The sequence below is a fragment of the Lytechinus pictus genome, chromosome 16, assembly GCF_037042905.1.
Source record: "Lytechinus pictus isolate F3 Inbred chromosome 16, Lp3.0, whole genome shotgun sequence".
In the NCBI taxonomy this organism is placed as follows: Eukaryota; Metazoa; Echinodermata; class Echinoidea; order Temnopleuroida; family Toxopneustidae; genus Lytechinus; species Lytechinus pictus.
This window is the reverse complement of record NC_087260.1, coordinates 1539620-1683798: the sequence shown is the minus strand read 5'-3', so window position 1 is coordinate 1683798 and position 144179 is coordinate 1539620. Positions and strand designations below refer to the sequence as shown.

The following is a 144179-nucleotide window of genomic DNA, read 5'->3' as shown; positions in this document are numbered from 1 at the left end:
TATGTAATATAGCATAATATAAATATAATATAATATAATATTCAAATATTTCTTCTCCCCCCACTACGTTTCTCTTTCTTTCTCCCACCCCCTTTTTTATCCAGCCGATGGGGGGTGGGGCACGTGCCCCCCCCCCCCTGTAGTAACGCCACAGTGATAAAAAAAGATAATTGTCTTCACCTATATAGAATTAGGAATAAGCACGGTAACCATAAAGGACACCGCACACCTTACGACTGGACTTCGACCCTTTTTTTTTAATAAAACGTAGTAGGCTTTGATGTTAATATTGATACTTCGATATCTTACTCTAATGATCTAAATCATCGTACGAATACCCATGTTCAAATCTGTGATTATGATGTCATCCTTATTGAAAGTGAATTTAGGATCTAGTCGTAATGACGTCATAGCAATCGTACGATTGGCTACGATTTGAAATTAATTTGGCCTAAACTCCAAAGTAAAGACTTGCAATCATCCAAAATCGTTATATTAGTATTTTTCAGTGAATTTGAACCTCAAATAAAAAATACTTTTCATTCACATTATTTTCAGAAATTGAGCAAAGAGCAAAGTGCAATTTGCTCCAAAATCGGATCGTGAACCAGTCGTATGGTCTGCGGTTGCCTTTATAGAACGTGCAATGTAACGTCTTTGTCTTCCCTTAAGTTTAATACAAAGTTAGACCATGGATTTTCTTGAATTGGACTTTAGAATACAATAAATTTTGCCCGTATACAAAACTTTTTAGAATTAAATTCGGCTGCTGCATTGAACACGACACAACACCTCGACTCGGCGCCTGGATGATTTAACTATTTTTTCTGCAAATCAGTCCCTAAACAGTGGCGGATCTATGGGGGGTTACATCCCCCCCCCTCCCTTGAGCTGTCGAGTAAACAAAAGTAAAAACCTACCTTTTGGAGCCAAACCCTTTTTTGTGCTTTTCAACTTTCGCGGTACCAAAATGACCTGTGCTTTTGGAAGTGAAGACTTTTTTTTTTTTTTTTTTGCTTGTCAAATTTCTGGTCAAACCTTCTTCCGCGCCTGCTATATCCCGTACTAATTGTGCTGCTTTGTAATACCTCAGTCACATTTCCCCTACGCGTACGGCGAGACTAAAATAAACAAATTCATTACCACTTCTACAGTATATGCAGGTATCATATCAAAGCTTCAGCTTTAGTTACACTAGGCTATCCTGACTGATGCAAGATTTAATTCAGAATACATGGAATATGACATATTTCGATTGCAATACTTTCCACATTTTTAACCACACTGCTTTCTTAATTTTCTATTGTACATTGTAATGAAGACATACTCATCTGTGAAATGATAAAATGTAATTATATGGTCTTTTCAATTCACTTAATTATCAGTTATGGCCATGAATGACCATGCTAGCTAGCTGTATCTAGTTTTACTACTTTATATACATGATACCTAACTCAGAATATGGCATATTTCGGTCGCAATATTTTTCACATTAAAAAAAAAAAACATACTGCATCCTCAATTGTATGTTGTGAAATAAAAAAAAAAGGAAAATATGGCATCACATGCAATGCTACATTGTAAAAAGCATGTTGTATATTGTTGCTTTTTTTTCTATTACATCACACATCATGAGAGCTCTTTATAAACCACATACCGATGATTGCATGCCAGTTTCTAGACAGACCTTCTGTTGTTCATCTTAAATTTTCAAACATACATTTTCCTGTCAGTTCATCACAATTGCAGACTCGTGTCACTGGAGTGCTATTGTCATTCATTTGATACAAACCTTTTATTCTTGAATACTCAATCTATTCCGTCTTACATTATATAAAAAAAGGGTTGAACTGTTTTCCCCAGCATCGTTGTAACTTACTTGGTAACACTCTCATTATAACTATTATCTGAATGCATTTTTCTTATCATAGACTAAACCTTAGCTACCACCTTGAATGGCATTGTACCAAATGAATGTATACTTACTTCATGTGACATCAGGGAGCTTATTACACTGCATTTACTCAGGCTTGAAATCGCACGCTAATTATATTGTGGTTTGGGTAGAGTGGATTTTCCTCCCAAGACAGTTGTTTTATACAAGACTCTAATTCGGATTACTTGTAGGTTTTTTATTATTTTTTTTTTTAAAGTTTAATATATTCTTATAGTATTTTTGTAACTTTGTACTCTCTTGCAACAGCCTTTCCACCTTTTTTTTATAACTTTTTTCTCCCTCTCATGAGGGGCGATAATTTCCTCTGCCACAATTGTTTTAAAGTCCAGTCTCTTGAAGACAACGCATATTGTGTTCCATGCAACTCGCAAATATTTCCTTTCAACCATTACGTAGATGATGACTCATTTTTATTATGTATTCTCACCTTCTTTTATCTAGATAGATGTATCGATGAGGATAGATACCACTCCTTGTCTGTTAACCCTTTCAATCTAAATATCAAATATACTGATTTCAACAATTCTCCGGTAATTATGGATTCACTCTCCAGCGATGACAATGTAACTAGTGAATCGTGCAATTATATATTTTCTGATGATTTCGCACAAATATACAAGGCTACTCCAGATAATTTTTGCATATTACATATAAATTCAAGAAGTCTCATTTGGAATTACGATGATATGCAACTACTCCTTAGTTCATTGAATTACAAATTCACTGTTATTGGAATTTCCGAAACATGGTTTCGAAATAACATTTCAGTTCATTTGTTTAATATTGATGGATATTCACTTATTCACGTTGACAGACTTAACAGAAAAGGCGATGGAGTAGCCTTATATATAATAGATGATGTCGATTACCATCTATGCTCTAATTTATCCCTCAGTAGTGATCATTGTGATATTATTTTAATTGAAATACGGTTAAAAGATAGATGTAAATTAGTATTGGTTGGTTGTATCTATAGGGTACCAAATACAGATATTAACGCATTTAATGCAACACTTACGAATCTGTTATTAGACATAAATCCCTCTAATACTGATTTATACATAGTTGGAGATTTTAATATAAATTTACTCAATCATGATATTGATCGCAAAACAAATGATTTTTTAGATATAATGTTTCAATCAACCATTGCTGAGGTATTCAATAGTTATTTTATCAATATTGGAAAGGTAACTCAAGAAAAAATTCAAACTTCTTCATCGCATTTTGTGATTATTTATGTAACCATGTACCCAAATCACTATTTTTTTATCCAACGTCGAATAAAATCGTCAGTTGCTCCGGGCTCTGATTCAATAGCAGCTCGTGTTGTCAAGGAATGCATTCACACTATTATCAATCCTCTCTGTCATATCTTCAATGAATCACTTTCTCATGGTATTGTTCCCGACAAACTAAAAACAGCTGAGGTAATTCCAATTTACAAAAAGGGCGACAAACATGACATTACTAACTACAGACCAATTGCATTATTGCCCTTTTTCTCCAAATTGTTAGAAAAAATAGTTCACAGTAGACTTTACAAATTTCTTTCCATCAATAACATTTTAATACCCCAGCAGTTTGGATTCCGGAAGAACTTCTCAACCGATCTCGGTGTACTGAATTTATTTAATGTGATATCTGATAAAATAGACATTGAAAATTGCTGCCTAAGTGTTTTTATGGACCTATCTAAGGCCTTTGACACCATTGATCACAATATTTTGTTAAAAAAACTAGAATTATGGAATCAGAGGGGTCCCACTCCAATGGTTGTATAGTTACTTATCACACAGAAATCAATATGTGGTGATCGATGGTGTCAGATCCCATTTTAGTAATGTGTCATGTGGAATTCCACAAGGATCTGTATTAGGCCCACTTCTTTTTCTTGTTTACATAAATGACTTCATTTATTGTTGTCCAAGTCTTAACTTTTCTCTGTTTGCTGACGACACCACTGTTTCAGTATCACACAAACATATACATCATCTTGTATCGTTAGCAAATATGGAATTGGATAAATTAAACAAATGGTTTGCTTGCAACAAATTATTCCTTAATCTTGAGAAGACCAAATATATGATTATTCGAACAAAAGGAAGGAATGTCCCATCTAATCTTCCTGTTGTTCACATCGGTGGTAATCTCATCACACGGGTTGACAATATACAATTCCTTGGTGTGACTTTAAACGAACATCTCTCTTGGAAATCTCATATCATTTCTATTAGTACAAAGATATCAAGATCCATTGGTGTTCTGTCCAAGTTACGACATTATATTCCTAAATCAATTGTGTTTACTTTATATAATAGCATCATACTACCCCATTTGAATTATTGCAATGTTGTCTTGGGCTACACCTTCAAATCACACTTAGATAAACTACATATTTTACAAAAAAGAGTAGTTCGTATTATTTCAAACGCTCCCTACCGCACTCATACAAAGCCTCTATTTTCTCAACTGAACATAATGCCATTACAGGACTTGATATCATTTAATTCCCTCGTATTTATGTATAAATTTTATGCTAAAATCTTGCCTCCTCTTTTCAATGACATTTTTGTCCCAAATTCTACAATACACTCTCATTTTACTCGCCAAAGCAATCAAATTCATCTACCCTTAGCTCGATCAACAATATCTTTACATTCCTTTAAAACTTGTTTTCCTAAGTTATGGAATAACCTCCCCTCTGACATAAAATCTAGTTCAACTCTTTCTAGGTTCAAGAGACTTATCAGAAAATTATTAACATGTGCTTGAAAACTTTCAGTCAATTATTTGTTTTTATCTCATTGAAAGTCCCCCCTCCCCCCCTTTTTTTTTTTTTTTTTTTTTTTGCGGCTGTTGCATCGGTGTACTTAGTGTAATTATTATTATTTGTTGTATATATTTTCAGTGTACATTTTAACTCGGTGGCCCCTTTTTATAAGCTCTGCTTTCTCCGGGGTCACCAAACCATCATTTTATTGTTATATTTAGTATTTGTATAATTATTTATATTGGTATGTATTTATGTAATTGTTTGTACCTGATGATGGTTGAATAAATAAATTGAATTGAATTGAAAATAGCTGTCTTCATTTTGTTACCAGCTACATAATGGGTGGTTTGAATAAAATTAGATAAAACGGCTGTTTTCGACTCGCCTTACGACGGCCGTAGAGGAAATGTGACTGAGGCATTAAGCATTGTCATGTCATGTCCTATTCTACTTGTTTCTCATGGCGGCAAATGGACAATGTGAATTCTCGGTCGAATGTGAGTATTCGAAAAAGGTCGCGCGACTCGCTATAAAAAAATCTTTGATTATGCATGATTCTTGCAAAGGTTCTTCCATTACGGCTTTTATATAGGCCTTTTCTCTAACGGGGCGTTGCAAGAAAGTATTGAATACTATAAACAACACCTTTGGTTAGACACATGAACACGATGAAAGTCCGGGGTTCGATCCCCGCCACGGCACAACAGTGATCTTTTATCCTACAATTCAAATATTATGTGCACTTATCTATTATTTTTTAATCCTTATTATCATCCTATTGCTTTGGACGTGCCGTGGCCGAGTGGTCCAAACCTCCTAACTGTATAGACGATGAAGCATAATGAGAGTCCGGGGTCAGTTGAATAAATGGAAAAGCAATATGCATTCCTAGTGCTTGTGTGATTTTTTTCTTTAATCCTGTATATAAGCACTACGCATATTCACATCGGTATATGTTCTCGTATCCATATAGGTCGTATGTATATATATATATATATGTACATATATATATAGTTATATATATATATGTACATATATATATATAGTTATATATATATTTCCAAGACACAGCCGATGCCACAACATTCCGAGTCAAATTCTTAACTTTAAATCGGAAACAAGATGCCGGCCCATCCTTATTTTGATACAATTTTCTACATTTAAAAATGTATTTTACAAAAAAAACTTGATTTAAACAAAATGGCAAATGTTGCAGTAGAACATCGTCTATATTGCAAGTAAAAGACACTTCCGTCTGAACAAGAGCTCTTTTATATCCTACCTGAAAAAAAACCTACCAACTGACGGAAACTTTCCTATGTTACGACAAACAAACATATTGTTAAATGCCTTAACGTTCATATCTAAGTTAGATATACGCATCAAAAGCTGTGGTGTTAACCATGTACATAGAAGACCGCATCCGCCATATAAGGTGTTAAAAATGGGGTGTTATTACTTCAACAACAATGGGGTTATTACAGCACCTTTAGTTGTTACTATAACACTCTTTTTGGTGTAATGTTCAAACTCTTGTTGTAACATTGACCTTAGGGTGTGGTCTTAAAGGGATACCAATGTGTCGGTTCTAACACCGGATGCAACACCTATGACATCGAAACCGTTTTTCATTGGTTTATAATAAATTAACACTTAATTCCCTTTATCTCGATAGGATGTGGGTATATTCATGTTATGTGATTATTGAATGTTAATGTACAAGTTAATGCATCATTTTGAATGAATCATGTTAGTTCCATGTTTGTGAAGATATGGCAAGTCCATCCCAGCAAAAAGTTGATTTGAATGAGAAGAGAAAATAAATGTAACTGGCATAACGCTGAAAATGTTATAAAAATTGTATGCAAAATAAGATAGTCATGACCTATTAAAATTTCGTTTATTATTCACAAAATTGTTATGCACATGAGAGAACAGATGACTTCACCCACTAAAAATTTGGGCGGGGCCTGATTTGGCGCATGGAACATAGTCTTTAAAATGCTGCGAGCGAGCGAAGCAAGCAAATTTGACCCTTTTGAAAAAAAAAAATCACATCATATTTCCCCACTTTTATTTTGTTTTCTTGGCCCCAAGCGCCCCTCCCCTCCCATACGTTAGTGTACAAAATGTTATCAGTTAAAACATCGTAACAGACCTCAAATGTACTATAGGGATGCCTGGAAGTTGAGTACAAAAACCTAATCATTGCATCTTGTTACTGAATAAAGAACTTTATTTCGAAGTTTAATTAAGAGGCAGTCACATAGCAAGAGTAGACCTATACGACGTACGTAGGCTATGCCAAGCCGTCTTCTTAAACCCATTTCTTAATTATAAAAATTGCCTTTTTGTTCACAAAAAAAGGATTCTTGATATTTTATGTTGTTGTTGCTGTTGTCTAGTGGTAACGACTCTCGTCTTTCAATCTGAAGGACATGGGTTCGATTCCCAGCCATGGCGTGTTTTACTTCAGCAAGAAATTCATCCACATTGTGCTGCACTCCACCCAGGTGGGGTGAATGGGTATAGGAATAAATTCCTCAAACACTGTCTTGGGTGCCTATTGTGGCGGGTCGGCAACAGCCTTAATACGTATGATAAGTGTCAAGCGCCGTCGAGTATCTATAGTAACTGCGCTATATGAATGGTCAATATTTTATTAATAAAATGCAATAATTCTTGGTATCGAGGTTTGAGAATGGGAATGCTTGATGTCAAGAAATGGATTTAGGGGAGAAAACGGCTGGTCACACGTATAGTGCATTGGCAGATGGCCGCGGCTAAAACGCGCTGCAAACCTACTGTATATAACAGCCCATTTTCGTGGAGTATGTGGTATCCATAAGAAACTCATGTAGCAAGACCATATGCTCGGATCTCATCAGCTAAAACATTAACTCTTTGTAACACACTGCACCGCCATATATACGATCATTATATATCAGCGAACACAATAATCCCTTGGGTCATTAAATACTTCAATGCAGCTTGCATGCGTTTCTCACGAATTCATTAGCATGCAGGGAGTTTTTGAAAAGCGACGCACAAAACGGATTCAAGAATACAATAAATGCCCGTCATGATTATGACAATGTACAGCTGTGAGGTTTTGTCGAACATTGGTAAACCGGAACAGAAGATTTGGTCCAAGTGGGTGTTTCATAAAGTTGTTCTTAAAGGACAAGAGAAAGTTGATTTGAATAAAAAGGGAAAAATTCAACAAGCATAACATTGAAAATTTTATCAAAATCGGATGTAAAATAAGAAAGTTATGAAATTTTAAAGTTTTGCTTAATTTCACAAAACAGTTATATGCACATCCTGGTCGGTATGCAAATGATGAGATTGATTATGTCACCCACTCACTTTTTCTTTTGTATATTATTATATGAAAAATGAAATATTCAAAATTTCTCCTTATTGTCAAGTCAAACAATGATCAATTACTCCCTGAACATGTGGAATTAGCATTGTTTAATACTATATGGTTCAGTCAAGTTGGTCCTCATTGTCAAATCTGTAAAAAAAGAAATAGTGAGTGATGGACATCATCGCCTGACTCATTTTGCATGGGCTTATTATATTCACTCGCGTTCGTAATCACTCGCGTCGGGTTGGTAATCACACGCGTTTTTTATTTTTGGCGATTTTTTTTTTTTTCGGTGCGATTTTTTTTCTAACGGTGTCTTCAATGGGACAAACGTACTGGAAAAATAAAATGAAATTGAAATTCGAGTTTCGTTTTATTTTAAGCTGGTAAGTGCCTTAAATAAAACGTTCTCGACCACTGTTTTAAGATAACAAGCAAATTTTGACTACTGTTTTAACATAATCACATTCCACATCTTAAATCTTAGTGCCATAGGCGGCGGAAGCGGGGGGGGGGGCTCCCCCTAAAAAAAGAGAGAGGGGGGAGAAAGGAAGGGAAAGAGGGAGAAAAGAGAGAGAGAAAAAAAAAGACAGACAGAAAGAAAGAAGCAAGGAAAAAAGGAGAAAGAAAGGAGAAAATGAATAAAGAAGAAAAAGGAGGAAAGGCTACTCTCGATTTAGCTTTGCCTTTGGAGGATTTTCCTGAAGTCTGTGCACTGGTATTCTTTATAAAGCATAGCGAGGTGCTACAATTTCATAATATCACTATTTATTTGCTTCTCCCTTTCTTTGTGAATTATTCTACACTAACGTAAAAATCAGGGAGGAAACAAGTGCTGAAGAAGAAAAGCAAGAAGGAAGGAGGAGGAGAAGTAAAAGAAGAAAAAAGAAGATGGAGGACATAAGGGGGTAAAAATGAAACTAAAAAGAGAAAATTGAGGGGAGGATGTAGAAGAAGAGAAAGAGAAGATAAAATAAGGGGAAGACTGAGAAGAGAAAAGGAAGAAGTGAGAAGGGAGATGAACAATAAGGAGAAAGGGAAGAAATTGAGAAGTAGAAGAACAGGGAGAAGAATAAGATGACATAATAATGGGAATAAAAAGAAGACTGAGAAGAAAGAGAAGTAGGAGGGGGAGTAAAGTGCACTCTGGTTATAAAGAAGTCCGAGGGACCAACAAAATTGTTCCTTTATACAAATAATTGTGTGTGTGTGTGATATAAGTTTTTTTATATAATGATGGTGCACTGAACAAAATTTAAAAATGGTAAAATGGATTTTCATTAATCTTGCAGGACGTTGCAGGGTGAAAAATATGAAAAAATTTGGGGGTTATCAAGGACAAGAAATCTACACTGTATTGTAATTTGTATATTGTAATGTATTTACAAGTGTATATTTGTTGTTGATCACAATGTTTTATTTATGTTTATGTATCCAGCCTACTGTGACTCCCTGAAGCCATGTCTTCTGTTTTCCAATCCATTATTTCTGACTCAATCTGAGTTACCTCGTGCTTGGAGTTGTTTAAGGGGCCTGGATAAATGACGTAGCCGACAACTTCTGTTTTCAGGAAGGCACCGGGACGGTACGGTACCTTGGCGTTGATCGTCGCGCGAATTTTTACCGTGAGAGCGCGCACAGCCACAGGGGCGGATCTTGACCAAAAGCTTCGGTCTTTGTGTCTATTAATTATTATGTTGGTTGTTCCGCTGAACTCCGTTGGCTCCACTCACCAAATACAGATAAATAAAAAAAAAAAAAAAAAATGTTTGAAAAAAACTCCTCGAAACAGACTGCTGCCAGCTGTCTGGGGCGGATCAAGCTTGTTTTCTATTCTTTAATTGCCGGCTTAAAACGAAACTCAAATTTCCCTGCATGTCTGTCCCATTGAAGACACCGTTAAAAAAAAATCGCACCGAAATAAAAAAAATCGCCAAAAATTCAAAACGCGAGTGATTACGAACCAGAACGCGACGCGAGTGATTATAAACTGCCTTTTGCATGTCACTGATTTGTGCATATCACTGTTGAAAAAATAAGCGAAACTTTAAAATGCCATAACTTTCTTATTTTACATCCAATTTTGATAAAATTTTCAGCGTCATGCTAGTTTGATTTTTCTCTATTTATTAAAATCTTCATTTTTCTTGGGTGGACTTGACTTTTAAGTTAAGAGCGATTTTAAGAATAAAACTTTCTTATAATCACGAATGAACATTTAATGGTGAATATCATATACCACAAGAAAGGATCACCAGTCGTTCTTATAAAGTCACTGTCAACCATTTGAACAGCTTTATAAAACGGCCTCGAGACTCTGAACAAACGAAATATTTGCAATTTTTTTCACCTTCGAAAATGTTAAGAAAACTGCTGTTCCGGTTCACTAAAGACGTCCCACAATGTCATGAAATGCGTTTGACAATACATTGTCTATATTCCTGACTCTGTTCTGCGTCGTAGAGCGAAATGTAAATACTATGTGTAAATTTTACTTCAGATTCAACTTGATTTTGATGAACAAAGAAAAAAACAAGAGAAAAAAAACATAACCTAAACTTTCTTCCAAAATCTGATATAAATTATAAGACTAAAGTAGTTTTGTTTTACAAAATAGAATTGACATGCCCGGCGCGTGTTATGCCAATGAGAGAGTTGAACAACAAGGAGATTTGGAAGAAGAGTTGTCACACATTCGTTTGTATTTTCGCATACATAATGATAATCTTAAATAAATTTATTTCTAAATGTATTGTTTTCTTATTAAAAAACATGCATGACCAAAGATATACAGCACCACAAACAATGATTTAGATGAGAAATGCGACACAACTAAAGAATGCTTTTTATTAAGTTAAAAATTAATGACAATGTTATGTGGTGACGGTTACTCATTACGAATCAATTAAATACTGTTGAAACCTGAATCCATTTATTAATTCCATTACTTCCTGAACATGTACAATATAAAAAAAAAACAGGAAGTACCAGCAAATATTAGCAATTAATATTTTAGGAAGATGAAATATAAATGCCTAGTGATGAGATTGTATATAAAAAAAAAAAAAAAAAAAACAAGATTACTGTATATCACACAACATAAATACGACCGGTAATATTAATTTTGTGCTGACTTACCTAAACATATAGCAGGGTTGTGCATCCTCTCATTGTATATACCTTATAGACGAGTGATGACCTCTGTTGTTTACATGCATGCACGCATTGATGAAGAGAGTTGTCGCTCGGAGAATTAATAATAGCTCTCACTTTTATGCCCTCAATCCCCTCTCATGATTATGATATGAGCGGGAAGATACGTGTTGATTTTCTGTCTGCAGACGACCCACGAATAGAGAACGGAAAGTTGCGTGTTAATATGCTGACTGAAGTGGACCCGCGAAACGACCGGAAAAATGACAAATCATGCAAAACGCCATCATTGCTAATTTATACCCTTCAGAGCCTGCATCGTTTGCTCACACATTCCACTATAACCAGAGTACACAATGCTGTCAAAAATCATGTCGACTACAGTAATGCCAGTAATGTGTGATCTATACATAAAAACATCATGGTTAATGTTGTAAACTGTGCCTGCTTGGGAGAGCAAATGTTTTAAGAATGAGGGAAGAAAAAAAAAGTTTATTTAGATATAGTTATTTTGATCCCGCAGTATACCTCTTTAATGCCAAACCAGTTAGAAAAAAGGGGAAAAGATCCATTCAAAATATATAATAATAATAATAATATAGGATATTTATATTGCGCACATATCCACCTTGTTAGGTGCTCAAGGCGCTCCTATATTACCCGGCTAAGCTAGGCGTTCATAGCGCACACAGCTTTTTAAGGAATTACTTCCTACCGGTACCCATTTACCTCACCTGGGTTGAGTGCAGCACACTGTGGATAAGTTTCTTGCTGAAGGAAATTACGCCATGTCTGGGATTCGAACCCACGACCCTCTGTTTCAAAGTCCTAAGACTAATCCACTGGGCCACAACGCTCCACGTTGACCGGCGGTATATGAATATAGGATAAAACAAGGTAGGCATGAATAAAAAAAGGAACAGGAATATAGGAAGAAAAGCAAAAAAAGAGGAAGAAAATAGAAGAGAGAAGATGAAAACGGAAAAGAAGCAGGGAAAGAAATGCCAGAACATGAAGGGGATACATGGATATCAAATTAGCATTAAGCATAGATTAGATATTTATTATATTTTCAGTTTATTGATTTTCGCAACTTTTTTACATATACAAATTAAAAAAAAAGGGGGGGGGGCATTTAAAAAAAGAAAAAGAAGGGAAAAGAGAAGAGAAAATAAGAGGATGAAGAAGAGTAAATAAAATAAGGTGAGGGGATGACTTGCAAAATAAGATAAAAAACCTTTCATGTCACTATATTAAGTTTTCTCTTGCGCTTCGCGTTCGCATTGCATGTTTGATGAGATAGGGCTACATGAGATTCTTCCTCAATAGGCTGATATGGAGCTTAAAATATCAAGTTTTTAGGTCAAGCCTTTTCCGTAGACCTCTGCCAAAGCAGTGAAGATGTTGATGCCCAAGACGAGCCGTGTTGCCATGTACGAGAACCTCTTCAAAGAGGGTGTGGTCGTAGCTAAGAAAGACTTCTACGCCCCCAAACATCATGAGCTTGAGAACGTCCCAAACCTTCATGTCATCAAGGCTTGTCAGTCTCTGAAATCCCGTGGCTACGTCAAGGAGCAGTTTGCCTGGCGTCACTACTATTGGTACCTGACCAACGAAGGCATCCAATACGTCAGGGACTACCTCCATCTCCCACCAGAGATTGTCCCAGCTACCCTGAAACGTCAGCCCCGTACTGAGACCGCCAGACCCAAGCCTAGGGCCATGGAGGGACGTCCTGAGAGGGGTGGACCCCCATCAGATGGGCAGAGGCAGGAGTACAGACGTGGACCAGGAGGACCAGACAAGAAGGGTGATGCTGGCGCCGGAGCCACCCAAGACTTCCAATTCAAAGGAGACTTTGGACGAGGGAGGTCACAGCAGCCACAGTAAGCTAGCTGCATGAGGATAGATGATCATTGTTCAATAAAGTGATATGTAAATTAATGTGACCACAAAAAAAAAGTTTTGAGGTCAATATACAAAAAAAAAATTCAGCACCGACATCGAGCTTTCATTGTTTTTTTTTTAATTATAAATTGATTTTCAAAAAGTGTTCTTCAGTATCAAAATCAAAATCGGCTGGCATTACATTACATTACATTATAGTATTATATTATATTATATTATATTATATTATATTATATTATATTGTATTGTATTGTATTGTAATGTAATGTATTGTATTGTATTGTATTGTATTGTATTATATTATAATTATATTATACTATATTTTTTCGTAGCTTTATGAAACATAATTTGCTTAGGACCTATGCGTTCATCATTCCTGGTTCTCGCATTGTCTGTTTAATGAGATATTATAATACTGTTGCACTAAGTACAACATCCCATTTTCAAGTCAATATACACCAAATATATTTCCTCCCACTTCGAATTATCGTTATTTTTGGTAGTAAAATATACTTCTTTTACATAAATATTTAAAGTGATTGTCCACTTTTAAGGTCTGAATATAAAACATATCCAGTCTGGGCTTACGTTCGCATTAGTGAATTGGTGAGATATGTCTGCTCTTCATGAATTCCTAAAAACAATCCCTAAAATGTCCACTTTTCTGGTCTGAATATCCAAAATTTTCAGCTTGCGCTCGCATAATTTGGTTAGTGAAATACGTATGATCTCAGTGAATTCCTATAAAAACAAGCCTTAGAATGCCCCTCTTCAGGTGTGAATTTAAAAAAATTCAGCTCGCGCTACGCGCTCGCAATATTTGATGAGTGGGATACGGTCATGTTCATGATTACAATGACTACAAAAAAGTGCTTCATGTGAATTTTAACAAAACCAGCAAGTGCTTGGCGCTCGCATTAGATGACTATCAATGGTGAGATATGTATGCTCTTCATGAATTCCTAAAAAATGGTCTTTAAAATGTCCTGTTTGGAGTCAATATATACAAAAATTTCAGCTCGCGCTTCGCGCTTGCATCGCTTGTTTAGCAGCTTAGTGAGACAGGTACGCATCATGATTACAAAAATTTGCTTATAATATTTTATTACGTCTGAAAAAGAATCTAAGCTCGCATTATCAATTTAATTGAATTGAATTTATTTTCATACTTCACAAGATAGCAAAGTAATTACATAATACAAGAAATACATTTGATTACATACACAATACAAAATATAATGGCAGTAAATAAAGTGAAATATGAAGGAACCTGCATAAAAAGCAGAGCTTGTTATGTCTGCAGGTTCCTTAAAGTAATTATGAAATTCGTAATCAAGGAGATCGGACACTAAAAAAAAATCAGACTACAAAGGAAAAGGCAAAGATTAGCGGAAAATCGCGGGATAAAGAATTAAAGGGAAAGTGGACAAATGTGAAATAGAGGGGGGATGAGCGAAGAATGAACAAAATCAAAACTATACCACCGTATACCTTTAAAAAGGTACAAATCAAATACATTATATATATATATTCAGCCAGTGCGTCTTAACGGGGTCCATAATTGGACAAAAGAAATGATTTCGGTTTACATTCAAACATATTAAGGATAAACAGTTAGTTATTTCGTTTGGAAGATGATTCCAAAACCTTGGTCCTTCAAATACAATTGTTCGTTAAGCAAATAACATACGAGTACGTAGAAGGTGAAATGAGTCCCTTTGGCGGGTAGGATAAGAATGGATGAAGTTGTTTCTTTGAAACAAAGAAGAGAAAATTTCCGGAAGATCATCTTTTGAGAGTTGAAACATGAATGTACCCAAATGAAATTCGTAAAGATCATGAATTTTCAGGATTTTATTTTTTATAAATAATGGATTTGTGTGTGCATAAAATTCAGATTGGTTAATCAACCTAATAGCCCGCTTCTGTAATTTAAATAACATTTCTAATACCGTCTTGTTTGTATTACCCCAAGCCAATATACCATAATTTAGTCGTGATGAAATGAGAGTCATATATAAGTTTAATAGTATATAATCAGGATTTTTTTCTTTTTAGCTTGCTTAAAATACCAATAATTCTAGAAGTCAATTTACACAAGTAATTAATGTGACACTTCCAAGACAAATCATGATCGATATAGAGCCCAAGAAATTTGGTGGATTCAACCTGTAATAGATTTACATTATCCATGATTACTTGACCAGGTAAACTTTTAAGAGAATTCAAAAGATGATGACTTTGCATTCGATTTTCCACAACAAAGACAACTTGAGTGTTCTTTCCTCTGCTTTAGACCGGTTTCTGAAAAGCAGGTGGCAGATATAATCAAGAATTCTTCAAAATCAACATGTAGTCTTGATGCAATTCCAACTTGCTTACTGAAGAAATGCTGTGATGAGATTGTACCTATGCCATGCCTATAATTACGTACATCATTAATGAATCTTTTCGAACTGATTGTTTTCCTAATGGCTTAAAGATGTCTTACATAATTATGTCCTCTCATCAAAGATCATAAGCTGGACAGTGATGATTTAAATAACTATCGACCAATTGCAAATCTTAAGTTTCTGGCAAAGACAGTAAAAAGAGTAGCAGCTATTCAACTGCGGAGTTACCTCTCTGAACACCGTCTCCTTGCAAGAACTCAATCAGCTTACAGGCATTTCCATAGCTGTGAGACAGCACTCTTACGTGTTTCAAATGATATACTGATGTCCTTGGACAGAGGTCATGAAGTATTTCTAGTCCTTTTGGAATATTCGTCGGCATTCGACACAATTGGCCATGACATCACGTTGCATAGAATGTCACATTGGTTTGGAATCCAAGGCCTTGCATTGGACTGGTTTTGCACATATCTAACATCTTGTGCTCAGTCTGTATTTATTAATGGTGAACAATCATCAACTCATACACCGACACAAGGTGTGCCCCAAGGGTCTGTTATCGGACCCTTAGTATTCACCATGTATAGGCCTACATCACCTTTAGAAAATATTATTGATTCTTATGGATTTTCTAAAATGTTTTATGCAGACGATACTCAGATGTATGTGACAAAAATCATCGGAAATAGAAGTAGGACTAGTAGGAAAAGAGAGGTTATGCAATCTCGATTTCGACCCCATGTACCTTTGCGCCCTTTTGAAATTGAGGGTGTAGAGGTTGTTCCTGTTAAGACAGCAAGAAATCTTGGTGTCCTATTTGACGATCACTTCACTATGCAAAATAATAATAATATCTAAATGTCGATCTGCTTCATATGCATTGCATAAGATTGGGAAAATTCGACCGTATGTTGATATAGATACATCTGAAAGGCTGGTGCATGCTTTTGTCATACGCCACTTTAGACTATTGCAATAGTCTATTGTATGGAGTACATGTACCAGACACTCAACTCAAGAAACTTCAGGTCATTCAAAACTCGGCTGCTCGGATTGTTACCAGAACAAAAGATATGAATCGGTATCATCTGTATTAAGATCCTTGCATCGGCCTGTCAGGTCACGTATTAAGTTCAAGATCTTACTACTATCTTTTCAGTGTTTTCGACAAATGGCTCCATCTTATCTGTCAGAGTTACTTGTAAAATATGAACCTGTTCGAAATCTAAGTTAGATCACTTCATAAATGATTTATATATCGCACCCGTTGTTGTTTTATGGTGAACGGGGGTTTGCGCATGCAGCGCCGGAACTCTGGAATAGTATCCCACACAATTTAAGGCAAGTTGATATATACAATAAATTGGGCAATTTAAATCTGCATTGAAAACATATTTATTTAACTAAAAAGAATATTATCAAAGCATTACCAGCAGCTTTCCCTCATCTTTTCTTCTTTTCCTAACGCGCATTGAGACCTTTGTAAGGTGTAATGCGCTATACAAAAGCTGTTCTATTATTATTATTATTATTATTACTAAAAATCATAAAATTGGTTTTCTTAACATTAAGTGACAACTTGTTAGCTCTAATCCAGGACTGGATTAGATAATAATGGCAGTCCTTAAAATATCTCTATTAGGTTATACCTGGCAATTTCGCGCGCTTCGTGGGCCCACTAAGTGACTCAAAAATTTTGCTGGTGTCCCCCATGCCGTGACCCACGGTACGCCACTGTAGTTAATTTTTGTATACCTCAATGATTTCCTCTGTAATAATAAGCAATTCTATATCAAACTACTTAAAATCTCCTTTTTATGACACTGCAATTTGCGCTCTCATTAATTTATTAATGAGAGCGCATTTTTTTTCAGAATGCAATATCTCGCGCTTAGGAAGAGGAATAGAAAAAAGGCACCATTTTCACATGATGACAAAATGTCCTTAGAATATCCAGGTCCGGCTAGGTAAAAATATAAATAATAAAAATATGGACTTGCGCTTCGCGCTCACATCATTTATTAAGAGCGATCAATAATATCCACTTCACAATTTTCCTGCACAATGCCTGAATTAGTGCTTATTGACCCCTTTTCAGATAGGAATATCAAATATTTTCAGCTCGCGCTTCGCGATCACATTATTGATTTTCATGATTAAAAATATATTTAGAATGCCCAGATACTATAAATCTTAAACACACGTGTGTGCGTTTATTGAGATACATAGCTTGTTCTTTATTTAAAACATGCTTAAATTATCGATTTTCAGACTAAAATTTTCTGCTCGAGCTTCGCACTCACATTATTTATTTTGGATACCCAATTACCTATTCTTTTTATGATTTACAAAATATGAACAGAGTGAACCGTTTTTTGGTCTATATCTCATTTTTTTGCGCTCACGCTTCGCGCTCGCATTGTTTAGTTATATGCCTATACTGGCCATAATTACAAAATATGCTTAGAATTTCCATTATTTAGGTTGGAATGTCAAAAATTTTCAGCTCGCGCATCGCGCTCGCTTTATTTGATTATTGAATTATGTATCGCGTTATATGGCTATCTGCAAGCAGTATTCAACAAGTCCTCCTTCGATCAGTTATACGCATTAGACATGTAGACATGATGAGATCCAAGATCTTGTTATCTGATCATCTCTCCCATGGGATGTAGACATGACGAGATCCAAGATCTTGTCATCTGATCATCTCTCTCACAGGATGTAGACATGACGAGATCCAAGATCTTGTCATCTGATCATCTCTCTCACAGGATGTAGACATGACGAGATCCAAGATCTTGTCATCTGATCATCTCTTCTAAAAGATGTAGACATGACGAGATCCAAGATCTTGTCATCTGATCATCTCTCTCACAGGATGTAGACATGACGATATCCAAGATCTTGTCATCTGATCATCTCTCTCACGGGATGTAGACATGACGAGATCCAAGATCTTGTCATCTGATCTTCTCTTCTAAAAGATGTAGACATGACGAGATCCAATATCTTGTCATCTGATCATCTCTCTCACAGGATGTAGACATGACGAGATCCAAGATCTTGTCATCTGATCATCTCTCTCACAGGATGTAGACATGACGAGATCCAAGATCTTGTCATCTGATCTTCTCTTCTAAAAGATGTAGACATGACGAGATCCAAGATCTTGTCATCTGATCATCTCTTCCACAGGATGTAGACATGACGAGATCCAAGATCTTGTCATCTGATCTTCTCTTCTAAAAGATGTAGACATGACGAGATCCAAGATCTTGCCATCTGATCATCTCTCACACAGGATGTAAATATGGTGAGATCCAAGATCTTCTCGTCTTCACGTCTTTAATTGTGACACCGTCGTGATTATTTTCCTAACCATAATACGTGGTAATTTTGTATACCACGGATGGCACGGTCAATTTGACAACCAACGTGGTAAGGTGCAGTTGACCACGTAAGATTAAGCTGCGCAATGCAGGATATTTTACCTGGGGAGGGCCGAGCGAAAGTCGACATCATTTACAGTGGAGTTATTAAGATCGTTTCACTACTTGTAAAATGACATATATGAGTCAGCTACCCCCCCCCCTCACCCTCTTAACCCCCTTTTTGAATATCAAGTATTCCATTATTGCTATATCAAGAATTGCATTTTTTTTACAGCACATAATAATGAATTAAATTCCGTTTATATTATCATGAAGGATCACAATAATGGTGTAAATTAAAGGCAATTCTTAAGAAATCAGTTAAAGAAAAATATTTGTTTTAGCCTATACGTATACTTGGACATCCGTTGGTTAAAATGTTCAGGCATAACATCCGCTTAAACTTACATACCCGATTCATTTATAATAAGTTGGATTTTTTGACAAAATAATGTTGCGAAACAAAATAATCTGAAAATATGACATAATCAAAGGTTAACGGGTTTCTTGTGTTTCCTATAGACGCCATTATAACACTAATTATCTAACGGAAGTTTCATTGCGGAGAAAGCCCTATAGATTATGTGCGGAGTGGTTAGCATTGCATATTAAATTCAAGGTGTCAAGAAATGACCGTGATAGCATTAAGCAGTTGCTATGGCGACTGCATCATCCGCTCGTTTCATCTTTCGCTGTTGTCCATTTTAGTCTCGAGTCGCAGATTCTAAATCACTGTATAGGCCTACCGTAAAAAAACCATTTTTTTTAATACAACGCTGTTTAGTGTAAACCTTACAACAGTTTTTTTTAACAGTTTAAACAATCCTGTGCTTATTTTGAAAAATGAAACTTCGTTGTTTAAGTTTTTTAATACTTGTTTACACCTTTTAAACAGCTGCTATACAGTTCATATTCTAAATACCATTGTGTAAAAATTTTGCACTGTGCAGCTATTTTAGTGCTTACACATGCAGTAAAAACGCTGTTTAAAAATTTATACAGCGCTGTTATGAACATTTTGTTTGCAGTATTTGTGAGTTTAAACATTCATGCCTAATTTAGTGGTAATTAATTTCTTTTTATATAAACCTCTCAAAAAAGTTTGGAAATCTGACTTTGGCCATTTATTTCTCCCAACTCCTAATTTTACACAATGCATATTTGATACTATTCAAACGATCATTAATTCTCTTTAAAATGATGCTTGTTATGGTCATGCTATTTCAAAAAGAGCAGGATTCAAAAGTGTTGGATGAGGTCTGAATTGAAAAGGTGTAAAACGAGCAGAAATAGTCATGAAGGGTCAATATAGAACATGATTCTTTTGATACTATGTGTTAATAAAGATGAAAGTCCATTCAAATCAAGCGCCTGCTTTTTCATTTTCGATGTTTTTGTTGTGGAATATGTAGTGATAATTATGTGAGATAACATTGTTTGAGTCGTTTGAAATACCCATGCATGTTTCTTTGTTTGTTATGCGTTTGCTTGTGCAGAGGTGTGTTTAATTCCATGTTAATGTTGATGTTAAGGTGCATAAAAACAAAAGAAACCGCTGGGAAACTCACTTATCACCACGGAAAAAAAAGAACAGTGACTTTCAATATTGTGTCATTTTGCAACTTTTCAATTTTTACCTTGCCCCACATTTCAAGGCACTGCACCTCCATGTGAACCACAATCATAATCATGTAGGGTATCATTTTAAAGAAAATTAAATGATCTATTCATTGGTATCAAAAAATAAAACCGAGGAGGGATTATCGATCAAAGTCAGATTTCCAAGCTTTTTTGAGGAATTTAGATTTTAAACACCTGTCCGACTGTTTAAACAACTATACTTTAAGGTTTATGATATACAGCGTTGTATAAAAGATCACATCGTTTTACTGTTAGTGGGTGAATGGGCGTGACTTGCAGCTCTTCACGGCCTCTATGAGGGATGATCCGTGCACGATACCCCCACACACTCATTTTGAAGCACAGACTTTAAAGGTCAAGTCCACCCCAGGAAAATGTTGATTTGAATAAATAAAGAAAAATCAAACTAGCATAACGCTGAAAATTTCATCAAAATCGGATGTAAAATAAGAAAGTTATGAATTTTTTAAGTTCCACTTATTTTTTCACAAAACAGTGATATGCACAACTCACTTGCATGCAAATGAGACAGTCGATGATGTCACTCAATATTTTTTTTTTTTTTATTGTTTGGATTATACAATATTTCATATTTTACAGATTCGACAATAAGGACCAACTTGAATGTGCCATATAGTATTAAACAATGTTGATTCCACATTTTCAGGGCGGAATTAATCGTTGTTTCACTTGACAATGAGGAGAAAATTAAAATATTTCATATAATAAAATACAAAGAAATAAAGAGTGGATGACGTCATCAGTCTCCTCATTTGCATACCGACCAAGATGTGCATAGAACTGTTTTGTGAAATTAAGCGAAACTTTAAAATATCATAACTTTCTTATTTTATATCCGATTTTGATGAAATTTTCAATGTTATGTTTGATGGATTTTTCTCTTTTTATTCAAATCAACTTTTTGTTGGAGTGGACTAGTCCTTTAAAAGTGCCCTGTTTACCCAGCCAAATACCCCCTTACAAACGCGTTTCATGTGTTTACGAGTGCCCCTTTGCCTTCTTGTCCATCTCGATTAGATAATTTGCCCAACTTAAAACAACTCGTTTCATTGTGTAGCGCCCATTTCTATAACATTCTGTTCCCCAAGTTCTGCAAGTGCATCTTTTAATTCAATCATATTTATTGCGCTCTTTAGCTCCTTTTCCATTGTGAAATTCCTCTTCTGTATGAAACGTACCACCTTTTACACCACTGATCAAGTATCAATTTTGAATTATATTTACTGTCAATCAAAAAAAGAAAGAAAGAAACGAAACGAAACGGGCAGCTACTTCAGGAAATGAAACGTAATCTGAAGGTGAAATAATACTCTGTTTTGCATGAAGCCAGGGAGATGAATCTTGTCGAGCAATCTTATCTCTCATACGCCCTCTAGCGGTCACCGCTAGGTCGCAAAGCATGACAGTATTCGAGTAGAGGGGTCTATTTGGGGTGAGTTTATTAAAACAGATTTTAAACAGATTAAGAAAAATCAGACAAACAAAACACTGAAAATTCGATTAAATTAGACTATGGGATTAACAAAGTTATTGTTTGTTTTACTTTTATTTCTGCGTTCACAATACATTGTCAAAAATATTTACATTGTTTGCAATATACAAAATAATCCATAACGTATGTACAATATGCATAATTGGAAAAAAAAAATGGTGTTAGCATAATTTTAATAATAAAAGATTTGTAATATTCCGGTGAAACAGTTCTAGGCATGTCTGCATGAATATTCACTCCCCCTTGGTTGATGATGTCATATCCCCACTTGTCATATGAAATTAGGTTTATTCAGATTTGTTCTACCAAAAACTGGGGGGAAAATGATTGACAACTGATTTAGTGCATGAGATATTCATGGCTGCAACTTTTTTTATTATAAAGGGGATATATTATTCACACATGTAAGGAAAAAATGAAACAATTATGATTTTATGTAATAACATATAAGAAAAAGGAAAGTGGAGATGCGACATCATCAGCCCATGCACCTCATGAATATTCAAGACAGGGGCCGCGAAAGAGGGGGGGGGGGGGCGGGGGCTTCAGCCCCCACTTTTTTCCAAAATTGTGTACAAAAACGTAAAAATTACCATGATGATCGTGATTTTTTGCATGGTCTGCCCCCCACTTTGAAAACCGTTCCGCGGCCCCTGCATGATGACGTGCATATAACTATTTACACAAAATATTGCTAAACTTTAAAATTCAATAACTTTGCTATCCGATTTTGATGAAATTTTCAGCAATTTGCTCTGTGCATTCTACATTATTTATCTAGATATAAATATTTTCAGCCCGGGGCATCCTTTCGAAATTCACTCAGCATCTAAAGGGATGCTCCGGGTTGAAAATATTTATATTTAAATAAATAAAGTAAGATTCACAGAGCAAATGCTGAAAATCCATCAAAGTCTGGTGATAAAAATCGAAGATATTGAATTTTAAACATAATTATTGTGAGAATATTATTAATTAATGCACGTCGTCATGAATATTCATTAGATGGGATGATGATGTCACATCCCCACTTTCCTTTTGCTTATGTTATTACATGGAATTATGATTGATTCATTTTTCACATACAAGTCATGACTTTTTGTGTGATTCATAATGTCTCCTTTATAATGAAATAAGTTGCAGCAATGAATATCTAATGCGCTTATCAGTTGTTATTCCAATATGTTTGTATTGAATAAACCTAATGTCATATAATAAAATACAAACAAGTGGGGATATGACGCCATCAGTTTGCTCATTCAATATTCATAAAGACATGCCTTTAACTGTTGACCGGAATAATGTAATCTTTAACTGAATTGCCATGATTACTTTGTTATTTCTTGTCCGATTAAAAAAAAAGGTATTTTGTTCGTCTGAATTTTCTTAATCTGTTCCAATCATATTATTTTCAGACTGGAGCGTTCCTTTAAATGCCCTCGATCCCTCCTATATACGTCATGTCCTATGAGTGAAAGATTATTCACTGTATAAGTGTAGGCATTATGTTTTGATTTTTTTCTCGATCTTTCGTATTATGTGAAACATAATATTTTCCAGAATCAAAGTATTTACCATTAACCATTAATTTAAAAAAAGAAATGAATAAGACCAGCTTCCATTCATAGGCAAAAGGGAAGAATAATCGTATGCATAAAATAGGTGGGTAGGTCTTAACATATTTCGAAAAAGTAATTGTACTAAAATTCTTCAAATAGAATAAGATTTAATTGGAATGGACATTAAAGAATTACAAAAATAGGATTGTGATTACATGTTTTTTTGTGTGAGTGTGGGTTGTGCGTGTGTATGAATTTGGTCGAATTGTCTAGTTCATGGTGAGTTGAAACTATCCTGCTTGATTATTCATGAAAGTTTGTTTGCTTTTAGCTGCAGCCCTTGAATATTTAGGCATATCCATATAAGGTGATGCATGATGGGACCATGGACCTACTAGGTATAGTCTATGGTGGGACTGACCGCCAAACGAAGCACAACTGTTACAGTCATGACACATTACAGTAAATCCTCTCTGACTGTACCTGCCAGCCATCGTGCTGACCCGCTGATGACGTATGCCGTGCCCCCGCCGTGCCCCCGCCGTGCCCCCGACACACCCCCAAACACTCCTCCCACGCAACTCTCGACGTACGAGCCTGGGCCCGTATTCCATAAACGAGATAAGCATGCTTAAGTCAAAAATCTAAGCATTTTGTCTTATTTTCTGTCTAAGATAAAATTCTTAGCCAAAACGCGTATTCCATGAAGAATTGGCTAAGAATTTTGTCTTAGAATTTGGCTAAGAGGTTTTGCGCAACTAAGACAGATATAGGATGAATGGCTAAGTAACTTTTCTTAAAACTGCAGATTCTGTATTTCATAAATACAACATGGCTAAGAATTTAGCCCTAACTTTAAGACAGTTGTGAGCTGTCTTAATTGTTGTAGTTTCAAGGCAATTTCAGCCAACAAAATTTTATAATTTATACCTATATTGCATTTCGAGCTCCTACCTCATTTTTTAAACCGATTTTCATGAAATTTGGAACACACATTAGTCTTAAGGTAAGGAGGTGGAAGATTTTTTTTCTTTTTCAGAAATTGTGTTGCCATGGTAACAATATATTATGGCCCAAATTTTGCCGTTTAAAATACTTCATTAGTTTTATACCAATTCTCATGAAAGTTGGCTCACACATTGGATTTGAGGAAAAGATGTGCAAGACACATTTTTGCATGTGTCGGAAAATGTGTTGCCATGGTAACGGTATATTATGGCAAAAATTATGTATAAATCTAGCTGTTCTAACTATTTCTCTAGTTTTTAACCAATTTTCATGAAATGTGGCACAAACATTAGTCTTGATGTGAAAATGTGCAAAACATATTTTATGCCTATATAAAAAAATTGTGTTGCCATGGTAACAAATAAAATACCAAAAATAAATGAAAATCTTGTGATTGAATTACTTTATCAGTTTTCAACTGGTCTATTCTCCTAAAAATTTGGCATACACATTAGTCTTGAGTTGAAGATGTCTAAGACATATTTTTGCCTGTATCAAAAATCGTGTTGCCATGGTAACAACATATTATTTAACGAAAATAAGGTGAAAATCTTGTAGTTTGAATTCCTTCATCTCTTTTCAACCAATGCTCATGAAATTTGGCACACACATCAGTCTTGAGTTGAAAATGTGCGAGAATGTTTTTGTTTGCATCAGGGCCCGTATTCCATAAACGAGATAAGCATGCTTAAGTCAAAAATCTAAGCATTTTGTCTTATTTTCTGTCTAAGATAAAATTCTTAGCCAAAACGCGTATTCCATGAAGAATTGGCTAAGAATTTTGTCTTAGAATTTGGCTAAGAGGTTTTGCGCAACTAAGACAGATATAGGATGAATGGCTAAGTAACTTTTCTTAAAACTGCAGATTCTGTATTTCATAAATACAACATGGCTAAGAATTTAGCCCTAACTTTAAGACAGTTGTGAGCTGTCTTAATTGTTGTAGTTTCAAGGCAATTTCAGCCAACAAAATTTTATAATTTATACCTATATTGCATTTCGAGCTCCTACCTCATTTTTTAAACCGATTTTCATGAAATTTGGAACACACATTAGTCTTAAGGTAAGGAGGTGGAAGATTTTTTTTCTTTTTCAGAAATTGTGTTGCCATGGTAACAATATATTATGGCCCAAATTTTGCCGTTTAAAATACTTCATTAGTTTTATACCAATTCTCATGAAAGTTGGCTCACACATTGGATTTGAGGAAAAGATGTGCAAGACACATTTTTGCATGTGTCGGAAAATGTGTTGCCATGGTAACGGTATATTATGGCAAAAATTATGTATAAATCTAGCTGTTCTAACTATTTCTCTAGTTTTTAACCAATTTTCATGAAATGTGGCACAAACATTAGTCTTGATGTGAAAATGTGCAAAACATATTTTATGCCTATATAAAAAAATTGTGTTGCCATGGTAACAAATAAAATACCAAAAATAAATGAAAATCTTGTGATTGAATTACTTTATCAGTTTTCAACTGGTCTATTCTCCTAAAAATTTGGCATACACATTAGTCTTGAGTTGAAGATGTCTAAGACATATTTTTGCCTGTATCAAAAATCGTGTTGCCATGGTAACAACATATTATTTAACGAAAATAAGGTGAAAATCTTGTAGTTTGAATTCCTTCATCTCTTTTCAACCAATGCTCATGAAATTTGGCACACACATCAGTCTTGAGTTGAAAATGTGCGAGAATGTTTTTGTTTGTATCAGGGCCCGTATTCCATAAACGAGATAAGCATGCTTAAGTCAAAAATCTAAGCATTTTGTCTTATTTTCTGTCTAAGATAAAATTCTTAGCCAAAACGCGTATTCCATGAAGAATTGGCTAAGAATTTTGTCTTAGAATTTGGCTAAGAGGTTTTGCGCAACTAAGACAGATATAGGATGAATGGCTAAGTAACTTTTCTTAAAACTGCAGATTCTGTATTTCATAAATACAACATGGCTAAGAATTTAGCCCTAACTTTAAGACAGTTGTGAGCTGTCTTAATTGTTGTAGTTTCAAGGCAATTTCAGCCAACAAAATTTTATAATTTATACCTATATTGCATTTCGAGCTCCTACCTCATTTTTTAAACCGATTTTCATGAAATTTGGAACACACATTAGTCTTAAGGTAAGGAGGTGGAAGATTTTTTTTCTTTTTCAGAAATTGTGTTGCCATGGTAACAATATATTATGGCCCAAATTTTGCCGTTTAAAATACTTCATTAGTTTTATACCAATTCTCATGAAAGTTGGCTCACACATTGGATTTGAGGAAAAGATGTGCAAGACACATTTTTGCATGTGTCGGAAAATGTGTTGCCATGGTAACGGTATATTATGGCAAAAATTATGTATAAATCTAGCTGTTCTAACTATTTCTCTAGTTTTTAACCAATTTTCATGAAATGTGGCACAAACATTAGTCTTGATGTGAAAATGTGCAAAACATATTTTATGCCTATATAAAAAAATTGTGTTGCCATGGTAACAAATAAAATACCAAAAATAAATGAAAATCTTGTGATTGAATTACTTTATCAGTTTTCAACTGGTCTATTCTCCTAAAAATTTGGCATACACATTAGTCTTGAGTTGAAGATGTCTAAGACATATTTTTGCCTGTATCAAAAATCGTGTTGCCATGGTAACAACATATTATTTAACGAAAATTAAGGTGAAAATCTTGTAGTTTGAATTCCTTCATCTCTTTTCAACCAATGCTCATGAAATTTGGCACACACATCAGTCTTGAGTTGAAAATGTGCGAGAATGTTTTTGTTTGTATCAGAAATCGTGTTGCCAAGGTAACAACATATCATACGCCAAAATAAGATTAAGACAGTGGTCAATGCTAACTTTTGTTTGGCTACATGTAGCTGTGGGCTTAGTTATCGTTTTTAATTTTAGGGTGGGGGGGGGGGGCCTAGACCTCTAGATCTCAAACTACAGCCCCTAGCTTTAGATGTAAGCCAAAGATCAAGATCCTTCAGTCCTAGAAATAATCAAATGCTATATCCCTAGCTTACTTCCTTTTTCATGCCTAAAGTTAGATGAATAGATCTAGACTAGCCTACATTTACTATTTTTTAGAACTAGAATCTATATTTTGATAGAGTCTACAAGTCTCTACTCTAGATCTCGACCTATTACTTAGATTGATATAGTTCTACTTTTAGATCTAGATAGGGTCTAACTTTTAGTCTTAGTCATTTAGTCTAGATCTAGGCCAGAGATTCTAGATCAAACAGTAGACTAGTCTGACTAGATCAGCCAACGTTAGGGCTACCGGCTAGGCTAGAAATAGAATCTGGAATGAATAGAAGAAAGCATAGCCATACTAAAAAAGTTAGGCTAGGCCACCTAGATCTTAACTAAATTTTTATATAAATCTAGGCCCCAGTCTAGACTGAGCTGTTGGTCTAGGTTTTACTTTAGGCCTGTTTTGTAGAAACCTAGATCTAAACAAACTCCCCAAAATGTATAAAATAAAACTCCTCCAAACAAACAGATGGACCTAAAAAAGAAGTAGATCTAACTTAGTTAGATCTAACTTTTTACATAGATGTCTAGGTCAGGGTTAAATCTAAGTTTAGGCGTAGTTGGCAAGCAATGCATAGCGATAGGTCTAGCACTGTAGACAGGAATAACCAACGTTTCTGGGGATTTATTTAAAAGTTTCTGACATTTACTGTCATGTCACATTGGTGAGATTAGGGTCTAGGCCAACGTAATGTTAGACTGTCGAGTGTCTTACTCGTAGTTTAGCAGAAAACTCAAAATACAGTCGGAGACTGAAGCTTTTGGTCTAACTCTAACTAAGTCAGATAGTCCTACATGTAAATCTATCCCTGTCCTAAGTAAGGCTAAGCCAGGCTTAGTCCCGAATGTTGTTCTAGGCCTAGACCAATATATATGTAGCTTCAGTCTCAGTTGCTCCACTATGGCATCCCACTTGTAACAAAGTTACGTTTTGCAGCCTTCATGAAAGTAAAAAAGTCAAAACAATGTTCAATTCTCCTCAAAACAGACGGATATTTTATAGTTCTTGGACCTAGTCTAGATCTAGGCCTAATGTTAGACCCAAGACTAGTCTCAAAAGTTACAAAAGTTTTCCCTTCGGGGCCTAGGTCTACTTAAGGACGTTCCACAGTTAAAGTGAAATCCATGTCATTTTCACCAAACTTTGCACATAGATACTTTAGAACCTTAATATTCGAAATATGCAAAAATTTACATAGGTCCATGAGCTTGATTTTTTGCTATAGAGCTTCAAAGTTCACCCAAATTGATGTTCTTAAGAATTTCGCATTCAAAAGAATTTGACATTTTTAGACCGCCCAAGATTACTACGAGTTTAAACCTCTATTACTCAGTCAAAATACATGAAAAAGTCATCAAATTTCGCAAGAGAGTTAATAATTGTATCGTTAGAACGACGAATCTATTTATAGTGCTATTTGTTTGCAATTTTAAGTTTAACAGCACTGTCAGTTCTTAAAAACGGCGTAAAAGATAACAAAATCCCAATCTAAAAAATGTGAAATTTCAGTAACAAACTACGAAAGTACAATAAATGCTGCACTTTATTCAAAATCCATGTCATTTTCACCAAAATTTGCAGAGTTGTAGAGGAAGGTATACCTAAGAAGTACAAACATTAAAAAATAGGGGTTCATGTGCTTGTTTTTAAACTATCATCATTTTTATTAGAGCAAATGTGCTTTTTAAAACACCAAAAATGCGCCGAATGCTTTGTATCTATGTGAAGAAAAAATCAAAACCACTCTACCATTTATTCAAATTCGGGTTAATATTCATGATTCTTGGCAGCACTGCAGAGCAAAGTATTTTAAAATTGTAAAGAATTTTTTTTTTGAATGGTCCATGGAATAATTCAATTTTTTAGCTTCATGAAATAACGCATCGGATCTGCAGTTAAAGTGCAGAAGATGAGAAAAATCAGCTCATACCTGCAGCTAATTAATCACCTGTTCATCCATTGTGACGTCAGCGCGCAGAGTGTAAACTATGGGCAGATCATAATGCGCACAAACATAACTGTGGAACGTCCTTAAACTGACGTTAAAGTAAACTGTCGAGAGGAATATATAGTTTATATTTTGACAAACAAATAACAATACATGAAAAGTAATAAATGGGACTGATACACAAAAAAACTGTGCAAGTCACTCGGTTTGGGATTGAAATGTTTTGGTAATTAGACAAATATAGATAATTTTAATAAAAAGTTCTTACCATATATGGGTAATAAATGCTCTTCTCTTAGTACAATAGTTGTAATTAGTTTCAATAAAATCCAAAGTTTTAAGAAAAAACAACTTCAGTGACATTTTTGCAAGTTTGTTGCAGTCACCCCTGCAGCAATTTAGTATTGAGAAGGTCGCTGAAGGTCATAGAATTTGAGACTTGGCTTAGCCATATCGCCTGACTTGAGACAAATGTCTTAAAGTTTATAGAATATCGTTAGGGGAGATTTCTTAGACAAGCAAAATGCTAAGACAAATTGCTAAGACTTAAGCAAAAAGCTTATCTTGTTTATGGAATACGGGCCCTGGATCTAGTCTCATTAACAAATTATTTTTTAAGCCACTTGTTCAACGAGCTCGAGGAAATAATGCACCCGGAATGTGCGATTGTGTATCAGTTTCCCATTAAGTATTTTTGCGATATATGTAATTTTTTTAACTAAATAAAATCATGAATTTGGATGGGGGGGATTTTGAAGTTCTTGTCACATCTACATACATGTATGTAGAGGTATAAGAATTGAGACTAAGTATCTACTCTGTCGCTGTAATACTGGCAGCACATGCCAGACTGAATGGTAGACCTACTCTGGACTGGTCCGGGGTAAGGTTTGATGCGAGCTAGGATTGGGCTTATTTGCTGCCTTTGAATAAAAATCCAGTCATCTCAAGGATAAAGGGATAATGGTCCTACATTCATTAAATGGAAATCCTGATATTTTATGGGTATGAGGTATCCCAAACTGAAAAGCTCATGCCGGGAGTTCATGATTCAGTATTCCACGGACTTCAGTTATAGACCATCCGATCATTATTTATCACATGGGTTAAATTGCTTATAATGAAAATGAAATGAGAGTTCGAATTGCATTGAGAAACCGCAAACCGCATTCTTACTTCACTGCATGCCCAACTCTTCTAAAATGGAACAAATGTCTTCACACGGCTTTGACTAATCATTTTAAGAAACTACAAGGTCAATGTTAATCTTACAGGATCAGTGAAGAATCGGGCCTCCTCCATCAATCCATCCGGATTGACGTGACGTGAAGAAGAAGAGAGAAAAAAATTCCCGCCTAGCCTCGACCATGAACCCAGTCATCAGCAATACGGGAACCGGTTCCCGCTGGATCGAACACCAGTCAAACCAGTTTTCTCACGCTGTGTCTGTCTATGCGCTGTATGTGTAAAGCAGTAAAGCAAAAGCGTGCGTCCGCCAGCCTCGTAGTATGGTAGGGGGTCCTAAAGCTGCGCGGGTCCTAAAGCTACGCACCACTCATCGCGCATGTAGTTTTTTATGGCAAATGCGCACTCTGTGTGTGGAACTGTGACTGCAGAGTGACGAACGATTCCTATTCAATTTTTTCTACAGAGGCTGCAGTAAATCTCTAAATGCAGAGAAAACCAATAACTGTTTCGGAATTTTGGAGTTATATTCGCTTAAATTTCATTTTATCCTATGATAATATGAATATATTTTAGAAATTGAGGCACAGGAAATACTATTTTTTTGCATGATAAATCGAGTGCGTAGCTTTAGGACCCCTTCTACATCGGGTGGCGAAATCAAGAGGTGTTCGGAAAACACGGCGGGATTTTCGTATTAGTGAGTTTTGCGATATTTTCTTCTTGGTTAATGATCTTTAGAATGTTTGCCACAAATTAGTGAAAGATATTTGTTGAAATATTAAAATTGAGATAGTTTTTATTGTTTGAAAACAAAGTGCGTAGCTTTAGGTCCCCCCATCATATAAGTAGCTGAGAATGGCTGAAATCAAAACAACTCTTTTGTTTACAAACAAACGTAACAAGCACACACGCGCCGTATCCGAATGTAGTGCATTCAGCGCAGCCGGCAGACGTATACATACCGGTTCTTCTCTTTAATTTCCTCGTTCCTGAGCTCTAAGACTTTGCAATTCATGCCCTCATAAAGCTAACGTTAAGTACCGGTAGATCTAACGAATGCCAAGATCGAGACGAAAGAGGAAAATGCTGTATTTCTCATGATCAGGTGAGAATTGAAGATCGACTGACAATGACTTACCTCAAGTCAAGTGATGTTCGTGCACGTGCAGGCTCCACTCCACTTCACTACGGTACCGGTAAGGCGGTAGGCGGTACCCGAGGCCGAATGGAGCCTGCACGAACATTGACTTGAATTGAGCCTGAGGTACTAAACTACTATGTAGGATGGGGGTCGGGTGTCCGGACACTTTATATTTTTGAAGCCTTCTTTTTTGTCTTTGGATTACACTAAAAATACGAAATCAATAGTTGTAGGGTGTCTGGAGAAAAAAATTATTTTTCTTATTTCAAGAAAATATCACATTTTCTTTGTGAATTTGAAGAGAAATGACCTTCAGACTGACAGAAATGTAACATTTTTGAAAAAAAATCAAATTATTGGCTGCAAAAAAGAAGAATGAAATTAGGTAAATTTTCAGCATTTCTCTGCCATAGACTGTGTAGTTAAGAAATGGACACACACAAATCCAAATTTTTAGCTTCCGAGAGCTGTTAAAAATTATTATTAATGCCAAAAACTTGTCCATAAAGATTAAAGAGTCCAATAGGATTTTTAATGCTCTTTCTGATGGTATGATTTTTATAAAGATTTGGAAACCAGATCACAATGAAAAATTGCGACAAAGTGAAAAAAATTGTGCAAAACAGAAATTTCATTTTCCCATTGAAAACGCATGGAGAAATGGCAATCTCAACACACACAAAAATAAGGGTTTGCAATTTATCTCTAAATCCTTATTCAAAATGATCACATAAACTTGTCCTTACTGTCAAAAGAAGCCCCTGAATTTTCTCTTTCCATACATGCCAAACACAAGTTAATAATCAATTCAGATCATATTTTTCTAGTAGCCTGAACTTCCCCGAAAAAATGTGCCACATTTCCCCCTAAATTAGCCTGTTTTATGCTGACACTTTTCAGTGTGGCTTCAGACACCCTAATAGTTGTAATCATCTTCTATTTGGTTCTTTATAATATTTCCTGACATTTTGTACTAAAATTAGTAAAAATTGATAAAAACTTCCCTTGTAAATTGTTCCAAATGGCTTTCTAAAATTGATCGTCCGGACACACAACAACTGGGTATATTGTTTGTAGACATGACTGAGCTGAAAGATTGAACATGTTGAATGTTTTTGGTAATGATTGCACATTGTTTTTGTGGTGGACTCTGTGTGGATGTGATGATCTTAATTTTAATTTGTCATGCGGACGAATTAGGTAGTCTGTCTTACTACTCGTACCGTTGTAGCTAGATAAATACTAACTAACTGACTAAATAAAGTAGGGTGACTGCACACAGAGCAAAAAGTTTCGCTCTTTTCACCGCATTCACACAGCCAAAAATGGTCATGGTTTTGAGGGAAAAATCAAAGTTCAGCGCATTTCTGACATGTATGATCCCGTTATCCAAAATTAATGATTTTTGGTATCAAATTAAAGAGAATAATATGCTCCAAATAGCCTACTTAGACTTACTCACTTAGTTTACATTTGGTTACTACCGGTACCCACTCACACTATTGTGAGGTTAGTATATATGCTATACGAACCTTGCACAACCAACGTGTTTTTGTAGTGGATTTTAGAGTTGTCGTTAACATCGCTTCATAACGTGAATGATGTTAGCCGAAACCCATTCCGCTACTCACCAGGGCTTTTTCTGGTAGAAAGCGTTCCATTATCAATTTTTAACATATTTTTTTAATTTAAAAAGGACACAAAAAAGAGCAAAATCGCTTGCCTCCGCCTGGAAAGTGGCTTCGCACGTCTCTTCCACGGAAATAAAAGGAAGGTCGTTGGTGGTGCTAATACAGTTCGCAACCTTAATTCAGCTTGGTGGTATTTTTAAAACTAGATTCATGATTCATTGTATGCGCAATTCCAATAATTGTTTGATAAAATAGAGACCCCGTCCCCAATAAATGCAATAACTTAAAAAACATACTTTTTTATTATTTTTGCTGATGATAATACTTTTTGGAAAATATTCAAAACGACAAATTAAACAAAAAATATAGAAAATTCTATGTACCTTGAACAAAGCCCCGCAAGTGCTACCGTTCGTTTGTCAATTAACGTTCCACCAAAGTCTTTACAGTAGACAGATTGAACACTTTGCCGACTTTGCGTAACGCTTTGCATCGATTTACGTGTAAGATAATTTCTGTGTCTAGTCTTTCAATTGTAGTGTCTTTGATATGAAGATAAATCGCGCGCCCTCTTTCGCTCATTAGACGAAAAATTTGAGAGCTAGAAAGGTAGCTTTCGTATTTTGTCAACGAGAAGAAAAATCAACGCTTAAATGACGCATTTTGAGGGATATTCATCAAATTATGAGGAATTGACTTCACATCGTTTCGTAAGTTTTGTAGGAGGACTTCATTCTGTAAGTCCTCGTATTAATTTTTCGTAAATTAACGTTATTTGTTGAATGCGCCGTGCCTTCAATTATTCTGTAGTCGGCAGATGAGATGTAGCCGTGGGTGGTTACTACCATAATTTTGATGTGGCATTAAAAAAGGAAGTTCAAAGTCTCGTATCTTGTGAATAAAAGTACCATATTTTTGTAAACTAGCGAGTTTTTGTAGTATTGATAATGGCAAATCCATTGGAAATACTCATTTTTCACCTTTCCTTTAGTTTAGGATCAAGCGTCAGAATTGCTTTCAAAATACCCTTCCCCCACTACTCCAGAAAGCCCAATGCAAAACTTCACACAAAACATCTGCACTCTGTGTGTGGTCGTGTGTTTCAGCTGTGTGTGTGTTGTGACAAATTATACTACAGAGCCTATTGGGAGCTTTTGGTGGAATTTCATTCAAAATTCATTTGATTTATAATACTCAAAAACTGTTTCACGGATCACTATGAAATTTGGTAGATTTCTATTTTGCACTATTTTTATCAAGATCTGAAAAAATCAGACAGTTTAATGAAGTGGTTGATGAGATAGAAAAATCTTGCGGTCTCCCTATAAATAGATAAACAGACAATTATTTAAACAAATGAGTCGGTGGATATAGGCCTATAGTACCGGTATAAGATTTTTTTTTGTTTTGAAAGATGAATAGAGAGATAGATAGACATACATGTACATATTTGAACAGATAGTTATACATACAAGAAAGATAGACAGATGGATGATAGGTGGATAGATTAGAAGATAGATATGTATTAATATGTAGGCCTAGATATTAATAGACATGATATTGATAGATAATAGAAGAAGGGATAGAAACAAGTAAAATAAGGAATAGGGAACATATTTGGTAATAAAGAAATTACAAAAGAGGGATAAGGGAAATTTTGTTCATAGGGGAAATATGACTTATTTTTTTATATTTTCTTTTATTTTCAGCATCGGTATTTTATTTTTGCACATTATTTTGACAACAATGAGATTGCCAAATTACAGTAGGTGCAGCAATGATCAGGGATGAATCAAACTTTGTTTCTGACATCAGAAAAAATAAGAAGAGACCCCTCTAGTATGAATGTTATATCATAGAATAAAATACAAAAAAGAAAAATAGTTAATGAGTGATATCATTTTTTTTGGTAAAAAAGGCAACACGTCATGTAAAAAAGAAATAAATTAAGCATACTCTACAGTGACTAAACTTGACATGGGACATAGACTCACTCCTTGCCCTTGTAAACATCTCAAAATCTGTGGTTTGAAGCAGAATCATAGTACCCCACACATATTCACTGCCGAATCTAAAACGCATGACTCCGTGCGCAATTCGCGTTCGCCATTTTGGATTCGGCAGTGAATTAAAAACTGACTGAATACTGGGCTTGTTACTCTATAAAGGGAGACCTCGTAATTTTCTTATTTTAAGTATTTCACTTTTTTCACATATTTATTAATAAATTTGACAAGAATATTAAATGAAGAATGATATCAGATAATCAAAAGTAAATTGATAAAATTGATGAAATTAAGAATTTAAATTTTTGTTTGACCCAGGAGATCAGGAACTAACTTTAGATTTACAGCTGGTTGCTGCATGGATGTTATTGTAATAATTGCACCATTTGGAACAGATGATAATTAACAGAGAAGAGAGAATTTAGGTACAAGAAATGTGGATTTCATGCAGTAAACGACCAAGTTATGAAAGAAAATGAATGGATTTCTTGTTCATATTGCAATATTGGGATAGGGAATTTTAAAAATTGCTGCCATTTACAAAAAATATTTCTTGTCATAGACCTGAACATCTTCGAGAAAGGCTGCAGAGCCCTTTGAAGATTCTTAGAAGAAGATATTGCAGAAGAATTAGGAGAAGAAGGAAGAGGAGGAGAAGTTCTCGAGATAACTGGAAGAGAACAGAGATGATGCTTATTTTTTTATTTCATCTAAAGTTTTAATTTTTTATCCTGCAACTTCTTTCTTTAAATTATAGAGAACTTACCTGTAGTATGATTTCACCAACATACTATGCAAGTGTGGTACTCATTTCTCCCTTTCTTTTATTGCAGGAGTTATTTGACACCACCTCTCTAAGCATCCAATCAACATTTCTACCTCAGTACCACTCTTCTGCCATTTTGAATTTGTTTTACAATTATCAAAAGTTGCCCATCGACACTCATCGACCATTTGGTAAAGATCTTGAATTTATTCTGCCAAGAAATACTCTGAGCCTTTGTTGATATTCTCATCACTTGACAATCTATCGTCATGGGTCATATTCAGGAGCCAAACAGCGATTACCCTCTCTTGCCTTATGAAGCTCCCGAATGGACGTCCCGACTGGCAGTCATCCCAAAGTATCGAGTTCAGGTTAGTAAATGGTAAATTGCTAATTCGTCTATTGCCAACTGGTCCACTCATAGTCTAGTGCCATTCAGCCCATCAATATTTCGTATAACAACCATTTGGTCTAATAATCATTTGGTCCAATAACCATTTTGTCTAATAATCACTTTGTATGATCACCAATACGTCTATGACCATTACAACCAGTTGGTCTAATACCCATTTGCTTTTCATTCATTTCGCCCGATTAACACTTAATCCGATTAGACCAAATGGTATATGGCCTAAATGAATTTAAGACCATCTGGTCATCAGACGAAATGGTGAGTGGATGAAACATGGCAATTAGACCATGTGAATAGTGGACAAACTGATACACAAAATGATAGTAAAGTTGGTAATTGGACGAATGGGCATTAAACCAATTGAAAATAAACTGTCAACGGTGCCATATTTTGATGAGTAGTAATAAGTTCACCAAGGAGTACAAAGTTTGTTTTTAAATGAAGTCCTTTTTAATGAAAACAAAAACAAGGAGAAAGTTTACCATCACTGAAAGGGGAAATTTACCCTGTCGTTACGTTGGTTCTCTTAAGCATACAAACTAAAGAAACATATTGGTGACAATTTGGTGAAATCGATCAAGATTAACACAGTTATGGATCTCATAAATTTTTATTTTTATTTTGTGATATGGGACAAATGCGCCCATTGGTTGTGATGAATTTCATGTGCCGATTTGCATTGAAAATGGAGAATGTTTTGACTTGAGTATAGCTTAGCTAAGCACTATTTCCACCAGTTCCAGTCTGTTATCAACAGTGCTGTCTTTCCCTGATCAATCTCCTTGGATAGTATCCATGTAGGTTATTTGTTTAATTACTATATTTCTTCATTTTTATATTGTCTGGCAGGTCATCATAGATACAAATCTTTGTTGTGATATTATACAGAAAGGTCCATTTCTTGTTTCCTTATTTTATAGTTGGGATGTCTTGGAACACCTATTCAGCGATGGCGTCTTCCGGGAATCCCTGAGGATTTTCAGGTCCACATCAAACGCGATGATATGACAGGCAGTGTGCTCTCAGGAAATAAGGTAAATATAATCAAGGATCTTTTATTAAAGGTCCCACCTTAGCACCATCAGCGAGTGGATTTGAATCTATAGAAAAAGCAATCAATAGAGCATCTTTCTTTCACCTCATTAATAGAAAATCTGATACCATCGCACCCATGCCTATTTGCTGTTTGCATGCTTATGTATAGGACAATGGACGAAATGTAGCAAATCTGAATTGTTAATAATAATAATAACAATATATGCAATTTGTTAGGCGCCATATCCATCTTGTAAGAGATGCTCAAGGCGCCCAAGTGAAAGGGGGGGGGGGCAAACTAAATTACAAGTAACAGAAATTCATTGATGAGTTAAAGAGGTAAGCTTTAGCTAATAATCTTTAATGTTTCGACACTCTTTAATAGTCTTGCTATCTCTGATCTCTTGTGGGAAGGAATTCCATAGTGAGGGCCCTGCATGGATCAATGCCCTTTCCCCCACTTTTTTTTACATTTTCGAACTGTAAGAAGACCAGTCACTGTAGCGTAGAAGGTGTGTAGGTGTGAATGAGAGCAGAGCCATGAACTGAGTGATATACCAGTAAAAGGATTATGAATTTGACACGTTCACTCATGGGCAACCAATGGAAAGAATTAAGAACAGGAGTGATGTAGGTAAATTTGTCACAAAGGGTCACTCTACAAGCAGCAGAATTCTTTAGTTTTTGAAAACAATTAATTTGGGACTGGGGTAGATTAAATAAAAGTGCATTGCCAAAATCAAGACGAGATGAAATCAATGAATGAACAATTTTCTCTGTTGCGTTGAGAGTCAATTATTTGCGTATGACCCCTTGGTTGCGTAACTGTAGGTTGGGTTCTTTCCTTCTTTTGCCTTATATCGTTTTGTGCAGTTTTGAGGAAAACAGATAAAGCATAAGACTGGCTATTATTAAAAGCTATTGTCCTTACCAATGTTTTCATGTTGTAATGAGAAGGTTTTATTCAATAAAATTTAATGGCAATACTGCAACTAAAGGCAAGAAATTATTTGAGCATCTTTAATAGCTGATTAATGAGCTACAGTGTAAATGGGATTATTTTCAGCTTAGATCTCCTGATTTGGCATAGATAGGTTGAAATGAGCAAGATATAGATTTATGATGATACAATAAACATTCATCGTTTGCTGTGACTACATGTTGTCAGCTTCAACATCAAAAGTTAATTATTTCTTTCATTCATTGACCACTTAGGTGAGGAAGTTGGAGTTTTTAATGGCTGACTGCGTTGACCAAGGCTGTGATTCCATCATGACGTGTGGTGGCATCTTCTCAAATTCTTGCCGAGCCGGAGCCATTGCTGCCCGTCAAATGGGACTGGACAGCCATCTTTTCCTTTGGTCAGAAAAGACGGTAAGAGTATGTTCTGTACTTTGATGCATTAACTAAATATGCAGTTCTGTAGAAAACAATTCTGTTCACACAACCATGAAATTTACCTGTTTTTGGTAAGCTTCCACTTTGTATTGCTTCAGCATCTCTGCCACCTAAAAAAATTACACTGGGGCTTGGAGCGATTTTGCCCTCAAAATACTCAATAGAGCCCTGGAAAGTAAAAAAGGAGCCCTGGAAAACCCCTATTCATTTCCATGTCAAAGCTTATACAATATTACAGATTTTGGCAGTAAGTTCTGAAAAGTAGTCCCCCCCAAAAAAAAAAAAAAAAAAAAAAAAAAATTAATAAATATATACATGTGAATAAAATAAAATAAAATACCAGTATGAAGAAAGATAAAAATAATTTTAGTAATAATAATAATAAAATATGAATAATAATGATAAATAATAATGAAATATAATGCCTGAACCACGCCATCTAAAACAGAGGTCTGATGAAGCTTGCAGTCTCCTTTAATAGTGAAAGCTTACCAAAAGCGGCTCAAACTTCATGATTATGAAAAAAAAATGTTTTCTTTAATATCAGATGAACCATTTCAGTGATAACTGTACCGTTTCATTGTCTTCACTTGACTTCTTCATATATATATGTTACATTTATTATACATCAGTAGTGAATCTGGTGCACTTTGCTATTCATGATTTGACTGCGATGTGACTGGTACATTGCATAGTCATCATCAGATCTGCTGCAGCCGTAAAATTTGCCTACTTTTCCGTACGTGTAGTCGTGTACTTTATGTTCAATCCATATATTGCCATCAGCATTGGATTTTACTCAATTCATGTTCCGGTTGTATCCATTTATTTTGTTATATATTTGCTGGACAACTAAGAATACATTATTTCATTACATTATGCCATAGCATCACTTTCAATGCATACAGAGCTGCAAACGTGTTGACATAATAAGATAATCATATTACTTTTTATACGCCCGTCCTAGACGGGACGTATTATGGTATCGCGCTCGGTGTCCGTCCGTTAACTTTTCTTTGTAAATGCGATAACTTCATTTTAACTGAACCTAGGCTCATGTAATTTGGTGTGTATGGTACTAGGCATGGATCCCAGGAAGCCTATTGATTTTGAGGTCAAAAGGTCAAGGTTACAGTTACATGTTTTCATCTTACCCTTCTGCAGTCCTTGTACCCGGTAAACGTAATAACTTCAGTTCAACTAAACCTAGGCTCATATAATTTGGTGTGTTTGATACTAATATGGATCCCAGAAAGCCTATTGAATTTTAAGGTCAAATGTCAAGGTCACAGTGACATGCTTTCATCTTACCCTTCTAAAGTCCTTGTAAATGCGATAACTTCAGTGTAACGTAACCTAGGCTTATATAATTTAGTGTGTATGATGCTAGCCTGGATCCCAGGAATTCTATCGATTTTGAGGTCATAAGGTCAAAGGTGAAGTCGCCTCCTTCCACTTATCTTGCTTGACCATGAACTCCATTTTCCATGTTACAGGCGGGCATAATATGTGCTCGCCTTAGCGACACTCTTGTTTCTTTCTAGGCCAAATATGATTTTTTTTTTGGGAGGGGGAGGAGGGGAATTACACAAGGTTGGCAGCTTTGAATGCATTATTTTATTCATTATGTCATTCACATTCATTCCATCTTTACATAAACATCATTACCTTCACATCAATAGGATCTGCCGTTCACAGGAAACGCTTTGCTGGATCGTCTGGTGGGCTGTAATTTCTACCTCATGCCGTTAGACTGCCCTCTGGAGACGGAAGTATACCCCCGCATGAAACAGCTTCAGAACCATATCCAGTAAGGATCGTCATTATTATTCATGCATTCATTGATTTTCATTTATCTTTCATGTACATGTAACCTTACAATTTTTTTTTACATTTGCTGTTCATCCATGGCTTTATGTATTCTTAAGATTTCATTCTATGAAAGGTAATCTTGCATTGTGCTTTAAATGCTTATGACAAGTACAGTGTATGATATCTCATATTGAAATGCTATTACACAAATGAAGAATATTCAGGAGTTAAGTGAAATGGACAGAATACTTCATGAGGTGAACGATGATGATCTGTGCAATAAGGTGTAGCTGAGTTGAATGGACCATTTCATCTTTCACTGGCTGAAGTATTCTGCACCAGTGTCCATTGAACGAATGAAAATCATTCGTTATTTGTTTTATATGACACCTTGATTTAACATTAACGAATTTGGATGGGAAAGTCCATGCAGCTTTGATTAGCGAGCGCAGGATTGTGACATACCTTCACGTAACAGCAATAAACACTGCAGACACGTTTTTACATGTAGTGCCGGTGGTCAATGGACAAAATCGTGTGGATCCAAAATTGCACGATGATTGGATCCAATCTTCCACTTATGATGATATCATTGCCAAATTGGCTAAATGATCAATGTCAAGCAACCTATCAAATGTCACTTGAGGATTTATCTAGGTGTCATATAATATTGAAAATGTTGGATGTACATGTAAGCTTAAATAGATTATCTTGATTTTGCATAATTTTGAGGATTCTCTACCCAACGGTCTGTCTTTTCTAATCCTAGTTTAATCTAATTCCTGTCTATTCTAATCCCTGTTTGAATGATTTTGTGTAGACAAACAAGCAATAAGAAGGCTTACAGACTGCCGTTTGGTGGATCCAATGAGATTGGAGTATGGGGCTACATCGAGTGCTTCCGTGAATTGATGGGCCAGGTAAATATGACAATGTAGATCCTGATCGAGTGATAGGCTGAAATCTATGATGTGATCAGTCATTAATTTAGAGTAAATTTTATATGACTATTTGCATGATTGATTAATTGGAAATGCTATTTTTTTTTATGTGACTGTACAGTCTTGTAGTTAAGATCTGGTTATACCCACGGGCAGATTTTCACGGCAATCAAGATCTGAAGGGGAGGGGTCAATGTTTGCCCCCCCCCCCCTGTATATCCTGGGCTGAAATAGCCCAGCAAAATAAGGGTTAAAGCTTTTCCAATGTTGCAGATTTAGGCAGTAAGTTGTGAAAAGTAGCCCCGAAATATATCAAAAAAAATAAAATAATTTGCCTGTCACAGGCATGTAAAAAATGTTTCAAAGGTGCCTCATTTGTATAATTCTTACAATTGCCGTCGACATGTGTATAATTTGCATAGTTGCCATCTTCTGCAGTGTTTAAAATTAAGCATAAGTCCTAAATGCCAATTCAACAATTGTATGTTATTGTTTTGTTCGGTGGCTGCTCTGCTGTTTATAGCTTTGTTAGTGAAGAAGGTTGTCTGAAAAGTATAAAGTCTAATTTGACTCTCTTTCTCTCTCTCTCTCTCTCTCTCAGTCTCTCTCTTTACTACTGTTTCACACCTAATTACCTAAACCATCATTCCTTCTTGGTTCACAAATGGATATGTATTTCTTACAAAAGATTATTCATTTTGTCAACTCAACTGGTAGGCATACATACCTTCATATCAGATGACCCCTTGATAAAGTATCGCTTGTGGAAAACAAACCCCCAAACCCATGAAACTATCAGTAATGTTGATTTGGCTTTCATAATTTATTTGAAACCAGATTTAAAGATAAAATGAAGGATATTTAAGCAATGAAAATGTTGCATCAACTTTTGTTTCCAGGGTCTTCTTGACCGATTTACAGATGTTGTAATAGCTGCAGGGAGCAGCGGTTCTGTGACTGGCCTTGCTATTGGAAACTATCTCACAGGAAGCAAGCTGAAGTAAGTACTTCTTCATCTGAGCAGTAGAATAATTTATATTAATTTAAATTCAAGGCACCTTTTCTTTTTTTTCTGTTTCTATATATGACAACTCACTGTCTCGGACTCGGCATGACAGAACTCGGCATGACAGCATTTTGCTGGTAAACGCCAAGTTGGTATAATTATAACCAATTACCTAAGAGACATTTTACGTCTAGGTTAATCAGTCTGATTGGCTGTTTTTTGACGACATATTTTATTCTTCGCCCTTTTTATCAAAGTGGGGTTTCGAACTCACAACCTTGCAATTATGAGTCCAATGCTCTAACCACTGGACCACACGACCCGTGTTTGGTGAGGGGGGGGGGTTATGGGCCAACAGTTTCTGTGTGCTTCGTCATGATGAGGAATATTTATGTGGCATCATAACCTCAGATGATGGAAAAAAAAACAGTTTATTGGAATTCTTGCTCCAAGACTGCCTATAGTGGTTCTGATTTGAAATGAATTCTACAAGTTTCCATTGAAATAAACTAAATGTGGTTTGGTTCGCCAATCTGTCTGTCCATGTGTTATTCATTTCTTCCAAGATTTTGGGATGGAATATGTTACAGGGTGCTACATAAGCACTTGCCCGATTGCCCAGGGCAAGTAAAAGTTAGTCGGTCAAGTGTTTTGAAGTAAAGACCAAAAGTACTTGCCCGAATAGGGCAGGAAAAGTTTTCACAGTAGAATTACCAAAATTAGGGTCGATATTATTGAACCTAAATTTGGTCATGGTGGGCAAGATAAAATCACTTTGTTGAAAAATGCAAGAACAAGGTAGATCAGTTCATGTCAAAAGGGAGAAAAAAAGGTCAATGGTTTATACAACTGCAATATTTTTGTTTTAAGAGGTAAAACTTTTTTTTTCAAGGATTTTTTCGGGCAAGTGAAATAAATTTTTCCAACTATTTAAAAATTAACTTCTAAAAAGTTATGTAGTACCCTGCGTTATTGGTGGCTTATTTGGAGCCCATTTCATAAAGAGTTAGAAGTTATGTAACCTTTGTCATTATGGCAGTTGCCATGGTATTAGGGCTCATCAGCTAATCACAACCAGGATCTTCCTAGTAGTTCAATGATATGAAATGGGCCCTGGTTATCATTTTGGTGTGATCTGCTTTATTAGGCACAAAACACAGAAAATAATTTTTTTTAACTCATCTTTTTTTTTTCTTCAATTCTTGTAGGATACACGGTTTTGCTGCGTGCAAGGACAAGATGTTTTTCTACGATCTCGGTGACACGACACTTAAATCTCTCGGGCTGCAGGGCGAGGACGGCACTGGGGTCAAAGCCGTTGACATCATGCACATCCGAGATGAAGTTGTGGGCATCGGGTATGCCATGAATACTGCTGAAGAATTAGGTAATTATTAATGACAAGCTTTATCTCTGGGGCTGCAGAACGTGAGGGAATGGGCACCATTTAAAAAAAAAATCTGTATGGACAATATTGACATATGGTCCTGTGATAGCTGCTCTAGTCTTAATATCTCAGAGGGCATAGGGTTAGAGGTAGGATTGTTATAGAGTTTTTGGTTCTGAATTATGTAAACATAGGGATTAGAGTTTACTTAGTTTGGTGGTTAGGTTTTATGTTTGGCTTAAAGTGATTGGCTAACATTGATTTGACTTTTTAAAAATCTGAGGTAGAAGGTCACACTTGTCACCTGTGTCTGTGATATGTTACAAAAATGAAGCCCAGAAAAAATTGCGTTCGAAAATAATTATTTAGTGCTAAAAAATTGAAATATAAAGTGACCGAAAACATCATCTTAATTTCATCCCATACACTTATGTGTACTATTTAGGCGTCTATAAGACGCCTATTTACAAAATCAGGGTTTGCCTCGTAGTTTTAGCTTTTCATTCTCAATAATGGTTGTTTTCAGGGTTTATTAGTTCTAATACATGCACTTGTACACATGTTTCATCTTGGTTTGATAATTTTTTAAATCGGCTGCCCACAAAGTTTAACAATACCTTTAATGTACAAATTTTCCATCAGAGTATTATTACCGGTGAAAAGTAAACCACACATCACAGTTCAGGAGGAGTATTCAATGAGATCCTTGTAATGTTAACCTATGTCTTTGGAGAACATGTAAAGGTAAAGAAAGGGTTCATCGTAGTCAAAGTTATATTTAATATGGGCATCTTCCTGAACTGTCCCTTATCGCTTTGATCTTGACAGAATGCATCGAGCAGGTTGCGAGTAACACGGGTATCCTCGTGGACCCTGTGTACTCCGGGAAGGCCACCTACCATCTCATCAAGCTTATGAAGGAGAAACCGGGAACGTTCAAGGGAAAGAAGATTCTATTCATTCACACAGGTGAGTGGAAGGGTACTGTCAATTGTCACTCCGTCTTCTTTACCTCTGGGGACCATTTCATAAAGGGTTTCATCTATGGTAACTGTAATTTGGCAACTACCATGGTAACGGGTCTCAGCAACCAATCACAACCAAAGTTTCCATGGTAGTTTAATGGCAAAGTTGTATTAGTAGAAAGATGAAAGGACTTGTCAGACTTTTAATCTGACAAGTACTGATTTATCTGATAGTTACTATGGTAACAGTACCTCTCAGCCAATCATAATCAAGGAAAGTTGTCAGACCTGACAATTTGTCGGACGAAATGTGATGAAACGCTCCCCTTGGCCCCATCTTATAAAGAGTTACGATTGATCCAATCCATCGAAAATCTATGGAAATCCATCAGGATAAGTTTTTCTACAGGAAATTCACAAAATTTCCTTTGAGGAAAGCAATAAATGTATGAATATACATCATACATCATATCTAGAAAACATTTTGAACAAACATGCATTTTTAATAGATGTGGGCATTGCTGGCTTTCCATAGTTGAGGTTGATCAGATCAATCGCAATTGTTTGTAAGACAGGGCCCGGTCTCATCCAGCATGGTGTAATCCCATTTGGGTCTACAACCAGTTGGTCTGGTATCATTTGATCTTATTGTCATTGAGTGGGTGCTTCCATTTACTGACACCCCGATTTCTGACACAGCTGACGCCTCTATTCTGACACCCCTTTTCCCCATTCACTTTTGTACATGTAGTTAATATTTATTACTGTCTCATGTATTTTTCTTTTAAAAAAGAGACTTGGCCAAATTCCCTTTCTGCGATTGGGTTTTATTGCTTTTGAATATCCATTAGCCATCAACACTTCGTGTGAGGGCAAGAATGGGAAACTGTAACAGGGTCTTGCCCCAGCAATCTACCGACCTTGCCGGGCCGGGATATGCAAACGCCAAGGTTGGCCGCCTGGCTGGTTACGGATAATGGGCGGTTTATGCCCATTTGCAAGCGACAACGAACCACGATGACTTGAGAACGAAAAAGTTTGACCCTGTTACTCCCACAAACTTGGTTATGAGAACAAATATTCATCAGATTCATAACATTTAAAACATCTTAGTATCGAAAACCATACCTCGGAGATCATTTGATACTCATTTCTAGATTTTCTCGCTAAAAGTTAAACGAGCATTATTTTTTTTGAAAGTTTATTGTTTTCTTCGCGCAATGAAAAGGGGACAGTCAGCGATTCAAAGATCACGTTGATGATTAATGGATATTGAATTGCAATAAAAGCCAATCACAGAAAGGGAATTTGGCCACGTCTCTTTTTGATGAAATATACTAGAGACACTAATAAACATTCACTACATACATGTACAAAAGTGAATGGGGAAAAGGGGTGTCAGAGATTTGGGGTGTAAGTAAATGGAAACACCCTCATTTAGCCCATTTACCACTTTGTCTAATTGTCAGTTGGGCTACACCCATCTGGTCTAATTTTTACTTAGTGTATATGATAAGACAACTTTTCATTTGACAGAGTGCTAAAAGAATGAGTGAGTAGACCAACAATTGGTAATTAGACCATCTGTCATTAGACTAAATAACAGTAAGACCAAGTGGTTGTCTAATTAGTCAAATTTGATCATAGATCAAGTTGGTTTAGCCATTATGATCTTAGATTGTGTTTGATAATTTGAGAATTTAAGTGGCATTTACGTGTACGGCATATTTTATAGTTAAAATGGAAACATGTTTTAAAAAATTATTTTTAATTCTGTACAGCTGCTTAATAATGATGTTTAGAACATGCTAGAATACAAAATATTAGTATTTAAAAAAACTGAAAACTTCAACTTTGATAAACATTAATGCAATTGATTCTTGCACGTTTAATGAATTCTTCCTCTCTCTTTCCTATTCCTAATTCACAGGCGGTGTCTTCGATCTGTTCAGCGGTGCCGTCGGTTCCCGGCTCACAAAGAAAGGACACGAAGAAAACAAAGTCTACGACTGGATGTCGCTCTCGGACAAAGTCCCTGATAAAATCTCGACTACATGTTAGCTGCACTTATTTATTTCTCATCTGTACATAAAAGGAATATATTTTTCAAGTGGAAGTATCTTCAAAGAACATTTATCTATTATTGCTGAAATGCTGTACGTTGTCATGGAATTTGACCATTCCTATAAAGTATAAGCAGACTATTATTATTTGAATACATGTTTGATTTTACATCACTATCATGTACTCTGTGATTCATTTCTACAGTGGGGATGATATTGTATTTATGTTTCCCTTTATTTAATTTGGCATTTTTTGCAATTTTAAGTAATGAGTTGTTAATGATTTTTACATTTCGCCTCTTATTCCCCTTTGACAATGTGATGTGCTAATGTTATTTATTTTTATTTTGTTTTATGTTACTGGTAGAGAGAGATGAGTCCATGCCTTTATTACCTGATTAGGCCGTTTGGATATGTATCGTAACATAAAGCTTACCAAGTAATCATGGGGCTGACAATCGATCATGATTAATAATCATTGTAATTGATTGTAGAAATTCAGTGATTAATATGCAAGTTTTATTTGGGACCTTTTCATCAACCTGAATACTTGGTGAAGGTTGAATGAAAAAAGTGCTTGGAATTCGCACCTTCTTGTAATTCAGAGGAGCACATTGAAACAAGTCCAATCCAATTGTGTGCATGTTCTCTGTGCATTAATGTTTGTTTGCTTAGAGAGCCTATTGTCAGCGTTCTCATGCTGTGTAGTGTCTGATGCAGAAAGACTACTTGCTAACTACTAAAACCCAAGTAAAAAACGACAAGTCGCTAGCTGCCAAAAGGCTAGCCAAGTCATTGCGCACTTTTGTCTGCCGAACAAGGTTTGAAAATAAATGCTGTGTGTGTTTACAAGTAGTGATTGCCGGACCGAGCTGCTTCAGCACCTTACATGGTTAGTCTATGTACTTAGGGTGCATTTTGGGAGATAACAGTGTTGAGTTCCTTGGCTAAAGGCTGCCAAAGTGAATTTTTTTTTTAAATGATCCCTTTTTCGAATTGTAGCCATTGTGTATGAATTTCCAAGTCCCAAATTAGCCTTGGGGCATTGTGGTCAATTTTAATTTCTATCATTGTTCTTGATGACAATTGTATCTTATCTTATTCTATGAGAATCCAACTACAGGACTATAACAGACCTAAGTGTATACCATGTCTATGATTCCCTTTTAACCATAGGGATAGTAGTGTCTCCTCTGTGTCACATGCGACTTCTTCAGGAAATATTTGTATTATCCCACTCAAAGCCAGTCAATATTATATGAATATATTCCTCTGTTGCATTATGGGAATCTCCACCTATTGGACATTAATTATCTGTTGGCATTATGGAAAACATTCTTTGCAAATCCTATCATTTTTGGGTGATCACTGTTTTCTGTCATTAGCTTAGATTCATGGCCTGATCATTTATTTTTTTTAATCTGTGTTAAAAACATTTGCAATTAAACCTGTCATTGCTGCTGCTTGTCTGGTGAAACTTTTCTTTAAAGGAGAATGAAACCCTTGAAACCAGCTGAATCCATATCAAAGAGAAAAATCAAAGAAACATATTGTTGAAAGTTTGAGGAAGATTGAATGAATAATAAGAAAGTTATGAGCATTTGAATATTGAGATCACTAATGCCATGTAGATTTTCCCTTTGGCAATGCGACCAAGATCTGTGCTGTCACACACGTACAACTCCCTCATTACTTTAGTACTTATTTAACTTATATTCTCACTTTTATAGAGTCTATCACAAGGTGAGGTGTTCTCTTTATATGAGAGGACAAGTACAGAGGTTTCACAACATTATATCATTGATGAATCGTTCGCCATATGATTAGAATGAGCAACAAGAGATGTTTTGGGGTATATTTTCAGTGTCCAAAAGGGGAGAGTTGTTCATCTGTGACATCATAGATCTTGGTCGCATTGCCAATGGGAGGATCTCCATAGCATTAGTGATCTCGACATTCAAATGCTCATAACTCTTTTATTGCTAGTCCTATTTTACTCAAACTTTTGTTGATCTTATTCTTTGATTTTTCTGCTTTCACAAAAGCTAACAAAAGCTAGCTCCAAGAGTTTTATTCTCCTTTAATGGTCACCGAGACTGTCCCCTGATTGAAAGGAATGTGTTATAGAACCTGTCTACAGTGGTCACTTTTTCTCAGTTTTCCTTAGATGGTCTTAAAAGACAAGTTAGACTGTAATTTTCAGGCCATCCATCTTATTTATGAATTTACTGTCACTCTTGTTGAATAATGTTTGCACTTTGCAGTAATGTATGTTGTTTGATTGCAAGGTGATTTTGAATATTTTAGGTATCCATGGTATTCAAATTGTTATTTATTTTGTATGTCAAGTGCCAAATAATGCAAAAAAATGAAAATAAAAACTTTGGATGTAATATTGGGAAGGGGAGATGTATTTGTGTGTGGATGAGGGGGTGTGTGTGTTAGAGAGAGAGAGAGAGAGAGAGAATGAAAATGGTGGAAAGGGCAGTGTTAGGGGAAAGACAGAAATATGAAGATGAAAATTTTGCGACTAGGGATGAAATGAATATATTTTGATAAGCTGCTATATCTTAATTCGTATGTTGAGTTTGCCATGACTATACTGATTTCACAAATGTAAAATACAAAACAATGTCTGACTATAGAAAATGAAAATTTGAATAAAAAGTACAAAATATAATGTTATAAGCATACACGATCTGACCTTTGTCATTTATTTGTATTATTTTGAGTTGAATGGTATTTAATTAAAGTATACATGTAGCTTGTGTATGATGAGAGTGTGTGTGTATGAGAGAGAGGGGGCAAAATCAATAAGTAATGAGAAAAAAACTTGTAAAACTTTTTAATAAAATCAGACCAAATGATTAAGGGTTGAAAACAAATCAAATTACACAAATGAATTTGATTTCGTAATAAAATGATAAACTAACGAGGACAAAAGCAGAAGATATTCAAATGTGAAGTTTGGCATTTTAGATGAAACCACATTTTTTTGTTTTGCTTTGCTTTTGTGTGTGTTTTATATATAAAATCTTTATTCAGATTATTTAAATTAAATGTGAGAAGAATATGTCCTCGTCTCTCTCACTGCACTTTCATGATGACAAGCATTAAATTGTTTCAGCAACAGGAAAACCAAAACTGTAGCATCTCATACTTTTTTATTGTTTATCCTATTTTTATGTACTTTTCAGTGTTTTGCTTGTTGGACAAGTACCCCTTGAAAATAGTAGAGGAAACGACTGATATTATAATTATAGCGTTGGTCATTAAAGCGTGGTGTAGTGATACGCAGGGGCTGCATTAATGACGAGGAGGAAGAGAAGAAGAAGGAGGAGGAGGAGAAAAGGGAGGAGAACTTGAACTAGAAGAGGAAGAGAAGAAGAGCAGGAGCGTTCGCAGGAGGAGTGCACCACTGTGACATCCAGGACTAGATCAGCACCTTCTATGTTTATTTCCATTTCGTCTCATGCCAATTCGTCCAATTGCCAACTCGTCGACTATCATTTGGTCTACCATCAGTTCGTCCACTCACCACATGGTCTAATTTCATTTAGTTTAATGTCATTCCGTCTAATAACCAGTACGTCCAATAGCTATTTAGTCCAAGACCATTTTGGTCTAATATTAGACTAGGTACGTGTTAATTGGGCCAAATGAATGAAAATAAAAGGAATATTAGACAAACTTGTTATGAGACGAAATGGTCATATGCGATGATTGGACCAAATGGTAATTGGACCAAATGATTGTTAGACGAATTGTTGATGGACGGAATGGCATAAGAATAAATGAAATGGTGAATGGACGAATTGGCAATTTACCGCACCCATTATCTCCTTCATCGATTATAATGCCAGTATGTACTCATAAGTTCATTTTATTTGTCTTCCAACTTTGAGTTTGAATACATGACAAACATACAAGTGTGTATGAAACAATAAGCAGAGTACATGATAAAACATGCAAGTATACATAAAACAGAGTATGCAGAAAACATTGTTTTTAAAGGTCAAGTCCACCACAGCAAAATGTTGATTTGAATCAATAGAGAAAAATCAAACTAGCATAACGCTGAAAATTTCATCAAAATCGGATGTAAAATAAGAAAGTTATGACATTTTAAAATTTCTCTTCCTCACTTGTAGGCAAAAAAATAGACTTTCCAAAGTAGGCTCAGACAAGAAGTCAGCACAGGTTTTTTGACAGGGTGGAATAGCCGCCTGTAAATTTGGACCAATATTACAAAAAATAATTGTTGAACTCTTCTACAATAACACTGTTATCATCCACAACTTGATCATTTATGATTACCTGTTTTATCTTTGAAACCTTATAAGTGGTGCTTTAAAAACATTTCTGATCACTTTCCAGGTATCCTTAATATTATTAAAAGTCGCTTGGAATTGAGCACAGTATACAGTAATATTGCTTTTTTTGCATTACGCAATGTAGCAGTTAAAGTATTTCTATAAGCTGAATATTTCCTATACAAAAATGCTGGCTTTGCTTTTTTTTATATTGGTAATACATCTTATTTTTCTTATTAATTGAGTTTAACAAAGATTTGGTAATCCACGGCATACGTGGAACTCTAAAACGACTCTTATTTGTACAATTAATCACAGGTACGTTCTCGTCATATAGAACCATTAATTTTTTCATGAAATTAACAAAGGCACTCTCAACACTTTGGTCTGAGAGTATATATGCCACTCCTAACTCTCTGTGTCTCGATCATTTCCATGTCATATCTTCTCTTTGCCCGTTATGTTAAGAAATAAGATGAGATTCTTTTAATTCCGATGAGAGATAAAGAAAGACAGAGACAAACGGAAGGGGGCATAGAGAATCGAATGGTGGTGTGCATACACACGGTGATTCTCTTCAACCTTTAGCAAACATTCATACCAGCCTGTTACGTAATTCTTTTCATATTTCATTGTGCGGCAATCCTCTCAGGTGCAGAGCGTACGTGCTTGTACTAACTGTTACAATGCCCACGAAATCATGACGCAAAAAACAAACTTTCAAATTACATTATTCTCCTCCAAGTATTCCAACATGAAATATGATATATTCCACTGCCTTTCTGCACTCTATTCTTTCATTTCATTATGACATACGGAATATTGTAGCAGTACAAATCTCGACTAAAATCTTCTTTAATAAAAATCTGTGGTATTTAATAAATATTATACTTTATATCACATAGTCAGTCTTGAAGAAGGTTAATCCATACTTCATTCACGCTTGTATCCTCGCAATTAAGAAGACAGTGGATTGAGATGGGAATGATTAAGGAGTTTTTACCTTTGTCAACCCATGTGTAAAGAAACCTCATAACCTCCAGATATCGTAGGATCACACACTCACACAGGCGTTCTGGACTTACAGGACTTGTCTCTCCAAATACTCGTTGTTCTACAATAGATTCTGGAAACAACTTTGTGATTTAGTTTCTGATGATATATCGTCTTGGATCTTCAAGCAGACTATATTTTTCCTAATGCTCATCATACGTAGTAAACCTACAGGAATCGTCAAGAGTGAAGGAGGCGCAGGAGAATCAAGAAGAAGATCAAAGAAGAGAAAGGAGGAGGATTGAATAGAGATGGAAGTCTTATCGTCCGGATTTCATTTGACCTCAGTCATCTCTCTAGTTATATACCTGTGTGTCTTCTTATTAATCTCATGCATTGTTCTGTTCTTTCTCGTCGTTCTTCATCAAGGATGGAAGTTTAGGCACATTCCGGGACCCAAACGAAGCAGGTGAGAACACACCCATATAAAGTTTTAAAATACAATCAAGATTAGGGTGGGTTTTCACGGGACGCGGGCATTCGAGTGAAGACAGTGTTAGTGTCGAAAACATGACGACATTGTTTTATTTAATTCTACACTCTAAAAAATATTGGGTAAAATGCTCCATGAGGGTAATTATATGTGTCCAACCAATATTGGGCATTTCTTTTGGGCATTTTTATTCATCCAGTGTGATGAAAATTTTGCCCATTCTAAAGTAATTGCTGCTTATTTTGTAACCTTACTGAACAATATGCTTCCCGCATTGAGTAAATACTGCCCCAAATAATGGTTAGACACATATAATTAACCTCGTGGCACGTGGTAAAATTTCCCCAAATATTTTTACAGTGTAGTTTCTATTAATACCTTATTTCGATTTGTCTATTTTTAACCAGTTATTCTTGTGAAACCTTTTTTTCCTTCCTTCCTTATTTTCATTTTATTTATTTGTTTATGTGTTTATTTACTTATTTATTTACGTAGTTATTCGTGTAATTATTTAAATTTATTCATTTATTTTATCTTTAATTTCAATTAAAGTAGAATTGGTGAAAGAGGTCAGGATCACTGGCGGATCCAGGGAGGGGGGGGGGGGCACAGTCGGCTCGTGCCCGCCACCCCTTTGAGAGGCACAATAAAAAAAATTTGATGTAAGTCTGCCCCTCCATTTGAAAGTGGGGACCTTTTTATTTGTTTGCTTGTCAAGTTTTTCGTTGACGAAATGTACCCAATCGTTGGTTAAAAACCTCTTTTTTTTTCTTGTCAATTTTTTCCTTGGGAAAATATGCACCCCCCCCCCCTGTGGAAAATCCTGGATCCGCCCCTGGTCAGGATATTGCTTTTTTTTATTTATAGGATTTTTTTTCAAAGTGTAAACATTTTTGATACGTTCTGTATGTCTGTTAATCGTGATTTAGAGCTGACTTTGTTGTCTTATGCATTATGCAAAATTGTATCACGGTAATCTGAAATGTAAGCTGATTAAATAACAATTGTCACTCCATTTTTAAAATGACTTTTTTCAAATATTTCAGTGTCATTTATGGGTGCCTCCAGGAAGTACGGGAATTTCTTGAAAAGGGGAACAACAAACTTGATCTGTTGATGAAATGGTAAGAGAAAAACTATATGCATACTCCTATGTGTCATGTATTTATTATTTATTCATTTTTATTTATTTATTTATTTATCTTTATTTATTTATTCATTTTTTTATTCATCTATTTATTTATTTATTTATTTATTTATTCATTCACAACCCTCTATGGCCCTGGGAACGATTTTTGATATGGGAGGAGGGTGCTGGTCTGGAAGAAATTTTGACAAAAAAAAAAGTTCAGTCCACAAAAAGAAGAAGTTTTTTTTTTTTACTTCAAAATGATTTCCAGGGGATGTTTTATAATTATGGTGTGTAACACACCCAGCACCCCAGGCATTGCCGTACTCAGTGGGGGGGGGGGGGGGGGGGGGGAGGATTTTGAAAAATTACATTTTTTACTACACAACACGAATAGATTCTTGCTCTTAGTTAATTTTCATGATTATAGAACTAACACGCGTTACCTTTCTCTTTAATTCACGTATACAACTCTCTCTTTGCAAGATGTTTATGTTCATTTGTCACTCTCAACCCAGGTGTAGTGGGGACTGGGTTGAACGAAATTCCTTTAATTTTCGAGCACCTGATCAGGCGTGCAAGCTGGGGTAATAGTATGATGTGCTTAGAAACAATGCCTCAAGCGCTATATCAATTTTTATAATTATTGCTAAAAATAATTACTACTGTTCTTTTAATATTATGTTGTCAGGCAGGCGGAGTATGGGACTGTCTTCAGATATTCGATACTTCATCGATATATTATTGTTGCATTAGATCCAGATGTGGTCAAGGTAAGTAAATGGAAAAATAGTACGGCTTTACTTTCTGTATGAAATCTTCTTCTCTTCATCATGCCTATACCATTCCCGATTATACCCAATCTCATAATGTTATGATGCTGGTTTTTTGTTGATGTTGTTGGATCTAAATGTCGTTAGCGTTGTTGTTAATGTTGTTCTTTTTGGTGTTGTTGCTCATTTAAGCTTATGAATTTATAAGCTTACTTATTTCATTTTCTATGTTAAGAAAATATGTATCACATTAACTTATTTTTTTCTTTAACTAAATTGTTTATATTTTCTATTTATTTTCCTTAAGCGCTTAGAGACATTCTTTGTGATAAGCGCTATATAAATGATGTTAATTATTATTATTATTATCGTTGATACTATTTTATTATTATTACTATAATTATTATACATTATTAGTATTATCGATATTATCATTGTAATTATTATTATTATTACTAATGTCAACAATATAAGCATAATCATGTCAATTTCATTCGGATGCCAGTGTGTCAAAGATTATTTGCGGTTTTTTTTGCAGGAGGGGGAGGGGGCTCCTTTGCGATTATCATTGCTTAGAATATCTGACATTGCTTGTTTTCTGTTTTATTTTCTATATTGTAATCATATTTTTTATTATTGTTATGCAAATTAATAATTATTTTGATTCTAACTCTATCAATCCAATATCATGTCAACTTAAAATTATTCCCCTGTGATACTTTGATTTTTCAGGAGATTCTCGGGAAGCCGAGTGTCAATGTCATATATCATCATCATTATCGACATCATCATCATCATTATCGTCATCATGATCATCATCATCATTATCATCATATCATCATCATCATCATCGTCATCATTATCGTCACATGCATCGTCATCGTCATCATCATCATCATTATCATCATCATTATCATCATCATCATCATCATCATCATTATCATTATCATCATCATCATCATCATCATTATCATCATCATCATTATCATCATCATTATCATCATCATCATCATCATCATCATTATCATTATCATCATCATCATCATCATCATCATAATTATCATCATCATCATTATTATCATCATTATCATCATCATCATTATCATCATCATCATCATCACCTTCTTCTTCTTCATCATCATTATCATCGTCGTCGTCCTTATCATCAACAACATCATTACCGTCATCATCAGCAGCATCATCTTCACCATCTATAGCATTATAGTTACTTTATCAATTAAAAAAATATGTCAACTGAATTTTTTTCTCTGTGATACTTTTTAATTTTCTAGGAGATTCTTGGGAAGCCGAGTGTCCATTGGAAACCGTATGTCCCGTATGGTATCATGGGAACCCTCTTGGGTAATCGTTTCATGGGAAATGGTCTAATAACGGAAGCTAACCATGCCAGATGGAAAATACATCGCGCAATGCTCAATCCAGCCTTCAATAGAAAGTAAATTTACACATTTTCAAAAGTTATGAATTTTTCTAACTTGATATATAAACAAAGGCCTGTATGACGAAGGAGACAATGGGAACGTTTCATGAAATGACTTGTCAGACGTTTTTATCCGACAAGTCCCTCTTTATCCGTTAGTTACCATAGTAACAGTGCCTCCCAGCCAAGCAAAATCTAGGAAAGACGTCAGATCTGACAAATTGTCGTACAAAAATGTTGATGAAGCGCTCCACTGGGCACCGTCTCACAAAGAGTTGCGATTGATTCGATCAATCTTATCTATATATATGCAAATCTACCATTTTCATCATTTTCATACAAAAATTTTGAACATTTTTTTTTGTAAACAAAACATCAAATTGTTAACACAACAATGAATATATCAGTATACATCATATCTAAAAAACATTCTGAAACAAACATGCATTTTAGATGTTGACGTGGCTGGCTTTCCATAGTTGAGGTTGATCGGATCAATCATAACTCTTTGTACACTTTCAAAACAGTAATACCCAATATTTGGCAAATAAGGAACATCCATATATGTTTGTTGGGCAAAATGAAACCTAATATTGTGTAAAATTTACCCAATGTTCCGTTGAAATCTACCCAGAAATCATGCATTTTGCATATCATGGGACAAAATCTTACCCAACAAACATGCATGGTTTTTTTTACACAATATATAGGGTAAATGCTATCTCACGTTACGCATGACTTTACGCACGACTGGAACATGTTCGTAGGTGGTAAGTCAAATACACAGGGATACACTAAATCGCACAATAAATGATCACCAGTCGTTCGTAAAATCATTCGTAAACTTAGTTAAAAGAAACCTCCGCAAGGTTAGTACTTAGCTTTTATTCCTTCATGTCGGTATAGGGCATGGGCATAATTTTGAAAATTCTATTTTTGCTTAATTGAAAGTTTTCACGAAATTCACCCAAAGTGTACGCGAAATCCTTCAATTTCACTTTTAAAAATGCAAAAGCGCCTCAATGACAAGCTCAGTCCCTTCGCTCCCTCGGTTTTTTTTTTATTTCTTCAAAAATGCTTATGCGTCTTGACCCCCAGAAAAAAAATCGCTGCGAACGGCCATGCTTTCTTTTAACGCGTCCTCGTCAGAATTCACTTTTGAAGAAACAAAATGCAAAAAGATAATATTTTACATGGAGGCCTAAATTTCAAATAATCATAAAGTGACATGATTCAATGAATATCAAATGAAGTAGGATCATGTTTATATCAAATAGATAAATGTCACATATTGAACAGAAATGTATTATACAATTGCAATGATATAAAACATAATGAAATGAGATAATAAACAAATTGAATGAAGAACACATATTTGTAAAATACAGACCACATTCACTGCCTAGTTTGTAATGACAATGTTGCTGGGATATTATTTTGGTCTATAATTCAAGTTTCATTTTATTTCTTCAGAGATAATTCCCTACTTGAAATAACACAGTGTGTGCTACAGTATGTTCACAGTGTGTGCTACAGTATGTTCACAGTGTGTGTTATACAGTATGTTCACAGTGTGTGTTACAGTATGTTCACAGTGTGGAACACAATGTGAAATCACCTTCACTCTACTGAATTTGAGCACCTTAAAAGTGTGAATAATATGTTAACATCACCGACGGATCCAGGATTTTCCAAGGGGGGGGGGGAACATTTTCCCCAGGAAAATTTGACAAGAAAAAAAAAGGTTTCACCCCAAAATGAGGTTCATTACGTCCACGTAAAATTTGAAAAGCCCTCCCCCTTAAAAAAAAGGTAAAAACGGCATATTTACATTGAAAATGTTGATTATGGCTCTCAAGGGGGGGGGGGGCGGGTCGGATGTGCCCCCCCCCCCCCGGATCCGCCACTGGTTCAGATAGTCCACTATGTATACACACTGTGATCGCACTGTGTGTCATGTATACTGTGTTCTTCCCAGTAACTGACTTTTTCCTACTTTGATCTGAAGAAATGAAATGAAACTAGGTTAAGTGGGATAATTGAGCCTTTATCGATTCCATATGGTTTGAGTTTTTTTGTGACGAAGCACTTTCTTCATTATTTTGTTACATCCCTATCACAGGTACTTAATGACAATGGTCGAGACATTTAACGATCACGCGGACCACTTAGTGAGTTATCTTACGGACAGAGCTGACGGTTCGCAAGAGGTTAGCATGTACGACGCATTTAACAATGCCACACTGGATATCATAGCCAAAGTAAGTATTCTTATAGAAAGTGTTATCAAATGATGTATCTAAAGAAATATCCACCCCATATTAATACAATTGATTTCATTTTTTTTTCAGAAGATGGTAATTCGGGGATTTGCAACACATGCCATAATGTCATTTAGATTTCCATAAAATTATAATTTGCTAAATAAATTTCAATCGTTAGGTCTGGATATTAGCGTTGTCATTGGGGAAATTTTCAACCCCAAATTTTTAGAATTTGGGAACGCTCTGGGGATGATCAACAAGTCAGTTGGGGATTAAAGTAAATTTGGGGTTCCAACAACCCCCCCCCCCTCCAATTGGTTTTTTTTTTTCTTTATTAAAAAAAAACAAGTTCCAATTCAAAAAATTTCTGTACTATAGACAAGACATTAGGAAAAATTCGATCATGCTATGTTAAGATCTACGGTAGATGATAATGCATAGAATATAAGCACATGTCCCATAATATCGCAATGACGTTTAACAAGCACTTATTATGTCAGTGACGAAGACAGGTCTACTACCTCAGAGACGAGAGGGGGGGGGGGAGTGATTCCATATCAACCAACTGCATGATGTATACATGTATACGTTATGGATATGTGAGTGTGTGTTAAGATAGTTCCACCACTTTGCCATTTTGACACGTAACCGGTTTTTCTTTAGGGGGGGGGGGGGTGGAACCGTGTGGAGCCGTGTTATGTGCAAACGCCGGGATATGTGCAAACAACGGTATATGTGCAAAATTTCGCCGGGATTTGTGCAAACAACGGTATTTGTGCAAACGCCACGCCGGGAAATGTGCAAATCTGTCAAAATTTATCAACGGCATCTGTGCAAACGTGACGACGGGATATGTACAAATGAACAATTTTCACGGGAAATGTGCAAACCTCCGGGATATGTGCAAATCACTATTTTTATCAATATTAAGTCTATTTCTCATGAAATGTGTCATAACATTAAAATGTCGCAAAAGGAAGCTACAGTGCCATCGGCAATGAAACGCCTTTCAAAGAGGCGGGGGGGGGGGGGGGGTTGTTACACCCACAAATGTAATAAACGCCCACAGATGTGATAACGCCCACAAATGTAATAACACTTTACCCACAAATGTAATAACACTTTAGACACAAATGTAATACTTTCACCCACAAATGTAAAAATGCACTTTATACACAAATGTAATAATGACTACCCACAAATAAAATAAATAAATTTGAAGGGATTTTTCGCGAATCTGTTCTGAACTAAAACCCTATAGTAATGCGTTCATATAGCGCAAAGTCAGTCTTTTTTCTCCAGACCCAGTTATATAAAACATTTAAACAATCTTCCAAACAAACGAAAATTAACTGTTGTTGTTGTTTTAGCTTATACGGCCTGTATCATTCTAAAATAGATGTATAGCGTAGTCTTTCCTCCAGACCCAGTTATAAAAAAAATCATTAAAAACAAAACGACAACAAAAAAGACCTTGCAATCTTATCAACACTGAATAGCATGGAAATATGGTGTAGTCTTTGCTCCAGACCCAGTTATTTCAAAATAGCAAATGATAAAAAACAATAAAAACAAACAAACGATATTAAGAAAGACTCCACAATCCCAATGATGTCGAATAACTTGAAAATATAGCGTAGTCTTTCCTCAAGACCCAATTATTTCAAAATAACAAATCACAAAAGATAGATAATAATAAAACAAGGACCCCACAATCTTATTGATGTTGAATAACATGAAAATAAATGCAGTCTTTCCTCTAGATCCAGATATTTCAAACAACAAATACAAAAAATACAAAAAAATATATAAAAAAACAAAGACCCCGCAATCTTATTGATGTTGAAAAACATGGAAATATAGTGTAGTCTCCCCTCCACACCCACCTATTTCAAAATTCCTATTTCAAAATTACAAACCTTTTTTAAGTGAAAAAAGTAAAAAAGACCCCATTATCTTATTAATGCTAAATAACTGTGTGTATTTGAGTTTTGTCAGACGTGTATCAATCAGATATGATTATTTACGTCTGGGACCGACCTTTAACGTCACCATCTGAAAGACGTGACCAGGGCTCGAACCTCTGCATCAATTTTGTAACTTCCCCACATAGCTTAGATTACAGGCGCACGCCACAACGCCCAGTGGAGACATGGAGACATGGCGTCTTTCTTCCAGACCCAATTATTTAGAAATAACAAAACAGTACAATATAACCCAACAATCTTTAAACTAAGAACCTGCAATAAAATAAAGGTTTAGAGAGTTTTCTTTATTCCAGACCTTGTCATTTTCAAAATTAAGATAAATGAAATATTCATTTAACTAAGACTCAATCATGTTCTTGTGCCTGTTCAACATGAATAAGATGATCGGGGGAGCATTTCATCAACATTAGTTATGTCCGACAAGTTGTCAGATCTGACAACCTTCCTTGATGTTGATTGGCTAAGAAGCAGTGCTACCATGGTAAGTGTCGGATAAAACGTCTGACAACTCCTTTCATGAAATGCTCCCCGGGCTCTTAGTTTTGAAGATTTTATTTTTAATTAGAAATTTCTTTGCCTGGAAGAAAAAGTATGTTTTAAATGCATTCTTTATTACAAAATCTTAGGCTGGAAGAGGGTTTTAATTTTAAATGTTGGTTTTCTTGTTCTGTTTCTTTTGTCTAGTAAAACTAAGTATGTGTTATCACAGGGTTTTATAGTTTGGAAGATGCTGGGGTCTAAGTTTTATGATTATGTTTCACTTAATTTGTATTTTAAAAAGAACTGGGTGTGGGGTAAAGACAAAAAATGCTCGAAACCCAAGCATTTTAACTGGGTTTAATTTGGAAGATTGGTCTTAGCTTTAATTTGTTTTAAATAACCGGGTCTAGACGAAAGACTAAGCTTAACACTCGTGTTATTCCACAGGGATAAGAATATGACAGGGTCTAAAGTTGTTAAGATTGTTTAAATCATTTTTTAAATTACTGGGTCTGGAATAAAGACAACGCTCTAAACATGTGCTTTTGTACATGGTCTTAGTTTGGAGGATTGTTGGATCTTAGATTCGTTTTTTTTTTTTTTGGGGGGGGGGGGTAGGTTTAATTGCTTTTTATGCCACCGCAGACGAAGTCCGGAGGGGGCATTAAGCGTTGCCCATCAGTCCGTCCGGCCTTCCGTCCGTCCGTCCCCCCACTTGGTTTCCGCGCAATACCTCGAAAAATATTTAACAGATTAAACAAAAAATTGGGTGTGTAGGTAGATGACACCAAATACAGGCTAAGTTCGACTTCGGAGTCTGCAGGTCAAAGGTCACAGCTCACTATATATGCGAGTTGGTTCAAAGGTCTAAATTTATTCATTATATATAAGCATATTGGTTTCTGCACGTCAAATTTCTAGTTTATTTTTTTAAATAACCGTGTCTGGAAGAAAGTCTACAATCGTTCTTCATGTTATCCATAATGTATCAAATTTTATAACCACAAAAATAAGACAAATTAATCATAGGCGTAAATATTCATATCTGAATGGTTCACGCCTTAAAACCCACGATAACAACAACAACGTTATTCCACAGGAATTAGATTATCGGGTATTCGTTTTAAAATATTTTCAAAAACTATTTTTTTTTAAATAATAACCAAGTCTGGAGAAGGAATATTTGCTTTACCAATGCATTATTACAATGTTTTGTAGGGGTCTTAGTTTGTATTAAAAAAAAAATGGGTGTGGGGTAAAGACAACGCTCGAAACCCATATTTTTTTACTAATGGGTGTAAATTTTGAAGATTGATCTTAGATTTGAAGTTTTTTTTTTATTCATTTTTTAAATAACCGGATCTGGAGGAAAGAATACTTTTAAAAACTCGTGTTATTCCACAAGAATAAGAATATGATAGGGTCTTACTTTAAAAGATTTTTTTCGTAATATTTTAATGACTAGGTCTGGAATAAAGACAACACTCTAAACCTCTGTTTTATTACAGGTTCTTAGTTTGAAGGATTGTTTGGTCTTAGATTTGGAGTTTTTTTAATTATTACTATTAGCGTTATTTTGAAAAAAAATAACTGGGTCTGGCTGAAAGACTACACTATATTTCCATGTTATTCAACATTAATGAGATTTTGTGGTCTTTATATTGGTTTTGGTATTGTTATTTATCATTTTGAAATAACTGGTTTGGAGGAAAGGCTGCTATATTTTCATGTTATTCAACATTACCAACATTATCATTTTAACAGTAATGTTATGAAACATTTCATGAGAAATAGCCTTGATATTGATAAAAACAGTGATTTGCACATATCCCGGAGGTTTGCACATTTCCCGTGAAAATTGTTCATTTGCACATATACCGTCGTCACGTTTGCACAGATGCCGTTGATAAATTTTGACAGAGTTGCACATTTCCTGGCGTGGCGTTTGCACAAATACCGTTGTTTGCACAAATCCCGGCGAAATTTTGCACATATACCGTTGTTTGCACATATCCCGGCGTTTGCACATAACACGGCTCCACAAACCGTCCTTAACTTCAGTTTCTGTTTAGGCAAAAATTTGGCTTGGTCGGTTCAGTCCCTCTCAATCAGATTAACCCTTAGCGCTCCATAATAAAAAAGTTAAAATCATGATGACTGTTAAAATAAATTCTTGACCTAATTGCAAATGAGTTGCATGATATTTTACAAGCCACTTTACATTCACTTTGTTCTTATTTGTGCATGAATAATTGTAAGTAAACCAACAAATAAGTTACTAAGTAAATCAATATTTAAGTAAATAAATAAGCAAATAGGTAAGCTAAAAAGTAAGTAAATAAGTTAGTACGTAAATACGTAAGTAAATAAGGAAGTTAATTAAACAGTGCATAAGTAATACGTGAGCAAATAAGAAAATATATAAGTAGCTAAATAAGTAAATAAATAATTTTATTTTTTTTCTTTCCTTTAGGCGGGATTCGGCCTGGAATTGAATGTTCTTGATGATCCTAACAATCCGTTTCCTAACGCCATTCTAACCTGTCTGAATACAATACAGAGCTGTATTCAAAACCCATGGATGAAGGTAAGACATAGGGGCCACTAAAACAGGGAGGGTGCATGGCCCGTAGGCTGTAAAACATACCTTTTGAGATAACATGTACAAAAACGTACAATTTAGCATCAAAATATATATTTTTAATCCTTCCCATTCATTATCGTTTGATGAAACCATCACTGCTTTATTGCGATAAATTATTCCTAATTCAATTCTGGTTAGATGATTTCTTTACCATCCGAATATAATGATATAAATATATGTTTTGAAATAAAAGAATATAAGAAGCTACTCCTGAAAAGCCGTCTTCCGAATTAAATTGGAACGACTTCCTTCATTTCTTTCTTTCTCCTCTCTCTTTCTCTTCCTTCCTTCCTTTTTTTTTCTCTCTCTCTTTCTTTCTTTCTTTCTTTCTTTCTTTCTTTCTTTCTTTCTTTCTTTCTTTCTTTCTTTCTTTCTTTCTTTCTTTCTTTCTTTCTTTCTTTCTTTCTTTCTTTCTTTCTTTCTTTCTTTCTTTCTTTCTTTCTTTCCTTCCTTTTTTCTTCCTTCCTTCCTTCTTTATTCCTGTTTTCTTCCTGCATTTCCTTTTTCTTTTAATTAATTCATTCACTCATACTTCCTTTATTTCTTGTTAATATTTATCCCCCTTATTTTTCTTTCTTTCACCATCCCTCCTTCCCTCAACCCCCCCCCCCCCTCCTTCCTTCCTTTCTTCATCCCTCCCTCTCTTCTCCTCCCTTCATTTATTAGTACGGTTTAACGAGCAAAGTCAAGAAAGCCAAATCAGAGGTGAAAGATGCTTGCGATTTGCTCCGCCGAGTTGGTAAGGACTGTGTAGAGAATCGTTTGGCGGCCAAGGCGAGGGGTGAAGAACTTCCACTGGACATGCTGACAAATATCCTTGAAGCCTCAAAAGATCTCAAGGGGGATGAAAACTTCGGCATCGAGGAGATGTTGGACGAGTTCGCCACGTTCTTCATTGCAGGTATTAAGGATGATGGTGAGGAGGAAGAGGAGGTTTATGATGACGTTAAGGATGGTAATCATGATTGTGGTGATGATGATAATGGTGGTGGGATGGTGCATGGTGGTAGCGGTGGTGATGATGATGATGATAATGATGACGACGACGATAATGAGGATGATGATAATGATGACGATGATGATAATGAGGATGATGACGATGACGATGATTGATTGCTTGATTGATTGATTGATGGGAGCAATGGGTGAAGAACTTCCACGAAACATGCTGAAAAATATTCTCGAAGCCTCCAAATATCTTAAGGGGATGACAATTTCGGCATTGAGGAGATGCTGGACGAGTTCGCTTAATTCTTCATTGCGGGTATTAAGGATAATGATGATCATTGACGTTAATAATGATAATGATGATGGGGAATGATGGTGATGAACTGATGATAATGATGATAGGGAATGATGATGATGTTGTCGTTTTTAATGTTGTTGATAATGATGATGAGAGTGAGGGTGTTCATGATGATGACGGTAATGTCTGTGATATTTGTGTTGGTGATAATGATGATGATGGTGGTGGTGGTGGTGACTTGCTGTTTATGGTAATGATGTCAATGATAATTATTGATGATAGTATGAACAATCATATCAAGCTATTGCTTCGAAAAGGGTGGTTATAACTGTATTCTATTTCGTATTTTTATTCATTAGGTCAAGAAACAACAAGTAATGTCATGTCATTTACGCTAGAGCAGCTAGGAAAGAATCCACGAGTCTTACAAAAGTAAGTTTTATATCGATTAAATTAATCAATTTGACAACTTTTACCTGCCATACCTGCCATCTATATGCAAAGTTTCATATAGTAGAGCTTTGTTGCCCTTTCACTTATGTTTACAAGGTTAAACTATAAAGAACAAACATTCAGTTCTTTTATAATCAGTCTCATTTACCTTGTCTATAAGCGCTTCCAAGTGGACATAGATTATTATTACCCCTCCATTAATATTTCGAGGAACCTTAAGGAATTAATTTTCGCCAGGTACTAATTTACCTCACCAGGGTTGAGTGCAACGCACTGTGGATCGATTTCTTTCTGAAGGGAATTACGCCATCATATCTGGGATTAGAACCCACAACCCTCTGTTTCAAAGACAAATACACCGGACCACACCTCTCCATGTATTCTGTTGAAGTTTGTGATAATGACACCAATTATTTCAAATATGAATATACCGTTGTCTTTTTTTTGTTTTCATATTCTAACAAAAATAACGGATCAGTCCGATGTTTGTAATATTTTCAGAGTTCAAGTAGAGTTGGATGAAAAGATTGGAGGTCAGACGTTTATTAGCTTCCACGACATGGGCAAACTGGAATACCTAAATCTCGTAAGTAAATTCATCTGCAATCTTTATTTTCTTAGAACTACCTACGTAAAGAAATGGGATTGATGTCGCCATGAATGCGGCATTTTAATGTTTATGAGTTCAATTAATTTTTACAATTAATTTTCTTGAAATTACCTCGTCAATCGTGTACTTATAAAAAAATACTCGTGATCGTCATAAATGGATAGTCCACAATAAAATCTTTAAAAAGATGACAAATAAAACTAGCAGAGTCAAACAAGTCTAACACAGAAATGTTAGGCTAAGATTTATGATTACAATGTCAAGTCACCAATAACAACTTTTGAGCTACATCCTCGTGCACAATTCATTGTCTGTTTTACATAAAGCAAAGTGTTCGTTTTTAAAATAATTTTTAATGATTGTATATTTGTTTCGTAAGAGAAAATGATAAAAACATTTAAAACAATGTCATTTTTGGCAGGTTTTGAAAGAAGCTTTACGGATGTACGCCCCTGCATCTATAGTGAATCGAGTAACAGGTACGGACGTCAAGGCTAGCACAGGGATAGTCATACCCAAAGGAAGTCAGGTTTCGGTAAGTTCAGAGGACTTGACGGGGAAAATACAATGAAAAGTGAAATAACAATAACGATAAAATCATTGAATAAGATAATAAATGAAAACAAGACACACAATGAAACACGCAAACGCTCCTCACAAATACCCACACCCACACTCTTTCTTAGAACACACAAATACCCACACTCTTTATTAGAACACACATACACCCATGCATGTTTTGTTTGAAATTATATTTTATTTCTTCCTTTTCAATCATAACAATTATTACAATACATCATTTGGTCGTCAACTAATATGTGGACCTTTTTTCACTCGCTCAAAAAGAATAGAATAATTACCTTACATCAAAACCTGAAAAACCTGACCTGCATGTTTTTTTTTCTTTTCTATCAAGACATTCACTGATTTTAATTTTTCAAACGAACAATTCTTAATAAGCAAATTAGAAGGGGAAGGCTTTAATATGCACACCAAAACCACTCCATAATACACCAGTTCCTTCCTTTCCCTCACACTTCAACAAAACATCGCACACACCTAAAAAATAATTCATTTATGTTATTTAATAAAAAAATATTTGACAAACATAACGCTTTCTTACCATATCACCTAATCTTTCACCTACCGAATAATATTTATGCTATTATCATGTATCACCATTCAGTTGAGCCCGTTTGTCATGGGCCGTATGGCAAAATACTACAAGGACCCGCTTATCTTCCGCCCAGAAAGGTTCATTGAGAGGTAAATATCTTGTATTTAATTTTTTTCCATTAAAGGGGAAGTTCACACTGACGAAAGGTTTGTTGAAAAAATATTTAAAAAAAAAATGATAAAAGATATCGGACAAGGTTTGAGAAAAATCCACCAAAGATTAAAAGAATTATTATTGGAATTGAAATTTATATATATATGTTTTAGATTTATGACGTCATATACATGTATAAGGAGCTTCCCCATATAAACATATAGGCATAAATGTTATTTGTTTGAATAGTTCGTGATGACTTATTTTCTTTGGTATGAAATGATTTGTATATTGATATACTGAAGGTACAGTAAAAACCATTTTCAATTTTCTGAAAAAAAGTGACATTTCATTGATTTTCTTTTACCATACCATATGTTGGATTTTTTTTGTAATTCATGTTTTATTGATCCTTTTCATCAATATATACATAACAAAACATTCATGATATAATGGATCACATATAAAAGTTCAGATGACGTTGGCATATAAAATAACATGTCTAACATACAAAAATAGTATAAGATAAGAAAACATATATGTTTATTTACAACAACAAAAAAATCAGACACATGGCCTATTAAAAAAATAAACATAACAAAAACAGCCTTCTGCTTTATCGCCTCTTTAAAGTATTCAGAATGATAGCCCACTTGCCATCATGTTTTCCTAATTTGCATTTCCTTTGTGCTATGGTATGTTCAACAGTTTCAAATGATAAAAGAAAGTTACAAAAATGGGGAAGAGTAGGTTTTGTTTCGTCACATCGACATCTAAAGATATATTGTTTACCTGACAGCAGCAGAAAGTTCAATATAAATATATTTCTGGGAATTTGGGTCTTACAGATACCAAAAAGAACATATCTTTCTGAGAGGAAATCAGGAAGATCTAGTGAAGCAAAAAGTGTACCAGCATTATTCCAAAATTGGTTAACGACGTGGGAAGAATAAAAAAGATGCACTAGAGTTTCTGGTGAAACTTTACATAATGCACAAAGTGTATCAGTTACCTTGTTAATACGGAATAACCAAACCTTGGTAGGAATCAAATTATTAAGAATCTTGAATTGTAAAGCTCGAAGTCTCGTATCTATAGTAGTACGTAGAGGTAGTTTTAAGAGTTCTCTAACTTCTTCTTGTTGAAACCCATAAGTGTCTTTTAAACGAGTAAATATATTCGAAATTGATGGGTTATTTTCCTTTAAAAAAATGTGTAAAAAGTATACTTTGGTACACCTGTTACTTCTCTAGTGATGCCATCAATAGTTAAAGTTGGAATCAATGAAATGTTGTCGACATTGGGATGAAAGTTTTGAGATAGAAAAAATACTTTCCATTTTGATGGCATAAACTTGTAACAGTCGAGAAGCAAAAAGTATTCAACAAATGTTAAGCCTTTATTTTTTGCATCTTTCCATCTTAATAGTCTGCCATACTCATCCAACATATGTGACACTTTAACAAAACCTTTGTTTTTTATCTTTGGCTTATAAAAAGATTTTCCATTTTGTAATATGCATCTATTATTCCATATTATTTGGTCACATATTTTTATGTTTTTTGAAATACTGTGCTCAACTAATGATGACATCTTTATACCATTCAGGAATTGTCAGGTTTAAAATATCAAATATTTTAATATTTTATATTTTATATTCCAACCATATGTTGGAATGCTGCTCACATATGACGTCACAAATCAAATGATTTACATTCTAAGAACTTCTCTATTCTTTGATTGATTTTCCTCAAACCTTCGCCAAAATGTTTTATTAGTTTTCTGCTATTTTTGCAACAAACTTTTTGTCAGGTTCCTTTAAAGGGGAACCTTTAAAGGAACGGATGAACTTCGAGAAATTGTATCTGACGGAATGAGAGATATAGTTTATAATTTACTAATGTGTGATTTAAATTTGCAATGTTAGAAAGTTTACATTAAATGAAAATTGTTAACTATATACTTTAAATAAAATATATGAAAAATACGAGAGGTTCGCCATATACCGTGCTTAAGAATGAAGGATGGCGCTACTAACAGGCGCCTGAACTGGCGCAGTCTACTTTTCACATAGGGCTATTACATCTTAACAAAATTAGTGGTATGGAGTTGTGACTAAATAACAAACCGAAATACTGACCCACTCTTATGTAATTTGTATTTCTGATTATTTAAAATGGTGTGTGTTTTTTCATTTTATTTTGCAGCAAACACTCTCCATATGCATATTTCCCTTTTGGATATGGTCAGAGGTCGTGTATCGGACAACAATTTGCACTGGTTAGTCAAATGATACAGTCGAGCTGTTTAAGATTGTCTACCTGTGTGAGTGAGGGTGTGTGTGTGTGTGTGTGTGTGTGTGTGTGTGTGAGGGGGGGGGGCGATTCTCTGAATTGAAAAGTTCAATCTTTGTGATCATCTTTAGAGAGTCACAGTTAAGGATTCTCTACATGTCATAACCATGCATTCCCACTTCGATTGGGTGTTCCACGAGTATCAGTTGTTGACCCTCTCCTATTCACTCATACATTGGCCCTTTTTTCGATTTGATCACTTCACATCAATTATATAGCATGAGAGTGGAGTAAGATATATATTTTTTTTTTCAATTTTTCGATTTGATCACTTCACATCAATTATATAGCATGAGAGTGGAGTAAGATACACATTTTTTTTAATGCAAAATATTCTTACAAGGGTAGTTAAAAGAGCCTGGAAACTTAAGCACACAACGAGGTGGATATGTGCCCCTAAAAAAAATCACATTTGCGACAATGAGTATTGATATACATGAAAGAAAATATATATACTGACAAAAATATCAACTATTCAATCTTCAGTGAAATAAATAAACGAGTAGGCCTATTCTTACATTAATGATTACATGGATGTGAATAACATGTTAATGGGTATCACCCGGGAAGATATATATATATAGAAAACTATTCTCTTCTTATATTATCTTCTTATAACAGATTGAATCGAGAATAATCATGGCGAAACTGTTGCAGAAATTGAAGTTTGACTTGGTGCCGGGCCAGAGCTGGAACATCTCCTTTGCAGTCACCATACGGCCTGTAGATGGTTGTAAGAACTTCGTCTCACTCAGACATTAATAAAGACCTTTTTATGACTCAAATTTCAGTCCCTTACTAAGCCTAGACCGGGACTACAATTGCAAAGTACTGAACTATCATTTCACATTTCAAATTTTAGTCCAGCATGCTGAGCCGCCTATACATGTATACTCTGGCCGAGAAAGCAGATCATGTTAGCGAATCGAATCTTCTACAAGTGTTTTGAGAGAGGTTATTCTGTGTCTGTTTATATGCTTTTCACATTGCATATCCTTAACCCCATACATCCTTAACCCGGATAACCCCGGACTATCCTTAACCCCATACTATATATTTTTTGGATTCACACTGTCTTTCTTAACCCCATACTATCTGCTTAGCCGGGGTTAACGCCTTAAACCCGGACTATCCCACAGCTCATGAATATTGATGATTTTACCATACAGAGCGTGATTAACGTGCAATTTCGACTTCTGTGATTGGCTATTGCTTAGCCCTACTTTTCCTTAGTCCGGTTTCGTTTCACACTGCATCTCTTAGCACCGCAATTGTGGTGCTAGCACCACAATAAGCCGGCTAACCCTGCTTTTTTGCAGGGCCAGATAGTACCGTACTATTTACCGTGCTAGCCCACTTTGCTAAAACGTATGTGAAAACGAAGTGGGCTAAGCTTAACCCCGGGAAATTGGTGGGGTTAAGGACCCCCTTAGCCCCACCAATTTCCCTGGGTTAAGGAAAAAAAGTACAGTGTGAAAAGCATTAGTCGACTTCAATCTGTTGACCACTTCCCCCCCCCCCCCCCGGGAAGTTACCATAATAATGATTTTCATTTAAAACCGTGGCCCTAATCTGCACTCGTATCTCTAGAATCTGAGTGTCTTACGGTGCATTCTAGATTTGACCCTCCAAATACACTGGAAATATTATATACTCTTTGCGCAAAATTGTCCAAAGAGGTGTTAAGTTGAACAATGGTAAAAGAGAATCATGGTTTATGCAGATTTCTCGTATTGAAAAAAAAAGCGTTATTACGAAAAAAATAAAAATCTGGATAATCCAAGGTTTTGTATACCATGGAACAAATAAACTTGAAACATCTTTCGATAATACGGGCCTATAACTTAAAAAAAATAATGAGAGAATAAATGTGCAAACCGACCAGATTTTCTTAATTTTTATACAGTACCAGCATTTTTGTTTTAAACAAATAAACCAATTTTTATATACCTTTGCTAAAGAACATTGTCCGTATCGTAAGAAGATGTCATTTGTTCCTGAACAACTCTTAATCACAATATATAGCTCTTCTATAACATCCCTAAAACAAATTTATATTTCTTTTAAATTACCGACCGCCAACTCTTTTTTCTCTCCCTCCTATATGGACCTATCCACGGAGGATTATCTATTGTTACTGTGACAATGCTCAGCACCCCCAGTAACAATAGAATGATCCTCCGTGGATAGGTCCATGCTCCCTCCGTCTAGGCATTTTTTAGGACAGTATGTACCTTTATTTTGTCAAATATTTGTTTTGTATTTCTCGAATCGATATAGCTGTTAAGTATCATTTTTTTTTCTGTAAATATTGCTTCATAAATATGTGTACCGTTTTCGTTGAATGAAATAATAACATATTTCTAGAACTTGATAAAATGAAGAGAATACAGTTACCATTAAAATATCATGAGTCAATGTGATGTGCATTTCTATATTGTCTACTAATTAAATAAACAGTATCGTTATTGGACTATATAGGCCTACGTGATTTTTGTATGGGAATCTCAATAAAAAAGCTGTGTACTTTGTATATGAAATTATTCATATCATAAATCGTTTCTTCTCCTTTTTGGGGTTCTCACGCCTCTTCCAATCCTGAACATTCCTACAGAGTACGGGAAATATATTTCACCCCAACCATTGCTAAAATTCGAAGCATTTAGAAGTGATTAATTTAATAACACTCCCTGAGTTCACCCGTGCGTGCGCACACACCCACACCCATACTACAAACCAGCTTGGCCTGATGCGTCACGCGGTTCCATGATATTTGCTCCGGCGACAATCACTTCGCTGTAAATTCCGCACACTAACATGACTAATGGGATGACCAACTAATTGGTTCAACCCTGGATTTAGCACCTTACCCTAGGCCTACCATAAACCTAACACTCAACCTACCATATAAACCTACGTAATCCTAACCACATATAAGAAGCGCAGCCCGAAGTATTTGTCGCCGGAACAAATATCGTGTCATCCGTGAGGCTGACACACATCCGCACACCCAACAACGCGCACACATTTATTTGAACAATTTACAGCACACACACAAAGACGTGGATTCAAACGTACACATCAACCTTCACAAATTAAACTTTAAATTCACACATAAACACGCACGCTTCCACGCATATCTTCTAATTCGCACGCACCTGCTCGCACTCGCACGCTATAAACGCACATCCACATAGGCACAATTTTATACCCAGCCTCGCACTTCTAAAGGCAAACGACCGAACACGCCCTCAAATACCCTCGCACTTCTAAAGGCAAACGACCGAACACGCCCTCAAATACCCGGGCGCACATTTCTCGATCCGTTTAGAACAAAAAATGCATAGGGGCCGAAATATAATTTGATATGTTTTAAACTGTAACATTTTTGTTTACAATTTAAGTTCCAAATAGTGGTATGAATACATGGACGCCCTGTTCCTGGAACGCCGTGTGCGGCGCTCTTCACATCTTAAGCTTTTTCGGAACATTTCATTAACTTTCGTTAACAGAATCTTTGTCGTCACTAAATAACACTTGTTTTTTATGTTGGCATTTTTCATTTTTTGGGGGAAATGCTTGGATACAACACTTAATGGTTTAAATTACATATCACTGACTTGAAATAACAAAGAAAATACGGTTTTTTTATTATATGTCACGTGATTGATGACTTTTTTTTTTTACCCCTGTACCATTATACGTTCGGGGTTAGCCACTTCCTTTCAAAGATGCACAACATGATTGTCCAAGAAAACTTGTTAAGCCGGTTTAAGTTTCATCGTCGGGCGATATCTGTGCGTACAAAAGAATGGGTATCAATAGCAACTAATTTATTATTCTTTATTTTCAATGAATACTCAGTTGTTTTTAGTAGGTTTTCTCATAGTGTAAACAACGTCCCCCGGGTACAGAGGTTTTGTTGCTCTCGGGTACTTTCCGATTTGAGAATTATCTTGTTCGTTTTGATTATCGTAAACGTTTTTTATTCGGAAATATTCGGAAAAGAAAACGCAGCTATATTTAGTGCATCACATATGTGCACACTGCATATCGTATATGTGGGTCATCAATGACATTGTTCGCCGTATTATTCAGGGTGATGGGTAAGTGAAAAGTATGGTCGTGTGACCTTACTTCGCTCTTGACCATATTTCGTGGACGGTCGTATATCTCAGAAAGTACTTAATATCGTGAAAATCTTATATCACTACTAGAAAAAGTGGCCAAAAATTATCCTGTAGTGAAAGTTTCTAGTTGATATAAGATTGGAATTTGTTTAAGCTAGGGCTAGGCGATTGGGCAGGCGCGCGCATCTGCCTCGTCCGATCCTCGCCCATGCGCCCACCACTAACTTAGCACTTAGCAGGCAGGGTAGGACACATCCACACATAAACATCTCCAACTAAAGTGAGTACACTAACTACCCCAACATTCACTACCAATCTAAAAAAACACAAGGTGAGAGGATGTATTCCCTGTATGGGCAATGCATCATCTCACCACCCAATTTTTTTGATCAACAACTGTCCTTTTTCCAGCCAAACGTTCTCTGCTCTTTAATTAATGATTAACATGGGCAGTGAAACCTGATCTTATCCTCAGCATCCTAACATAGCTTCAAACCACTACCTCTCTCTAAAAAACGCCCATTATCAACCACAATACAATCTATGAAATAAGCACAATTTCAACACAAAACAAAACCAAAAAGCCTGTGTATCCATTGACATCTTTTATGATTGATAAGATATCCACGCATAAAGGATTTGGACATGTTCAAAACCATCACCCCCACCCCATGTGCGCCACAAATTCTACACATACTATAATAGCCCCCTTTCAGCTCACCAAACGCAACATATGTTATTCATATCTGGTTCCAAAATACACTGGGTATGAATAATCGAATTCAATCAGTGAAGTCATGATAATCCGTTGCCATCGGTTGTGATTTGTACTATACTCCTACCAGTAGGTTTGCCAGTAAACCACACTTTACACTTTCGCATTCTTACCATTATTCCGAACTTAAACAAATATAGGGCTGCATTTGGATCGCATATTGTGCAACGAAAATCAAGCAGACGTTCTCGTGACGCCGACACGTCGCGACGCTTCCACACGTGCACACCCTCATACTTCCGAGCATGCGCAGACCATTTCTTAAAAAAAAAATCTTTCGCCCCTCATTGCCTTCCGCCATGTTCTTAAAAATCCTTAACAAAAAGGAGCAGTCACACAGCAGCCAACAGACAAGTCTTCCTCCATCAAAGTATGTCTCCTTGAATAGATTAAACTACACACTCCAAGTTCAAGCAAATATTTAATGTTATTACTTTAATTAGCACACGTTCACTATACAATATCCAAATAGATAAATTAGCGATGATATACATGTAGTCATATAGAATATTGTGTATACATTCAATATTGCATATAGTGCACACTTGGAGCAAGCATACAAATCTCTGCATAAGATCTTCTATCATACCTTCGTATCTGAACGAGAACGGTCTTGTATCCAAAAATGTTTTTATCATTGTTTGCACCAAGCTCTGATTTTTTTAAGTTTCTACATTGATGAAAATTGTACCTTTATTAATAATACACTGCATTTCAAATAAATTGCATCTTTTTGAGGTACCGTCACGAGGGGCAGTTTACTTGAAGCAGATTAGCTCTGAGCCAATCCAATAAAAAGCTTTAATCAGATAGAACCACATTCTGAAAAACAGCTTAACTTGAATAGGTCGTGGTATAACTCTGTGATCAATTTATGGAAAGCCAAAAAGCTTTGTTCACATTATAAGTTTCTTATGTTCACTGTGCTATTTTACCATGCTATAATGGCGACAAAAAATAGTTCAGTTTTATTCCCAAACAATAATGAATGATCTGAGAAACAGATATAATGATAATAAAGCTGATAATATTTGTGTCCCACTTGGCTATCCATAGTTAAGCCCCAAACTTAGACCAGAGTTGAAATTAAACCCGAGTTCAGATGAAGGTCATGGTCTTGTGAAATGCTCATTTGAGGCACATTGGGAGATTGTCGATAATTGGGTGATTGCAAACTCGCACCAAACACACTGCCTAAGTTGGTGCTACGTTAGGCAGGCTCAACACCGTCATGATTGTAACTGCAATCATCATCCTGATCTTTCTCATAATCCTCCGGGATGAAATCAAAATAATTTCTTGTGACTAAATTCTCTATCAACGCCATTCTTTTATCAAGCTTTTAAAAATCTTTAATGGATTTTTCTTATATCTTCATCATTTATATATATATGTATTTTTCTGGTATTTTTAGAACGGACTTTTTGCCTTTTTTCCTTTAACAGACTTTTTGCCTTTCAAGCGTCCTCGGAAATATTCCCACCCAGTGATGTAAACTCTCTAATCGACCGTTCTATAATAACTGCAGTAAGCGATGTGACGCCTTCAACAGTGTCAATCGAGGTATACACTTTATCAGAGCTCTATACAATATACAAAATAAGACTCTTGATATAACATTCTCAGTTGCGAAAACATAAATATTTCATTAAACAATAACAGTACTGACTTCGTTATTAGGGACGGTAGTATAGAATGCCCACGAGACGTCTTAACTCCGTATTAAACAAACAATTACTCAACAGTCAAACGTGAAGTCCGTTGCTTGTTAAATCTATGAAATGTAAGTTGTGGAAAATATGCATAATTATACTAGTCGATGGGAATCTGTTATTTTATTGATTATCAAATAGACTTATCTGTAAACACATGTATTTCTTGTTAACATCAGAAGCGGTTTTAGAGTACATGTATCGGTAATCTTACTGGGTTTGTTTTTCCAACAAAGTGATTGTTTGATGTAAAGATCGTTTCTTGTTGTTTGTCAGTAAGTATACTGCTCCTCAATTCCCTTGTACTAGAAATGACCTTTATACCAAATAATATGGAAATGTAAAATAAAAAAAATAAGTGTTTTAATCGTAATTTACTGGTAATTGAATAAATTATATAGAGTTACCTGCCTTGATCTAACGATGTATTTCAAAGAACTGCCCATTATATTCATATTACATGTAAAACTTTAAAGTACAACGCAAGATGTAAGTAATTTACTAATAAATCAAATTAAATGTAAATGTAAATTAAATTGGCTAATGAACCGAAAAGAGTCAGTTGCAGAAATACCGTTGAATCAACGGCATGAATGTTATATAAAAGCGGTAATGTAGTAATAGTTTTATATGAATTTATAATTTAGTCTAGTAATACTTCACAGAAAAACATCCATATATGAACAATATTGCGGGTTCAATCGGTAAAAACTGTTTAAATTACTCAACAAATTCAATGAAAAAACACAAAAACTTAAATCACTCCACGCGCTATAATGGTAGTATGATAAATAGACTGATAAACACGCATAATAAAATACTATATGAATATCTTTAAGCGCCTTATGTTTACAATATTGTAATTGACACAGAAATAAAGATTAAAGTATCAACGCTCTACGAACAAAACACCGTTTCAATATTGTAATACATGTCATACAAAATAAGGTAAGTATACTTCTGCAATATTATGATAATATGATGAAGGTCAGGATATATGCATATACGATAGAAACAGGGCCTACGTAAATATATGCCTAATAAAAAAGTATTTATTTATTCGTATAATAGACTGTATACTATTACATATAAAATATGCACAATGTTTTTAAACAAAGCTTCCTTCTGACAACCTGAAATATTGGCAGGCATATAGCAGCCTCCTCGTTTAGAAGTTTCCAGAAAATAATAGGAAATAATTTGAATCACTCAATAAACATTCCGACCAAGGGAGAATTGTATAAGACATTGGAATTAGAGAAGCAAATAAATAACGAAGTAAAAACTTGTCAGGACCCCCTTTCAATATGTGACAAATTAAAGTAGTCGAAGAAGTTGACGGTAATGCTCGCAAAGTGGCAAACCTTTGGATATCTAGAAGCTAACCCCAAAATGCTCCTTATAGATGACGGATTTTGTTTCACTTTCGTATTAATGGTATATAACAATTTTCTCTTAGAGTCCCTTTAAATTACCTTGTTTGTTACAAAAATACTGTCTGTTTCTTATACCCGTCATTCTACATCCCCCATACAAAAATCACAGCAAACATCGAGGTGCAACATGCACTGAGATAGACGAGACGTAAGATCAAGATCGCAATATTTGTTCTTAAGGAAAATTAAGTTCCTTCTCAATAGAGAACTTTCACTCTCAGAAAAAAATAGGTTGGTTAAAATGTGAACCTATTAACTGGTGGTTAAAGAAAAAAATTGCATGTCAAACGAATTGAGATTTTTCTGTTTGGTAGGTTCATATGTTAACCAATTAACTCAGTATGTTGGTTAAAGTATTTCTGAGTATTGCTTAAACTCCCGGACAAGCCAGAGATATCCCTAGTATTCAGAATGACGAAATATTGTTTTGGACAGACCCTATCTAATTGGAGTGATGAAATCGCTTCGATGTGCTGCTTCAGATACCACGACGAAGGTCCGATGAAGCTTGCAGTCTCACAAGTAGAGCTCAGCAAAACGGATAATTATGGAAGCTTAAAAGGGCCACCCAGATGTTCAAAAAATTATCCATAATCATTTCATCTGATCATCTCTACTAAAAGATGAAGACATTACTAGATCTCTGAGATCTTGTCATCTGATCATCGATCTTTTCTAAAAGATGTAGACATGTCGAGATACAAGATCTTGTCATCTGGTCATCTCTCAAACGGGATGTAGGCATGGTGAGATCCGAGAGCTTGTCATCTCCTCATTTTTTTCCAGGGATTGTAGAAATGACTATCTGAACATCAGGGTCGCACTTTCAAGCTTCTATTGATAAAATATTTTAACTTACGTAAAAAGTACACGTTTTCTCACAATAGCATGGACCTACACTAGGGGGATTCATTGACCGAGTATGCGTCGTTGGGGCACCCAGATTCCTTGCTGTAGAGATAATGGTTGAATTCTGCTTTCCAATCCACCATGTATTTGGTGCTCCATTGGTAGAAATCCTCCTTCCACTGTCGCTCTGACTCGTCAATATTAGCTGCAAGAATCAATAGCACATTGGATTAAAATCATTAGTTTTCTTGATTTTTTGTTTACTTTCAGCTGTTGCGAATCGTAATATGTTACGACAGACATAAATCTTAGCTATCCAAGAAGAAATTTATGCGTGACTTCCTGACATAGAGTACGCACACCAACACGCATAGTTACGCACCCAGGCACAACCCACTCCCACTTATATCCACCAATACACAATTGCACATTCACATATCTCACACACACTCGCCATATACACCCATTCCACCTACCCTCACCCCAAACACATCCCTCATATATACAGTTTACACACATTCGCTTACATTCACATCCACCCACCCACACCCAAACACACTCACCCCTCTCACGCACACACACTACACACCAATGTGCAAACCCTCACACATCCATCAACGCCCTCTCTAACCATTATCCAACGACACCCAAAGACACGCATCCCTCTCACGCACATACAAATGCACCCACCCTCACCCACATTTACATAAAATCACCCTAATAGAATTAAATAGGACGAAAGACCCCCCCCCCTCCTCCACATATAACTGTGTGGTGTGGTTGACCTTTTTCCCCATGGGAGGGGCACTTCTTGTTCTGACACCATCCAGCGTGGGGCCTCTCGTTTCAGGCAATGTCAAGAAAGCAATAAAAAATTAAGGGTACTCGACAATGAATGCCCCGGTGCATCCGGGATGAGTTGCACTGCTCACATAGTTGTTGAGATAGTGTTAAGGAGACGCCTAGGGTCCTTTAAGTGGACTCTTCTAAACATCACCCTCATTCTCTTCTACCACTCAACGACATACCATACAGGGATAGGTTAAGCAATAAAAAGGGAAATGATAGCGTGTGTGTGAGAGAGTGAAAGAAAGAGAGCGAGAGAGAGGGTGGAAAAGGGAAAATAAGAGTAAGCGGGGGGGGGGGGGGGGTAAGTGTCAATGACAAGGAGATAAAGGGGGAAATAAAGAAAGAAATATAAAGAGGGAGGAAGGGTAGGTAAGCAGGAGAAGAGAGAGGGGGTGTAAAAGTGGATAAAACATCACATACGTTTGCGGGAGAAACGGTTGAGTGAAGGAGATAAAATGAGAGATAACAAGGAACAGTGGGATGATATAGAAAGGACAATGACAATGCAAGAAAAGGAGAGAAAGATAGACATCTTAGAGGGGAGAAAAGAAAATGAGGGGAAAAAGGGAGAATGGCGAAGAATTAAATGAGAGAAAGAGAGGGGGAGAGGAAGGAAACTGAAAGAGAGAGGGGAAGAGAAAGAGAAAGAGAGATCATCTGTCATGAGACGTTATCCACGTCGTATAAACAACTGTCTAGTCAGAGTGGTCTATAATTACAAATACTGGGAATCCCAATTCCACCACGTACATCAATTTTGATGATTAAAATATGGTGACGTCATCTATATCAAGCCTTCCCTAAATCATATCATACATGAGGCACTCAGCCTATGTTGAAGTTGTTTTCGTTTTGATGCTTATGTTTCATTGTATAATTAATACATGATATTTTGAAAGTTTTGTGCGAAACGAAAAATTTGAAAATTTCACGAAATTTCCAAAACTCCACGCACTTTTCAGGCAAAACAAATTTGAATAATGGAAATTTCAGTAAAAACTATGATATTGAAAGCAAACTCGAATGGAAAAAGAAACAAAATTACAATTTTGTCTATCAAACTTGTTAATAAGGCATAATTTCTTTGCCCAGCTTTATCTACATGGAAAATTATGTTTGCTGTAAAATCTCCATTTACAATTCTTTCATCATTTGTTTTGTACAATGTTACTAGAGAATGTAAAGTTTAGAACTACAAAGAATATGGAATCGGCAGTTTAGAATAAAAAAATATGGACCGCCGTAAGTAAAAGTATCATTTAAGTAATCTTTATGTTGAAATTGTTATGTCACTTTTCGCTATTTCAGTATTGTAAAATCATTTTCGAAATAGTTTTACTCTTAAATGATTTTTTAATATATTTTCGTTATTATGAATAATAACAACTAAAACAAACTAAATAATTGAAAGACAAATATATTGCTTACATAAATAACAAAAACGTTAACGAATTTTTAAAACAATAATACATGAAAAATCATTAAATAAAATTATGAAATTCCCAAGAATGTTCTGTTATCTGACTGGTCCAAATCGGATCACATGACATTCAGCGAATTGCATGCACTATGGCATCCAAAATGCTCTATCCTGCACTCCGACGTCAGAGTGCAGGATAGTGCGAGGTCTGCAATTATCTACAATTTAGATCAAATATAAGGCAACTCTGTAACATGGGGGAGGGGTGGTATAAAGCAAACAATGCATGCATTATTGTGCATAGAGGACATGAATAATGAGCTCTGTGCTCGACTCGTCAAATGGATATACCGCGCTCGTCCTGCGGACCTCAGTGCGGTTTACTCCCAGGGGGGGGGGGGGCACTCAGTATGTAATGCATAGTGGGTATGTGCCGCGGAGGGGACCCCCATTTTTACACTCAAATTTCCGTTCCGAGGCATAGCATTTTTGTCTTATTGAGAAAAAGAACAAAGAAAGCCGCTCCAGAGCATAGCATTTTCTTCTTCTAGAGAAAAAAGAAGAAAAAAATCCGCTCCAGGGCTTCGCATATTTTCCGTTACGCCGTTCCGGTCGCAATTTTGGTGAAAAGCGGCCGCAGCTCGCTGTCCGACCATCGCCTCTGCGCTAGCGCGCCCTTCAGTCGTGCCGCCGGGCTAGCTGCAAGTACGTTCCATAGGGATGCATACGCACTCGCACGCAGGCGACCCGTTCCAAGGACCCCCGTTTTCACAAACATTTGTAGTTCCGAAGCCCGTTCCGAGGACCCTCCTTTTTACAATGAGCCCGCTCCAAGGCCCCCGTTTTTTGTCTCGCCCGCGGCACACCCCTACCACTTTTTGGTCGAGTGCCCCCCCCCCGGGGGTTTACTGTTGGCTCTTCTCGCAAATCGTTCATTATTTGGCCCTGCATGCACGCGCTTACGTGCATTATTTGTATACTGACATTTTGTAGTATTCATAATAAGGGTCAAATGACGAACATATATATTTTTAGGAACGGCGCCCCATAAACCTGGGGTCTTTATCATAACGGGCACACATAAGTTATATCTCCGCACGCAATGCATTCTTGACAGGCGTAAGTAAAGATCAAACGACTTTATTGATTAAAACAATTAATGAAAAATATGATAAAATGTTAGTCTTTCAAAATATGATTGATTGAAATAATTCTATGTTCATACTCTTTCATAATTGGGGCCTTTGGAGAAGCTATACTGCATATTTGTTTGTACTTTTAATTATCATTATCGGCGATGCGGATGCAGTCCTAGTTTTTCTCGCCGTGAACTGAACGAAATTATGGTTAGTCTTATTTCAGGTCATTTAACTTTTGTTTGAGCTGGACAAGTACCGATTAACCTTATCCATTTTTGGACTGTTCATTTTTTTGGACGAAATCATCGAGGGATTGATTTTTGATGATATTTTTTATGAGCTTAATTGATTTAACACGTGCGTGAATTGGGGTCTGAATTACTCATGTGTGCCCCATAGGCACTAACCTGTCTGAGTGTTGAGAAACGGGACATACTCCGACCAGAACGCACAGTAGTTAGCTCGGTCCCATGTGTACGTTTTTGCGTGGTCCACTGTGGTATCCTTCAGGAGATACACATTCTGATTATCCTGATCAAACAATAACCATTTATCATCTTCAGCCGGGATGTCGTCACTCTCTTCCGCTCCATTCGGGTCGCTGTAGCAACGAGTCAATTAGATTAAAAGTCGAAACGAGACAACTTATGAATACATAATTTTTCCCCTAGTTCTCTTTGCAACATCAGCGTAGTTATAGGGAGCCATAAACTTAATTGACTGGCACAAGATTGTGTGTGGGGTGTATGGGGAAATTTGTAAAAAGTCGCGAGCGAGCGTAATATTGGCCTTTTCAAAATTAAAATCTAATTTTCGTTTATATATATCCCTGGTGGAAAGAATAGAGTGCCACATTATGGTGAACACAATGTGTTCACATATTGGACTGTGTGGAAATATTCTTCACACTGTGAAATTGCTCAATGTCAACAGTATTGTGAAGATATTTTACACAAAGGACACCACGAAAGTGTCACTATGTGAATATCTGATTGAAATGTTCAAATTTAACAGTGTGAAGGTGATTTTACAAACCGATTGATGTGAGGGGCTACAACCTCTCTGCGTTTGAACCAATCTCTTAATTATCATGTGCCTGGAAAAAAAGTGAAGCTATCCTGTGCAAAAATATTGTTCATTTTGATTGAGTGGAATTTTTGCAGTTCCTTTGTAAATGTTTGATCAGTTTCTTTTAGAACCCAGTGTATACGGAATGCATGATACCAACATGCAGGGTATATATATATATATATATATATATATATATATATATATATTATTTACTTCGTCTTTAAATATTGAATCAACATTTTAAGCTCGCGCTTCGCGCTTGCAATCTGTTGTAATTAATTATTTACAACGGTAGGCCTGTGGTCCAACGTAGGTAGCAGTCATATTGATAAAGAAGACGGGGTAAATAACATGAAAAACCCCTGCATTAAGGCCTATACATGTATTTTAATATGATATTCATTGGGGTTCTCCTCATTCCCTAATCCATTTTCCCGACGACATAATTATCAAAACCGGGCAATAAAAGCATTACACAGACTGCACTATTCATTCAAACAAGCCAAGTTTGTAACATGTTTGTAATTTATATGATAATTGGTTGAGGGAATCTGACTACCCCAACACTGAAATACTAATACTGACATGGCCCTGGAAAGCAGGGGTGCCGAGGATAATGAAGCACCTCAAGATTTATTTTTAGGGGGGGGGGGTGCTGCGTAATTTCGACAAGCAGTGTTTGCAAGTGATTGTTTGTTTTACTTAAAATATTATTTGTTTAGGTTCTATAAAGCAATGTTAATGTAAAATAAATGTTCATGGCCCCCGTGTAAAACAGTATCTCAATTACTGATGGGGCTAACCTGCTGATAAAAAAAATAAAAATGAAACGAAAAAAAGGTAAATCATCAATGACTCTATTTTCATAATAGATCTCAATGGGATTTTCAGCGCCTTGCTCGTTAAATTGAAATGAAAAACAAGGGTAAATCATCAATGACTCTATTTTAACAACATATCTCAATGGGAATTCCACCGTCTTGCTCGTTAAATTTTACTATATATTATTTTCTGCCTGTAGTTTCTTTTACAGTAGGTAGTTGGCCTCCATTCTATGTATCCCCAGTCTCTTGCCTATACTTACTAGATTAGAATTAACTGATTACAAATTAATCTTTATTTTACGATATCTTGTGAATTTTTACCGTCTTACCCTGTCTTTGCAAAGTTCGCCCAAAGAGTCATCATCTTCTCACTCAATCTTCGGTCACCTTCGGAAAACCCGAGGCCTGGCCGAAGAGGCTGACCGAAGGCAAAAGCGATCTCGTCCCCATGCATAACACCCATCCAGTCACCCCACATATTGTTGGCTGCTCGCTGGTCGAAGTGATATGCGTAGACCTGGATAAAATAGGTAAAAGAAAATACCAAGAATATATTCAAGAATTCTTTTTGACGAATTATTTTAGGTTAACGAAAAGCAGTTCGTATATCAAGAATGGGAATTAACAAAAAGCACAGCCTACGGACAGCGGCAAAAAACGCTGGCTAAACTTTGGCCATTTTGTTTGTCTTATCATTCATATAGTTAGTAACTAGGCAGGGTTCTTCTATATACGCTGCTGAAATGTTTTCATCAAGGATTTGATATATTCAAAAGAAATGAGCCCTGTTCTAAGTTCTTACTCCATGTATTTGCCCCCACACTTCGTTCCTCCCTTTCTGACTCTATTTTCCCCCAGGTTGCAATTTGCGGGGAGTTTCGTCGCGGAAAAAATACTAATAGTATTACCTTGTTACCCGAGCTTGCATGAAACCTTCCGAAATCGTGAACCGGACAAATGATATTGTAATCACCAACATACAACTCTGTGGCATCCCTCAGTAAGGCTGGGTTGTCAGGATCAAGCCAATCCGTGTACTGAAATGCGATGGCGTCTCGACCAAACTCGTTCATTTCAGGCAAAAGTCGAGGAATCAGCTCAAAGAATTGAGTTCTGTTAATCAGGCTCTCCGTGTCCTTGTCGTAATAGCCCGGAAGGTCATATACCATGAAGAATGATCCTTCGTTGGTGTTCGTTCCAAGGAGGACATCTGCTTCCTTGAAGCTTCCTGTAATTTTCGCAGCCGTCGGTGTCTCCGTCAGGAACTCACCATCAACTACCGGTACGAAAGGAAAGATGTAAGTACCAGATACAACAAATTCATTCTCGATGAGGATTTCAGGTGGGACCCTTTGCAGGCAGTTTATGACATCTGTAAGATCTTCACGAGTGGGTTGCATCCCGTTAGGGGTGTAGCAACCAGTTCGTTCAGCAAGGAGTAGTCCTCTACTCAATGCCTCCTCTGCTGTGATGACACCCCAAGGAGCGAACGAAGAGCTACTTTGCAGAATAACACGCGTAAAAAGGTCTTTGGTCATCGGTGAGAACATGTGTAAGTTGGTGCTCACTGCTCCTGCACTTTCTCCAAACAACGTCAACCGCGCTACATCGCCTCCAAAAGAAGCGATGTTGTCGTGGATCCAGGAGATGGCCAAAGCCTGATCAAACAGCCCTGCATTTCCAGGAATATTATCAGACCCACCCAAAGCTAGGAACCCCAGATTTGCAACGCGATAATTTATCGTTACTACAATAACATTTTCAGTCGTACTTAACACCTCTCCGTTGTATACATCAAGCGATGCAGAACCGGCGAAGAAACCTCCGCCGAATATCCACACCATTACCGGTAAGGATTCATTCTGTCTGTCTGCTGGTACCCAGATATTTAGATTTAGGCAATCTTCGCTCATATTGACATTTGGATTCCACATCTCCGCTCCGGGAAATCCAGGGTATGTAGTATCCACCACTTGGTAGCAAGCATAACCATAGCGGGACGCGTCAAAAATACCGTCCCAACGTGTCTTGTTCGTAGACTTCTTAAAACGTCTACTTCCGGTTGGAGCTTCACCATATGGTATACCAAGGTAGGTAATGACTTCTTTCCTAAGAATGTTCTTTCTCGCACCTCGGACCTTTCCGGATGTTGTCTCGACAACGAGATTCGAATCTGAGTTTGATGCGCAAATTGATCCGATGGAGAGCAGAAAGATGCAGCTACTTGCAGCAGCGAACCACACTAGAGCCATCCGAGACATCTTGAACAGACTCTTGTGACGCCCTCTACGTCTACCTCAAAGAACGGCTTTGGTTGAGTACAAGATTTGTCATGATGAAAACGATCACTTCATCTAATAAATATAAAAAGAGATAAAACACATAATTAATACGTGATGATATGTCGTCTGTCCGTGTATAGGTGAGTCCAGATTATGTATAACGGGAATCACACTGCTTCATAAGAAATCTTAAATTTGCCAATGTTTCAAAATTGAATTCATTTCAATCCCCATGACAATGACCACACAGAGAGTAAGGTTTTTCATCTTTCAAAAAGGTATTAATCCCCTCATTCATGTGTCAGACGAATTGTGATGATGAAATTTTCTGCAATCACGACGGGAATGGATTCTGCAACAAAGAAAATCTATTGTCGAAAGCCCTTGAAGTTCATCACAAAGCAGTCTTTGTCGAAAATCGATTAATCAAAACAGCAATATCGTCCTGGACTCGGGACAAACGACACATTTGCAAGTTTTCGTCAGCTCAGTTACGACGATCAGCAGCTACCCCGGTTCACCAATTTTTTACTTATACCTCTCAGCTGTTCATTGTGATTTGCAGACATTTTCAATAGATTTTCTATGTTGTACAATCCGTCCCCGTGGCGATGGTGAAAAATCGCTAGCATTGTAAAGTACAACGCCCTTCGGCGATGGCGTCGCTGCCGTAACTAATGAACCATGGGTCAGGGCAAGTGTTCGTCCATAGAATTCAGGAACAATACGTTCCATGCAGCGATTTGTCTAAAAGCGTCCTACATACTTTGAATATCAGATGCTTTAATCACTATCCTCCAGCAAGATACTTAACCACGTACATTGTACTGCACTTCACGCAGGTGAAGTCAATTGGTAGAATTAAGATTAATTCCTTTCATGCAATAAGTGAGCATTGCTGATAAAGATGTTGCTCGAGCTAAATCCGAAGTAATGATAGATGCGCTTTGTACATGTTGTATTCTCTTGGAAAAACGCTATACAAATCAAGCTATTGCAAAAAAAAGAAAAAGAAAATGAAATATACCAGGCGCCTTATTCGCACTATCGACGGAAAACACTTGTCAACAAGATACACATTTTCTAACTGGCTAAAAAAGCAGAAAAGCTTCCCTACCCATGCAGCGTTGAAGATTGTTCGTCAGAAAACCGTCTATCAGCTGCACCGAGAATGTAGGCCATTAAATGCAACCATTCATCAAATTGAATAATGTACCTACAACATCGCTCTCTATTATTGTCATTTTCAAGTTGGTTTGAGCTGCAAGCTGTATATTAATTCACGGAATCATCTATGACGTGACCACTTAAAGCACAACAGCGATCAGTAAGCTATTTAAACAGAGCTATGTGTGTACTGATACATACTGGTTTATCATCTTTATGGGGGCAATATAACAGTAATGTTAAGCACTGATGTTACATGAACATTGATAATTGCGGCTTAATCAAAATTAAGATATTTATATAATCCAGCGGTTTCGAAAGTGTGTATGGGGGGGGGGGGGTCACCATGCCAAAATCATAATTAGGTGGTCATTTTACGTTTTTGTACAACACGATTTTGGAAAGAAAAATAAGCGGGGCGGAATAGGAATAGGATATTGGAATAGGCCTATCACTCAAACATTCTTCTCTGAAGAACGTTTTACTGGTGTTTATATATAATTTTCAAGTGTTTATTTTTTTTGGCTGGAAATTTTAATCTGTGTTTTCAAATTTCAAATACACATCACGATTCTATATTCTCAAACGTGAACGTTGTCATGTTAAACATGCTATTGTGATAGTTATTTCAACAAGATCAAAGCAAATATGAATTGAAAAAAGTCAAAACGTTTGGAAACTCAAATCAATACTAACTGAAGGACGATTTTTCTTACAAAGCAAAGACCAGTAGTCTATAAAAGCACTATCATTTAAATTATAGTTGGTTATATAGGTGTAGGTGTGAGGTTTATGAGAATCATTCAGTGGACACTTATATTGCTCACTAAATGGTGTGAATATGTTGATAACAAACTATTTACAGTGTTTTACGGTATACCGTGTCTGTTTACAAGGTAAATAAATAAAAGTCCGGGAATTAATAGATCTGTCGTCAGTGGGTGTATGTCACAATGATCTCAGTTTGATCATGGACCTTCTCTTGGTTTGATTAAAAGTTGCACTTAAATTGAGTATTATGAGTACAAGACGAACCAGATTATCCGTACTGGAAAGAACATTGTCCCACCGTGTATCCCACAGTCATGACAGTGGGTTCGCAGTGTGCAACAAAATGTGAAATCACCTTCACACTGTTACATTTGAGCATTTCAAAAGTATGAATCACAATTCACGTAGTCGACACACGCTGTGGACAGTCACACTGTTGATGTGTCCGCAGTGTGAAAATATTTTCACGCTGTTCAATTTGAGCATTTGAACAGTGTGAATAACATTTTCACACTGTTCAATTTGAGCATTTGAACAGTGTGAATAACATTTTCACACAGTCCAATATGTGAACACAATCACGTGACAATGCGTTCTTTCTGACAGGGATCTCTGGGCCAACTTGATTTACTTGTTTGTAATTTAAATCACGGAATTTCGAACTGAAAATTAGAATGATTGATGTAAACAAATTTATGTAAACAAAAATGTAAACAAATGCACAATGTAATTGTTTAAGTTTTTAGTTAAATTTGAAGATTTTTTTTCATTTGTAGCTTGTTGTTTACATTTGAATGATCTGTTACTGTGCCACCGCCAATATCGTATTTTGGCTGCGTTTGCCCTCTACAAATCTACAATATTGTTATTATGGAATTATTTGATTGATTTGATCTCGATGTATTTATAGTCTTTTATGATAAATGTATGGATTATATTGTAAAGTGATATCTTGTGAAAATGGAAGAAAATAAACTTTATTTGAATTGAATTGAAAAACCTTGTCGGGGGTAGAGATGTCAAATAAAATGAATTTGAATTTGAATAAAGTATTGATGGTTATTTAGACTGATCTTAGTAAAGGTAAAGAAAATTGCATGAACATGTCAAAGTATTTTGACACATGTTCGAATAAACTGATTGTAAGAAACTAGCATTTTCTTTCTTCTTTTGCACAATGTAATTTTTAAGTTTTTAGTTAAATTTGAAGATTTTTTTTCATTTGTAGCTTGTTGTTGACATTTGAATGATCCGTTACTGTGCCACCGCCAATAGCGTATTTTGGCCGCGTTTGCCCTCTACAAATCTACAATATTGTTATTATAATTAGAACACTCAATTCGGCTATATTACGATTTTAACACTATTGACAATATAGACTTTGGAACGTGTTAACTCCAAATTGATATGATTGAGGCCGGCACTCAGGATAGAGGTCAAAGTTCGAAGGATCACAGCGGAGAATGGAATTAACATCGGGTAGAAATGGGCAAAATGAATATGATAATCACGTATTTAACAAGAGGCTTAGGTCTCTTGTTAAATACGTGACCTTTAGACCTCTAGGCTGTATATACCGTTTATGAAAGAACTGCAAGAATGATGAAAATGTATTTATTGAAAAAGATTATTTGATAACTAAATATGTATCTGTTGACACGTATCATTATTTTCCCCCTTTTTTATAAACAAGTCCATTTCGTAATACCCAAACGGCATGCCAATAACTTTTGGCCTTCTATATACACTGTAATAAATCAAGTGCTAATTTAGCACTTACAGTGCTTGTATAGTGACTGCACTACGAGTGCTGATTTTCTAGTTCAAATTTAAACTAGAAAATCAGCCCTTGTAGTGCAGTCACTATATATAAAAGCACTGTAAGTGCTAAATTAGCACTTAATTTTTTCAGTGTATTTACACAATTTGAAAAAGCAATATGTATACAGCCAAGGAATCAACGTATTTATTCTTCTGGTTTATTTACTTCTTTATTAAAATTAATATGATCGTATTGTGTATTTACCTAATGAGAGTCAATAATGAGTCAAAGCTTTTTTGCCAATGATGATAATTCATTCACATAATGATTTGTGTCAAAAGGATACTGCATTCAACCCTTGCGTCAGGATAATTACTTTCAAAAAATATAAATGTGAACATGGCAATTATGACCACGACATGTGTGGTGGGGTAAGAAGTCTTTCTGTGGTTAAATAGCAAAATAGCCCACCAAGTCATGATAGTAATACTAACAACAATCGTGGCAGAAGTTAAATGCCAATTGTGGGCATGTTACATTCATACTACCAGAGAATATCAAGTCGAACCATGCAAATCGAAGATCATAACAACATACTTGGTATCTTTATCAGTATTTCGTCAAACATCTTAATAAGATATCGACGTCGCCACATATTACACTGTACACGTACAAAAGTGTGGCGATATCGCTTATCTTCAGACACACACACTTGACTATTACAAACAATGGGATATAACTCACCTTTTTGTGTGCAATGCGTGTATATCCATCATAAACCCTCCTGATTTTAGCCTTCCTGTCATTTCCGCCTACATGGTGTATTACTTTACTGTCATCGGCCATCCACGCACGGTTTATCAACCCATCCTCACTAGAAATCTAATTTTATTCAATTTATTGTGCGAAATGAGATGTGGGACGTGAGAGCAGGCGATCGCTTTCGTTCGTCCCTGGCCTGTATCACCAGGTCTGTTTTGTACGTAGCGAGGATCTGGCTTTCCCCGGGCTTTGCTCGGTGCGTGAGGCATAAGAATCCAATCCTAAATGGATTGGCGAGACAAAATACGCTATTCGTGACTTGGCACAGCTCGCTTTTTTATTTCACTCTACATGTAATGGACGACCAGTGTATCTTGGAGTAGTCTATATTATTAGGAGGCACTTCTGCAGAGCGGGAAGCAGATGATATTATAAGGGTAATCACCTTTACCCGTTGGCAGAAGTACCTTTCATTTTATGGGGGGGGGGGCTTTGTAAATAAAAACAACAAAAACACTGAGAGAGTGCAATATATGTATATTTAGAGCACTTTGCACCCTGCCTCCCCCACCCCGTGTAGATGGGTGCATGGAACTGGTCTTCGGAGACATGATCCGAAGCTCGATCACTTTCCTTGCTTACATGATTTTGAGCCCCTATATGCCCTTGAAACTAATTTGATATAGACCTGATCATGGTCTACGGTTTTCAGCATGTTAAAGATTGAATAGTATGCCCAAAATTAGATATTATTAGATTTAGATTACTAAAATTAGAAATGCAACGTCTCAAAATTGAGATTTTAGGTGGCGCAAAAAAGCAAAAAGAGAGAAAGAAAAAAATATGCAGACCCGTTGCAATATGCTATTTCGGTGCAGTTAAAAATCTTCGACTGGCAGCCATAATGAGACGTCCTCGGTTGTATAGTAAAAAAAAATCGTAATTATCTTCGTTGCACGAGATTCTTACTGACGTAACTCGTCTCTTGTAAAGTGACTCACTTTTCTTTGTAAACATGTTTGATAAAAACTGGTGTTTAATTTCAATTTAATTAAACACTTATTTTCTTCCGATTGACATTGCACAGGTTACATCAAATTTCATGTAGAATAAACAATTTAATAATGTAGTAGGCCTAATAATGTAAATACAATATGTAATTTATGTACATTGAAGAAGGCGTAACCAACCCAGAAAGCAGCAGGTACATGTGTTGGGAAATGCCTGTAACTAAACAACAATTACAAAAAAATGGCCTAAGAGAAGGGAAAGAAACTGAAGAGAGGAGGGAGAAGAAAGGAGCTATATAAAGGCAAGCAAGTAGAAGGAGAAGAACGTGCCGCACGAATTTCCCTTGCATGATACCCTGTTTCCATCATGAAGGTATGGGTGTGTGTGTGTGTGTGGGGGGGGGGGTTGGTTGAGGCTTCTTCCTAACGGTGCATGGATGCTGATGATAGATGCATATAGGCCTACCCATGCTCTTAAATGGGTCTACATTCACAGACCAATTCTTAGAAGTACTTCGGTGATCTTATTTTGTGCAATATCTTTCCTCTCCTTGTATCTTACAATCCAGAGTCATAGATCTTCTCTAATAGCTCTGTATGGAGGATGGGGACTTGGATATGGTAGTTTAGGTTTATGTCAAGAAGGACATTTATTTTTAGCTATATAACTTTCAAAATGATCAAAGAGATATATGTCTCGATTTTGTTGATAACAAAATAGGTCAGATTAGGCTTTCTTCCGAAGTATATCAATCATACATTAAGATTCACTGGAAAACCCCAGATGGCTCATTTAGATATAATGCGAAGTATTTTCTTTAACTATTTAAAAACAAAATTTTATACGGAACTACGTCTATCATAAAATGAATTTAGTTTAAGCACATTTTAATGAAGGTATTTGGCTGACTGAAAAATATCCTTGTATTCTGGTAATATAATGATATTAAATTTGCATTGTCTAAAAGAAGTACGAATGCTTATCTCTGCGTAAATGGTCATCTGATTTCATTTACAAAAAAAAAAATAAAATGATGACAATAATGACAATAATGATAATAATAATAATTATAATGATAATAATAAAAATGATAATGATAACAATAATTTGACTTGTACCACATCAAATCTACACTTGTACCCAGTGGGATGTTTACATTATAGGCTTGGAAATAATACAGTAATACGTTGTTTTATAGGGAGTCATGTTAGGATGGCAAAATATGAGTAATTTGAGTGCGCTTCGTTAGTACTTCTTTTTCCAATTCGCGTAGTATTATAAGTGAAGCTCATCACGTTAAACTGCATGATTATTAAATAGTCTGTGTTTACCACAATAATCCAGATCCACTGTTCTTTTTTTCTTATCCCAAGATATTGATCATTCTCTCTTTTTGGGTTGATAAATGGCAAATTAAAAAAAAAAAAAAAACCCATGGAACTAAAATCTTAACAACATTACATTCTCCACAATATTCATAACATTTAGGATTTAGTTTCAGTGATTTAATTAATTTCTTCTTCTGCATTCATCTGTTCATTAACGATAATTCATGGCACATTTTTATTACATGGTAAACCTAATAGGCCTATAATTTTTTTTCTTTATTGTTTACATAATCATAGATTAGGGGTACAAATTGAATTATTCTGATTAAAAAGCTACAGCTAAATTAATATAACATTCTGAGGATAGTCATCAGAAACAGATTGATTGAAAAAAATGACACCTCCAAAAGAAAATCATTATATTGATTACATGATGCATTTCATAGGCCGGTATTGGTATATGATTAACAATAATTCAACGATTTGGATAATAAAGATGGGGATTAGGATGTCTGTAGGTGTGATGAAACTAATAAATTTGCAATAGGCCTGGAGAGTAATTCAACATTTCCATAAATGCTTGTGGGAAAATGCATACAATTGCACAACCTCTTTCTCAACTCTGCCTTCGTATATACATGTATATACAAGTGTTGTACTGATGTCGTGAATGTCAGCTAGGTGCCATGTATCATCCACATGTACGCACAAACTGAGTGGGGCGTGTGGAGGTTGGACGGGTATATTATTCTAATCTGTCTACCAATCCATCATCATCTCTAGATGGATATATATTCTAGATCAACATCCCTTCCCCCGCAGAGAGGCTATCAAAACATCCTCATCTGCATCTCCAAAATATTTCTCACGTAGCAAAAACCGTGGTGTTTACTGTTATCATGGTTATCCGGTGTATATTGAGCACCACATCAGTCATCTCACTTCGGTGTTAAATATACCATTATAGTTTAATATAGATCAAGTGTTCAAGACGCTTGGCTGTTATTACAACACGTATAATATGGTTGTTAGTGTATCACTCTTTGTTGTTGTGTTCAGACTCTATGGTGTAATTTCAACACCTTAGAATGTGGTCATTGAGGAGCAGCAACTAGTGTTAGTGTTAACAGTAACACCTAAGTGTTTAGAATGCACTGATGCCCACGCTCTAATCATAAAAGGATGAATGTTTCTCATAAGGTAGAAATAATGTAGGGCATATAATAGTTAATTATATATTACTCGTCCGACAGCGAAGCGTGTACAAAATTGAAATAACACTGCATTAAAATCACGGGAATCAAACAACAGAGCGAAGCCCTCCAGTGTGACTCTATTTTCATGTATGATATCAATGCTAAAGGGGAAGTTCACCCTGACAAAAAAAAGAAAAATAGCAGAACAAAACTATTGGTTAAGATTTGAAGAAATTCAATCAAAGATTTAACAAAGTTATTAGAATTTCAATTGTTTGATTGATGACGTCACATGCGAGCAACTTCCTATGTAACATGAACTTTAAAAAAAATCAATGAAATATTGAAGAAAAAAAAAGAATATGGATTTCATTGCATCTTCAGCACAATAACAGACACATTATTTCATAACCGCTCCTGAAAAAAGAAAATTAATTTAAAATTTATGAATGTTATATTACACAACTATGGGGCAGCTGCTCGTATATGACGTAAAAAAATAACTTTCTTAACCATCGATGGATCATCCTCGAACCTTCACCAATATTTGTTTATAATTTTTTTCTCGTAGTTTTACAACAAAATTTTCGTCAAATTGAACTTCCCCTTTAGTTGCTGTTAGTGTGACTATTTTTTTTTTATTCCATGATAAGGGCATTGATTAATGCAGTTTTTTGCTGGGCCTTAATACCTATATATTTTTTATAAATGGATAAATTATTGTCATTCCTGCAAATGGTGCATAATGGACCCTACTCCTCTTTGGCCTCTATAAAATCATTAGAGATTTTTTCGCAAGTGCAACGGGGACGAATTCTAGATCATGGTAAATTTCATTGGAAATACCCGTCACAATTACAAGCTAAGACAAAAGTTCGTCCTAAGAATTTGGTTTGTCCAGGGTCACTGATTAAAATGCTGTTTTGATTCACCGATTTTTGATCAAAATTGTCATGAAGGGATTTTGGATTCTCTAAATTCCAGGAAGCGTATGTGCTACTGTTGCGAAACTCCCTATTCTTACCAATGGAGCATAATAATCTTCCCCAGCACGGCCTCGATGTAATCGTTATCTTACGACACCCTGTCGCTTATCATAAGATTGTATGGAACATTAATGATGGATAGCTATAGACAGGTGACTATCAACAGTCGTGCCTGGTAATGAAGGTAGTCACCGATATATCGAGCCGCACCAGCAGGACCAGTGTGTGATGACGTAGTCTGGCAACCCGATATTTGCTTCAGTCCCATTTCTTAATATGAAGCATTCCATATTTGCATTTTGTTAACAAAGCAACATACCTAGAATTAAAATTATTTACATGAAGGATTATTTTTGTTTGGCTGACTTTAGAATGAACCAACATGACATAATTTTCATCATCGTCGTCATCATCGCCATTCATCATCATCATCATCATCAACATCACCATCATCACCAGCATCACCATTTTTACCTGCAACATCATCAACACCATCATCATTATCCCCATCATCATCACCATCATCTTCATTCTCATCACTAATATCAACATCATCATCACCATCATTATCTTCACCATCATCATCACCTTCATCATCATTACCATCAAAACATTAGCATAATCCTAACCAAAATGATCGAACAACTCCGTAACCATGGTAACTAGTCAAACGTGCTAAGGCATCGTCATCATACATTATATGCATTGGAGATATTGTATTCATGTATACTGCCAGTGGCGAATTCATTTTATTAACAACCAAATCAGCCACATGAAATGAACCGACTCCAGACCGATCAAAGTTATTTTGTTATTTCCAATGACATACTATCGATCGGTTTAGAGTCGGTTTCGTTGGTGTGACTGTAACAGTACAATATGTTCATTAAATCGATGACTTTGTAATGTCACGTGACCGGAGGTATTGTGAGATGTCTTAATTGGAAAATGATGACAATCGAAGCCCGCACTAATACAGGGAGATTCGTTTGTCTATCATGACCGTGGTTATTAAACCTAGTAATCAAACGCGGCATTTTATTCATTACGTGTGGTTATCCAACATGGTATATCAGGGGATGGGAGGGGGGCAGACGACCTAATGGTGACGTCATCTTTTCAATTGAATTATAGGGGATGTATCTACCTCCTTCCTTCCCTACTGGAAACAATAGCACCCCACAGTGTGTTCACAGTTTAGATCAAAATATGAAATCACATTCACATTGTCAAATTTGAGCATTACAACAATGTGAATCACACATTTACTTAGTCACCCGTGTGAAAAGTCACACTGTCGAGGTGTCCACAATGTGAAAATATGTTCGCACCGTTGTTTTTTGAACATTTTAACATTGTGAATACTTCACTATAATTTTTGTTTTACTTTGTGTTCTTTATTAGCAGGGTGTTCACCCTCTCTTTATTTTTTTTCCTGCTCTATCCCCCCTTTTCCCAACTTGGACAATTGGACGAACCTAAAAGCAGCAGACGCCCCCTGTCCATCTTTCTACTGTGGCGCCATCTCTGCGACCAATGCAAGGGCAGATGTAGGACTCTTTCATCAGAGGGTTGGATGGCCCTCTAAGCCTTACAATTTTGTCGTAATGGTATTAAATCCACATGACAAGGTGAAATATCTTGTCATAGCATCAAATCGACGGCACTCTAAAGCTTCCTTACGTTTGAGACGTATGATCTGTTGCAAATAATTTTCTTTAAATATTTTTTTTAACAGGTGTACACATACCTACAAAGAATGTGCGTCCCCCCCCCCCCCAAACACAAAAGATAATCCTCTGCTCCGCCGCCAATGTATAACACAATGCCTTGCTCACGGGCCTAAGTGCCGTGACCGGGATCGAACCCCAGACTTTCATGTGTCTAATAGGCACATGACCACTCGGCTACGGCACCACCATCAATAGTTGCAATTATGATTTAAAACAAGAGTAGCTGGCACAGAGATTTTTATTCTAATTCTTAAAAAAAAAACTTACTCTCTAAAAACGAGCACCTGTTTGGTAATTGTTTAGGTTTTTCGAGCTGAAAAATGCCAGAATAAAATAAGATTTTATACCCAATAACAATGTATTATATCTGTCTTTAGTGTTCGCCATTGTCTCCTATTTGAAAGGAATACGTGTTATAAATGGAATCTTTCTCCAGTGGCCAACGTCTGTTCCCTTAGTATGCCTTAGGTGGCATTAAAAAGTAGTAGGTCTGACTAATTTGTCAATGCTGGCGCTGTACTGTCTGAGAAGAAATGAGATATTGATCGGTGGACTGACATCTATAGTGTTACATGTTTCAAGAATGTTGTTTTGCTTCGAGTCTCCAGTTTCATGTCAATGTTTAAAGTCAAAATTTCGAGTTTCAAATCAATTTTCGCTTTAAAAGGGATTTATAAATACTTTTAAACCGCCATAGATCTTTTGTTAATTCATGCAAAAAATTACACATATGAAACATATCAGTTGACATTAGGCGGTCAAAAGAAAACAAATACAAACATATTTTTGTCCAGAATTACGGTCTTATTTCGACAACAAAGCACACTACCGACTAAGCTTACAATATAATAAACATGATACGCTTAGTGGTATGGTATCACACTGCAGTATTTTGAAGATTATTTAAAGCTATATTGAGATAAAATTCAAATATGAAATATATTTTTATTTCAGGTTAAATTGCGTAGATAAGTAAATTGAATCTAAACTTTCAAATTATTTTTATCACAATAAACGGATTCATGCAGCGAGATCATTTAGGTACAAGACATACTTTAAAAAAAGGTTATTGGTTAATTGACAGAACATGGTATGTTGAAGCAAATTAAATAGATGATTTAAACCAAATAAGTTTCTTGATATCATCTGTGAAAGAGCAGCAAATCTTCCTACCTTTTGGCGGAAAAAATTGGTTGACTACAGTGACTCGGACGTCACAGGAAGCAGGCAATTTTGAATTGTCATTACTTAGACATCTTGAAACTTTTAGCCTTAGTCTCTCATTGTGAGCACAAAATGAGCTGATAAAAAGATGCAAAGTTCACTCAGAAGGGATTGGTCCCTACTATCACTCAGAAGGGATTGGTCGCTACTATCACTCAGAAGGGATTGGTCGCTACTATCAATCAGAAGGGATTGGTCGCTACTATCAATCAGAAGGGATTGGTCGCTACTATCACTCAGAAGGGATTGGTCCCTACTATCACTCAGAAGGGATTGGTCCCTACTATCACTCAGAAGGGATTGGTCCCTACTATCACTCTGAAGGGATTGATCCCTACTATCACTCAGAAGGGATTGGTCCCTACTATCACTCATAAGGGATTGGTCCCTACTATCACTCAGAAGGGATTGATCCCTACTATCACTCTGAAGGGATTGGTCCCTACTATCACTCAGAAGGGATTGATCCATACTATCACTCAGAAGGGATTGGTCCCTACTATCACTCATAAGGGATTGGTCCCTACTATCACTCTGAAGGGATTAGTCCCTACTATCACTCAGACGGGATTGATCCCTACTATCACTCAGAAGGGATTGGTCCCTACTATCACTCTAAAGGGATTGGTCCCTACTATCACTCTGAAGGGATTGGTCCCTACTATCACTCTGAAGGGATTGGTCCCTACTATCACTCTGAAGGGATTGGTCCCTACTATCACTCAGAAGGGATTGGTCCCTACTATCAATCAGAAGGGATTGGTCGCTACTATCACTTAGAAGGGATTGATCCCTACTATCACTCATAGAGTAGTGTGATAAGGGACTAGATTTAGAGAGTAGTAAAAGAGGAGGGGGGCTCTCACGTATAATGGCAACATTGCTATGTGTGCTATTAAGGCCCCTTTCATGTCAGTTGTTCCCAAGAATATAACTTTCACCCCTTTTGATTGACTAACCCGTCTTCCCCATTTCTAAGCCCTTCATGCCAGACTTCAGTTCTCAAAGACCCCCCCCCCCCCCCCATTGACAGAGGACCATCTAGCTCTCTAGACCGTCACTCCATAGCAACTTTGGTCCCCAAGGGTAAGGTTTCAGATTTTTGGGGCAGCCACCCCTACCGTTTCCAAATCCGAGTGCCACTACCCCCGGAGTACAGTAACAATAAAATACCAGTGGAGTAAACGGACCTTCGATATTTTCAGCTTGACATGACTGTTATCAGACTACTTTGCCATCGGTTTAAACCAATCCTCAAAATACAGGCCTCATACCACACTTGCATAAGTTATTGTCGGGATTATGATTATGAAGAAAAGAACACTATAGAAAACATACTGATAATCCACATGGTATGTAGCTCTATGGGTATGCAAATGTATATGCAATTCCAAAATGTGATTTCAGAAAGATCAAAGACATTACACCTTTCCAGACATATTAGAGACAAAAGTACATTATAAGAAGGTGCTTTCATTCATAGAGAAATAAATTGTATTCATGCACCATAAATATCATTGTCAGCATTAAAAAAAAACATTCAATATCTTTCACAACTTTACAAGTCCATTGAGAATAAATATTTCAGACACAAAATGAACATGGAAATATTACAGTCAAAAGAATGGAGCACCTTGAAAATTATCTACAAGCTAAAACCAATGTCCTTCCGGTTCACAAGACAGACGCATTGACCCTGTACCGACTTGCTGTTTCTTGTGAGTCGAAGCGCGCCGAAGAGATGGGGTGGCAGCCAAGGCGGCATATGTGGACCAATCCTCTTTGGAATGTCTTTAGTCTAATCGCATAAATGAAGGGGTTTATACATGAATTGACGAAGGCAAGCAAGACGGTTGTGTGGTACCATTTTCCGGTGAAATCCAACTCCATTCCGAGGTTGAAACCGAGGAAGGTGAAGTGGTTCGGTGCCCAGCAGATTATATAGACCACGAAGATGACGATGACGACCATGGTGGTGTTCCTGTTAGCTCGCATTGTCTCCTGCTCGGGTTCGGATTGCTGCTGAGTACGTTTACCTTTATCCACAAGGTAGTTGGTGGCCTTCACCAGGTAGCTGTCACGGTACCGAAGCTCCCTGAAGATCTTGATAGATGAAATTCCCATGACGATGCTTGGCATGATGAACTCCCAACTAATGAGACAGATACCTATAGCAGCCTGGGCCGTTTTAGAGAAGTCCGCCTGGATGCCGCACTCGTGCGTATCGTCCATCGCGTCGTACTGGAAGATCGGCGGGAAGTACTGCAGTACCGGTGCGAAGAGCCACGCCATGATGATGACAATAAGGGTGTGACGTCGCTTGAATTTCGTCGCGTAGAAGAACGGGTGCATTATGGCCATGTAGCGTTCGATGGCCATCGACATCAGGTTGAACGTCGAGATGGCGAACATGGAGAAAAGGAAGACTCGGCCCCACCAGAGCCGGCACATAAACTCCGCCAAGGGGAGGGGGATGTTGGCGACCTTGACGTATTCCTGGCTCGCTCCGTCACCCGTGGGATCTGATGAGTTGGTGGTTGGTGAGGATGCATTCAGAGGCTCGTAAGATGTCTTCATGATTTCATCCCGATAGAGCTGCGTGATGCCGAACATGATGAGCAAACACGATGTACACAAATCAACAACGGCCTGGTGCAGAATAAATAGATTCACCTGGACATGTAAAACGAAAAAAGAAAGAAAGAATTAATTACTGTAAAAAAAGGAATTCGATATCTTAACCTGCTACTTTGTATTCGGGGGGGGGGGGGGTGCTAAAGGAGTGGACAGGGGCGAAATTCTGCAATTATTTTACAAAGTAGCACCGTGGTGAATGAAATGGGAAGAGGGAGAAAGAAAGTAAGTTAAAAAAAAGAAAATTTTATAAAGCAACCTTGGTCGTGGACTAAGTTATAAATATGAAATCTAATAAGGTTAACAGAAAAAAAAAATTCCCCGACTTTCTTCTTACTGCCTACTTCTACTAGTTCTTCTACCACTTCTACTATTACTACTAACTACTACTAACTACTACTACTACTACTACTACTACTACTACTACTACTACTACTACTACTACTACTACTACTACTACTACTACTACTGCTGCTGCTGCTGCAGCTGCTGCTGCTGCTGCTGCTACTGCGACTACTACTACTATACCACCACCACCACCACCACCACCACCACCACCACTACTACTACTACTACTACTACTACTACTACTACTACTACTACTACTACTACTACTTTTATTGTGATTTTAAAACAATTTGACTAATTACCTGACTTCTCCGTGATCTTACGAGACTGAATACCACGCACACCATTGAATTACCCAGAATGCCTACAGAGCCGACGAGAACGTACAAAACAATGGTGAAGACCTTTTGGTTATCTTCAGGCATTTCTTCCATGCTGCTATTGGTCGAATTCATCATGATGTCACTTTCAGAAGCCATTTTGTTCGTTGTCTTTCTGGTAATGTATGCGTAGAATTGAGTCAAGTTTTTATTTCTCTTTACGGCACTAGCTTCTTGTCTCTACTCTTGTAAAAAAAAGGTAGAACAGTGACGTAATTGACGAATAAAGTTCACTTCTTGGTTCGAAATTTCATAAATTTGTTGTTCTCTGATAAAGTATTCCAGTCATCACAGATGTTCCTATCTCTCCAGAATTGGCTCACTGACTTGGTAGCTTCATACCCCGACGTAGATGGCGCTCATCATTTGGTAGAAAGTCCAACGATTGAACTCGTTCTTGAAAGGTTGCAGAACTCCAACATCAAGGTCGATTTCTGAATGTCATGATGAACTATTATAGATCGTAATGTATGCATTCCCAAAACGGTTCCATAATTAGTGCAATATGTTTCGAAGATATTATGGGCCACAACTATTCACTTTCCTCGAGAAAGGGAGAGCGGTTCTTGGCTTCCGGAAGTTTTGTCTCAATTTCCGATCCAATAATCTGCAGGAAAAGATAATGCAGAGAAACACAAAACAGTGATAAATAATATTGAATATTACGAACATCATTCATATATGATTTATCATATCACTGGCGTATTATTTCTGCAGCATGTATAGAAACAATGGACATGCACATCTTTCTATTAAGGGGGGGGGGTATGATTCTGAAAATATTATCTATTGGTTATACTTTTATTTTTTCGATTCTGGTAATTAGTCAGAAAATAATTGTCCGCTTACGAACATCAGTATTAAGCGCCTTACAAATTACTATTTTTGTTATGGCCATGTCAATGATAATTCATGATTATATCATGATGTGGAACGCCATGATGTAGTTGTTCTGACTCTCGCCTCTCAAACAAAAGGTCGTAGGTTCTAATCCCACTTCAAGCACTACTTTTCTTCTGCAAGAAATATATCCACATTTGCTGCACTCAACCCAGAGGAGGTGAACGGGTACGCAGTAGAATTTATTCCTTAAACACCCATAGCGGCTCAGCTACTGCCAGGATAATAAAAAGATATTAAGTATAAAGTGCATAGAAGCTCAGCTATATAAACATGAAATCTGAACCAATAATTATTTTGATGACAATGAAATTAAATAACTATAAAAATCATAATGACGAAAATAACAACAATATTAATAATAATAAATCATAATTAATGACCAACCATCATCATCATCATTCTTTTGCTTTACCATGGTATCTGACGTCATAAAATGCTTAATTCAAGTGCAGATATCACAAGTGTATTTCCTGTTCATAAATACCCCTTTTCATTATATTACTATAATGGGTAATAAAGAGTCATAGGAATAGTTTCGATAGGATATAAGTCATGTCTATTATTTCTACGACGCACAGAGGGTTCATTAAACCTGAAAGTAAGACTAGTATTCAGCTTGTTCGGAAGTTAGATCTGAAATCAAGATAGTTTTCATCGGCGCGGAAAATCAAAGATAACAGGCCAAAGTCGAGATACCGATTATCATGATTTAAACATGAAAGTCATTAATTTTTCAAAAGTGATCAAATCAAATAAGTGTCAATGAGCACTGCAAGAGCTTGTGGCGGAAAAAAAAGATAAATCTGAATTCCCCAAAGGCATGTCGAGAAACATTTTCTATCAGACATCATGCGGCCGCGCTCGCGAGCTATAATGATTTTATGAATTATATGCCAAACAAAATATCATGCTGCCCTCACAAATCACATACTCATCGGTGGCAAAATTTTCAAAATAATAATATGGATATGGATATGGATAAATGGAGTCGTCATGGTCTAGCGGTTCAAGTAGAGGGTCGTGGGTTCGAATCCCAACCGTGTCATTTTTTCCTTCAGAAAGAAATTTATCCACACTAATTATGCTTCACTCAACTGAGGTTCAGAGATTGGATACCTGGTATGAGTAATGTAAAGTGCTGTGTCCTTTCGTTTGCTTTTTTAAAGCTTATTTCAAATGCTACAGGGTTACTTTAAACATTTTTGGACATCATTAACTTCATTTAATGTCATTTGAAGGGGAATCCAGCCTTGGTCATAAAATATTGTGTTGGAAAGCAGATAAATAAATAAAACAGAATGATTACAATTTGAAAGAAATCGGGCAAGCAATAAGAAAGTTATGGCTGCTTTAAAATTGAGATCCCTAATACCCCTTTCAGACTGGCCTCTTCATTTTTCCCCGGCGAACTTCCCCGGCGAAGAAAAAAATGTACCCTTTCGCACTGACATCTCTTCCCCGGCGAAAGTCAACGGGTGATTTGCTCGGGCGGAAGTAAGTGCAAACCCGGTGTCAATGAAAGCGCGCGCCTTTTCTTAATTTGAATTTTAATCGTACTCTTTCCTTATTAATTGCAGATACCTAATTAATTATAACAGTGAATTTTGGAGATGACGGCTGGTAAACACTTCTCAGCAGCAGCTGCTGATCAGCTTACTCGGCATGTCCATGCAGAAGTAGAACGAACGAAAAGAAAATTGTAAACATTGCTTCTTACCGATTAAAAAAAGGTTTAAAGAAATTACATTACATTCTAGAAATATTAGAAGCAAAACAAAAGAAGAATCAAAGTATTTTGATATTTTAAGCGCATTTTTAGCATGTAAACTAACGCTTTTATAATAAATATCGTTAGTGGAAAAAAAAACTGTATCTTCGAGGGTATTTGACTCTATGGAATGATCGAATCGTTCATAAAGCGTGGCCTTCCACGGAAATAATAGCTAGCTAGCGCGCGAAATCTCAGTTCAGGGGATTTTGGGGAGGGAAAAATGACATCTGACGTCATTATTAAGGAGGGGAAGTTCTCCGGTTTGATTTCATATTGGCTGTTTCACCGGCGAACTTCGCCGGGAAAACAGTTTCACCGGCGAAGTTCTCCACCTCTAGAGGTGGAGAAGTTCGCCGGTGAAGTTCTCCGGTGTACCCCCCGGGGGGGGGGGGGGCACTCAGTATATAATGCATAGTGGGTATGTGCCGCGGAGGGGACCCCCATTTTTACACTCAAATTTCCGTTCCGAGGCATAGCATTTTTGTCTTATTGAGAAAAAGAACAAAAAAAGCCGCTCCAAAGCATAGCATTTTCTTCTTCTCGAGAAAAAAAGAAGAAAAAATCCGCTCCAGGGCTTCGCATATTTTCCGTTACGCCGTTCCGGTCGCAATTTTGGTGAAAAGCGGCCGCAGCTCGCTGTCTGACCATCGCCTCTGCGCTAGCGCGCCCGGCAGTCGTGCCGCAGCCCAGCTGCATGCACGTTCCATAGGGATGCATACGCACTCGCACGCAGGCGACCCGTTCCAAGGACCCCCGTTTTCACAAACATTTGTAGTTCCGAAGCCCGTTCCGAGGACCCTCCTTTTTACAATAAGCCCGCTCCAAGGCCCCCGTTTTTTGTCTCACCCGCGGCACACCCCCACCACTTTTTTGGTCGAGTGCCCCCCCCCCCCCCGGGGGTGTACCTTTCATACTGGACACTTTCCCCTTCGCCGGCAAAGTTCACCAGGGAAAAGCGCAATATGAAAGGGGTATAAGACTATGTAGATTTCAAATTGGCAACTGGGTAAGTATATAGGGGCAAGAAAAACTTTCCGAAAGGCCATGCAGGCTACTATCATGGGCATGATCATGGGTACTTACCCTTTCCCCTGGGGCAGTAATCTAAATATAACACAGATAGTATAGTGTTTTATGCTCTCATGAAGGAAAGATATAATTTCAAGTAAAACTTTTTTAATGACATTTTAGCCATTTTATGGAGTACATGGAAGAGTAGTCCTTACCTTACATCCCTATGACATCACATATGCAGTCAATTTGAAGTCTCCACGGGTAAAGTGATTACTAATATTTATAACTTTTAAAAATTCATAACTTTCTTATTGTTTGTCCGATATTGTTCAAACTTTCACCTATCAACTTGTCAGATATTTCTTTTCCCTCTAAAAACAAGTTTTTATTTGGGTTGGATTCCCCTTTAAAATGAAAATTAGATAATTGTGTTTATAATATTGGTTTCTTATGCTTACAGTACGTGCTCTTCCCAAGTAGTTTTAAGGTTAAAGAATTTTTTTTTTTAATAAGTTATTCTCAGACAGAACATTAGAGCCGTTTGTCACAATTGGCTTTCCATAGAATAAGGGGCACAGTCTTTAGGCTCGTATTCCCACCAATCGACTATATCAATCCCTAGCTGTTTCTCACAAAATCATGGCGACATTGATCGTCAACACTGGTTAAAGGGCAAATTATCCATAATAGATAGCTCTGTTCAGGGTAATTATTGATCTTTTTTCAGTATTCATGAGTAAAGTGGCTGCACACGGTTCCCAGATGTAGAGGGTACCACCATCTGATCGGGACCACTTCTCATTGATCATGTATCATACTCTACGCTCAAACACCCTTTCCTCCCGCAAAGAATAAATACACAAATAAATAGATAAATAGGTGAATTAGTTAATGAATAAACAAAAATATATCTAAAAAATAACTAAAAAACTATCTAAAAAATAACTAAGAATGAAGATAAATGAATGAATTAATGAATAGATATATAAATAAATCAATAAAAAAATTAAACAAGTAAATGAATCAATAAAAGAAAGAATGAATATATATATAATAAATAAATAAACAAATAAATAAATAAATAAATGAATAAATAAATAAATGATTTATAGATACTTTTCTTCTTAGAATTGCTTTGTGCGGATGCGTCACACAGTCGCCAACATTAGTCATTGGTCCTTGTATTCCCATTAGCCATTGAGCCTTTATCCTTGATTATGAGCTATAGGGTAAGATTCTTTTCCAATTTGCTGCTTCTACCAATTATCTATTTTCTTCCATTTCCGAATGGACCTATTAATGCATCGTCAGTCGTATAGAGACGATATCTGACCCTCTCCCGATGATTTATTTTCAATCTTATTACCTATTGATGCGGTAATCAGGGTTACCGTGGAAACCATATCACCAGCAAGTTCCTTGAAAGTTGAGACTCCTTTTTACGAAGGGTAATGATAATTGGCAATTGCAAAGATGGGGGGGGGGCAAAGTTGAAGCTGACGTCATCCATGTAAATGACAAGGACTTGTGCCATCACATCGGGTTATCGGTCGGACAATCGCGTAAAATCCCGAATGTTCGAGAAAAGAAAGTGCCCCCTAGATTTCCGGAATGTCGGATCCAATTTACCCGATCCTTTCGGGAAATCCGGGATATTATACCAAATGGGTATCGCCTAATTTAGGCAATAGCTAAAGGGAAATAAGACAAAATGGTAAATGGGTTAAAAGGGCAATTATGCCAAACGTTTAGTAGTACGGACTGGTTTTTGACAAATAAGGATTAGACCATCAAGTGGGATAGACCAAAATAGAAAGCAGACGCATTGGGTGTAGACCTTTATTTATATGGGGCTTATTTCATAAAATTTGTTATGATAACAAATTTACAATAACAGTTAAAAGCTACTGAAATCGATTGATTTGATTGGCTGATAGTAAACTTGTTATAGAAATGGTGCATTTATTATTATATCAAACTTTGATGAAATGGGACCCTGATCATGATATGAAGCTAACTTCGAAGGCAAAATATATTTCTAATGATAATAATGATAAATATTTGCGGAAAAAATCCTACCACTTTTTATCCTATTTTCAAACCTAAAATCTCATTTTTCTTTGAAATTTGGAGAAAAAAACATACCAACAATCATCATCCTTGCAAGTTTCAATATTACACAACTAGGGGGGGGGTCCTATTGAGTGTCACTTTCCCCAAAAAAAATCCTACTCAGTGGGATAGAATCCTACCAGCTCTGTAATAGCATAGAAAGCGTGCGCCTGAATATTCCTTAAACAGTTTTGTCTACCATAAATGTACCTATACAGTCATTGGACTTTGGTTCCTCGAACTGATTAAATATGAATGAGTAATAAATAAATAATGGTGACGATATTGTGTGTGACGAAACACATTTCCATTATGAATAAAGTGCAATTTACGTACAATACATAATCATCGTACTGCAGCTAGTTGCCTTTTCCGACCCACCCCCGCCCTTTCTCATTCTTTCCTCTTTTTTCCCTCCCTCTCTTTCCTCCCCTATAGCCCCCCCCCCCCATTTTATTTATGCTTTTACATAATGCAATAGGGACAGGTGCGGCTCTAATTTCTAAAAAAAAATTGGGGGGGGGGAGGGCCATGTCCTTTTCCTGAAAAGGGGGAAGGGGCATTAACTCTAAATTCCAAGGATTTGAAATAATTCCAGATCGGCTGTGAATAGTGATCGGTCGAATATTAGATTTAGTTTTAAACCTTGTAGATTTAAATATAAATCTAAAAGATTTAATTTAAATCTTTTAAGATTTGAAAATTCATCCCTTTTTTTTTTTTTTATAAATCCAACACTCGACGTCCTGCCCCCACCTACATTAAAATACCCTCGCCGGTGTCGCCCTCGAAGAGAGAGAGAAAATGTAAGGATACTATTTTACCGATCTTATCAAAAATCTTAGAAAGAATAGTTTTTAACCAATTGTACAATTACTTTAATTCTAATCATCTCTTGAATGCTTCCCAATCAGGCTTTAGGCCATGACAACACTGCTTTCAATCACCGATGATTGGTTTAATGAATTTGGTAACGGGAATATTGTATGTGCTGTAATGCTTGATTTGCGCAAAGCGTTTGACACTGTAAGTCACGAATTGTTAATTGATAAATTATGTCAGTATGGTCTGGATAGAGTGTCAATAAACTGGTTCACGAATTATTTAAAAGGAAGAGGGCAGGTTACAAGAGTCAGTGGCCATATATCTCAAACTCGCCTTATCCTGGGTGGTATTCCCCAAGGGTCAATATTGGGACCCCTACTTTTTATCATATTTGTTAATGATCTACCGTCCATTTTAAAACAATTTAAAGTTAGCTTGTATGCAGATGATATGATGATTTATTGCTCAGGCAAAAGCCCCACTGAAATATGTTTTAAGATTAATGAAGATCTAGAAAACATAAGAAAATGGCTGATTAAAAATAAACTACATTTAAACATCAATAAAACCGAGTACATTGTACTAGGTACCAAACAAAGGCTCTGTAAAATTGAAAATGCTGTGTTTCAGATACATATTGATAATACTCCATTGCGTAAGGTAAATAAATGTAAATATTTAGGTGTTATTCTTGATTCTAATTTAACATGGTAAAACCATATTAATTATGTTCAGAAGAAAGTAAATGGTGGTTTATTCATGTTAAAGTCTATAAAGAACTTCGTCGACGAAAATGATATGATCATTGTTTATAATTCCCTGATAATGTCACACTTTAACTATTGCGATGCTGTATGGGGTAACAGCGGGTTTATTAATCAGAAAGTTCTTCAAAAGCTGCAAAATAGGGCTGCCCGAATAATAAATCGATCTCCATGGTATTAATCTTCCAAAGAAAATTTAAAGAAATTAAAATGGGTAACGCTACAAGAAAACAGAAGTTACAACATTGCTATAATGATGTTTAAGATAATGACAGGACAGGCACCGACATATTTAATTGAAAGATTTTCATTTTATAGGCATACATATAATACACGGTCAGGTCCACTAACTTTAAATATCCCCCAAGCAAAAACCGAATCTGGTAAGTAAACTTTTACGTTCAGGGGGGCTCAATGCTGGAACTCACTACCAATTCAAATGCAAAAATCTAATACCACTACCAGTTTCAAAAGGGCTTTAGCTAATTTAAGGAAATTAATCACAAAGGGATAGGTTGGTGGGGGAGGGTATGTCTTTTTTTTTACATGATTTTTTTCACCCATTTTACCTGTATGCGTTATATCATAGGGATGAGACTTAATGATGACGGGTGTTTGGAAGGGTGTATGGTGTGTATCTGTTTGTGTGTAAGGGTGAGAGTGCAGTGTTGTTAGACAGAGTTTTTTTTTTTTTAACATGATTTTTTCACCCCCATTATACCTGTATGCGTTATATCATAGGGATGAGTTGGAAGGGTGTATGGTGTGTATCTGTTTGTGTGTAAGGGTGAGTGTGCAGTGTTGTTAGAGGTTTTTTTTATTTTTAATAATGCTATATTTTGTGTATTATGCAGTCATATTGAAGATATTCTGTATATTTCCAATTTATCCTTTTATTACAATTCATAATTATTTGTATAAACTAACCTTCTTTGTATTATCACCTGGTAATAATTACGATTATTATGCTTTATGTATTATTCATGTATATTAAGATTGGGTGCCTTTTACTTTGTACATTTTATTCATGGCACGGCCCCAATGTAAATCAGACTATGTATCTGTTTGGGTTTTTTACCGTGTGAAAATAAAATTTATCTATCTATCTATCTATACACTACCATGTGAGTAAAAAGACAACAACAACTTGACACCTAACAAACCCCCAATTAAAGGAAAACGTATGTCATGAACACAAAATTATTAAATATGGCCTGATAGAGAATGTTTTCCAAAATAATGTTGATACCATATTAGTGTGGTATGTAATAACATGAATAACGCTTGGATGATCAGGAGGTATTCTTAGCAGTGAAGTAAATTTTGATTTGTGCCAATGTAAGGGACGACTGCAATGAATGAATCCAGATGTCAACAATTTCATAATCCTACAAGGGTTGCATTAAAATCCATTTTAAAACAATTTTTCAGTAATTATAATGGATTTACAAAATATGTTTAATAACTCATGAAGGATTATGACATCATTGGCATCTGGGTACATTCATTGCAGCCATGCCTTACTTTGGTGCAAATCAAAATTTACATCACAGTAAAAAATACATCCTGATTATCCAAGCGTGAAGACATACCACATAAATATGTTGTCAAATTATTTGGAAGATACTCTTTCCAGTCATATACAATCATTATGCGTTTATCACATGTTTTTTTCTTAAATTGGGGATTTGTGAGGCGTCATTTTTTTTACTCACACGGGTATATCGCATTTTTAACGTGATGCGTAAAGGTTGCATGCATTTCTTAATTTTTTTGTGTTGCGAATCTTCTTTAGTTCCTTTCAATTTTTAGGTATTGACAATGTCTAGTTTAAACCGGGCTGAGGGGGGCTACTCCAATTATAGCATGATACCTTTGTGCCACGCCAAAGTCGAAAATAGGGGACTCTGCAACTAAATCTTGGTCTCAAAATGGGGGTTTCCGGAACGGCTCTTGGATCAACGATTACTAAAACAAGTGGAGCGCCTCTGGCAGTCTTACCTGCATCGCGCTATTCAATTTGGCAGCAGTGCTGACTTTGAAAACTACTATAAAATAATTATTCACAAAAATACCATTCATATAATGACGCAATACTATTTTCATTGATAATAAATGGCATTTGACCTTGATCATGCGACATAAGACTTGTCAGTGATACTTGATTACCCCCATATCCACATTTTATAAACTATATCTATAAACTTTGAAAGTTATGTCCAGCAATCTAATAATTACCTCCAAAATGGCAAAAGTTCAATGACTTTAAATTACCTTCCTTTTACTTTGGTCATGTGACCTTAAACTCCATGAGATATTCAGTGATCCTTGATTACTCTTATGTCCAAGTTTTATGAAGTAGATCCATACACTTTCAAAGTTATGATGGTTATACATCAAATACCCCCCAACTTGGCCAAAGTTCATTGAACAGGAAAAACAAAGTTCATTAATCAGAAATCAAAGACCTTTTGACTACTGTAAATGGGACATATATAGGCCTATGTCCATTGGTGAGGGCACCACCCCTGCCCGTCTTGCCCCCCTTTACCCTATCAAAATATACGGGCACTGCGTATGCTTGACTGTGTTTGGTGAGACGTAAACTGTCACAGTGAGAAAGGGTTGAATAAAACATATATTTTTAAAGATGTCTGACCCGTCTCTCACCGTCTCTCACATATGAGGTCATCGTGATAAATCGAAACTTAAGTCGAAACTTAAGTCGAATGACAAAACAATTGCCCTTCAATTAGGCCTTCAAACCGCCAGTAGACACAGGAAGTTATTGACTGACAAAGAGCAGGATACGATCTCTAGAATAGGATTCAATGATGTGTTTATTCTGATATAAATTAGGAATTTGTATACGGTGAATAAGAGAGGTAATAACAAGAACATACAAAAGTTTTTACCTCTATAACCTCGATCTATTACCAGATGTACTGGTAAAATGCAGAGGTCTGCATGCAGTCGAGTTTCCAAGTCTATCTCTCATCCAAACTCTTTGTATCTTCCTCCTCAAAGTTTGCTAGAACAGTGTCAGTGCCCAGTGTGCATGAAGAATATGGCTTAAAAATGTTTTTTCTTTTATCCTACATGTACATATATAATTTCCAAGGATGACAGTACCACTCTGCATTCTAGAACTTATCAAATCTCAAAGAAATTTAATTAGTTGTAGCATTAGCAATTCGGGAAGCAGTAGTATAGTAGTAGTAGTAGTAGTAGTAGTAGTAGTAATAGTGTTGTAGCTGCCGCCCTTTATCCTCGATAAAAGGACGGAGTTTCGGCTTAATGCTCTCACTCCAACAGAAATAAAGACTTAAGTCGAAACTTAAGTCGAATGACAAAACAATTGCCCTTCAATTAGGCCTTCAAACCGCCAGTAGACAAAGGAAGTTATTAACTGACAACAGAAATAAAGACTATAAGAAATCTTACCAATTTAGAGGCTATGACAAGTACACAAGCAGTGAGAATCATCATGACAGTCGACTGGAGTTCGTCTTCTATATCTCTAACACGAACTGAAGTCTCTTGGCTTTTTACCTAAAATGACTCTGATCAATCCAGATTGCTGGTACTACTCAGCGCTCAGCACCTTACAGACAATGAACTGAACAATAAACGCTGTACAAATCGATCAGAACAATAAAGATTGGACGTAAAAAAATCTCTTATATAGACTGTGGCTTTCTATACCTTTACTTGTAACACCAAACCCTATGGGACTTCCCGGGGGACCTCATGTGGAAATGAATTACGAAAAAGCTGGAGTGCAAAATGCAACATCTAGTCGGAATTCAATTAAACATTATATATCACAAAATATATTAAGCAGCATAAAAAATAATATAGATCTCACTGCACACTGCTGCAGTGACAGTAGAAGAAGAGGTAGTATAGCAGCAGCAGTATATAGCAGTAGTAGTAGTAGTAGTAACAGTGGTAGTAGTAGTAGAAGTAGTAGTAGTAGTAGTAGTAGTAGTAGTAGTAGTAGTAGTAGTAGTAGTAGTACTAGTAGTAGTATAGTAGTAGTAGTAGTAGTAGCAGCAGCAGTAATAGTAGTAGCAGTAGACAGTGCACAGGTGAACAGTATTTTTTGTGCGCCGATCACTCCATCTCCCCCTCCGAATCTTACACCACCATCATAACGATCAGTATAGCCGAAGTAGTGGTAATTGTAGTAGTAGTAGTAGTAGTAGTAGTAGTAGTAGTAATAGTAGTAGTAGTAGTAGTAGTAGTAGTAGTAGTAATTGTAGTAGTAGTAGTAGTAGTAGTAGTAGTAGTAGTAGTAGTAGTAGTAGTAGTAATTGTAGTAGTAGTAGTAGTAGTAGTAGTAGTAGTAGTAGTAGTAGTAGTAGTAGTAATAGTAGTAGTAGTAGTAGTAGTAGTAGTAGTAGTAATTGTAGTAGTAGTAGTAATAGTAGTAGTAGTAGTAGTAGTAATTGTAGTAGTAGTAGTAGTAGTAGTAGTAGTAATTGTAGTAGTAGTAGTAGTAGTAGTAGTAGTAGTAAAAATAGTAGTAGTAGTTGTGGTAGCAGTAGTACTAGTAGTAGCAGTAGCAGCAGTAATAGTAGTAGCAGTAGACAGTGAACAGGTGAACAGTATTTTTAGTGCGCCGATCACTCCATCTCCCCCTCCGAATCTTTCACCACCATCATCACAATCGCAATTTTTTTTCATATTAAACTTTTAGATTATTGATCACATGATATGAACCTCTAGAAAATCGCAGACAAAGAATAAACATACCGAGTTATCTGTCCTTTGCAAACACCTGTGACAGTGAACTAGCTCGTGGTAACTTCCTTTCTGAACAACTCAAAACAACGATCGAAATCCTGCTAAAGTTCTGACATTATCATCCAAATTGTTAAATGCATATCAAACAACAGTATTAAATGAATGACATGTAGTTGAGCTAGCTAGCTGCGAATCCTGCGATAACAAACGCGTCCTTGTACATGTATCCAAATGTATTCATGCGGATTTGCTGATCGCTCGAGAAAGCGCAGTACCAAAAAGCGTGAGGGCAGACACGTACACGTATGTGTGCTCCTCTGACTCGTGAACAGTGTAAACAAATTCAGTGGGGGCGAGAGACGGGGGGGGGGGGGGGTTAAGGGGGCAGATTAAGAGGGTATTAGAAAGAGAAGGGTTGAAAGACAGATGGATAGGAGGATTGGGAGAGACATGGAGAAATAGACATTCATTCATTCGCTCATTCATTTATTTATTGCTTTCTGCAACATTTTTCTTAAACACGTACATAAACAAAGAAAATACAATAATAGTACAGGTCATAAATTAACTGACAAGCAAAACATTGAAAATATTGCATTTTCTATTACACATCTATTTTAGAAGGTTGCAGGGGTTGCCACTATAAGCTAAGCTTGACTGCGTGACAGCCCTCTATGTATACCTCTATATCAATTCTATATAACAAGCTACTTAAAAACCCCTTTTCATTCCAGTTTATAAAAAAAAAATTCGGCTAGCGATTTGCGCGCGCATTGTTAAATATGTAACCATGCGTCTATTCATGATTACAAAATGCTTAAATTGTCCAGTTTTCAAGCCTTAATATTAACAAATTCCACGCTCTCATTAAGCATATTAGATTAATAAATAAGAAAATAATTTTTTTATGAATTCCTAATAACTAAATTGGCCCCTTTCCGGATGGAATATCGACAAGAGTTTCATCTCGCGCTTAAGAATAACAGGAAGATAGCCATCATTTCATATGATCACAAAATGTCCTTTAAATGTCCCGGTCCTAGGTCAAAATAATAGTTAAACAAATTTTAGCTCGCGCGATCCACATCTACTTAACAATTTTCCTACGCAGTGTTTTTCGGATAGGAATATAAATGTTTTCAGCTCGCGCTTTGAACTGGCATTATTGATCTTCATGATTTAAAAAATGTATACAGAATGCCCAGATTCTATAGGTCTAAAAAAACAGGCGCACGCATGTTTATTGATATGGGCAGCCTGTTCTTTTATACGGATATACATGTAGATGCCTTCTGTGCATTCGCCAAATGCATACTGGGGAAGCATGGAGCAGAAGATCCAAACGAGTGCCAGGGCCAGGCGCAGCCTAATTGCTTCACGCCACTGTTCACAGGAACTGAGGGAAGCTACCAGGGGCCTGTTGCATAAAACTTTTTACCTGAGAAAACTCTGGTGAAAACTGAAAACTAAGGTTAGTCTGATTTCTGCCATTGACTTTAACACAGGGCAAAAACTCCGGTAAAAACAACCTGAGTTTTCTTAGGTAAAACGTTTTATGCAACGGGCACCAGATGTTCCAACATCTGGCACAAACTGTGCTCATATGACCGTGGATCAGTCTTGGGTATCCTATCTCCTACAGGAGGCTAAAAGGTGCACCCGTGCTGACCAAGTCAAAGGCTTTTGTCTAGACGAAAAGTCCGATGATAATTATAAAGGAAGGTAATAAGTTAACAAAATTTCTGGAAAATACGGAAAAATCACTTTTCAATTAAAAAATAATACTTTGAAGTCCTTACACTAGAATAGTATGGCTGGACATTAAACAAAAATGATGAGAGCTCCCGAAATAGGTCAGTAGCCCAAACTTTGAACGGTTTAATTCTAAGGTGAGCGGTTAATGACAAAATATTACCATGTGACCATCTGAGACCCGGGGAGTGTTTCATCAACATTTTCATCCGACAAGTTGTCAGATCTGACAACTTTCCTTGATTTTGATTGGCTGAGAGGCATTGTTCCTATGGTAACTGTCGGATAAAATGGGACTTGTCGGATAAAATTTCTAACAATTAGTCCTTTCATGAAACGCTACCCTGAATCGGTGTGTTGGCTCAGTTGGAATAGCGTCCGTCTCACAGTCGGGAGGTCAGGGTTCAAACCCCGGTCGCGTCAGACCAAAAGACGTTAAAAGATGGGAGTTGCTGCTACCCTGTTTGGCGTTCAGCGATTAAAGGGATAGAGCCTCGTCGATCTGGCGCTGCACAGCGGCTGTCGGGCCCACGATCAATTGGGCAAAGCAAATTTTCGGAGTATTTCATTTCATGTCTATTTCGAACAATAAAATATGGATTTTCATCATTTTTTTTTAAATTGACCACTAAAAATTGAGAAATTAAAGAAATTAATCATTTTTATTGAAATACCCTTACATTAGCTACTACACATCTTACCCTCTTTAGGACTGCGTGTTTTATAGAGAGTACTTCTTCAAGGTTCAACTTCAAGGTTCAATAGTCTTGGGAAGTAGTTTTTTAATGGCGTTTAGCGGCATTTTTTTTTATCTGAATGATCCTATACTGCAAAATTATTAACAGAAATGGAATCAACATACCAAATAACTCACGAAAAGAGGTATTAATAATGATTGATTCTTCGACAAAGGGTTAAGAAGTTACTTTTTCAAAATGGCATCATCTGGCTGCCATCTTGGATTTGACAGGCCTGAAGATGAAATTATATTGCAAAATACTGTAGATAGCAGAAAGAGATTCTACCCACCCCAAAACCCCTAAATAGAGGTATTACTCGTCATTCTGTGGTAAGGGGATCAAAAGTCAATTTTTCAAGATGGCATCTGGCGGCCATCTTGGATTTGACCTGAAGATGATCTTATATTGCGAAAATGATAATAGAAATTGATTCTACACACCCCTAAACCCCTAAAAAGAGTCATTACTCATCATTTTGGGGCAAGGGATTTAAAAGTTACGTTTTTAAAATGGCATGTGGCGGCCATTTTGGATTTATGCAAATTAGCCAAATTGGCCAAACGGCAACTTTGGGCAACCAAGCTGAATTTGTTCTAGGACCCCATAAGAACACGAATCAAGGAAAAAATTCATCGGAAAGAATATTTCTAGGTTGGTGTATTGAGCCTATGGTACTGTCAAATCGACTAAATGAACATACTTTGAAGATAATTCTTATATACTCATCAACAAACGACTGTTCCTAAATCAATATGCGTAGAAATTATATTAAATATGTCTTGAAGTACGATTCACTATCTCGACTACTGAAATGGACAAGGTCCCGCTATCTAACCAGCAGGCATTTAATCATAGCAAATTACAATTTACGGGCACTGTCACAGCTTCGAGGACCTGCAAATTAAAAATGACATCATAAGAATGTGTTCAAGGGTTTTCACGGTAACAAGACATTTGCTCCGGTCGACAATTGCTCCGGGCTTTATTTCGTCTAAGATTAGGGTTTGGGTTGCAATAGGGTTTAAGTTAGGTTAGGTTAACATGGTTAAGGACGGGGTACAGTGTTAAATCCAGAGCTGAAGTTGGACATTCCATCAGTGTGTAGAATTCACAGCGGAGCAATTGTAGACCGAGAAATTAGACTAAAAGGAAAATAGACTAAGTGGAGATTAAAGAAAATGTGATAAGACGAACTGGTTGTAGAAGAAATGGGATTAGACCATTTGGGATAAGACCAAATGGGAAGTAGAAAGAGTGGTTTTAGACCAATCTACAATTTTTACATTTTAATAAGCAAGGGGTAAGATGACGACTCCAGTTACCCATAGTCATAGTTTTCTTTTTTTTCTCCCCTCCCCTCGTCTTATCGTATTGCGCCTTCTTTAGAATTAAAAGCCTAAGATTCCTTCGTTCCATCAGCATCGCTCGGGCATCAGAATTCATATTTCCCCATTGATATGGCGTTTCGGCCATTACACCCTTAGTTTTGGTGCACGGTCAATCTTAACCTTTATTAAAAAACACGCAATTCAACTTTATGGATGACACTTTCCCATTTGTTGTGGTATACGTGACTGGGATAAATTCTAATGTGATACGGTTTTCAGTCTACTAATAGTGATATTGTGGATCATTTTCCTAGGGGCAATGTGCGCATGGATGATATCGATACATTTTCCCTTAAAAATCAAGAAGAGATGTGTTGTAAATTTTGGACTGAAAATTTTGATGTTTATTTGGAAATTATTGGAGATTCAAGAATTCTTAGAAGCATACTGTAAAATTTTAATTTCTTGCCAATTCTTGTGATATGAACACTTTAAAAATTAGCGGAAAGTTATTTGATTGTTTTGAGTATTGTTATAAAGCTTGATATATCAAAACATTGCTCCCTGGTTAGTAAAGATCCATAACCCCGATAAAGGGCAATATTAAATTTAAAACAAAAAATTAGGCATAAGACAGAACAGAATGATGATAACATTTCATGATTCAACAAATATTTAATTATTTAACGAGAATATGATTTAATAAACGTTATTATTTCACAATATGTTGAAGCTTTAGTATACAACAGAACCAATCAAAACTAACAAGATTTCGGTCAAATAACCGTTATCATTATCTTATTACCATGTGGGTCTATTTTTTATTTTACAAACCAGGTTATCATCACGGGGGGGGGGGGGATTCCCCCATTTGGCCTAGTGTTTATAACCACTTCTCTTATGGGACGATGTCTTGGCTCTTATTTTGTACACCTTTAACCCGGAGCCTCTTCTTCATCTCGAACAGGTAATCAAAGAAGACATCGTGAAGACGCCTTGTTTATGAAACCATTATTTTGATGTTTGTAATCTCCTGGATGATTCGTTCAACATTCACCCTGGTACAAGCTTTGTCACTTGTTTATATCTAGCCATGCAGGAGTATGGGCAGGTGCCACGGACGATATCTCGAAGGGGCGTTAAAAATTCTGCAAATTTCAAAAGGAGGACAATAAAGGGGAAAATGTATAAAATTTTGGAGACCCGGAAAACTTTGAAAGTGAATGTATGCAAATAAGTCTTTAGATGCTTCACAGGAAAAACAAAAATAGTTTTTTTTATTGCTTTGTTTCGTTGTATGATTTATCTCATAATCGCATAATATATTCCTCCATAACAGATAAGAAACTTTTTACGCATTTTTTCTAACATATCGGGCTGTAGAGTTTGCAGCGTTTGTAAAAGTCTTTTTTCTATTTAAAAAATGTAGCCTCTAAGAATGACCATTTGAAGGAGTACAGAATACGCAAAAACGAAAAAGGGGTGAACGAAGAAAAAATAAAACATTTAGGCTTATCATACACCATATGAATGCACATGGGGAAAAGCTTTTGAGGGTTTGAAAATGTTCTGTATCTCGGCCGCCCTGCTCACTCGCATGAATATTTCGTGGGTTTTTTTTTCTACATATCTTGATCTCGTAAGATTATTTTTTTATTATCTAGGAGGGTCTCATATTTTGGTACTTTTGTCAATAAAAAAGTTTTGGGAATTTGTCAAGAATTTCGTGCATTACGGTCTCGTAGACTTAAAAACTATGAAGACATGATTTTAATGTCAAATTCTTAATTATCTTTATCATTCAATATCTGTGGGAGGGGTAGTTCCATGGCAAAATAAAGTACGCAAGTACCCACACTTGGGAAGGGTTATAAATCTCCTGGGCTACCGGACTATTAAGAGCGCAACTTCATTGAGTACTCTGGACGTCGTTATATATGGAAGCTTAAAAGTGCCACCGAGATGTTGAGATAATTATCTTGGGAAGTCGACATCTTGATAGCAAAAGATCAGATGACGAGATCCCGGATCTCATCATGTCCACATCTTTTAGAAGAGATGATCAGATGACAAGATCCCGGATCTCATTATGTCGACATCTTTCAGAAGAGATGATCAGATGACAAGATCCCGGATCTCATCATGTCTACATCCTTTTGAAGAGATGATCAGATGACAAGATCCCGGATTTCCCAGGTTCGTTAATCCGAAAACGAAATAAGATTCGTAATACTCCGAAGGTTCGTTAATCCGAGAACGGAATGAGGTTCTTTATTCCGAAGGTTCGTTAATCCGAAAAATGAAAACCGGGAAAGCAGAGGAAGGGCAAGTGTGGTGGTGGGGGGGGGGGGGGGGGGACACCGTTGCTGTTTAATTGTTTTGAGGATGGGAAGGCAAGGGCGGCCGAACGAATTTTCGTTTGGGGGGCAAAGCCAAAAATGACACTCGATCGTACGTCAAAATGGGCACTTTGGTGATATTTTCACCATGAGATTATTATCTGCGTGAAGTCATTGTGTGTTTTATAGTAATTAAGTAGACTTAAGTAGACTTTTTGAAGTGACTTTTGATTATGGAAAGATGTATATTTAGGCTTTATTTTCGCGAAAGAGTATAATGAGCGAGCGGTTTCAGGGGCGTATCCAGCCTTCGCCAATAGGGGGGGGGGCGGAATTTTTTTCAGCCATATTTTCCCCGATCGGCCGCTCGAAGATGATTTTTTGTTTGTTTCTTTGAAGGGGGTAGTCCAAAAAGTCACTTCTTAGCTTTATTCTTTAAATCAACATAAATATATAATATGATAATCCTTATTTTATAATGCGAGCGCGAAGCGCGAGCAAATTGTATGTATTTTTTCGTAAAATTTGAACATTCTGAAAGAAAAATTGCCTGCAATAATTACTACGAACGCGAAGCGCAAGCAGAACTTATTTTTGATACACGTTTTGAACTGATCGGAAAGGTAGACCTACCTGTTAAAGACTGCTTGCAGTTAGCCTAGAAGATGTTACATATTTCAACAATCAAATAATGCGAGCGCAAAGCGCGTGCTGAAAAAATTGCTGAAAAAAATTCTACATAAAGAATGGAAATTCTAATAAATTTTTTTAATCATGAACAGGATAGCTATATAACTAAACAATTGATGCGAGTGCGAAGCGCGAGCGGAAACATTCTAGTTTTAGACCTAGGATGGGACATTCTATTCATGTTTTGTAAATCATGAAAGGGATGAGAAAGGGGGCATCTTCCTACATTAATAATTCGAGCACAAAGCGCGAGCAGTACATTTTTTATATTGTGATCTGAAATTGGATAACTGAATGAACATGCGCACGCGTGTTTCAGATTTAGACCTAGAATCTAGGCATTCTAAATACATGTTTTACCATGAAAATAAAAGCGAGCGCGAAGCGCGAGCTTAAAATATTTGACATTCCGATCTGAAAAAGGGGGTCAATTTCAGCTTTATATTTCAAACACTTTGTAGGAAAATTGTAAAGTGGATATAAATCGCACTTGATAAAGAGCTGATATCTTTCATTATTACTTTGAGTTTGAGACATAGGACCATGACATCCTTAGGACATGTTATCACATGAATATGATGACTATATATCTTCCTATTCGTCTTGCTAAGCGCGGGATTAAACGAAAGGGACAATTTAATTATTGAATCGATATCTTATTTATTAATGCATAATGAGGGCGCGGAATCTGATGACATTATGGCCTGAACACTGTACATTTCAAGCACTTTTTTTATTATGAATAGGATGTATCAGTAATCAGTTGATATATTTTTAACCATTAATGCGAGCGCAAATCGCGAGCCGAAATTTATGATAAACTGTCATGAAAAGGGAATTTTAAGTAGTTTTGTTATATAATCAATACTGAGACATACATAACCCGCCAATCAAAATGCAAGCATGGCAGCGCTAGCTGATACGTTTTGACAATCAGACCTGAAAAGGGATATTTTGAAAATTTTATGGAATACATGAAAATAATAGGTACCTGATAAATAAAAATTCGCGAGCGCGCAGCGCGAGCGGAAATGTTTATATACAGACCATAAAACTGACATTTTTACAGAGCACTTTTTAAAAATCAATTTGTAAATCACACAAATTTATGAAAGTTCAATTTCCGAGGAGATATATGTTATGTTTATTGACTTTCAAACTTGATATTTAAGCTCCATGTTAAACAAGATATGTGAATCACTTAACAGGCAATGCAAGCGCGAAGCGCGAGCAAAAATTTTATATAGTGACATGAAATATTTTTTTTTTCAAGTCTTCCTCTCATCTTATTTTATTCACTCGTCTTCCTCCTCCTTTTTTCTCTCTTTTCGTTTCCTTCCTATTTCCTTTCTTTCCTTGCTTTTCCTTTTTTTGCTCCGCCAATAGGGGGGCCCAGGCCCCTCGGGCCCCCACCTGGATCCGCCTATGGGTTTGGAAAAAAAAATCAAAGCTGAAGTTGTAAAACTCGTTTTTTGCGGTCAATTACTGTCAGTTACTGTTATTGCGAGCGTAAATCACAAGCTCAAACTTTAGGGCATTTCAATAAGAAATGAAAAAAAAATCCGAGCAGGTTTCTGCCATCATGAATAAGATGTGCATCTAATCATGGAACCTAGGGTCCATGATCTAACTAAAGAATTAACACGAGCACAAAGCGCGAGCTTAAGTATACTGACCAGAAAAGGAACATGTAAGGACTGCACTTAGTGACCTTTTAGGATACATATTTCACCAATCGAATAATTCGAGTGCGAAGCGCGAGCTAAAAACTGTAATCGCCCCAATAGGGGGGGGGGGGGAAGCGAAATTTTTCACCCATAATTTCCTCGATCGGCAGCTCAAAGTTGATTTTTGTTTGTTTGTTTCTATAAAAGGGCAGTCCTAACAGTCAATAATTAGCTTTATTCTTATAAAATAAAGTAAATATGTGATATCATAAGCCCTTCTAATTAATGCGAGCGCGAAGCGCGAGCTATAATTTTTTTTTCGAAATATGATGGACAATATGTTTGTAATCTTCAAAACAAGATGCCTATGTAACTAGAGACCTTTTGGATCACGTCATGTCTACATCCTGCGGAGGATATGATCAGATGACAAGATCTTCGATCCATGATCATGTCATCTGATCATCTCTTCTAAAAGATGTAGACTGACGAGTTACGAGATCATGACATCTGATCATCTCTTCCACTGGATGTAGACATGACGAGATCCAAGATCTTTGTCATCTGATCATCTCTCCCACGGGATGTAGACATGATAAGATCCAAGATCTTGTCATCTGATCATCTATTCTACAAGATGTCGACATGATGAGATCTGGGATCTTGTCATCTGATCATCTCTTCTAAAAGATGTCGACATGATGAGATCCGGGATCTTGTCATCTGATCATCTATTCTAAAATATGTCGACATGACGAGATCATGGATCTTGTCATCTGATCATCTCTTCTAAAAGATATCGACATGATTAGATCCGGTATCTTGTCATCTGATCATCTCTTCTAAACGATGTCGACATGATGAGATCCGGGATCTCGTCATCTGGTCTTTTCGCTTGCAAGATGTCGACTTCCCAAGATAATTATCTCAACATCTGGGTGGCACTTTTAAGCTTCCACAGTTATGCCTATATACGCCCCGTGTCTTGCAATCAAATCTTAGACAGTATAGTCTTGTATCGAATGTATACTAAGGCCATTTTATCACGTCCCAAATGTAATTTACTTTATCTTTACAAAATATGGCCCGAATTATTCCACTACATGATCTTTTTATAGGTAGAATCTGTCTTTATCAAATTGGTATCGCCTATCAAAATGCTGAGAGGCAATTCCACCGTCCCCCCTTCTCTCCCCCCCCCCCTCTCTCTCTCTATTCATCTCTCTCACCCACCCCCTGTCTCTCCCTCCATGTCTGCTTTCCTTTTAAAGTTATCTTTCTCCTCTCTCTTTCTCTCTCTCTCTCAGAGCATACATGTACACCCTCCACACACACAGTCTACACACTCACATCCAGACACATCTTCCTGCTTCGACATGTATTTTAGCACATGTCTCTGTCATAATAATGTGTTTTCATTCCCTTTCTTATGTCGGTATCACCCATTACTTTTTAAAGTCTATAAAGAAAAAAAAACACTGTCATTGATATTTCACTTGTTTAGCCCTTCGCAATTAATCACAGAGGGGAGACCCTAATTATATACCTTCTTAATTAACCACACGTGCCCTCAGGCTCCATGAAAACGGAATGCCCAAGGCACCATACTCAAGAACCGCCCCCAAACCGACCGATATCAATAATAACGTAATAGATTTGGTCGGTGTGACGTAGGTTTCGTTGGTGTGACTGTATTGTCAGATCAAGTTCAGTTCATTTGTGACATACCCTTGTAATGGGCCAAAATACTCGAAGCATGGGAGAAATTACACGTGTTACAGCTATTAATCATTTAGATTGAGTGAAAGGTGTTCAGGGCGGCCAATGAATTTTCTAGATAACCCAACAATAATGGGGTAAAAGGCTGTCGTGTAAGAGGGTTACATTTCTATGTTTGTGATAGAAAGAATTAATAAGATTACCAAAGAAGATGATAAATATGACCTAAATACACCATTTCCTCGTTATCAGCTAAATTGTTGGATTCCTGTGTGTGATAATTTCCTTTTTTTTTGTTCAATGTCAAAACCGGCAAAACTAGTTAGAAAAAGCTATTGTAAACGTGGTAAAATATGCTTTTAGGGACGTCACGTAAAGTTCGTTGTTAATGACTTTTTATTATAATTACCAAATATTGTTTAAAAAAAAAACTTTTTAAAAGATTATAAAGCCATATTGCCTCGAAACACAATTACCATGTTGTCTTTCACTCATTGATCAGTATCAGGGGTGGGGTCCATGATTTACCAAAAGGGGCACTTTCACCCCTCCCCCCCCCCAAAAAAAAAAAGAGAGGAAAAATATTAAGTTAACAAAACGGCAAGCAAGCATTAAAAAGTCATTTCACCACTAACAGTGAGCATCTTTTCGTTAAAAAGAAACGACAAGCAAAAAAAAAAAAAAACTCATACAAAATGACCATATCAGGAAAGCATATGTTCTGTTGACATTAGTGTCATGTTTTTAAAAATACAAGAGATTCTTAAGCCTTCTGATGTGTTTATATTCCTCATCAGCTTTGCGCGCATGCCCAGTGCATCTAAAGGTCGAAAATGTTTCTGCACAGACAACTAATTGACGTCTCTATTCGCTTTGCGAAATGCTCTCACGTTTCAAGTTTAATTCCAAAGTATTATCTAGCACATAGATATGACGACTTAATCCAAACCTCCCTCGGTATTCAGATATGGTTTTGTTACAAGGCCCATGCTGCACTTTTTCGACTTTGCCTTAAAAAAATGATAGCACATTTCTTCAAATCCGGTGACCGAGCCAGAGTTTTGACCTTCTTAATACAAATATTGATTTTTTTTTTGAGGGGGCTGTATTTGAAAAATGTATTCATAATTAAAAGTTCACTCGTAAATAATTTAGAATAGATTCTTAATCAATTAATCAGAGTTAAACATAGTTCGTCATGTCGGTGCAGAAACGCCATATGTTACGCAATGAACTTATGACTAATGCGCACTGCTAAGGGCGTTTTTGCGCGCATGCGATGCGCGAAAGTATAATGTTAATGGTGTTCTTGCATCGACGTGAGAATTGTAGACTAGGAATGATCTTCGTGGTTTCAATTTGCATTTGCAAAATTAATTTATAGGTTGAGATACATTCTGCGTACTAAAGTTAAAAGTTTTATTTTTTATAATTTTTGACTTCACAATGTAAGCAGCTCTCCCTAATATCAATTAAATTCCATATACTCAATTATTTTAATGGAATAAACATGCATACAAGATTTTCTTACAGAGGAGGGCATGAATAATGCGTCTGATGATACATCCCTTGCATAAATAAAATCACACCCTCCTTTTTTTATTCGTTTTTTAAAAAAAATCATATCGCACAACCTAATCATGGAGTAGCTGGTGAATTTTCCTTTAAGCTTATTTCTGCGCACTTAACCCAGCTTGAAAGATGTATTTTCGTCCTCTCCGAAATCACCCAACCCAAAAAGCTATTTGCATCATATCGGCTCACCCCGCTGTTTTATTCGTAATACCAGTACTAAATAAATTGAGTGGTATCCTCAACGCTGGCATGTGGACCCAGCTGTCTATTCTACTCGTTTCGTATTTGCGCTTAATTTGTTGATGGTTTTCTTTGCGTGTGTGTGTGTGTTTGTGTGTGCGTGGGGGAGTGGGTACTTGCGTGTGTCTGAGGGCTCGTAGGTGTGCGCGTTTGGGTTGTGTGTTACTTCGTTGATCCCTTCCAATAGAGACCTACACCGTCAACCTACTCTATGTCTTCCCTATTTTGTTGTGATTAACTTTATACTTCTTAAAGCATTTTTCTGATTATATCAATAGATCGGCCTAATTCACCATTCTTATCCTACTTTAGTTTTCCTTCTTCCAATCAATGTATGTAACACCCCCCCCTCTCTCTCTCTCTTTATTCATTTCTCACTAGCTCTCTCATTTCTCTTTCTCACTCTTTCTATCTATTTTTCCTCCCTCTGCACCCTCATCGCTCCCTCGATCACCTTCTCTCCCGCCCAAGAACACCTTTTATAAGCCTCATTATGTCGTCAACACTGTGATATGAAACATTTGACAAATGGATGGTTTCTATGCATGGTGATCTAAGAGGCGTTCACACACACACACACACAACACCCACGCACACCCAACCCAAAACGTGAAATTTGAATATCATATTTGAATCGCAAAAACCCGATTTCATTGCGTATGTGGACAAAAATCTCTTTTGCGTTTCAAATTGCAGTTCTTCTTGCGTTGCATTGTTGTTGTTTTTTTCTCCTGAATTATCACAATTACTTTCTAACCAACCGCTGTGTGTTGAGGGATGGGGGTGAGGGAGGGTGCGTGTGTGTGTTTGTGTGCGAATCCTCTTGCGATTAATTTTTTTGCTTTTATCATAATTATAATACACGGTTACACTTAATAATTCTGAAGATTCGTTATTCCGAAGGTTCGATAATCCGAAAACGCAATAAGGTTCGTTGTTCCGAAGGTTCGGTAATCCAAATACGAAATAAGGTTCGTTATTCCGAAGGTTCGATAATCCGAAAACAAAATAAAGTTCTTTATTCCGAAGGTTCGTTAATCCGAAATATACAAATGAAATAATCTGTGGCAAGGCCGAAAACCGAAAGGGTAATCGTGGTGGAGGGGGGGGGGGCAGAGAAACACCGTTGCTGCTGCTGATCAATAATATGAGGATGTGGAGGCAAAAAAAATTGCGGCAGAGCAGCCCTTTTGAAGTGATTTCTGTTCATGGTTTAGTATATATTCAGGGGTTATTTTTCGCGAGAGAGTGTAACGAGTGAGCGGTTTGGAAAAATTTTCAAAGCTGATGTTGTAAAAACTTTTTTTTTTGGGGGGGGGGTCAATAACTGTAAGAGGGGCATCCTTGGGCGGTGAATCGCAAGCTCAAACTTTTGGACATTTCAATAAGAAATGAAAATGCAACATTCTGAGCAACTTTTGCAATCATTAAAAAGATGTGCATCTGAACATCCGAACACGAGCGCGAAGTGCGAGCTGAAATATACTGACTAGAAAAGGAACCTGTTAAGGATTGCGTTTAGTTACTCATGAATAGGATACTTCGAATAATGTGAGTGCGAAGCGCGAGCTTAAAAGACATTCCCGCCTAAAAAAATTGACATTCTAAGCCTTTTTATAACCAAAAACGGTCAGTACCTTACTAAACAATAACTGACAACAATAACAAAAAAATGGGATTTTCTAATCTAAATTTTATACTTTTAATAGAGTATTTCATTAAAAAAAACCCGGCACATTTTATTTTGGAAACAAACTAGGGAATTTCCCTTTTTTGTGGGGTGCAAGTGCCCCCTGCATCTTTGTCATGTTTATGTTGCATGTGAATGGAGGAACAAAAATCGAAATGTAGATCGTGCTTCAAATTTCAGTTTGCAGTTTCCTTTAGGTATGGACGCGCCTAGGGTGACATTGAAGACACCAAGTGACGGGAATAGATGCACGCATTCCATCTGCTTGATAGATCTCAGATCACGTGATAGGTTAAGAGGCAATTACATGGCGCCCATTTATCAAATGATCATCGTCTGGACAGTGCTGATAATGACAGGTGTAATGAGCAGATAAATGATATCATTATGGATGCATAAAGCATTTAATGGATAGCGTCTTCTGGTGGAATGGTCCTTGCATGTACATGAATACATGGGGTGAAATATAATAGCTCTCGATTGGATAGGTAATAGTCGTTTATTGTACAGACAAACCAACAATAGCAAACAAACACATACTCGACTTAAATTTATCGGATTAGTCTGGGTCAATTTAATTCCGTCAGGAAGAGATGAATGTCATCATTGAATGTGGGTGCGTCGTGGTCTAGTGGTTCTGACTCTCGCCTTTGAAACAGAGGGTCGTGTGTTCGAATCGTAGCCATGGCGTGTTTTCTTTAGCAAGAATTTTATCCACACTGTGCTGCACTCGACCCAGGTGAGGTGAATGGGTACCCGGCAGGAGTAATTCCTTGCATGCACTGAGCGCCGGTGATGGTAGCTCGAGCTAAAGTCGGGGTAATAATAGCAGCGCTTTGTATCCTCTGGCAAAAAGCGCTTTATAAATCCAACTATTATTATTATTATTATTATCATATTTCCAATCGTTAGAAACGAGACAGAGGATAAATTGATTTAAGCCAGCATATCAGTGTCACCCATGCAAAGAACAATTACTAATGGAACAAGATAGTCACGTGGCATGACGTCTCAATCCATCTCTTATTTAAAAATAAGGCTCAATTACACGCATGATTATTTAAATGCCATGATAATCTGTCGGTAGATTACGCTGTAGAATAATGATGTGGTAATGATTAGTTTTAATGTTAAGGACACTTTGGCAAATCTGGATGGCCAATTTCTAACATATACATTCCAAGGGGGTGGGGCATGCGTAATTTGGTATACGAGAGTGTGAGAGGGAAATGTAGACAATGCAAGTGAAGGCTTTTTTAGGGGGGGGGGCTTGTCAATTTTTGTGACATAAATCACCATCTTTCGGGAGTAAATACCCATCTTTTTTTTCTTTTTTTTCCATGTCAAAACTTATTGGAACAAAAATCCCCCCTCTCCTTTAGAAAAAATATTGGATCCGCACCTGCATCCACGTGTATATGTCCTAACTCAGTGACGTAATGAACCAACAACTTTGCGGCAACAGACATGGCGTATGGATTAAAAGTTATCAAAAATGATTTTTCGATAAGAAAATTTATTCTTTAATGTAAATAATAATAGTTTGACATTCAACATTAGTGAAATAACATAATTGTCATCCCCTCCAGTTTCCGTTCCTTTTTTCCTTTGTCGTTGAAACTTTTGGGGTTCTTGGCCATGGCCTAACTCGCACCCCGACCCCCTATCTGTACGCCAGTACCCCGAGCAACAACAAACACACATGTCCCCTCCCCTAATTCTGTTTTCATCTATCGCTATCGTTATCTTTTACTCCTTCTTCTCAATCACTCTGTAACCCTTTTTCCTTTTCATAAACAAAATGTTGAAAATGTTCCGTCAAGATGAAATAAATATATTAACTAATTCATAACAGACTGATTATAAATCTCACATTGTCTGGAGGGAAAACATTCGCTCATGTCAGTTTAATGCCCATTCCAGGCATAAGAATAAATAAAAGAATTTTACGTACCCCTACACCCCCCCCCCCCCATAGTTAATTAATGTTGTGAAGTAGACCTTAGGTGGACATAACGCGGCTCGTGATTTGTGAGGTGATGATGGATGATTTTCATGTCATGGTCGGGTGTTAATTTCATAGTCTAATAGCTATAGACTTAATTACTCACGGTATGACTGCATCAACTGTCCACACCTTGGAAAAATCGAGCCAACCATTCTTCTGCAAAAAATGATAGGAAAATTATGCTTATGATGATAATGTAACTGAAGAGAATTTATGAGGCGCTGATTATCTAGTTGCCTATTCAATTGCGCACTAAATTATATACCCGTCTATTATATACATCCAGCTGCGAAAGGCGCGTGGTGCATTCCAGTAATTAATCCTGCCTAGTACCCATTCATTTCACCTGGGTTGAGAGCAGCACAATGTGGGTAAATTTCTCGCTGAAGGAAATTGCAACATGGCTGGGATTCGAACATACAACCCTCTTTTTAAAAGACGAGAAGCACTAGACCACAACGCTCCTTGAATTATTGTCGATTGAATTTGCATATTTTTATTTCATGAATTGCGATATAATTCCGCATCAGTCATTATTTAAAAGCTTCTTGGCTCGAGTCATCTTCCACTTAAAGATTGTTTCAAATTTTGTGTTACGCATCGACTGAAAGTTGTTGAAATCTGTTTCAAACAGCGCTCAATTATCAATGATTATGTTTTCATTAAATTTAGGTTTTTCTTGCAAGCATAGTGTGATCATGATGATGGTTGTTTTGATGGGTTTCCTTTTTTTAAAGAGCAATATTTTAGATTTCCTGACGCATGTATGGAAAATGCACTTTACATTTTGACTTCTCTGTAAAACCTTTTATTAGATCAAATGTAAACATGAAAAATGATCCTTTTCGTTTTCTTAATCTGAAGCCATGAACATATGTTTGGCCTTTGGAAATTTCAGCAGAACATAGGACATTATGGCTGACTCTTGGCGCTGTCAGATAAAATGTATATGAATATATGAACCGACGATGATAGTGATAATACGTCAAGGTATTATATTCATGTCAGCATCAATCTCGCATTTGATCAATCACGAAAACTGGGGCAAGAATTAGGAATATTTGTTCATTTGAATCAATCCATAGCGTAATAAGCTAAAAAAATTGAGGGGGGTAAACATGGCGCTAGGGGAAACTTTATTAAAAGGTGCTAGGGGCGAAGCGAGTGAACAAAAATGTTTACCTTTTCAATTCTTCCTTAATATTCTGAAAATAATATCTTATTGCATCCTTTTGCTTTGCTTTCCTTCCCTTTTTGTTGGCCTTGACATATTTGTGGTGTCCATGCACTCCACCCCCTCCCCTCAATCTCAACGCAGGTGATTTGAATGCATCTTACCAGCTAGGAGCTGGTAGTTTTAGACGATCATGAGTTCTCGGATAGAACGAAAGATGGATATAGGACTATGGATTATGGGAACAGGACTAACCTAATTGTATTAGACACAAAAGAGGCTTGATAGTTCAGTCGGTATAGAGGGGGGGGGGGGGTCCGAGTCCGGTGCGGTGACCCGGGTTTGATTCCCACTTGGTGCAATCGGGCCCTTTGGTATGATATTATCCTCATAACCAGGTCCCTCGGAGAAGACCTTTAAACCTTTGGTCTTCCGGTTGCTTGCTTACATTCATGCTTTCTTAGCAATCAGGTTAAAACAAAATCACCACCAAACTCACCACACTGGGACGTATAGATGTAACACGTGTGTGTGTTGGACACCCGGGGGGCCACTTACATCGACGAGTGGATACCATGCGCGACCAAAAAAACACGTAAAAAGGATGTCTTTTTCAAGATAGGGTACGTTACGTACGTAACGTGATAAGGGTGTCAAAAACACCAAAATATTGAAAAAAGGGTATCTATTTCGCTCGGAAAAATATACGTTTTTAGGGTCAAATATGCGGGGATGATAAAACAAAATCAAAATGTTTTATAAAGGATGTCCTTTTTGCCCCAACACTACGTGTTTAGAGTCCGATTTGCGCGAGGTGTGGAAGGTGGGGCCGTACTAAACAAAAATAATGGTGTCTATTTAAAGGTAAAACCGACGACCGACGGACGCGTGACATAACAATAAAATATCTCTGTACTTGTTTAGGGGTACATTTCAGGGAATACTTGCTAAGAGTATCGTTTTGTTTCCAATACTTGTTAAGGGTAGGGTTTCACATGCCAATACTTGTTAAGGGGTGCATTTTCAGAATATGGAAAATACGTGTTTAGGGTGCTCTTCAAGACCCCGTGGTCGCGCATGGTATCCACTCGTCAATGGAAGTGGCCCCCCCGGGGTTGGACATATAGGGATGACGTATGTGTATAGGACAGGTCGTATGGGCTGATGGGTACATGCATGAATAAAGCATGTATGGATATAAGACGTATATGGATATAGGATCATGCATATAGGACGTATGGATAAAGGACTATGATGTATGGTGTAGAGATAGAGGACGTTTGACTATATATTGATCTAGGACGAATGGGTATATGATCTTTGGTTACATCAGGCATGGATATACGATGTATGGGTATACGACGTATAAGAGTACATTTAATACGTGTGAATCTGGGAGAATTACCTTTTTAAAACAACCCGGATTTTTTGTTGGTTAACAATAACAGCAAAGATATGCAGATGGGCCCTCGAAGACTAATTCAAACAATGAAAATGTTAATACTATACCATAGGACAGGTCGTGTACACTGATGGATAAGGAAATCTTTTTAACCAACATATAAGTTTGTTCAAATATGAACCTTTCAACTGTTGGTTAAAGAAAATCGCATGAAATATGACTGAGTTTCAAAAATAACAAATTAGTCGTTGCATTTTTTTTTTGGGGGGGTGGGGTCTATTCAAAGAATTCAAGGGTACATTTGTTGCCTACACTCTAAAGCTAATATCATGTTTCTTTTAGTTATCTTAAATTGGGTCTGACTTTACATAAGTCTCTGGGGTTTTTAGTACTATTATATTGAAGTGTAGGGTGTGTTAACATAGGGGAGGGAGGGGGCTGGGTGTTATGACCGATTAGTCTGATCTACTGTTGTCTTGCTATTTCATTTTTATATCATGTATAATTTATATTTGTGTAATGTTCTTTTTCGAGCAATAATGAGGACCACTCGATAGACCAACAGCACCATGATTGGCAATGCTGAGTAGGGCCATCCTCCCGTTTTTCATTTATCAATATAATTTTGTATGTATAGTTATTTGTTTTTAATGGAAATGAATTTCAATTCAAAATTCAATAAATGAAAGGATGGAGAAGGGTTAAGTCATCATTTATGAGGGATGAGGAGTGACGGTATTTTTGATAAGGGTCGAAAACGCTGGAACCCACTCGGCCCTTCTCCACCATTTTCCATTCTTTTCGCCTTTTTTTGTGTTTTAGTGGACGAATAGCTTTATAAAACGGCTCCCTGGTTTAATGAATCTGCATGGAAATGCGTAGTTGACTCCTTATCCCCATGCTGCCCTCACACCGGTTAACCCGACTTCAGACTTACAAGGAATATTGCACTCAATATCAATGAGATACCAGTGACCGGTTTGGAGTCGGTTTCCTTGGTGTGACAGTAGCTACATCCGACAGGAAGGAAACCGGTAAAATTTTCAAATCCACAAGTTTCCGCAAAATTCATTCTCGATACTTTTTGATGCTCCCATTCACTTTTGACATGACACGGCATTGTCTTGAGTCATAGCCACAGGATACAGTAAAATACAAGTCAAATATAGGAATCATAATACTTAGGAACAAGGCAATGTAAATGTTGGGTAGGACCTACAGCTTTATATTTATACACTGCAAAAACACCGGTGTTTATTTAACACCAGCCTATTATCTATATCGGAAAACACCAGGAAAGTGTTGAAGCAACACCAGTTAAGAATCAAACCGATATTCATGATATTGGTTTAACACCGATAAGTGCCTATCTATAAAGCCAAATAGGGGTGCTGTTTCAACACCTTACTGGTGTCTTTCGATATAGATACCGAGCTGGTGTTAAATTAACACCGGTAATTTTGCAGTGTAACGATTGTAGAAGTTTGTTATAAAAATAGTAAACAAACAAACAAACAAAAAGAGATACTGCCTTACATAATAAAAGACATAGGGCCGTGGGAGAACCGATCGTTGGATATCGCTTTCAAACGCTGCCAATGTTTCCAAATTTATCTTTGTAAATTCCAGCTCATATCCCTTTAAAAAATTTACTAAGAAAAGGGAAACGGCCGTTTATACACCGAAAGTTAAAAAGGGAATATTGGTTCAGACTTTTAAAGGACAAGTCCACCCCAACAGGATGTTGATTTGAATAAAAAGAAAAAAATCAACAAGCACAACACTGAAAATTTCATCAAAGTCGGATGTAAAATGAAAAAGTTATGACATTTTAAAGTTTCGCTTAATATCACAAAACAGTTATAATGCACAGCCTGGTCGGTATGCAAATGAGGAGACTAATGACGTCATCCACTCACCATTTCTTTTGTATTTTATTATATGAAATATGAAAAATGAAATGTTCTAATTTTCTCCTCATTTCAAGTGAAACAATTATTAGTTTCTCTCCGAACATGTAGAATTAGTATTGTTTGATACTGGTTCAGTCAAGTTGGTCCTAATTGCCAAATCTTTAAAATGAAATATTATATAATTCAAACAATAAAAAACAAAATAAATAGTGAGGGACATCATCGACTGTCTCATTTGCATGTCACTAAGTTGTGCATATCACTGTTTTGTGAAAAATAAGCGAAATTTTAAAATGTCATAACTTTCTTTATTTTACATTCGATTTTGATGAAATTTTCAGCGTTATGCTAGTATCATTTTTCTCTATTTATTCAAATCAACATTTTTCTGGGGTGGACTTTGATTTTAACTACTTAAAGATACTCCTTGTGATATTCAGGGCCCTCTGAATGTTTTTGAAAGTAGATGGGGGTGGGAGCCTAACGGAACATGAAGATGGGGCTGAACAGCCGAAGATGCACAAATTCACAATTAGATCCGACTAGATCACAGTTTTCACATTTGTTTGCACACATTTACTGAAACGGACACTCACCCATTAATCCCCCCATCCCCACACATATAAATACATTATCAGAGCAGTCATTGCTCATAATTTTTGCGTCATAATTGTCATGATTATCTCGATTAATCAAATACTACAACTATTTCGATGAAATGAATAAACACATGATGAAACGGACCTTATTATCATGACTATTGACAGAATGATTGAATGATGAGTCAACGTTTTACACCTGACTGCATACCAAAAAGATTTCAAGTTCATTCATAGTGTTTGTTTTGTTGATTCACAAATGCAAATATACGTTCATTATCAAAGTAATAGAAGGAAGTGGATGGCGGATGTATCATTGACTTCGTATGAACCTGCAAACCTCATGCGGATATACAGATAAAGTAAAGTTTTTTTGTTTTTTTTAAGATAAATACGATATAAAAACGCAAATTAAAATCTTAAGCAGGTTGTTCAAGTCCGTCACTCTAACAACAAGTTGATTAGTTTCAAACACGTCGTTAAAAAAAAAAATTAACAATTAGTTAAAAATTCAAACAAGTTGTTGTTAAAATGACGGGCTTAAAATGTGCTGTATTTTTCTTAAGGTTGTATAGTTTAACATTTATTTATTTCGTATTTTGTTGCCCAGTCAGTATTATATCATGTTTTGGGGCCTGTATAACATAAAATCGACAAGTAAAATAACATTATAATGTACCTAATACAAGGAAAATACATCATCTACTTTAATCTTCAAAGGGCTCTGCAGCTTATCTCGAAGATGAATACATAAATCATAAACGAGATGGAATTATCAGGTTATTAAACAGAAAGTTATCATAACAAAAGATTATAAATAACATTACTCCTGTGTTATATTGACATTAAAAAATATAATTCCTCCCCATACTTTTTTTTTTCAAAGTAGCACTATCAATTTAAATATTTTAACAAATGTGTATATACCCCAGAACAATATAGCAAACACATCGATTAACAATCAACAAGGCGTGAACATAAATTTAGGAAATTGTTATGGTGGTGATGGATGCTTAAAATCTTAATTTTGTGAATGTTTTACATTACTTCATTGGATGAATGGCAGTAAAGGTTTAACTAGTTTAACGAGACAAATGCATTTAATTCATTGGATAACAAATTAAAACACAACCCATGCAGGACTAGGCAATATTACTGGTTCAAGCAGGGCAGAAAACGAAAGTAACTACAAAATGATTCAATTTTTAATCTCATGCTTACGTCAATGCTGCGCTTCTGGTGTTCCTGGCAAGAATGAGGGTAAAATGCAGTTTCGCATGAACGGGGTAATATCTGTATTGCTTTTAAGTAGAGAAACTAGTACGTTGTCTAATTCACTGACAATTATTGACTGATAATGAAAGGCAATAACAAACAAAACTAAACATACACAGATGACAATGAATTTGATTGACATTATTGATACACACACTGTAGGCATTATTTTGTTTTCAATGGTGTCATGTTTATTCGCATATAAACATGATTCACGCTATACTTCAGATGGAAAGGTTATTTACTGTCAATCAATTCCAGTAATGGTTTGACACTGGTAAAAGCCTTGTTTGGTGGAATGCCGCAATATTTATATCTGTTATCAGAATTCTGATACGAGATTTAAAATCATGTCATGCCATTCTAGTATTTGCATAACATTGACAAAAATATCTGGTGAATCTTTGATAAAAGGTTATCTACATGTACATATTTGTTTTTTGTTCGTCATACAAACAGTGACAATAAGGGTGATTCAATATTGGTAATATTGTAGCTATTTATTTTTTATTTCATTTGTAGTTTTATCTACACAGGGTAGCATTGCCAGTTTCAGAACTGATTTCCACAACGGCCCTGTCCGCATAACATACAAATTGTTATTCAATCATGACAACTAATATAATTAAATCAGTAAATAAATGTCTTTGTAAAATGCCTCCCAATATATTTGGAAAATTCCGTCCCGTCCCCTCCTTTCGATATCGTTGTTTTGTGGAGTTTATTTTTTGTTTATTCTATCTCTCTCTCTGTCTCTCGCACATACACTGACACATATTCACCCCACACACACACCCTCACACGCGCGCACACACACACCCTCCTTAATTGAAAAAAAAAACATAGGAAAAAAGGGAGAAAATTTAAATGAAAAAGGAGGAATACGATAGAAATAAAGAAATGTCTGGGGTTATGTAACTCTGTGCAATTGAGGATTCCGAAAAAAAATGACGTCAATTTTACCTCATTTTACCAAACTACCCATATCAAATTTAAATGTCTTTCTTGTAGGGTCTAATTCCCCCTATATCTTTTTAATCTGCCCCCTCCCCCTCTCTCTCTCTCACGCACACACACACGCACACATCATCACACATCCTCCTACCTTCACTCACACACACCCTCACCCACACACTCACTCACACACCCTCTCTCTCTAACTCATTTTTTTCCATAATGAATTATTATCATATTAAAACAGTTCATGAAAAATCATGGCGGCACAAACCAGTTCAGAATCCACCTACCAGATGTCACAATCAACAAGTCATGTCCAGTGTAGATGCACATACCACCGCGTGCCAAAATCCGCCACGGCTTGTCTATTCCACTTACATACATGGGCGGTGCCTCCCTATTTCCATAGGGGGGGGGGGGGCAACAGGCGAGTCGACCTTGAATTTATCTCGCAATTGAATAAAACGGGTAATATAGAGTTGCTCTCTTCTTCGTCTCTCTCTCCCCTTTTGTCCGCCTCTTTCCTCTTTTTCTAATTTTTTCTTCTTTGATTAATATTGACAAATGAAAAGCTCATTTGCAAAACGGGTTAGATCCATTTTTCGTCACATTATATTTTTTGTCTCAAAGTATAGATTTTAGTAGCTCTATATGATATGATGGTACCGAAGAAAAGCTGAAATTCCCGTTAGAAAGTGAACAAAAATGGCAAAAAAAACATTTGTTAAGTAGATCCATTTCAGTTTGTTTGCAAAAGGGGCTAGATCCACACAGGTAATTTTTGGAGAAAAAAAAATATTTCAAAAAAATATGAAGACAAGCAGATTTATTTTATACCCAATTTTATGTTCACAATCATGGTAGGGTAGTATAATCACAATTTAGTGTCGCATAAGAATATTGCGATATGGGAGAATAAAAAGTTTGATTTTCTCGGAATGGTCTGAAGTGGATCTAACCCAATTTGCAAAAAAACTCTTCAAATATAGGGGAGCGGTCGCCCCCCTGCCCCAGTTGCGTTCTACCTGGTCAACTGGGTACATCCCCTGACAGATGTTTAATTTTCTCATAAAAAAACAACACATTTACACACATTAGCAAAGCAACAACGCACTTTACATGGAATGTGAAATTTATGCAAGATTTTTATTTTGGTAAGGTACTATCAATAATGCCATCGTTTATACTATCTATGCTATTTGAAATTGTACAAAGTATATTTCTTTGTCCAGTTCGTTCTCTAAAAAAAAGAGTGAACTTTCACTCCGCTTCGTAATGATGTCACAGAAATGTCTCTCATTTTGGAGTGAATTTAGAGTGAAAATATCAAGGTTTCAGAGTAAATTAACTTTGAAAAGGGTGAAATTCTCTCAACAAGTAAAAGTTATTCTTAAAGTAGTGAAATTTATGCACTCCTCATTCCTAGGAGTGAATTTTTCACTCAAACTTTTTGGAGAGCATATTTCTATGATTATGATGACTTGCATAACCTCCTACTGGTTTATACTACGCTACTATTGAGACTGCTAAATATGGAAACTTCTTTCTTACTATTTTGATATACTCTTTAAACAAAGAAGGAAAAGTACAATACAAGGACCATACTCATTGCAAGTCAAAAAAAATATACATGGACTTTGATTCAACAGCCTTGGTACAGAACATTATATAGGCCTATATTATTGAAACTCCAGGAAAACCAAATTATAACGGAAACATAACTCTCTATTCTGCTTCCTGGTGGCTTTGTGACAATTCAATATGTTCGTTTTATTTTCCATCCAACCCATGCGACCGGAAACTATTAGGCCTACCCTAAAATGGAAACAATGCTAGATAACCGATAACTTTTTCATGTTTTTAGGATATGTAAGCTGAAATATAGTGAAAGACGATTCTTGATTGAGCAAGATACTGATTTATTTATAGGGAAGACGATATATGAACGAAAATAAAAGCAGAGTGAGGAAATTTTCATTAATTCGGACATGGCCCTTTTTCAAGGATGTATAAGCGTAAAAAACTCACAACAAGAGGCAAAAAGCGCCAAATCATGACAATGCCACAGTACATGTATGTAGATACTGACCAAACGTAACAAAACAATTAATCATAAGATAAATTATAAAATAAGAGCTAAGAGACAGGAAGAAAACAGAAGAGAGAAGAGGAAAGAGATGAGAGAGAAAAAAGAGATTAGTAAAGAAACAAAACAAAACATGAAAGAGTCAATAAGAGAAGATGAAGAAAGGGAACAGATAAATGCCGGAAAAGGGAGAAAGAGGAAATAGAGGGGAACAAGAAGCATTTAAAGGACAGAAAATTCCGTGAAATACAGATGAAATACATACGTAAGCGATAAAAAACATTACTCCCTGAATGGGAGGCACTCAAGACGAAATGTTTACACAGATATCGCACATTGATACCGTGCTTATGCATAAACTAATCAATTTCAAATATTTACCATCCCATCTTGAACTGGGGCCCGGAAAATGATAACAAAATAAATATCCGTGCACTTACCTCAGTATGCTGCTGTATAACTCTAGTTCTTTCACATTCGTTTCACTTGCTGCGGGCGAATGCCTTGTTATATATTCCAAAAGATCGTATTTTACGATAAATTTTGAAGAGAGATGAGTATTAGTCGTTCGTTATTACAAGGCAGGCTGGGCAGACGACACTAATGGATATCGATATCACGAGAAACTGAAGTGATCTGCGCGGCTGGACTGTCCGTATGAGTTTAAATTTGGTATCTGTGTGTCGTTCGCACAGCAGGGTACGTTTATATTGCCCTCCTCTCCCAGCTACAATCCCTATGATGTATTCCTCAATAAAGTTTATATTTAGATTTATGCAGCGCATCTCCCCTTATGTGATATCCGTTCTTACACATCTAACATGGTCCATATCGAAGGATGTTTTTTTTTTTACTGTAGCAGTGTACACAGTAGCATTATGAGCCCCAAAATAAATTGAGGGGTGCCCGACATGGCGTATATGAAACAAGTTTCTATAAAGCTGCGAGTGAGCGAACTTTTTAATTAAAATGTAATTTTGTGATTGATGTTCAATTCAATTCAATTCAATTCTTTTGTTTCATTTCCATTCAAAACATAATACAAAGTAATATAAAGTAATACAAATCAAGTACAATTACAGTACAGGAGGGCATTCTTACTTCGTAAAACAAAACAAACAAAAAAACAGTAAAATATAGAGCATAAATGGAAATGAGGGGGATCCACTAAAAAGCAAAGCTTGTAAAGTGTGGATCCCCCTTGGAAATGAAGAAAGTATAGTCGACTTATTCTTATATGCGTACATATATGTATTACAGGAAAGAAAAGGAGAACAAAAGAAATCATATTGATGCAAACATAATCATTGAACAAATGCAAAGGTTTTCACACAAAGTATGTTTACATACTATTCATGAAAAAGTTATCATATTCTACAATTTTCCCTTTCCTTTTCTCAAATTTTCTCCTTTTTTGGCCGTGAAACTTGTAGGGGCGCATGGTGTCCAGGCGCCCCCCCCCCCTCTGTAGTCAGTGAGTGCCTATGAAATTGATAATTTATGCTTTCAGTAATGAGTTGTTAGGTCTGAATATTCCAAGCACCTTTTGCAATCTTTAAAATGATGCATATCTAAACAATTAATGCGAGCGCGAAGCGCCAGCAGAAAATTGTTGATGTTTAGACCTGAATTCGGGAATTCAAGGGAAGAGTTATCCCACGATGTGAATATTGAAATAAGCAATTAACGCAAGCACGAGGGGTGAGCTGAAATCTTTGTTAAACTTACCTGAAGCGGAAAAGTTTTAAGCACTATTTGTATGAATTCGTGAAAAGTAAACGTATTTAATCGGCGTGATGCGAGCGCGAAGCGCAAGCATATTTTATATCCTCACTTCAATGGGGACATTTTATTGATTTTTGTAAACATTAATGAAAAGGGTTTGTATCTCCCTTATCAAGTGCGTGATGAAAGGCTTTAACAATCAAACCTGAAAATATGTTTTTCAGAACTGTATTTAAAAATTAGTAAAAAGTAATGTATTAACAAACCCGCAGCAAGATATGAAAAGTTTGCAATTGAGAAGGAAATATGTAAGGACTGTTTGACTGGTAGCTAGTCTTGAAGAGAATACGTTAATCACTAATCAAAAGTTGGCACGAATACTTATCCCTGGGTAAAAAACATACAAGATTAATTTTCAAAATGAGTTGGAAACTGCATTACCGTGGTAATACCATAGGACATGGTTATCAATACCTTCAGTGGTATTTCTTTTCCTTTCCTTTATTCCTTTGCATTTTTTTAATTCACCCCCCTTTCTTTATTTGCGCCCCCTGAAATTAGCGCCTGGGGCACGTGCCCCCCCCCCCTGCCTGCGACAATAGGTTGTCATAACAAATGTTCAAAATCATGGCAAAATCTAGATTGGAGTGCCGTTGGGCAAAGATCAACAGATTTTCAAGAGTCAGAACATGGCATAGAATGGAGGAAAAGTTTGTTTTGTTTAAAGTTTCAGTGTCGCGAGTAAGCGCGGCGAGCGAAAATGTTGACCTTTTGAAATGATGTTTTAATGCGATCTTGACATTTTCAGAAATTGATATCATATTTCACCCCTTTTCCTCTATCTATTTTTTTATTATTAGTTGAACTGGGGGGGGGGGTTGATTCCTCCAAGCCCCCCCCCCCCCCACCCTCGCCTCTGCACACCAGTATTTGGATGCCTATGTTTTATGACGTTAGATTTCCAGCAATAGCACAGACAATAGAGTACAACGTGCGATTTAGAACGTTTGCAATTGCTTCCAGTTGCTTCCAGGGTAAATTGCTACATGTACCATATTTGTACGTGACGTCATAATTGAGGTATAACTTGAAAACCAGCCAAAAACTGTTCGTAGTATTTTCTTTATGCTTGTTTCATTATTCTTAAAACAATTTTGAAATAGGTGTCAACTTCTCGGCGTGCTATTTTGCTAGTTTGAGATATAGTTATAAAGCATAGGCGGATCCAGGGGGGTCGAGGGACCCGCCCCCTTCTATTGGCGGAGCAAAAAAAAAAGAAAAAACGAGGGGAAAGAAAAAAAAAGGAAAAAAAAAAAGAGGAAAAAAAAGAAGGGGGAACATAAGAGGAGGAACACGAGTGTATAAAATAAGATGAGGGGAAGACTTGGAAAATAATAATTAAAAAAATATTTCATGTCACTATATAAAATTTTCGCTCGTGCTCGCATTGCCTTTTAGGTGATTTACATATCTTGCTCAATATGGAGCTTAAAATATCAGATTTTGAAGTCAATATACGAAACATATTTCAGCTCGGAAATCGTACTTTCATTACTTTGTTTGATTTACAAATCGTATTTTAAAAGTGCTCTGCAGAAATTTTTGTTTTATGGTCTGAATAATAACATTTTCTGCTCGCGCTGCGCGATCGCAGAATTTGATTTGTCAGGTACCTATTATTTTCCTGTATTCCATAAAGTTATCAAAATATTCCTAGTCAGGTCAGAATGTCAAAACGTATCAGCTAGCGCTGCACGCTCGCATTTTGATTGGTGAGTTATGTATATCTCAATATTAATTTTATAACAAACTATTTAAAATCCTAATTTCATGACAGTTTATCAAAGATTATGGCTCGCGATTTGCGCTCCCATTGATTGTATAAACTAATAATATCAACGCATGCATCTTATTCATGATTATTAAAAAATGCTTTAAAGGTCCAGTTTTCAGGCCATAATGTCAACATATTTCGATCTCTCATTAGGCTTATTAGATTAATAAATAGGATATTAATTTAATAACCAAATTGTCTTCTTTTTCAGAATGGAATATCATAAAGTTCATATGATGACATAGTGTTCTTAGAATGTCCCGGTCCTATGTCAAATCACAGTAATAATAATGAAACATGTCAGCTCTTTTTTAACAGTGATCCATATCCACCTCACAATTTTCCTACAAAGTGCTTGAAATATAGAGCTTAAATTAACTCTTTTTCAGATTGGAATATCAAATATTTTAAGCTCTCGCTTCGCGCTCTCTTTATTGATTTTCATGATAAAAAAGGTATTTAGAATGCTCAGATTCTAGGTCGAAATATGAAACACGCGCGCGCATGTTTATTCAGATACAGAGCTTGTTCTCTATTCAACAGTTTAAATCATTATCCAGTTTCAGATCACAATATCAAAAATTTTCTGCTGGGTCTTTGCGCTCGCATTATTTATGTAGGGAGATTTCCAATTACTCATCATTTTCATGATTTACAAAACATGAATAGAGTGTCCCATTTTTTAAGGTGTAGATCTCTAATTTTTCTGCTCGCGCTTTGTTTAGTTATATACTTATCCTTTTCACGATTACAAAAAGTGCTAAGAATTTCCATTCTTCAAATAGAAATGTCAATATTTTCAGCTCGCGCTTCGCGCTTGCATTATTTGATTGTTGAAATAATTATGTAACGTCTTCATTGCTAACTGCAAGCAGCTGTTAACAGATTTTTTTTTTGATCAGATCGAAACGTATATTAATAATTTCTGCTGGCGCTTCGCGCTCACAGTAATTATTCAGTTCGATACACATCTCGTTTAGGATCGGCATTGTCCAGAATGTTTAAATTTTAGGACAAAATACATGAAATAAAAAAAATTGCTTGCGCTTCGCGCTCGCACTTTTTAAATAAGGTTTATGAGATTATTATATATCTGTGTTGATTTATAAAAAAAAAAATAAAGCTTAGAGGTTACTTTTAGAACTACCCCTTCAAAGAAACAAACACAAATCAACTTCGAGCGGCCGATCGGGGAAAATGTGGCTGAAAAAAAAAATCCGCCGTCCCCCCCCCCCCCCCCTATTAGCGAAGGCTGGATCCGCCTCTGATAAGTATATATCTCTACGGCGTAGACGCATCTTGGCAACTAATTTGGTTGGCTAATCCTCCATTACTACGATGTCATCATACAACTAATATTTTTTTACTCAGTCCCACTTTCTTGATATCTTTAGGTTCTTTTGTATGTAGGAAACTGTATTTCCCTTAGTTTTCACTCAGTCTATCGGTGAATTCAGCGTTCATTTACTCATTCGCTTATTTTCATTCAAATTTCAATTGTTTCTTATTATTTAGCAAAAGACCTACAAATCATTACATATTTTTGGGGGTCAATAAAATATCACCAGAGAAAACAAATTTAAAAAGTAAAGTCCTCATCAAATAAAGTTGTTATATGAAGCAATGACGTATTG

General features: G+C 36.4%; 5 protein-coding genes across 15 annotated transcripts; 3 read left to right on the top strand and 2 right to left on the bottom strand.

Moving 5' to 3' along the window:
* Window positions 1–12632: 12632 nt before the first annotated feature.
* Window positions 12633–13225, top strand: LOC129279202 (small ribosomal subunit protein eS10-like). Its single transcript, XM_054915305.2, has one exon. It carries the CDS (start codon window positions 12661–12663, stop codon window positions 13147–13149), a length of 489 nt encoding a protein of 162 aa, XP_054771280.2. The 5' UTR covers window positions 12633–12660; the 3' UTR covers window positions 13150–13225.
* A 17981-nt stretch (window positions 13226–31206) lies between these two features.
* Window positions 31207–50121, top strand: LOC129279632 (uncharacterized). 5 transcript variants are annotated; one of them, XR_010296126.1, is made up of 11 exons: window positions 31227–31588; window positions 36503–36806; window positions 37768–37881; window positions 39098–39256; window positions 40963–41090; window positions 41913–42012; window positions 42933–43033; window positions 44248–44426; window positions 45255–45395; window positions 47322–49024; window positions 49410–50121. XR_010296126.1 is itself a non-coding variant. In XM_064111478.1 (10 exons), exons 2-10 carry the CDS (start codon window positions 36705–36707, stop codon window positions 47450–47452), a joined length of 1155 nt encoding a protein of 384 aa, XP_063967548.1. In that variant the 5' UTR covers window positions 31207–31588; window positions 36503–36704; the 3' UTR covers window positions 47453–50121. The 5 variants fall into 5 exon arrangements, 3 of the variants coding, with proteins under 3 accessions (XP_063967548.1, XP_063967547.1, XP_063967549.1); XR_010296124.1 differs by having other exon boundaries at window positions 31291–31996; XM_064111478.1 differs by having other exon boundaries at window positions 31207–31588; window positions 47322–50121.
* A 2581-nt stretch (window positions 50122–52702) lies between these two features.
* On the top strand, window positions 52703–72448 carry LOC129279633 (cholesterol 24-hydroxylase-like). Of its 3 annotated transcripts, none has more exons than XR_010296163.1 (14): window positions 52703–53229; window positions 54300–54377; window positions 55074–55155; window positions 56448–56611; window positions 58719–58857; window positions 63802–63915; window positions 64639–64873; window positions 65578–65650; window positions 66173–66257; window positions 66703–66816; window positions 67468–67547; window positions 69759–69831; window positions 70527–71233; window positions 71339–72448. XR_010296163.1 is itself a non-coding variant. In XM_054915735.2 (13 exons), exons 1-13 carry the CDS (start codon window positions 53072–53074, stop codon window positions 70665–70667), a joined length of 1536 nt encoding a protein of 511 aa, XP_054771710.2. In that variant the 5' UTR covers window positions 52703–53071; the 3' UTR covers window positions 70668–72448. The 3 variants fall into 3 exon arrangements, 1 of the variants encoding a protein (XP_054771710.2); XR_010296162.1 differs by having other exon boundaries at window positions 70527–71316; window positions 71372–72448; XM_054915735.2 differs by having other exon boundaries at window positions 70527–72448.
* A 2782-nt stretch (window positions 72449–75230) lies between these two features.
* On the bottom strand, window positions 75231–91748 carry LOC129279634 (cholinesterase 2-like). Of its 5 annotated transcripts, none has more exons than XM_054915737.2 (5): window positions 90837–91748; window positions 85019–86464; window positions 84440–84627; window positions 82623–82816; window positions 75231–79012 (listed from the first exon to the last, which is right to left on the bottom strand). In XM_054915737.2, exons 2-5 carry the CDS (start codon window positions 86369–86371, stop codon window positions 78858–78860), a joined length of 1890 nt encoding a protein of 629 aa, XP_054771712.2. In that variant the 5' UTR covers window positions 86372–86464; window positions 90837–91748; the 3' UTR covers window positions 75231–78857. The 5 variants fall into 5 exon arrangements, with proteins under 5 accessions (XP_054771712.2, XP_063967759.1, XP_063967762.1 ...); XM_064111689.1 differs by lacking the exon at window positions 90837–91748 and adding an exon at window positions 87510–87737; XM_064111692.1 differs by lacking the exon at window positions 90837–91748 and adding an exon at window positions 87420–87505.
* Window positions 91749–99687: 7939 nt separating this feature from the next.
* LOC129279635 (galanin receptor 2a-like) lies at window positions 99688–102303 on the bottom strand. The gene is made up of 2 exons (XM_054915738.2): window positions 101617–102303; window positions 99688–101005 (listed from the first exon to the last, which is right to left on the bottom strand). The coding sequence occupies exons 1-2, from the start codon at window positions 101791–101793 to the stop codon at window positions 100007–100009; spliced, it is 1176 nt and encodes a 391-aa protein (XP_054771713.2). The 5' UTR covers window positions 101794–102303; the 3' UTR covers window positions 99688–100006.
* Window positions 102304–144179: the final 41876 nt, after the last annotated feature.

Bases quoted from the DNA above. Each gene is read 5' to 3' on its own strand.
- LOC129279634 (XM_054915737.2), bottom strand. From the start codon at position 86,371: ATGTCTCGGATGGCTCTAGTGTGGTTCGCTGCTGCAAGTAGCTGCATC. The intron at 82,817-84,439 runs GTAAGACGGTAA...TCGTTGCTACAG, and splicing joins GCGAACTTTGCAAAGACAGG to CGACCCGAATGGAGCGGAAG. The intron at 79,013-82,622 runs GTTAGTGCCTAT...TGATTCTTGCAG, and splicing joins GTTTCTCAACACTCAGACAG to CTAATATTGACGAGTCAGAG.
- LOC129279633 (XM_054915735.2), top strand. From the start codon at position 53,072: ATGGAAGTCTTATCGTCCGGATTTCATTTGACCTCAGTCATCTCTCTA. The intron at 53,230-54,299 runs GTGAGAACACAC...CAAATATTTCAG, and splicing joins CCGGGACCCAAACGAAGCAG to TGTCATTTATGGGTGCCTCC. The intron at 64,874-65,577 runs GTATTAAGGATG...TTTATTCATTAG, and splicing joins CGCCACGTTCTTCATTGCAG to GTCAAGAAACAACAAGTAAT.
- LOC129279635 (XM_054915738.2), bottom strand. From the start codon at position 101,793: ATGGCTTCTGAAAGTGACATCATGATGAATTCGACCAATAGCAGCATG. The intron at 101,006-101,616 runs GTAATTAGTCAA...TTACATGTCCAG, and splicing joins TAAGATCACGGAGAAGTCAG to GTGAATCTATTTATTCTGCA.
- LOC129279632 (XM_064111478.1), top strand. From the start codon at position 36,705: ATGGGTCATATTCAGGAGCCAAACAGCGATTACCCTCTCTTGCCTTAT. The intron at 39,257-40,962 runs GTAAGAGTATGT...TCACATCAATAG, and splicing joins TCCTTTGGTCAGAAAAGACG to GATCTGCCGTTCACAGGAAA. The intron at 42,013-42,932 runs GTAAATATGACA...TTTTGTTTCCAG, and splicing joins TCCGTGAATTGATGGGCCAG to GGTCTTCTTGACCGATTTAC.
- LOC129279202 (XM_054915305.2), top strand. From the start codon at position 12,661: ATGTTGATGCCCAAGACGAGCCGTGTTGCCATGTACGAGAACCTCTTC.